Raw genomic sequence first — 144,050 nt, 5'->3', positions numbered from 1 at the left:
CCAAATTTCTCAAAAAGCGTGGATTTCAATTTTGGAATTATTTGACTTTTTTTCTCCCGGAAATAAATATTGCCGAAATGTTTACCATGGTCCCTAATATCCTCCGGGAATCCAATTGGTAGGTGGAACCTACCAATTTGCCTTTAAACGACCAATACTGGTTCATAAATTGCACCGATTTCATTAATTCAAGCCTACCACGAATATTTATGAAAACATATAATGATTATTTATGGTTCAAAACGGCATTATATAACCCCGAGATGTATCCCCTAAAATCTCATTTCTTTTCGACACCATCGCTGAAACTTTCGAAATTTCTTAAAAAGCATGGATATTAGCCTTTAATTTTGGAATTTTTTTACTTTTTTTCGCCCAAAAATAAAAATTGCAGAAATGTTTACCATGGTCTCTAATACCAACCATGAGTCCAATTGGGTGGGTGGAACCATCCTATTTGCCTTAAAACGGCCAATTTACCCGTTTACAACTAGCACCAATTTAATTAACTCAAGCCTACTACGAACATATATAACAACATATAATGATTATATATGGTTCCAAATGGCATTATAAGACCCCGAGATGTATCCTCTAAAATCTCAAAAATTTTCAACACCTGACCTCGAAACATCCCAAATTTCCTAAAATGCGTAGATTTCAATTTTGGAATTTTTAGACTTTCTTTTGTCAGGAAAATAAAATTGCCGAAATATTTACCATGATCCCTAATACCCGCCGGGAGTCCAATTGAGTAAGTAGAACTATCTAATTTGCCTTTAAACGACCAATTTATCGATTTACAACTTGCACCAATTCAGTAACTCAAGCCTACCATGAACATTTATGACAACAAATAATGATCATATACAGTGCTAAACGGAATGATATGACCCCGAGATTTATTCTTTATAATTTCAAGACTTTTCGACACCGGGCCTCGAACCCTCCAAAATTTCTCAAAAACCATAGATAGCCTTCAATTTTGGAATTTTTTCGACTTTTTCGCCTGAAGATAAAATTGCCGAAATGGTTACTATGGTCCCTAATATCCTTTGGGAGGTCAATTTGGTGCATGGAACCATCCAATTTGCCTTTAAACGTTCAATTTATCGATTTACATCTTGCACTGATTTCATTTACTCAAGCCTACCACGAACATTTATGACTACAAATAATGTTCATATATGGTTCCAAACGACATTATATAACCCTGAGATGAATTCCCTAGAATTTAAAGACTTTTCAACACCGGGCCCTAAAGACACCAAATATTCCTAAAAAGCAATGATTAGCCTTCAATTTTGGAATTTTTTGACTTTTTTTCGTTAAGAAAAAAGAAAATTGCCAAAATGTTTACCATTGTCTCTAATACCCTCCGGGAGTCCAATTGGATGGAACCATCATATTTGCCTTTAAACGACCAATTTACCAGTTTACAACTTGCGTCGATTTCATTAACTCAAGCCTACCACAAACATTTATGTCAACATATAATGATCTGATATGGTTCCAAACAGCATTATATAACCCCGAGTTGTATCCCCTAAAATCTAAAGGCTTTTCGACACCGTATTCTAAAACCTCCAAAATTTCTCAAAAAGCGTGGACATTAGCCCTTAATTTTGGAATTTTTTACTTTTCATCGCCCGAGAATAAAATTTGCCAAAATGTTTGCCATGATCTATTTTACCCTCCGGGAGTTCAATTGGGTGGGTGGAACAATCCTATTTGCCTTTAAACGACCAATTTACCTGTTTACAACTTGCACTGATTAATATAACTCAAGTCTATTATGAACATTTAAGACATCATATAATCATAATATATGGTTCCAAACGACATTATATGATCCCGAGATGTATCCCCGTAAATCTCAAACTTTTCGACACCGGACCTCGAAACATCCCAAATTTCTCAAAAAGCGTGGATTTCAATTTTGGAATTATTTGACTTTTTTTCTTCCGGAAATAAAAATTGCCAAAATGTTTACCATGCTCCCAAATACCCTCCATCATTCCAATTGGGTAGGTGGAACCAACCAATTTGCCTTTAAACGACCAATTTACCGGTTTATAAATTGCACTGATTTCATCAATTCAAGTCTACCACGAACATTTATGACAACATATAGTGATCATTTATGGTTCCAAACGGCATTATATGACCCCGAGATGTATCTCCTAAAATCTAATTTCTTTTCGACACCAGCCCCCCGAAACCTACAAAATTTCTAAAAAAGCCTGAATATTAGCTTTCAATTTTGAAATTTTTTTACTTTTTTGTGCCCAGAAATAAAAATTGTCGAAATGTTTACCATGGTCCCTAATATCCTTTGGAAGACCAATTGGGTGGGTAGAATCATCCTATTTGCCTTTAAACGGTCAATTTACCTATTTACAACTTGCACCAATTTAATTAACTCAAGCCTACGACGAATATTTATGACAACATATAATGATCATATATGGTTCCAAACGGAATTATAAGACCCCGAGATGTATCCTCTAAAATCTCAAACCTTTCGACACCGGGCCTCGAAACATCCTAAATTTCTCAAAAAGCGTAGATTTTAATTTTAGAACTTTTTTTCCTTTTTTTGCAAGGAAATAAAAATTGCTGAAATGTTTACCATAGTGCCTAATACTCGCCGGGAGTCCAATTGGGTGTGTGGAACCATCCAATTTACCTTTAAACGACCAATTTATCGGTTTACAACTTGCACCAATTTCATTAACTCAAGCCTACCACGAACATTTCTAACAACAAATAATAATCATATATGGCTCCAAATGGAATTATATCTCTTATAATTTCAAGAATTTTCGACACCGGGGCCCGAAACCACCAAAATTTCTCAAAAAGTTTGGATATTCTTCAATTTTGGAATTTTTTAACTTTCTCTTGTCCGGAAATTAAAATTGTCGAAATGTTTTCCATGGTCCCTTATATCCTCTTAAAGTCCAATTGGTTGGGTGGATCCATCCAATATGCTTTAAACGGCCAATTTACCGGTTTATAACTTGCACCGATTTCATTATTTCAAGCATACCACGAACATTTATGACAACTTATAATAATCATACATGATTCCAAACGGCATCATATAACCCCGAGTTGTATCCTCTAAAATCTAAAGGCTTTTCGACACCGAGTCCCGAAACCTCCTTAATTTCTCAAAAAGATTGGATATCTTTCAATTTTTGAATTTTTTTCGCTCGGAAATAAAAATTGCTGAAATGTTTACCATAGTGCTTAATACCCTTCGAGAGTTCAATTGGATGGGTGGAACCATCCTATTTGTCTTTCAACAACCAATTTACCGATTTTTAACTTGCACTAATTAATATAACTCAAGCATATTATGAGCATTTATGACATCATATAATGATAATATATGGTTCCAAATGACATTATATGGCCTGAGATGTATCCCCTTATCTCAAAAGTTTTCGACATCGCGCCACGAAACATCCCAAATTTCATAAAAAACGTGGATTTCAATTTTGGAAAATTTTAACTTTTTTTGCACGAAAATAAAAATTGCCGAAATGTTTACCATGGTCCCTAATCCCTCCAAGAGTCCAATTGGGTAGGGAAACCAATCAATTTGCCTCTAAACGACCAATTTATTAGTTTACAAATTGCACCGATTTCATTAATTCAGGCCAATCACGAACATTTATGACAACATAAAATGATCATTTATGGTGTGAAACGTCATTATATGACCCCGAGATGTATCTCCTAAAATCTCATTGCTTTTCGACACCAGCTACAAAACCTTCGAAATTTTTCAATAAGCATAGATATTAGTCTTCAATATTGGAATTTTTACTTTTTTTCTCCCGGAAATAAATATTGCCGAAATGTTTACCATGGTCCGTAATATCCTTTGGGAGACCAATTGGGTGGGTAGAACCATCCTATTTGTCTTTAAACGGCCAATTTACCGGTTTATAACTTGTACTAATTTAATTAACTCAAGCCTACTACGAACATTTATAACAACCTATAATGATTATATATAGTTCCAAATAGCATTATATGACCCCGAGATGTATACCCTAAAATCTCAAAAAATTTCGACAACGGGCCTCGAAACATCCTAAATTTCTCAAAAAAGCGTGGATTTCAATTTTGGAATTTTTTTTTTTACTTTTTTTCGCCTGGAAATAAAAATTGCTGAAATGTTTACCATGGTCCCTAATACCCGCCGGGAGTCCAATTGGGTGGGTGGAACCAATCCAATTTGCCTTTAAACGACCAATTTTTCGGTTTATAACTTGCACTAATTTCATTAACTCAAGCCTACCACGAACATTTATAACAACAAATAATGATCATATATGGTTCCAAACGACATTATATGACCTCGAGATATATCCCTAATAATTTCAAGAATTTTTGTCACCGGCCCCGAAACCTCCAAAATTTCTCAAAAAGCGTGGATATTAGCCTTCAATTTTGAAATTTCTTGATTTTTTATTGCCCATAAATAAAAATTGCCGAAATGTTTACCATGGTCTCTAATACCTGCCGGGAGTCCAATTGAGTGGGTGGAACCATCCAATTTGCCTTTAAACAACCAATTTATCGGTGTACAACTTGCACCAATTTCATAAAATCAAGTCTACTGCGAACATTTATAACAACAAATAATTATCATATATATGGTTCCAAACGACATTATATGACCTCGAGATATATCTCCTAAAATTTCAAAACTTTTCGACACAGGCCCGAAACCTCCAAAATTTCTCAAAAAACGTGGATATGCCTTCAATTTTAGAATTTTTTGACTTTTTTTTCTTCGAAATTAAAAATTATTGAAATGTTAACCATGGTCCCTAATACCCTCTGGGATTCCAATTTGGTGGATGGAACCATCCAATTTGCCTTTTAACGGCTAATTTACTGATTTACATCTTGCACTGATTTCATTAATTCAAGCCTACCGCGAACATTTATGACAAAAAATAACGATCATATATGGTTCCAAACGACATTATATGACCCCGAGATGTATTCCATAGAATTTCAAGACTTTTCAACATCGGTCCTCGAAAACTCCAAAAATTCTCTAAAAGCGTGGATATAGCCTTTAATTTTTGATTTTTTTGATTTTTTTTTCGTATTGAAATAAAAATTGCCAAAATGTTTACCATGGTTTCTAATATCCTCCGGGAGTCCAATTGGGTTGGTGAAACCATCTAATTTGCCTTTAAACAGCCAATTTACTAGTTTATAACTTGTGTCGATTTCATTAACTCAAGTCTATCACAAACATTTATGACAATATATAATGATCATATATGGTTCCAAACGGCATTATATGACCCCGAGTTGTGTCCCCTAAAATCTAAAGGATTTTCGACACCGAGCCTCAAAACCTCCCAAATTTCTCAAAAAGTGTGGATATTAGCCTTTATTTTGGAATTTTTTACTTTTCTTCGTTCGGAAATAAAAATTGCCGAAATGTTTACCATGGTTTTAATATCCTCCGGGAGTCCAATTGGGTGGGTGGAACCTGGAACCTTCCTATTCTTTAAATGACCAATTTACCGGTGTACAACTTGCACTGATTAATATAACTCAAGCCTATTACGAACATTTTTTACAACATATAATGATAATATATGGTTTCAAACGACATTATATGACCCCGAGACTTATTCCCTTAAATCTTAAAACTTTTCGACACCGTGCCTCGAAACATCCCAAATTTCTCAAAAAGCGTGGAATTCTGTTTTAGAATTTGTTGACTTTTTTTCGCCCAGAAATAAAAATTTCCGAAATGTTTACCATGATCCCTAATTCTCTCTGGGAGTCCAATTGGGTGGATGGAACCAACCAATTTGCCTTTTAACGGCCAATTTACCGGTTTACAAATTGCACCGATTTTCATTAATTCAAGCCTACCACGAACATTTATGACAAAAATATAATGATCATTTGTGGTTCCAAACGGCATTATATGACCTCGAGATGTATCCCGTAAAATCTCATTTCTTTTCGACACCAGCCCCCCCGAAACCTTCGAAATTTCTCAAAAAGCATGGATATTAGTCTTCAATTTTGGAATTTTTTACTTTTTTTCGCCCAAAAATAAAATTTGTCGAAATGTTACCATGGTCTCTAATACCCTCTGGGAGACCAATTGGGTGGGTGGAACTATCCTATTTGCCTTTAAAACGACCAATTTAACGGTTTACAACTTGCACCAATTTAAAGAACTCAAGTCTACTACGAACATTTATGACAACATATAATGATCACATATGGTTCCAAACGACATTGCATTGCTTGTCTGATTAGTTAAATTTTTGTAAGGCTAACTTGTAATAACATCAAGGGCTTTGTAACATATATGTATGGTCTTTTCTGCCTCTACACACATAAATGAATTTAAGAATTCTTTTTTTAAACCTTTGAAGTAAAGAATTTCCCTCTGCATGAGTTGGATCAGTGATGTCTTTAGGATTTTTTGCATGCTAGAGGGATTAATAAAATATTACATTTATACTCCTGCTAACTCAGAAGTAATTTTAAATTGAGTTCTAAAAACAAACTAAAATGAGTATAATTTTGGTGGGTTTTTTTTTTTTCTTTTTTTTTTTTTTTGGGGGGGGGGTGCAGGGCAATGGAACATTATCGAGCTTCAAGCTCAGATAATACTGAATCAAGATTACAAAAATTCAAATGTTGTGAGCATGGAGTTGCTTGACTTGACTCTGCATCTGGTTTGGTGGAATACGCCGGCCTTTTTGGAATCATAATGTGTTCAATTTTGTTATTGAGAATGGCTGAAATTTCCAACATGGATGGTCTATCCTCCTGCTTTTCTTGAACGCATAGTAGAGCTACTTGCATACATCTCATTAGCTTATATTTTGAATTTGAATCATCTAATGATGGATCCGCAAACTCCTTGCATTCATCTTCTTTCCACAATTCATATGCCTATTCAACAACCATATATATTTTTCAAAATTAAATTTTTCATATACAGGATTTAAATCTCACTATATAACTTAGTTGGCTGCTTAATTACTTGCATATTCCAAGAGGTTGTATCCTTCATTAGCACCATAGAATTGGTTATTTCTCTTACCATTTATGATTTGTAGCAGCAGCACTCCAAAGCTATAAACATCATGTTTTCTTGAGTATACTCCTTGTTTTACATACTCCGGAGGGACATATCCACTGCCAAAATATGATTAATTTGTCAGAGTATGACCTAAATAATTGGTGAAGAACAAGAATACAGGCTTAACCATATACTCACTATGTTCCTACAATCTTGCTTGTATTTGCTTCATATTCATCTGTTTGGAATATTCTTGCCATGCCAAAGTCTGAAATCTTAGGATTTAAATCTTTGTCAAGTAAATTGTTACTAGCTTTTAGATCTCGATGTATGATCGTTAGCCTTGAGTATTCTTGCAGGTACAAAAGGCCTTGAATAATTCCTTCAATGATGTGAGCACGCTTTCCCCAGTCAAGCTGCAAACTTTTCACAGGATCTGTAATGATTTGAAAGACACAGAAGAATCAATAAGCTGGTAGAAACATTATGTCCATGTTTTCAGCAGTTCTTTGACTAGATTTGTTGTCATCGGTGAACTTAATCAAACAAAAGCTATACCGAAGAGATAATAATCCAAGCTGCTATTTGGAAGGTATTCATAAATAAGCATCTTTTCTTCTCTTTCCACGCAAAATCCCATCACCTTAACTAAGTTTATATGCTGAAGTCCTGCAGTGAGCATAACTTCATTCTTGAACTGCTCAAATCCTTGGCGTGATGCTTTTGAAAGTCTCTTTACTGCAATTTCCTGTCCTGTCTTTAATTTTCCCTGTAATAGAGGATAAGATGTTACTTTGGCTGTATTTTATGTGAGAAGGATGAGGAGGGAAATTAATTTTTCTCGAAAGAATTTTCCATTCAACTAAACACAGCCTTATTCGCTTATGAGAATCAAATTGACCTGACCTACACTATTGGTTTCAGTTTTTTCTTTGTTTTGGTAGGTATTTCCTCTCCCTCTATCCCTGAGACAGAGAGTTAAAAATATACTCTGATAATCTAAGACTCAGATACTGATTACTGAAGCAATGCCTAGTTTGCATACCTTGTAAACTGGTCCATACCCACCCTCTCCAAGCTTTTTGTGAAATGAAAATTTATCTGTGGCAGCATTTATATCCTTGAAATTGAATGCTTTCATGTCTGGTGAATCGTAACTGAAGTTTTGAGTGTCAGTCCTTACAGATCCTGTGAACACAGTACCCCAAACAGAAATTAAAAATATTAATATGATTGTTTTGTTATCTTATATTAAAATCTCCCGATTTCCTAAATTCATGCTGCTAAGCCTGTCATGCTTTAACTGTACTTACTGGTGTAATTAAGCAGTCTTTCTCTGAGAAAATAGAAGATTAAACTGAAACAGCAGATACAGGCCACAGGAATCAACACCTTAACTAAAACCAGCCTTTTATTGAGCTGATTCCCACCTGCTATATCAGCTGATAAACATACTCCGTGTTATTTTGTGTTTCTACAGTTTTAACATATGAAATAAATTATTCAGAATGCTGTACCATACAATTTGAATTACCTGCAGCCTGAGAGAGAACCCAGTTATCATCATTAGCAACTTGAAAGACATTGTACCCACGAAGGCCTTTCTTCTTAGCATACAAAACCTTAGTTTTGATTGCTTCCACATCGTCGAACCCCACCCAGAAAGACCCGAATGAGCAAGTATTCTCGACATTAGTAGAGTTGTACAAGCTCTTAGCTGCATAACTCTTCACAAAGCTCTTGATCCATCGGTAGCCCAGTGACCCATCTGAATTGATCCCTGGACCTGAAGCCGGAGCTCCAATCTGGTTATCCTTTGGATTTAGAAGGGTCCATACCCAGCCATGGTAAGGCATCCCTATCAAAATCTTGTTTCCGCCACTCATCGAAGAGTTTTGCCATGTTTATGGAGTCAGAGGTGGTGTTGGGCAGAAAACAACAGATGTCTAAACCATTGAAACCATAAGTTAAGGCTGTTTGAATGGAAGAGTTGATAAAAGCCTTCCTAGAGGAAGAATTGGAGATCATAGAGAAGAAGGTGTGTTTGATCCCATGATCTCCTATGGAAAGAAGTGTTTGGATTGAAGGGTTTTTTCGTTTAACAGTGGAGGTGAACGAAGCGAAGTATTGGAGGTCGGATGGAGGGATGGAGACGTGGTAAGTGGTGGAGTTTAAGCCGGCGAAACCACAATAGAGGTGGGTGAAGAGAGAAGAATCAATGTCAGGAGCCGGATTTGCACTCACTGTTAACCAGTAACCTGACCTGATCCATGATGTTTTTAATTCCATCGGCTGCCTCGCCATAGTAGACTCTAGTATAAAAAACAGTTGTACTAGAAATAGCAAGAATTTCATGAGATTGATAACGGTATATTCCATTGAAGCTTTACACAAGCTTAATAGTTTAGTCCATCATTCTTTAAAAGAGACAGGTTTAAGGTCCCCTTTATCTTTGAAGTTTGAACTTTGAAATTAGTTGCCTACTTGCGTGCATTATTTTCCAATGTAATACTTGGCACAGGTGTATAACATTGTGTATAGTTATGAAAATTGCGCCATTACTATTTTTAGTTGAAAATTGGGCCACTACTCTGTACTATTTTCAGTTGACAATTGCGCCATTACTATTTTTAAAATCGTAAGTACTACATCCGTTTCATATTATTTGAAACAATTAGATATTTTTCCTTTCTAATTTATGTCAAATTGTTACAAATAATATGAAACGGAGGTAGTCAATTAATCTGATGCATAGAAAGTTGAGTAGAAACTTCTAAGAAATCAATTTTTAAAGGCGAGACTAGTTTTTTAATTAAGCCCGATTTAAGCTCTAGTTTAGTTCTTGAACCCAAAATGCAAAGGAGCCTATTGGTAAACAGAATTTGAACATGCAAATTCTCTAAGAAAATTACTATTTATGTTATAAAATTTCAAGTATGTCTCATGAAACCTAAATTTTCTTATGAATCAGGTTAGACACTTTGAGAAAGAAGTGAAAGGAAGAAAGAAATGTAACTTGTAAATTGAATAAGTAATTGTTTACAAAAAAGGATTCCTTTACACTCATACGGTCGCACCCCATTACCACTTTTTTTACTCGTAATGTATTTTTTTTTTACATCCTTTGTTTTTACATACTAAGGGAGTAAGTGTTTGTTCTATTTAGCTTATTTTCAGTTTATTTTAGTTCAATCCAGTTCCTAATTTCCTTCTTTTATAAACTATTCAGTCCAGTTTAGCTCCAACGTATTCAGTTCAGCCTTGTCCAATGTATATAGTTATAAATTTATTATTTTTTATTTTTGCATATTTCTTTTTCACCCTTGTCAATGCACAATTTTATTTTTTTTTTATTTTTTTTTTGGAAGGAAGTCAATGCACAATTTTAACAATTAATATATCTAATTATAACATTGCAAAGTCATAAAATATTAATAAAATTTACATTGAAACGATTCAAACAGATTTCACGTGATTATGTTTTATCATATCTTTGAATCAAATAAGCTAAAATCAAAATGTGTTAACTTAAAGTAATGGAGGAATTATATTATGAATATTCATTCTCACTCTCATTTTAAAATTTCAACAAACCCCACTTACAATTTTACTACTCCCTGCGTTCCTAAATTACATTCCTCCTTTTTATTTTTGGTATTCTAAGATTACATTCCTCCTTTCTATTTTTGGTAAGTTTTTTTTAGTAAATCAACTCTCTTTTTCTGTTTTATATTTAATGTTTTTTCACTCATCCTTACCTAATCTCACTCATAATCCTTGTGCCAAATTACAATGAATATGATTGGTTGAAAATTTTCAATTAGAAGCATGTGATTGGTCCTTTTTTTTTTTTGCAAAGGATTGATGACATATCATGAGTAATAACTAATCTATCTTTGTACTTCCCATTGCATTATCTAATTATTGTTATTTGTCTTATTTTTTCCTCCTTAATTCCCGTGTAAATTTCCAAAGAGGAATGTAATTTAGGGACGGAGGGAGTAGATATTTTATCAAATTATACTCAACTAGTCAACGGCCAAAAATCACATGTAAAAATGTTGCATAAAAAAATACGTCATACATTCAATTAGTGACGATAATAACTGTATTTTTTTGGTAAAAGATTGAATAAAACTGTAAACTTGTGCACTTGTCTGCTGCATCAATGGCGTCGCCTTCACCATCAACAATCTCACCATTGTTAGTGCAACTCTGAGCTGCTTCTACTATAACGACGCTAACTTACCGCCAAATCGTCTTCCACTCCTTCTTAGAGGTAATTTGTTTTTCCCCGAATTTAAACTTCCAGATTTCGCGCCGATTATGTTAGGGTTTTAGGGTTCATGTAATCTGAGTTCTATTTTGGTGCTTTAATTAAGTTTTTGTTGAATTGTGGTTCTTTTTTGGTTTTTGTTTTGATTGGTATTCTTATTGTTGTTGATTTGGTAAATTGCTATCATAATTTCTGTCCAATTAATAGTGATTATCTTTTTAGTTTCTAACAATTAAATCTATTTCAGAATGAACTAGTAATTATGTTGTACAGAAGCAATTTTTTTTTTTAAAGGAAAACCTTGTCTCACTCTTACATGTAAGTGACTTTGATAAAATTGGCCTTTTGTTATGGAATATGGACTAGCATGTCAGGTGCCTATTAGGGTCAGTAATCGTGTCGCGTAATAATGGTGAAAGATCTTTAATTTACAAATAGAAATGAGCTCCTCAATATTGCTGTGGGAGGTTCAGCAAAGGCTGAAATAAATGGTGAAATGTGACCAGTAAGTGATTAGCAATTTGGGTCAACAGCTCAATTTTAGAAGCTCTGCTGTCCTCAATGTGGTATCAACTGCCAGATCATCCTGCAGCACTTTATCGAGTTGTGGGGGGTTGTAAACTTTGTTACAGGTTTAATTAGGCATCAAGATTGGAATATTGTGTGCACAACAATTATTTGCTAAATTACTGACAGTGCTACAGATTGTAAATATCATTGTTAACTGAAAACGACAAACTGGCAATAGTTTACGACACCTTGAAGTTTGAAGGAATTTAGATGGTAGCTAATCTAAAATGTTTTAGTGCATGATGGAATAGAAGCAATCTTGTTACCTTACCTAGCTGGTAACAGTCTGTTTGTGTTGTAACTTTGATGTACTTGTATGCTACTAGTTCTGCTTTAATAGATGCAAGCTGGGACTTTGTAAAATATTGAACTCCATGATCCTTAACCTGCAAGTCCACATATATGTTTTTTTTTTTAATCATATTATGGAATTGTTTCTTGGAAAAATTATACTCCGTACAAACATACTTTTTTTGATAAAAAGGAATGCATGATCCCTTTTTTTTTAAAAAAAAAAATCCTGGTAATCTTAGTTAGTTTGACCAAGCCCTTTCATGTCTAGTGGAATTGTCATTTGAGGGAAATGACGTGTTTATATTTATGCTAATGCTGACTTCAGTGCAGAAAGGTAGAACTAGCTGAGTATGCAAGTAACTTATTGCTGAGGTAGAAGATTGTTAGATCCATTTAGGTGCAGTACCTAACAGTCTTCAACTTAGGTTTACAGGTACAAGCTAATTTGATTTATAGGTGCAAGCAACTTTGTTTATGGGTGCAGTACTAAACAAATCAAGGCTTAGGTTTCTGCAAGAGCATTCTAGTTAGATATGTACTGTATTCTATTGATGGAGTTTCTGATCTGAATTTATTAGGCAACATATGCTAGCTGTTAGATTTCATGATTTTCTGGTCTGAATTAGCTCTCATCTCCAAAATAGAACGCAGAAGGCCAAAACCAATTGTGATTCTGTCACCAAACACTATGATTAACAAAGTAGATTACTCACTACAGCAACCCTTATCCACTTAGACTTACCCATCCCATTGCTCTTTCAACCCATTTCTCCTCCAAATCAACTGAGGATCCAAACTTTGTCCTGTAGATCTTAGCAGCATTTCTAAGCCCACAATCCTCCTTCTATTCCCTCAATGTATGTATTTGAAGCTTCTGGAGCAGTATGAAGTAGGGGAATGTATTGGCATATAAGGTGCTCCATGACTGCACCAAGCAAGTATAAGACTGGTGAAAGACCCTTTATAAAAAATTGAATTAAAAAAGAGAAACAAGTGTGAGGAGAGAGATATGGGCATATGGCTGCTTGTCTTCAAGGGTCATAGGCATAGAAGTAGGCAGGTAGGTTACTTTTAGGAGTATTGAATGGGAATGTGGGGTTTGAAATGTTGCGTGGTAATTAGTTAAGTCTCTTTTATGATTTTTGAGCTGAATTTGAGCAATGAGGTGACAAATTTAAAGGGTGTGAGATACTGGGACTTTTGGGAGATAAAAGCCAATTTGAACGAGAGAAGAATCTGATAATTTGATGATGATGCTACGTGGGTAGTTGTAGATGATGTTTAAGAAGTATCAAATTTGGCTTTTGTGATGCTGATATGGAGCAACTTGGTTCATATGGAAATATTTTTATTTAAATTATGTTGATTATTCTATTATAGATCACTCTTTTAAATGTTTTGGATTTGCTTTTTGTGAAAGTTTAATAAAAGCATGAAGAACATGTAAATTAGTTGTAAATGATCATGGTATACAAATGAGAAAGTTAAAGAGATTATAATATTTGATGTTTGCTCCTTTTTCTTCCTGTTAGAATTATAAAGAAATATGAATGAAGGAAGTTTTCTTTAATATAATGACAAGCAGATTGATTATGTAGACTGTGACTACAGCTGCACTGACAGCTTAGTAGCTTATCATCTGTAATGCTCTGTATTCTTTACCTTTTTATTGGAAGTTCAGATGGCTGTAAATAGGTAACAGAACGCTGGATCTTGATGATTTCAAAATTGCTCATATTTTAATTACGTAAGTGAATTCAGCTTGTATTTAATGGGTCTGATAGGTGCTGTACCAAAGAACAATATGGAAGATCCTCAACCTGTTAATAGCCCAAGAAGAGTTCTCAGCCTGTCAAGGAAAAGGAAAGGTGCTGGCTCTTTCTTAAATGTTGATAATAAAGCTTCTGGATTGGGTGTATCTGGTCAACATGGTCCAAAACCAGCTGAAGTATATGGCTTTGTGGGTTCTATAACAACTATTGTTGCAACAGGTACAGTTAACCGTCGTGCCATTGTCTCATGGATTTTTCTGGTTGTGATTCGTTTGAGCTTCTTGGAATAAAAAGGAAAAATGTAAACTAATAATCCCACCTTTAGTCGGTCTTCCACAAACAATCCCACCTTTTGAGATTCTAGAAATAATCCCACCTTTGATAGGGATCTTCCACTAACAATCCCTTTGACCTACAACCTGTTAAACAGGTTAAAAAAAATTCCCTTTGTTTTTAAAACTTAATCTCTTCTACGACCACCAGCCACCACCGTGGTCACCCCAACCCTCACCCTTTACCGCCACCTCCACCCATTAGGCCACTACGAAACCCCCAACCACGCCGGAATACCATCACCACCCCCAAAACCCGAGCCTCACTCAAATTACACCACCCACAACCTCGAAAACACCACTGACTGCCCCCGAAAACACCATCCACAGCCCCAAAAACACCATCGAAAGCCCCCCAAAACACCACCCACAGCCCCCCAAAACACCACCCACAGCCCCGAAAACACCGCCCACAACCCCAAAAACACCACTGACTGCCCCGAAAACACCATCCACAGCCCCGAAAACACCCACAGCCCCGAAAACACCACTGACAGCCCCAAAATAAACACCATCCACAGCCCCCCAAAACCACTAACACCCCTGAAAACACCGCCCACAGCCCCAAAAACACCACCCACAACCCCAAAAACACCACTGACTGCCCCGAAAACACCACTGACAGCCCCAAAATAAACACCATCCACAGCCCCCAAAACCACTAACACCCCCGAAAACACCGCCCACAGCCCCAAAAACACCAATGATAACCCCGAAAACACCACCCACAGCCCCAAATAACTCCTCTTGGCCCTAAAAACTCAACCCTTAGCCTGAAAAACTCCACAAAAACCACCCCATGAAACCCACCTATACAAAACCCACCACCCCCACAAAACCCACGCCTACAGCCCCACAAAACCCAAGTACCACCCCGACGAAATCCCACCCCCACGAAAAATCTCAAAACTCCGTGTGTTCGAATTACATCATCGTTGAACTCCGGGATTGTGCGAAATTGATGGTTGTGGAAGGGGTGTGCGACTGGTGGTGTTTTCAGGGTGGTGGTTGCCGGAGAATGCAAGGGCGGGGATGGGGAGAGGAGTGCAGTGGCAGGCTGGGCTAGTGGCGGGGCTGGGGGTTTTCTTCTTTATTTTTTTTTTTTAATTAGATTTGTTTTTTTTTTTAATTATTAAAAATCGGACTAAACCTATTAAAAACCTACACGTGTCTTTTAACTTAAGAAAATCGGTTACCAAATCAATCCAACCGGTCAGGGATTGTTAATGGAAGATAGGGGCAAAAAGTGGGATTATTTCTGGAATTTCAAAAGGTGGGATTGTTTGTGGAAGACCGACTAAAGGTGGGATTATTAGTTTACATTTTTCCATAAATAAATCTGCTGAGATCTGCAAATGTTGTGTTCTTTTTTCTTGGTATTTACTAACAGAATTTTTGTTATATTTGTTGAACAGCTATATTCTTCATATGGGCATATGCTCCTGAGCAGTGGTTGCATTCTATTGGGATCTTCTACTATCCTAACAGGTGAGCTGTGCACTTGTTAAACTTTGACTGTAAATAAACTAAGCATAATCTATAAGAGCACCCTCTACTACCTCATTTAGCAATGCCTCCATGGCTTAAACAGAGGCATACGAGCTCTCAGAAGAGTTAAAACCTTACTAGGAAAGGATTTTTTTTAGTCTGACAGCAAAGGTCGCAAGTCATCGTGTTCTTTATCCCCTTGCCTTGAAACCCTAGATGCATCAAGCCTTAGGCATTGGAGAACAAATACTGTGTTGGCAAGCAAGTTAATAGTCTACTTTTAATGCTGCTTGACAAGTAGAGCTGTCAAAAGTTAACCTGTTCCAAAATACCGACTCAAACCCAATTATTAACCAACCCATCTAAACCCAAAAAAATGGTGACCCTGACCCGACCTGAAACCAACCCTAGACCCGGGTATGTGAGACCCGAATCCGAACATGAACTGACCTGGAGATGACCCGATCCGAATGTAACCCGTAAATTATTGACCTGAACCAAACTCGACTTGAACCAAATTGACCCAAACCCGTTTTAACCCGTCAAAACCCGAATTTTACCCGACTTGTTACTAACCTAACTTGAATTCATAACCCGACCCGAATTAAACCCAACCTGTTACAAACCCGACCCGAAATCAACCCGACTTTTTATTGACCTGACCCAAATTCAACCCGTCTTGTTATTGACCTGACCCGAATTTTATCCGATCGGTTACTAACCTGACTCGAAATCAACATGATTTGTTATAGACTCTACCTAAATTCAACCCAAATTGTTCCTCACCCGATTTCAAATCACCTTAAATGCAATTTAGACCACCGTATTATTGTTGATCAAGCATTTTGTCTAGGGAGACCAAGTCGATCAGTATAAGAAAGGAGCATCATCCTCAAATTTAAGAGTTAAATATAGTATATATTTGTTGTATGGTCAAAGGAGATAATTATCTTCCTAAATTATAAACCATAGTTCCCTAGTATATTGCCATAAATATTATAGTCAAAGGAAATAATTAGCTTGATAAAAATGATAATTATCTATTTATAGTAAGTTAAACCCGAATATGACCTGACTAGGAAATGACCCGACTTGATTGTAACCTGCAAAGTTATTGACTTGAACATAACCCGACTTGACTCCGAGAATGACCCGACTTGGAAATGACCCAACCTGGTTATAACTCGCAAATTAATGACTTGAACGAACCGAACCCGACTTGAACCCGAGAATGACCAGAGTTGATTATAACCCGCAAATTATTGACTTGAACCGAACCCGATTCATACCCGAGAATGACTCGACTTGATTCTAATTTGACCTGTTATTAACCAGACCCAAACCTCATAAAAAGTATGACCCGACGTGACCCAAATAAACCATGACCCTACCCAACCCAACTCGCATAGATTATGGAATTAATCCGAGTTGACCGACACGAGTTGACCCGACCCACTCTTACCTACTCAAACCCGACCCGCTTAACCGAATTGACAGCTCTTCCCGAAACCTCCAAAATTTCTCAAAAAACATGGATATTTGCCTTCAATTTTGGAATTTTTTTTGACTTTTTTTTCACCCAGAAATAAAAATTGCCGAAATGTTTACCATTGTCCCTAAGTCCAATTAGCTGGGTGGAATCATCCAATTTGCCTTTAAATGACCAATTTACCGGTTTACAACTTGCACCGATTTCATTAACTCAAGCTTACCACGAATATTAATGACAACATATAATGATCATATATGGATCCAAACGGCATTATATGACTCTGAGATTTATCCCCTAAAATCTCAATGCTTTTCGACACCGGGCCCCGAAACATTCGAAATTTCTCAAAAAGCGTGGATATTAGCCTTTAATTTTGGAATTTTTTGACTTTTTTTCGCTCGGATGTTAAAATTGCCGAAATATTTACCATGGTCCCAAATACCCTCCGGGGGTTCAATTAGGTTGGTTGAACCATCCAATTTGCCTTTAATCGACCAATTTTCCGGTTTACAACTTACACTGATTTCATTAATTCAAGACTACCACGAACATTTATGACAACAAATAATGATCAAATATGGTTCTAAACGACACTATATAACCTCAAGATGTATTCCCTAGAATTTCAAGACTTTTAGACACTAGACCCCGAAAACTCCAAAAATTCTCAAAAATCGTGGATATAGCCTTCAAATTTTGAATTTTTCGACTTATTTTCGCCCGGAAATAAAAATTGCTGAAATGTTTACCATGGTCTATAATACCCTCCAAGAGTCCAATTGGGTTGGTGGAACCATCAAATTTGCCTTTAAACGACCAATTTACAACTTGCACCGATTTCATTAACTCAACCCTACCACAAACATTTATGACAACATATAATGATCATATATGGTTCCAAACGGCATTATATGACCCCGAGATATATCCCTAAAAATCAAAAGGCTTTTCGACAACGGCCCGAAACCTCCAAAATTTCTTAAAAAGCGTGGATATTTAACCTTCGATTTTTGAATATTTTTACTTTTCTTCGCCCGGAAATAAAAATTTCCGAAATGTTTATCATGGTCCCTAATATCCTCTGCGAGTCCAATTGGGTGTTTGGAACCATCCTATTTGCCTTTAAACGACCAATTTACCGGTTTACAACTTGCACTAATTATATTAACTCAAGCCTATTACGAACATTTATGACAACATATAATAATCATGTATGGTTCCAAACGACATTATATGACATCGAGATGTGTCACCTTAAATCTCAAAAAATTTCGACACCAGGCCTCAAAACATCCCAAAATTCTCAAAAAGCGTGGATTCAAATTTTGGATTTTTTATAATTTTTATTGCTCGGAATTAAAAATTTCCGAAATGTTTACCTTGGTCTATAATACCCTCCGGGAGTCCAATTGGGTGAGTGGAACCAACTAATTTGCCTTTAAACGGTCAATTTAACGGTTTACAACTTGCCCCGATTTCATTAACTCAAGCCTACCACAAACATCTATGACAACATATAATGATCATATATGGTTCCAAATAAAATTATTTGACCCCGACATGTATCCCAAATCTTTTCGACACCGGGCACCAAAACCTTTAAAATTTCTCAAAAAGCGTGGATATTAGCTTTCAATTTTTGAATTTTTCGACTTTTTTTCTCCCGGAAATTAAAATTGCCGAAATATTTACCATGGTCCCTAATACCCTCATGTAGTCCTATTAGGTGGGTGGAACAATCCAATTTGCATTTAAACGACCAATTTACCGGTTTTCAACTTGCACTTTTTTCAATAACTCAAGTTTACCGCATACATTTATGACAACATATAATGGTCATTTATGGTTTCAAACGTCATTATATGACCCCGAGATATATCTAATAAAATCTCATTTCTTTTCGACACCTGCCTAAAATCTTTGAAATTTATTAAAAAAAAATGTGCATATTAGCCTTCAATTTTGGAAATTTTTTTTACTTTTTTTCGCCCGGAAGTAAAAATTGTCGAAATGTTTACCATGGTTCCAAATACCCTATAGGGGTCAAATTGGTTGGGTGGAGCCATCCAATTTGCCTTTAAACGACCAATTTACCGGTTTACAACTTGCACCGATTTCATTAATTCAAGCCTACCACGAACATTTATGACTAAAAATAATGATCCTGAGATGTATTCCCTTAAATTTCAAACTTTTAGACACTAGGCCCCCAAGAACCCAAAATTTCTCAAAAAGCGTGAATATTAGCCTTCAATTTTTGAATTTCTTGACTTTTTTTCACCGGTATATAAAAATTGCCGAAATGTTTACCCTGGTCCCTAATTCCCTCTGGGAGTCCAATTGTGTGGTTGGAACCATCCAATTTGTCTTTAAACGGCATATTTACCAATTTACAACTTCCACCGATTTCTTTAACTCAAGTTTTCCACGAACATTTATGACATCATATAATGATTATGTATGTTTCCAAATGGCATTATATGACCTCGAGATTTATTTCCTAGAATTTTGATACTTTTTGACTCCGGGCCCCCGAAACCTCCAAGACTTCGCAAAATGCGCGGATATTAGACTTCAAAATTAGAATTTTTTTACTTTTATTAGCCCGGAAATAAAAATTACTGTAATGTTAAACTATGGTCCCTAACACCCTTCGTGAGTACACGTCGCTGAATGGAACCATCTTATTGTCCTTTAAATAGCCTATGTATCGGTTTATAACTTGCACTGATTTCATTAACTCAAGCCTACTACGAACATTTCTCAAAAAGCGTGGATATTAGCCTTCAATTTTTAAATTTTTTTATTCTTTTCGCCCAGAAATAAAAATTACTGAAATGCTTACCATGGTTCCTAAAACCCCTCCCGGAGTCCAATTTGGTGGGTGGAACCATCCAATTTGCCTTTAAACAACCAATTTACCGGTTTACAACTTGCACCGATTTCATTTATACAAACCTACCACGAACATTTATGACAACAAATAATGATCATATATGGTTCGAAACGGCATTATATGACCTCGAGATGTATCCCATAGAATGTCAAGACTTTTCGACACCGGATCTCAAAACCTCCAAAATTTCTCAAAAAGCGTGGATATTAGCCTTCAATTTTGGTTTTTTTTTTTTACTTTTTTCACTTGAAAATAAAAATTGTTGAAATGTTTACCATAGTCCCTAATACCCTCCGGGAGTCCAAGGGTGGGTGGAACCATCCAATTTGCCTTTAAACGACCAATTTACCGGTTTACAATTTGCACCGATTTCATTAACTCAAGCCTACCACTAACATCTATTGACAACAAATAATGATCATATATTGTTCCAAACGGCATTATATGTCCCCGAGATGTATCTCATAGAATTTCAAGACTTTTTGACACCAAGTCTCGAAACCTCCCAATTTTCAAAAAAGCGTAGATATTATCCTTCAATTTTTTAATTTTTTGACTTTTTTCGCTCGAAAATAAAAGTTGCCGAAATGTTTACCATAGTCCCTAAAACCCTCCAGGAGTCCAATTGGATGAGTGGAACCATCCAATTTGCATTGAAACGGCCTATTTACCAGTTTATAACTTTCACCGATTTTATTAACTCAAGTCTACCACGAACATTTATGATAACAAATAATGATCATATATGGTTCCAAATGGCATAAAATGACCCCGAAATGTATCTCCAAGAATTTTAAGATTTTTCGACACCGAGCCCCGAATTCTCCAAAATTTCTCAAAATACGTGGATATTAGCCTTCAATTTTGATAATTTTGACTATTTTTTGGCCCGGAAATAAAAATTTCCGAAATGTTAACTATGGTCCCTAATACCGTCCAGGAGTCCCATTGGGTGGGTGGATACATCCAATTTTCCATTAAATGGCCAATTTACCGGTTTACAAGTTGCACCGATTTCATTAACTCAAGTCTACCATGAATATTTATGACGACAAGTAATGATCGTATATGATTCCAAACAACATCATATGAACACGAGATGTATCCCCTAAAATTTCAAGACTTTCTACACTGGGTCATGAAACCTCCAAAATTTCTAAAAAAGCGTGTGTATTAGTCTTAAATTTTGGAATTTTTTGATTTTTTTCGCCCGAAAATTAAAATTGCCGAAATGTTTACCATAGTCCATAACACCATTCGGGCTTCGGGAATCCTACAGGGTTAGTGGAACCATCTAATTTGCTTTTAAACGACCAATTTACCGGTTTACAATTTGCATCGATTTCATTAACTCAAGTCTACCACTACCATCTATGACAACATATAATGATCATTTATGACCCCGAGATGTATCTCCTAAAATAATAATGCTTTTCTACACCAAACCCTGAAACCTGCAAAATTTCTCAAAAAGCGTGGATATTAGCCTTCAATTTTAAATTTTTTTGATTTTTTTCGCCCAGAAATAAAAATTATCGAAATGTTTATCATGGTCCCAACTCCCAAATACCCTCTGGGAGTCTAATTTGGTGGGTGGAACCATGCAATTTGCCTTTAAACAACCAATTTACCGAATTACAACTTGCACCGATTTCATTAATTCAAGCCTACCACGAACATTTATGACAACAAATAATAATCATATATGGTTCCAAACGGCATCATATGACCCCAATTTGTATCCAATATAATTTCAAGACTTTTCAACACCGGGGCTCGAAACCTCTAAAATTTCTCAAAAAACGTGGATACAAGACTTCAACTTTGGAACTTTTTTTTACTTTTTTCGCTCAGAAATAAAAATTGCCGAAATATTTACCATGGTCCCTAGTATCATTTGGGAGTCCAACTGTGTGAGTGGAACCATCCAATTTGCCTTTAAACGGCCTATTTACCGGTATATAATTTGCACCGATTTTGTTAACTCAGCCTACCACGAACATTTGTGACAACAAATAATGATCATATATGGTTCCAAACGGCATTAAATGACCCCGAGATGTATCCCCTATAATTTCAAGACTTTTCGATACCGAACCTTAATCCTCTAAAATTTCTAAAAAAGCGTGGATATTAGCCTTTAATTTTGAAAATTTTTACTTTTTTTCGCCCATAAATAAATATTGCCGAAATGTTTATCATGGTTCCTTATACCGTCCGGGAGTCCCATTTGGTGGGTGGAACCATCAAATTTGCCTTTAAACGACCAATTTAACTGTTTACAACTTGCAACGATTTCATTAACTCTAGCTGACCATGAACATTTTTGACAACAAGTAATGATCATATATGGTTCCAAACAGCATTATATGACAAACGAGATGTATTCCCTAAAATTTCAAGACATTTCGACACCGGACCCTTAAACCTTCAAATTTCTCAAAAAACGTGGATATTAGTCTTAAATTTGGGAATTTTTTGACTTTTTTCCGCCTGCAAATAAAAATTGCCCAAATGTTTGCCACGATCTCTAAAACTCTCCCTCCGGGAGTCCAATTAGGTTGGTCGAACCATCCAATATGCCTTTAAACGGCCAATTTAATTACCGGTTTACAACTTGCATGGATTTCATTAACTCAAGCCTACTTCGAAAATTTATTACAACATATAATGATCATATATGGTTCCAAATGGCATTATATGACCCCGAGATATATCTCTTAAAATATTAGTACTTTTCTACACCGGGCCCACGAAACCTTTAAAATTTCTCAAAAAACGTGGATATTAGCCTTCAACTTTGAAATTTTTTGATTTTTTTTCGCCCGAAAATAAAAATTGCCGAAATGTTTACCATGATCCCTAATACTCTCCGGGAGTCCAACTGAGTGGGTGGAATCATTCAATTTGCCTTTAAACGACCAATTTTTGCACCAATTTCATTAATTCAATTCTATCACGAACATTTATGACAACAAATAATGATCATATATGGTTCCAAGCGGCATTATATGACCCCGAGATGTATCCTATAGAATTTTAAGTCTTTTCGACACCGGCCTCAAAACCTTCAAAATTTCTCAAAAAGCGTGGATATTAGGCTTCAATTTTGGAATTTTTTTATTTTTTTTCGCTCGGAAATTAAAATTGCCGAAATGTTTATATGGTCCCTAATACCCTCCGGGAGTCCAATTGGGTGTGTGCCCGTGTGGAACCATTCAATTTGCTTTTAAACGGCCAATTTACCGGTTTACAACTTGAACCGATTTACCAATTTACAACGGCCAATTTAATTAACTTGCACCGAACCCGACTTGAACCGAAATTGACCCGAACCCGTTTTAACCCGTCAAAACCCGAATTTAACCCGACTTGTTACTAACATCACTTGAATTCAACCCGACCCGTTCCTAACCCGACCCGAATTTAACCCAACATGGTACAAACCCCACTCAAAATCAACCCAACTTGTTATTGACTTGACCCAAATTCAACCGGACTTGTTATTGACCCGTCCCGAATTTTACCATACCTATGACTTACCGAACCCCAAAGTTCATCCTGATTTGTTACTAACCTGATTTGAAATTAACACGACTTGTTGTTGACCCGACCTAAATTCAACCCTAATTGTTTCTGACCCGATTTCAAATCACTTTAAATGCAATTTAGACCACCTTATTATTTTTTATCAAAGCAATTTGTCTTCTGAGACCAAGTCGGTCCAGGCCAGCAAAAGAAAGGAGCATCATCCTCAATTTTAAGAGCTAAATATAGTATATATTTGTTGTATGGTCAAAGGAGATATTTATCTTCCTAAATTATAGACTATAGTTCCCTAGTATATTGTCATATTCTTCCTCCGTTTTCTTTTAGATGCAACACACCCTTTAGCGCGGTATTTAAGAAAGGTGGGGTTTACATGATACTCCCTTCGTCCCCTTTTGATAGTCCCTTATGGGCAATTTTCACGGGAATTAATAAACATAAATAAGAATAGTTAAAATACATTGAAAAAGTAAATTGACATTGGGTATGCAAAAAAGTAGAGAGAGAAAGTAATAAAAGTACATGGGAAAACAAAATTTACATGGGAAATTTATATTTGCACAAGTATTGTTGCAAATTAGATGGAATTTCGGTAAAAAATTAATATTAATGGTTGTTGGAAAAAGCAAATGGGGTAAACATTTTGGGACCAAAATTTGCCCATAAGGGACTATCAAAAGGGGACGGAGGGAGTATAATAAACTTTAAAATAGGATAAGTGGTTGTTAGGAGTGTAATTTAGTGGGCCATGTGCTTTAAATAAGGGAAATAGTATAGTTTTCCCTAAAGTAACTTTCCTTTTATAGTGTGTTGCAAGTATTGTGACATTTCCTTTTTAGGAAAGTGTTGTGAGTAAAAGAAAACGAAGGAAGTATATTATAGTCAAAGGAAATAATTAGCTTGATAAAATTGATAATTATCTATTTATAATTAGTTGAACCCGAATATGACCTGACTTGGAAATGACCCAACATAACCCGACTTGAATCCGAGAATGCCTCGACTTGGAAATGACCCAACTTGATTATATCCCGCAAATTATTGACTTGAACCAAACCCGACTTGAACCCGAGAATAACCCGACTTGAAAATGACCCGACCTGATTATAACCTGCAAATTATTGACTTGAATCGAACTCGAATCAAACCTGAGAATGACCCGACCTGATTCTAACCCGCAAATTATTGACTTGACTCGAACCCGAGAATTACCCTAACGCGTTTTACCCCGTGAAAACCCTAATTAAACCCGACCTATTTTTCACCCGACCCGAATGTAACCCGACCTAATATTAACCCGACCTAAACCCAACCCAAATCCGATAAGAAGTATGACCCTACGTGACCCAACTCAAGCATGACCTAACCCAAACCCGACCCGCATAGGTTATGGAATTAATTTGAATTGACCCAACTCGAGTTGACCCGACCCACTCTTACCCGACCCAAACCTGACCCGTTTACTCAAATTGACAGCTCTATTGACAAGTGTTGGTTACACTATAACCTTGCTATTGAACCTGCTGCCCATGCATCAGTGCATGGTCATTTGGATTTCTAGTGCTATCCCTTGTGTGATTTTGGTTAGAGTTTCAAGTTCTAACACAGTTGAACGGCAACCTATATATATGGAAATATGCTAATGTTTGTTTCTGATTCTAGGTACTGGGCTGTAGCTGTACCAACGTATTGCATGGTCATTATAGTCTTGGGACTGGCATTTTATATAGGCCTCAACTTTATGGCAACTCCTTCCCCAACTTCCTTGAATGTGATTTATGGTAAGCTACCTTTTCCTGCTGGAAACCAAGTCAAACTTCCCTGAATGTTTCCTCTATCCTGCATTGTGGAGGTTAGATATGACTTTTAATGCTGTTTTGCTTGACAGATGAGCACAGCAGAGACCCACAAAGTTTCATGACATCAACTGCTGAAGATGATCAGCCTATTGAACCTATCTCGGATATTGGCATCAACCAAATAAATAAGCTTATGTTTAGAGACTTGAAATGACAATTGTATATGTTGACATCAGTGGACTAAGTCGTCTCATGTAGATAATATCTGGGTAAGTGGTTTTGCTGATAGCCCATTGCATTGCTTGGCTGATTATTGTAGTATTTGTGTGAATGTGAAGGTAGGCTGTGTTAATTTGTTGAAGGCCAACTCTCAATAACATTGAGTGATCAATAACATGTAAGCACGCTCTTTTCTGCCTTTTGCTACATGCATGAATGAATGAATGAATGAATGAATGAATGAATGATTCTTTTTTAGAATTATTGAATTAAAAAAGTTGCCTCTGCTTGATTTAGATTAGTGATATCTTTATGATATCCTGCATGCTTGAGGGACTAATTATACATTACATTTATAATCCTGCTAACTCAAAATAAGTTTAGCATTAATTCTACAAAACAAACGGAAATTGAGGAGAATCAGGGGAAATAGAACATTATCGAGGTTCAAGCTCAGATATTACTGATTCATAATTAAAATTATTCAGATGTTGTGAGCATGGAGTTGGCTCCGCATCTGCATCTGGTTTGGTAGAAAACGCTGGTCTTTTGGGGATCATAATGTGTTCAATTTCGTTATTGAGAATGGCTGAAATCTCCAGCATGGATGGTCTGTCTTCCTGCTTTTCTTGAACACATAATAGAGCAATTTGCATACATCTCATTAGCTTATAATTGATATTTAAATCATCTAATGCTGGATCCACAAATTCCATGCCTTCATCTTGTTTCCACAACTCATATGCCTGATAAATTCATTTGACAACCATAGAAATTATGTCTGATATATGTGAAATATATAGGTTTGTCATATACAGAAATCAGTTACTAGATAAACTTGGCTGCTTATTTACTTGCATATTCCAAGAGGTTGTATCCTTCATTAGCACCGTAGAATTGGTTATTTCTCTTACCACTTATGATTTGTAGCAGCAGCACTCCAAAGCTATAAACATTATGTTTTCTGGAGTATACTCCTTGCTTCACATACTCCGGAGGGACATATCCACTGCCAAAATATGATTAGTTTGTTCCGAGTATAACCTAAATAATTGGTGAATAACAAGAATACAAGCATAACCATATACTCACTATGTTCCTACAATCTTTCTTGTATTTGCTTCATATTCGTCTGTTTCGAATATTCTTGCCATGCCAAAGTCTGAAATTTTAGGATTTAAATCTTTGTCAAGTAAAATATTACTAGCTTTTAGATCTCGATGAATAATCGTTAGCCTCGAGTATTCTTGCAGGTACAGAAGGCCTTGAATAATTCCTTCAATGATGTGAGCACGAATTCCCCAATCGAGCTGTAAACTTTTCTCAGGATCTGCAACATTTTAAAAGACACAGAAAGGAAACTATAAGCTGGAAGAACATTATGCTTGTGCTCACTAGCTAGATTGTGTGTCATCATAAAACTTATTCGAACAACAGCTATACCAAAGAGGTAGAAATCCAAGCTGCTATTTGGAAGGTATTCATAAATAAGCATCTTTTCTTCTCTTTCCACGCAAAATCCCATCACCTTAACCAAGTTTACATGTTGAAGTCTTGCAGTGAGCATTACTTCATTCTTGAACTGCTCAAATCCTTGCTTTGATGCTTTTGAAAGTCTCTTAACTGCTATTTCTTGTCCTGTCTTTAATTTTCCCTGGAGAAGAGGATAAGATTATGTTTAGGCTGTATTTATATGAAGGGCCGAGGAGGGAAAATGCTTATTCTAGAAAAGATTTCCTTCCAACCAAACACAACCTTGTTCGCTTATGAGAACAAAAATCTAACATCCGTTTTCAAAAACTTCTGAGAGGTATATCCTCTCCATATTTCCTCAGACACAGACATAAAAAACAGTATACTCCTATAAACCAAAACGAAGCAAGTGTAGTTTGCATACCTTGTAAACTGGTCCATATCCACCCTCTCCAAGCTTCTTGTAAAATGAAAAATTATCTGTGGCCTCATTAATATCCTCAAAACCAAATGCTTTTACATCCGGTGAATCATAACTGAAGGTTCGAGTGTCTGTTGTTTTAGATCCTATAAACACAGCACCCAAGCAGAAATTAGAAGAATAAAAATGATTATAATCTCAATCAACTGATTTCCAAAATTTAATCTGCCAAACCTATCATACTTTAACTGTTTACTTACTGCAATAATTAAGCATTCTTGCTCTGAGAATATAGAAGATTAAGCTGAGACAGCAGATACTAGCTGCAGGAACCAACACCTTTACTAAAAGTGGCCTTTTATTGAGCTGATTTCCACCTGTTATTTCAGCTGATAAATGTAACCCTGTTATTCTGTGTCACTACAGTATGAAATAGGAGATATATCATTCAGAATGCTATACTAACACTTTAAATTACTTGCAGCCTTAGAGAGGACCCAGTTATCGTCGTTACCAACTTGATAGACATTGTGCCCACGAAGGCCTTTCTTCTGAGCATACGAAACCTTGGTTTTTATTGCATCCACATCGTTGAAGCCCACCCAGAAAGACCCAAAAGAGCAAGTATTCTCAACATACGTAGAATTGTACACAATCTTAGTCGCATAACTCTTCACGTAGCTCTTGATCCATCGGTAGCCCAATGATCCATCTGGGTAGATTCCTGGACCTGAAGCCGGAGCTCCAATCTGGTTATCTTTTGGATTTAGAAGGGTCCATACCCAGCCATGGTAAGGCATCCCTATCAAAATCTTGTTTGCTGGTAGACCTTTACTTATCCATTGGTTGAGGCCATACTCAGTACAAGCATGAGGATTATAAGGGTCATACAATGCAGCATGAGGGTGAGCAAATTTATATTGTTGGGGCACAAAATAATCAAATGACATCATATGAACCCAATCAAAGTTCTTCTGGATTGCAGCCACAGGGAAATCAACTGCGACGGTTCCATCCTTTTGAGCATGATCAAAAGTAGAGGTTGTAGGCAAGTAATGGATGCCCATGCTTAAGATTAATCTTTTATCTCAATGATCTACAGAAGACCGCCACTCATCAAAGAGTTTTGCCATGTTTAAGGAGTCAGAGGTGGTGTTGGGCAGAAAACAACAGAGATCTAACCCATTAAAACCATAAGTTAAGGCTGTTTGAATGGAGGAGTTGATGAAAGACTTCCTAGAGGAAGAGTTAGAGATCATAGATAAGAAAGTGGGTGTGATACTGTGATCTCCTACGGAAAGAAGTGTTTGGATAGAAGGGTTGTTGCGTTTGACAGTGTTTGTGAATAAAGCGACATATTGGACATCAGACGAAGGGATGGAGAGTTGGTAAGTGGTGGAGTTTATGCCCGCGAAAGCACAATAGAGGTGGGTGAAGAGAGAGGAATCAACATCAGGAGCCAGAAATTCGCTAACTGTTAACCAGTAACCTGACTTGATCCAAGATGTGTCAAATTTATCAGTTGCATCGCCATAGTAGGCTAATGTATGAATCAGTTGCACTAGGAATAACATGAATTTCATTAGTTTGTTAACTGTAAAACCCATTGAAACTCTACACAAAGGTTAATACAAGTCTACTGCATTTTTAATAAAAGATCCATCTATCTTTGCTCGTTATTTCAAGTCAGTTGTGGATTTTTCTTCCTAATTAATACTTCGTACAAAGGTACGATTGTACAATCATATAGCAATTAAAAGGAGAGCAAGTAAAGGAGAGCAAGTCAGGTTACTGGTTTAATTCAAATTACATGACTTGTTTTTTTCCTTGACTCAGTCTTTTATACTGTTCTAGAGACTTTTCATCATCAATCAAATATCTAAAGCTAATTCAAAATTAACTTGTACGAGTATACAACTAACTAGCAATTTCACTTTCTAGTAAATTGTACAGTTCTCTAGAGTTCATTCATAATCTACTGCTCTATACTTCATACTTTCCAATTACTTTCGAATTGACATCGTACTAAGTAGCGGTAAGATAGACTCCAAAACCTTGTCACCTACATGTTCTTCATGAATGATGCGGCTCAAGACATTGTTATATACTCATGGGTGTACCGTACACCTAGAGCTGTCAATTTGGGTAACAGGTCGGGTTTGGATCGAGTAACAGTGGGTCGGGTCAACTCGGGTCGGGTCAGACCAACTCGGATTAATTCCATAATCTATGCGGGTCGGGTTTGGGTTGGATCATGCTTGAGTCGCGCCACGTCGGGTCATACTTCTTATCGGGTTTGGGTCGGGTTTAAGTCGGGCTACATTCGGGTCGGTTGAACAATAGGTCGGGTTTAATTCGGGTTAAAACGGGTTAGGGTAATCCTCAGGTTCAAGTCGGGTTCGGTTCAAGTCAATAATTTGCGGGTTAGAATCAGGTCGGGTCATTCTCGGGTTTGAGTCGGGTTCGGTTCAAGTCAATAATTTGCGGGTTATAATTAGGTTGAGTTATTGCCAAGCCGGGTGATTCTCGGATTCAAGTCGGGTTATGTTCAAGTCAATAATTTGCAGGTTACAATCAGGTCGGGTCATTTCCAAGTCAGGTCATATTCGGGTTCAACTAATTATAAATAGATAATTATCATTTTTATCAAACTAATTATTTCCTTTAACTATAATATATATTACAATATACTAGGGAACTATAGTCTATAATTTAGGAAGATAATTAACTCATTTGATCATATTATAAATATATACTATATTTAACTCTTAAATTTAAGGATGATGCTCCTTTCTTTTACTGGCCTAGACCAACTTGGTCTCCCTAGACAAAATGCTTTGATCAACAATAATAAGGCAGTCTAAATTGCATTTAAGGTGATTTGAAATAAGGCCAAGAACAATTTAGGTTGAATTTAGGTCGGGTGAATAACAAATCGTGTTAATTTCGAGTCGGGTTAGTAACAAATCGGGTTAAATTTTTGGGTCGGGTAAGTAATAGGTATGGAAAAATTCGGGTCGGGTCAATAACAAGTCGGCTTGAATTTGGGCCAGGTCAATAATAAGTCGAGTTGATTTCGGGACGGGTTTGTAACAAGTTGGGTTAAATTCGGGTCGGGTTAGGAACGGGTTAGGTTGAATTCAGGTCAAGTTAGTAACAAGTTGGGTTAAATTCGGGTTTTGACGGGTTAAAAAGGGTTTTGTGTCTATTTCGGTTCAAGTCGGGTTTGGTGCAAATTAATTAAATTGACCATTATAAACCGGTAAATCGGTGCAAGTTGTAAACCGGTAAATTGGTCGTTTGAAAGCAAATTGGATGGTTCCAAACACCCAATTGGACTTTTGGAGGGTATTAGGGACCATGGTAAACATTTCGGCAATTTTTATTTCCAGGCTCAAAAAATTCAGAAATTAAAGGCTAATATCCACGTTTTTTAAGAAATTTTGGAGGTTTCATGGCCCGGTGTCGAAAAGTCTTGAAATTCAATGGGATACATTTCGGGGTCATATAAAGCCGTTTGAACCATATATGATCATTATTTGTTGTCATAAATGTTCGTGGTAAGCTTGAATTAATGAAATCGGTGCAAGTTGTAAACCGGTAAATTGGTCGTTTAAAAGTAAATTGGATAATTCCACCCACCCAATTGGACTCTCGGAGGGTATTAGGGACCATGGTAAACATTTCGGCAATTTTTATTTCCAGATGAAAAAAAGTCAAAAATTTCCAAAATTGAAGGCTAATATCCACGTTTTTTGAAAAATTTTGGAGGTTTCGGGCCGGGCCACTGTAGAAAAGCCTTGATATTTTAGGGGATACATCTCAGGGTCATATAATGTCGTTTGGAACCATATATGATCATTATATGTTGTCATAAATGTTCGTATTATGCTTGAGTTAATGAAATCCGTGCAAGTTGATTGGATGGTTCCACCCAGCCAATTGGACTCTCGGATGATATTAAGGACCATGGTAAACATTTTGGTAATTTTTATTACCGGACGAAAAAAAGACAAAAAATTCCAAAATTGAAAACTAATATCCATGCTTTTTTAGAAATTTTGGAGGTTTCAGGGCCTGGTGTCGAAAAGTTTTGAAATTCAAGGGAATACATCTTGGGCTCATATAATATCGTTTGGAACCATATATGATCATTATTTGTTGTCATAAATGTTCGTGGTAGGCTTGAGTTAATGAAATCGGTGCAAGTTGTAATAATCGGTAAATTGGTCGTTTAAAAGCAAATTGGATGATTCCATCCACCTAATGGGACTCTCGGACAGTATTAGAGATCATGGTAAAGTTTTCGTCAAATTTTATTTCCGGGCGAAAAAAAGTCAAAATTTTCAAAATTGAAGGCTACTATCCACGCTTTTTGAATAATTTTGGAGGATTCGGGGCCCGGAGTCGAAAAGTATTGAAATTCTAAAGGATACATCTCGGGGTCATATAATACCGTTTGGAACCATATTTGATTATTATTTGTTGTCATAAATGTTCGTGGTAGGCTTGATTTAATGATATCGTTGCAATTTATAAACCGGTAAATAGGTCGTTTAAAGGCAAATTGGATAGTTCCACCCACCCAATTGGACTCCCAAAGGGTATTAGGAACCATGTTAAACATTTCGGAAATTATTATATTTGGGCGAAAAAAGTCTAAAAATTCAAAAAATAAAGTCTAATATCCACTATTTTAGAAATTTTGGAGGTTTCGGGGCCCGGAATCGAAAAGCCTTGTGATCCTAGGGAATACATCTCGGGGTCATTTAATGTCGTTTGGAACCATATATGATCGTTATTTGTTGTCATAAATGTTCGTGGTAGGCTTGAATTAATGAAATCGGTGCAAGTTGTAAGCCTGTAAATTGGTCGTTTAAAGGCAAATTGGATAGTTCTACCCACCCAATTGGACTACCGGAGTGTATTAGGGACCATGGTAGACATTTCGGCAATTTTTTATATTCGAGCCGAAAAAAGACAAGAATTTCCAAAATTGAAGGCTAATGTCCATACTTTTTGAGAAATTTTGGAGGTTTTGGGACCCAGTGTCGCAAAGTCTTGAGATTTTAAGGAATACATCTAGGGGCCATATAATACCGTTTGGAACCATATATTATTATTATTATATGTTGTCATTTCTGTTCATGGTAGGTTTGAGTTAATGAAATTGGTGCAAGTTGTAAACCCGTAAATGGTCGTTTAAAGGTAATTGGATGGTTCCACCCACCCAATTGAACTCTCGGAGGGTATTAGGGACTATGGTAATCATTTCGGCAATTCTTCTATTCGGGCGAAAAAGTCAAAAGATTCTAAAATTCAAGGCAAAGATCACGCTTTTTGAGAAATTTTGGAGGCTTCGAGGCTCGGTGTCGAAAAGCCTTGAAATTTTATGAGCTACATCTCGGGGTATATAATGCCGTTTGGAACCATTTATGATTATTATATTTTTATCATAAATGTTCGTGGTAGGATTGATTTAACGAAATCGGTGCAAGTTGTAAACCGGTAAATTAGTCGTTTAAAGGCGATTTGGATGGATACACCCACCCAATTGGACTCCCGGAGGGTATTAAGGAACATGGTTAAAATTTCGGCAATTTTTATTTGCGGGCGAAAAAAAGTCAAAATAATTTCCAAAATTGAAGGTTAATAATATCCACCTTTTTGAGAAATTTTGGAGTCTTCGGAGCCCAGTGTCTAAAATTCTTGAAATTCTAGGGAATCCATCCCGGGGTCATATAATGTCGTTTGGAATCATATGTAATCATTATTTGTTGTCAAAAAAGTTCGTGGTTGGCTTGAGTTAATGAAATCAGTGTAATTTGTAAACCGGTAAATTGGCATTTAAAGAAAAATTGGATGGTTCCATCCACCCACTCAAACTCCCGGAGGGTATTAGGGACCACTACTTACCGGTGTCGGGGCCTGGTGTCGAAAAGAAATGAGATTTTAGGGGATACATTTCGGGGTCATATAATGTCGTTTGGAACCATATATGATCATTATATGTTGTCATAAATGTTCGTGGTAGGCATGAGTTAATGAAATCGATGCAATTTGTAAACCGGTAAATTGGTCGTTTAAAGGCAAATTGGATGGTTCCACCCAACCAATAGGACTCCCGGAGGGTATTAAGGACCATGGTAAACATTTCGACAATTTTTATTTCCGTGAGAAAAATAGTCAAAAAATTCAAAATTGAAGGCTAATATCCACGTTTTTGAAAAATTTTGGAGGTTTCGGAACCTGGTGTCGAAAAGACTTGATATTTTAGGGAATACATCTCGAGGTCATATATTGTCGTTTGGAACCATATATGATCATTATTTATTGTCATAAATGTTTGTAGTAGGCTTGAGTTAATGTAATCGGTGCAAGGTTTAAACCGGCAAATTGGTCGATTAAAGGCAAATTGGATGGTTACACCCACCCAATAGGACTACCGGAGGGTATTAGAGACCATGGTAAAAATTTAGGCAATTTTTTATTTTCAGGCGGAAAAAGTCAAAAAAATTCCAAAATTGAAGGCTTAATATCCACGCTTTTTGAGAAATTTTGGAGGTTTCGAGTCACGATGTCTAAAATCCTTGAGATTTTAGGGGATACATCTCGGGGTCATATAATGTCGTTTGGAACCATATATGATCATTATATGTTGTCATAAATGTTCGTGGTAAGCTTGAGTTAATGAAATCAGTGCAAGTTGTAAACCGGTAAATTGGATGTTTAAAGGCAATTTGGATGGTTCTACCCAGCTAATTGGACTCCCGGAGGGTGTTAGAGAACATGGTAAACATTTCGGAAACTTTTATTTTCGGGCGAAAAAAAAGCAAAAAATTCCAATATTGAAGTCTAATATCCACGCTTTTTGAGAAAATTTTGGATGTTTCGGGGCCCGGTGTCAAAAAGGCTTGAGATTTTAGGGGATACATTTCGGGGTCATATAATGCCGTTTGGAAGCATATATGATCGTTATATGTTGTCATAAATGTTCGTGATAAGCTTGAGTTAATGAAATCGGTGCAAGATGTAAACCAGTATATTGGCCGTTTAAAGACAAATTAAATGGTTCAACCCACTCAATTTGACTCACATAAGGTATTAGCGACCATAGTAAACATTTCGGAAATTTTTATTTTCGGGCGAAAAAAAGTCAAAAATTTCGAAAATTAAAGGCTAATATCCACACTTTTTAAGAAGTTTTAGAGGTTTTGGGGCTCGGTGTAAAAAAATTTTAGGGGATATATATCAGGGTCATATATATGGCGTTTGAAACCATATATAATCATTATTTGTTGTCATATATGTTAATGGTAAACTTGAGTTAATGAAATTGGTGCAAGTTGTAAACCGGTAAATTGGTCGTTTAAAGGCAAATTGGATGGTTACACCCACCCAATTGGTCTCCCAGAGGATATTAGGGAGCTTGATAAACATTTCGGCAATTTTTATTTTCGGGCGAAAAAAGTCAAAAAATTCCAAACCCACACTTTTTGAGAAATTAGGGATGTTTCGAAGCCCTATGTCGAAAAGTGTTGAGATTTTACGGGATACATCTCGGGGTCATATAATGCCGTTTCGAACCATATATGATCATTATATGTAGACATAAATGTTCGTTATAGGCTTGAGTTAATTAAATCGGTGCAAGTTGTAAACCGGTAAATTGGTCGTTTAAAGGAAAATAGGATGGTTCCACTCACCCAATTGAACTCCCAGAGGGTATAAGGGACCATTGTAAACATTTCGGCAATTTTTATTTCTGGACGAAAAAAGTAAAAAAAAAATTAAAATTGAAGGCTAATATCCACACTTTTTGAGAAATTTTGTAGTTTTCGGGGCCCGGTGTCAAAAAGCCTTTAGATTATAGGGGATACATCTCGGGGTCATATAATGCCGTTTGGAGCCATATATAATCATTATATGTTGTCATAAATGCTTGTGGTAGACTTTAGTTAATGAAATCGGCGCAAGTTTTAAACCGGTAAATTGGTCGTTTAAAGGCAAATTGGATGGTTCTACACACCCAATTGGACTCTTGGAGGGTATTAAAAACCATGGTAAACATTTCGGCAATTTTCATTTCCGGGCGAAAATAAGTCAAAAAATTCATAAATTAAAGGCTATATCTACACTTTTTGAGAATTTTTGGAGTATTCGGGGCACAGTGTCAAAAAGTCTTGAAATTTTAATGAATACATCTCGGGATCATTATTTTAGTCATAAATGTTCGGGTAGGCCGAATTATTGAAATCGGTCAAGTTGTAAACCGGTAAATTGGTCGTTTAAAGGCAAATTGGATGGTTCCACCCACCCAATTGGACTCCCGGAGGATAGTAGGGACCATGGTAAACATATCGGCAATTTTTATATCCAAGCAAAAAAAAAAGTCAAAAAATTCCAAAATTGAAGGCTAATATCCAAGATTTTTGAGAAATTTTGGAGGTTTCGGGTAGATCTATCAATTCGGGTAAACGGGTCGGGTTTGGGTCGGTAAGTGTGGGTCGGGTCAACTTGGATTAATAATATAACCTATGCGGGTCGGGTTTGGGTTTGGTCATGCTTGAGTCGGGTCACGTCGGATCATACTTCTTATCGGAATTGGGTCGGGTTTAGGTCGGGTTAATAACAGGTCGGGTTACATTCGGTTTTTCACGGGTTAACACGGGTTTGGGTCAATTTCGGTTCAAGTCGAGTTCGGTTCAGGTTAATAATTTACGGGTTACATTCGAGTCGGGTCATCTCCACGTCAGTTCATGTTCGGGTTCGGGTCTCACATACTCGGGTCAACTCGAGTTTAGGGTTGAATTCAAGTCGAGTCAGGTCGGGTTTGGGTCACCATTTTTTTGGTTTAGATGGATCGGTTAATAATCGGATTTGAGTCGGTATTTTGGATCGGGCCAACTTTTGACAGCTCTACGTACAAGGTTCACCCAACTAATCAATGGTTAGTTTTTGCTCTTCATTTGATGATTAAATAAAAAACAATCATCAAATGAGAACAAAATACTTATGGCCATTATGGGTGTACAGTACACCCCAGGTGTATATAACAAATTCTAAATAAACTTTGAGTATTAGTTCACCTCAAAGCATATAATTTTTTGGGATTTGATCCATCCATTTTAATATGCACTTTTTACAGCATATTCACTTCATTATTTTTATTTTTATTTTTGCTGAAGTGAAATTAATAAATCTATTGAAATAAAATTATTTTGTTGAATTGAAATTTATAGAATTGAAATTAATTTTGCATAACTTAATATTTTTTTATTGATTTCTCTATTATTTTTCTTTTTTACGGTTACTAATTTTATTGAACTTGTTTTTACGGAATTAAAATTATTTTTACTAAATATTTTTTTTAAAAGGTAAACTAGCCTTAGATATCAACTTTTGAAATCCCCAGTCAAACAATTTTAAGAAATCAGTTTAAAACGGGTTCTCACAATCTAATCTTTTTCTTTGACACAAATTTCAATGCATAAAGTTGTGAGAAGAGATAAACTGAACTAAGATCGAGTGGGGCTCCCTCTTCTAAAATCTCTCATATCCGGTTATTTTGTCAATTTATTTACAAAAATAGCGCTGCATAAACGATTGTTATTATCACGAATATAAATTTGTATTTTCTCGTTTGTCTTTCCTCCCATAATAAACCATCTGTTCAAGCTTTTTATGAACATATACATAAATTAAAACTCTAATCTTGAATCGCCCATTTTCTCTCCTATTTTTTTGTTCTTCCTTAGCTACTAGCTTTCAACTGCAATTTCCAGGTAATTTAGTCCACGATTTATACTATTAATTCGTGTTTGTTTGAGATAATTCGATCAAATGTGACGTTTTTAATTTCTCTCATTCTATGTTCTCTCTTCTTCTCAGAGTGAGCTGCAATTGTATCCAAATTACAGAAAATGGAGATGATTGAAGCAGTGACATTGATATTGGGTGTTATATTAGCCCTTCTATTCATTATCCCACGATTGAATAAACCCAGTTATTATTTTCTCTCTTTCTCTAAACCCAATTCAAATTTGACTTTTTTATGTAAATAATCTGTAATCTGAGTTACTATTGAATCGATTTTCTGGTGTTTGTTTCAATGCAGGTCAATCGAAAACTGAAGCTTTGAGTAGTAACACCAAAAAAATATCAAAGGTATCATCACATTGGATTTTAATTGTTGATATTTGATGAGTTAAAGTTCTATTAACTTGTGGGTATTATTGGTTTCTTCGCCTTTGTTTTATTATCTTTGATGAAATGCTTAAATTGAAGTGCATTTAAGTTTATTTTACTGAATCTATGCTAATTTAAATATCATACATCTTTGTAAGCATATCAATTTCCTATTGATTTTATACTTCAAAGAATTTTTGTTCTTATGAAATACTTTGTACTCTAAAAGTGTTGCACAGTACACCCGGATATATGATAGAATTATTGCCGATTGAGCTTAGTTGTAGAGGCTGAATGCAATCATTAACAATATCTTGTAATTTGTGTTGCTTGACTGCATCTTAAATGCCTTGACTTGAGGAAAGAACTGTGGCTTCAGTGATTCGAGCTTTCGATTTTCTTGTCAACTTTTAGTTAGAAGTATTCCAATTATCAAGGTAGACATAAATCTTTGGTTTCATAGTTTTGGGTGAATCTGCAGGATCTTCGTTGTACATATATGATTTTCAATCGATATCAACTCATGGAAAACACTTTGATTTGATCTCTCTAAGTCCAGAACAGATTTCTTATTTTACTTTCTTCTTGTTACTAGGAACCTAAAAAATATACTAAAGCTGAAGTTTCATTGCACGACAAAAGGACTGATTGTTGGGTCATCATCAAAGATAAGGTATATTTGTTTTTCCATGTTGTCTTCCAATGTAACTTGTTTCTTAAAAATGAGAATTACTTTGAAAGCTCTAATTTCCATTTTGGTGCTGCTGATGTAGGTATATGATGTAACCTCATATGTGGAGGAGCACCCTGGTGGTGATGCTATATTAACGCATGCAGGGGATGATTCAACTGAAGGATTTTATGGGTATAACAGTATGAGTCTATTATGTCATTCTTGTATGTTGCTGTTACAGTAATGCACCTTTCATTACTTGATAGTTGATTACTTCTCTTGATTTTGTTTTTTGTGGCTTAATAGAAGTAAGGTTTATTTACATACAAACCTCCTTAGACCTCATCTACACCAAGATCTAGGTTGAGTCATATTACTGCTGTAATAACTTAATCTTATAAGTCTTCATTACTTCTGTCGATTCTGTTTTCTGTGGCTGGATAGAAGTAAAGTTGCTTGCATAGAGACCTCCTTAGACCTCATCTTTACCAATATCTAGGTTGAGTCAAATTAATGCTGTATTAACTTAATCTAACAAGTCTTCATGTACCTTATTTAGCTTCTTTAAGGCTCCAATACCAATATGTTGTGATCATGTGTGGACTGCTTTCTATTCAGAAGGAAACTGCTTATTTCTAGTGCATTGAAATCACTAGTTTGGCCTTGGAGGGAATGCTTTGGCACCTTCCTGCTAATGGAAATGCTTGTAGCATTGTAGGCTCTGTGATCTGAAGCTGTTTTGTATTTTGTGAAAAACATAGTTTAGACATGGCTAGGAACAAGGATCAGGGCCAATCAAGGAAAAATAACTAATATATGGACGTCCCCTCCCCCTCTGAACGGGATATAAAGGGCTCCTCATCCTGAAGTTCCATAAATCACATGGATTTATGATTTCATACTGTTATTTGTTGTTGTTAATTGATGCACATAACTTCTTTGGCAACTATGTTTTGTGAACATTTTGGCACCCTTACCTTCTTACACTTGCGTGTGTGCTTGGCAGGCCACAGCATGGTACACGAGTTTTTGACATAATAGAAGATTTCTGCATTGGAGAACTGGAACAGTAACTGAGCTTGTGCAACCACTTAAAGGTTCTAAATGCTTGGTGACAAGATTTTTTTTGGCTGAGGCTCTACTCCTTCAATCTGCTGTCCCAACCTTATTCATGTCATTTCCAAGTTCTTGATGTTATATTTAACTCTTAGCAGGTGCTGGATTGTTTGAGCTACCAGCTCTATGACTTGAGTTGAAATCCTACAAAAACGCGAATCAAATCAACTTTATGTCATGGATACTTTCATTTCTTGAGTTTTGTGACTTTTAGTCCTACTCCATTTTGAATGAAGAAATTCATTTGTATCTGTTCATGGTTATGTTATACAGAAAGCTTCTCGCAGAAATTCAATTCAAGCTTTTATAGTTCACTTGTTAAATGTTTAGGTATTATATTAAGCTAGAATCTTCTGTATTCAGAATTCATATGGTGAAAATTGTAAGCATCAATGAGAAGTAGACCTTTTTCTAATTTGCTACCATTCAGGGACACTGAAATTGAATTTTTGCCTGCTTTTATAATCAAAGCATGGCATAGGTAATTGCTGCTCTGTATAATGAAGAATTGTAATAATTTCTTAATCAGTCTGAAAAAGTTTTAAAAAAAACACTTGCAATTTCCATTCAGAGCTTTTTTCTACTTTACAACTGATCACATATACAACTTGTTGGCGCCAAAACAAACAAAAATTAAATCAAACAACTAGGTTATCACCTGAAAAACTGAACATTCAGAACTTTACAATGGTACAAGGAAATTTTAACACTGATAAAAAACTACATAATGATATTGATACAAATTACAAAAAATCACCTTAAGCCGAAGATCAAACTGGCTGAAGAATCAAAAAATGAAGAATTCTAATGCATGAATCAATCAATAAGGAATGGCCAAATTGACATGCAAGGGTGATATTCACAAAAAAAAATATTGCTTCAAAGTCCCTTGCATCTGGAATAAATGCAACTCCTGTCATTAATGCTATCAATGATCCTACACATCGTATTTTTTGGGTTGCCGCCACTGTACCAACGTTCTTGCTAATGAACTGATGAATGAAGTTTTGGGTGGAGATCCTCTTTTCCCGTACAAATTCTTTCCACTGAGATCTGAATGTGTTGGTCCAATATCTTTCCCTCTATCAATCTGCACAGGGGAATATATGAGCTAAACTAAACATGAATATACCTACAGGATTCTCAAAGTCACCACACATCAAAAAAATATTACTTACAGTAATCAAGGTTTTATAAATACAAAAATGGCTTGATGGTAAAGCTCAGATTCAAATCAAATCATGAAGAACACTATCTCGAGTTGTAAAATAACACACATTAAGCAACCTAGTTATAGTTTCACTTACATGTGAAGACAAGCATCCAAAGACGCATTATTATAAACCATACTACGAATTTCACAAACATTGGATGAATCTGTTACCATTTAATAATATTTAAGTGCAATTAGATTAATCTAGGCTAATGAAAAACATTGGATTTGATGATAACAAGTACGTTTATGAAGGTGTGAAGTGGCAAGGAGAAGTAGCAGTAAACCATACTGATGGAGGACATTAATATACTCTCTTACTAGAACAAGAAAACATGGATGGGAAAGACTTAATATGTAAAAATGAGTTGTGGTAGCTGATTATTAGCATTAACGAGTTCCTGCACTCCCCAATCTAAAGGAATGCCTCTTCTGGGTCATTAGTGTTGGTGGAACGCCTCCAAATAACTTGGGAAAATCTGGGCAAAGATGACTGTGGTGGGCTATGAACGCAGTCAATCCACTCTTTTTATAACCACTACAACCTCCCTATAACCTGTTATCAACTCACTTGCATGAAAGTGGAGATGAAAGCTTCATAGCTGCTTCTCCATGCCATTTAACACCAATTTGACAGCAAAAAAATAACAAAAAGGCACGAGAGCATAGATCTACATTGTTAAAAAATAACCAAAACAAAACTAGTATACCTTGTATATTTTCCCATCCTTCAAGTAGTATATTATACCCGACCAATTAATAGATTGTGAGAAGTGAGATCGCAGCGCAGAGATAGGATATAAGAAGTTGTCCACAAGCATTGCAACAAACACCTGCTCAACATGGCATCAAATAGGAAGAAAAAAAAAACATTAGCAGCATATTATGGGCCACATTTCCAAAAGAAAAATGCGCAAGATAAGTAATATCAATGACTTCACACTCCCAGATTTAAACAGTCCATGAAAAGAAAACTAAGTGCTACACTGAATCTATTATAGCTACAAACCACTGAAGCGTTATTGTTTTTATTTTCTTACTCTTCACTCAGCATAAACCTTCTCCAGATTGTTTTATTGATGAATTTACATGATATTCTAGGTGAATGTCCATGATAATGCAATCTCCACTACCAAACATGAGTTAATCTTATTGATTTCTAACACTACTACCTCTAGTGATAATAAGAGAGTTTTTTTTTTTTTTTGGCATAAAATATATTATATAATGCAAATACTAAAGGATACAGTATACAGAAACAAATGCCAAATAACAGTCGAACCGCAAAATTTTTAATGGTGAGAAGAAGAAACACACCAGACACCAATTGTAGGTAGCAAGTGACAAAGGCGGTGCCTCAGGGGATAACAAGTTGCACAAGTGAACTTCAATCCTTGTCAAGTTCCACATGGAAAGTAACTCAATAGCAGTGCAAGTGGCAAGGCAGCCCACAAATAACCACCCTACAAGAAAATAGGAAAAAGGAAGATGCAAATGAGTAACTGTTGACAAGATATATATAATTGCACTTATTATTACTTAATTATTCATCATTGCCCTACAAATTTGTTTTCTGCACAACTGTGGCTACGTTATAGATCTCGACTACAAAATCCTCTATGAGTGAGCTTCGGTTCTACATAACAAGACTTCACAAAGAAAAAGCTTCTCTTAACAGCCAACTGTGATCTTGTATACTAATGTAACTATTCAGCAGAATCCAAACTTGATTATAGTAAGCAAACATTAAGCTACAAGCATTTTGAGAATACTAATTTTTTTCCATTCAAGTGGAGCAGTAAATCAACGTCTTATTATTAAGCTTTTGGTCCTTCCAAATTACGATATCAAAAAGCTTGAAAATCACTGTAGAGAAGAAACTCAAGCTAAAAGTATGTCTTATAAAAGAAAAAAGACTTCTAACGTACTAAGATATAAGCATTGTAGGAAATATTTCCTTTTTGGAATTTAATAAAGATTACAACAGCCTAAATCTTATCACCAAAAAAAAAATTGAATTTCCATAAAGATTAAGTTCAAGAAATTCAAAACATGGGCTGACATGTTTAATTCACAAGTAAAAATAAAATAAGGTCTAATAAGTAAGTTTCAAATAAGGGACTTTCAGGTGAAAAAGAGGATAACATGTAAATACTTTTCAAACAAGGTCCTATACTTAAGTGGCAGATGATAATTTAATTTGATGAAGTCTAAAAACGTATCTTCAGCAGCATATCTCAACCAATATCACAAAGGTTCTTCACCCCTACTGTGTCCTTTCATCATTACTTGTCCCAAATCAGTATCTTATACTGAAATGAAAATCCTATACCAAACCTAATCTTGCTCAGCCCAGCTGTACATGACCTAATCACAAATAAATTGTATGATATTTTAGTAGCAGCCCCTCGTATCCTATTTCAAATCATCTGAGCCCTATAAATGCAATTTAGCCAGCGAATCATTGGGGATTAGCTGATAACCTAAATAACCACAGTATCAGCATGAATCCATCCTAACACATTGCGGTCCTCTGCTGATATAATAACTTGACAAACCCATGAAATCAAGGTGATTCAGCTAATAAGATCTTGTTGAGTTACCTACCAACGAGGTTAGTTATACTTACCACCAGAGATAAGAAACTTATCCTCAATTGTATAAGCTCCGTACCGCATCCGAAGTGCAGCTGCAACATGTATCACAGCCATGACATATGGCGCCACAAATCCCCATGAGAAGTAACAGTGCACAGAAAATAACGCACGATTCATGATCCAATTAACCTTTGACACATATGATTCTAGAACAAATGTTTGCTTCCTCAAGTAGTTCCAGTACCTACATTAGAAGATCAAAGAGACCAAATCATCAAATATAGTCAGATGAAATTAAGAGATAAATTCTGTATAAAAGAACAAACCACTCAAATATTACAACAAACCTGGAGAAACTAAGATCACTTGCAAGTGGATGAGGGAAAACAGCAACTGGAGGAGATGTTATGAGTTTTTTGTGAGCTCCTGAAAAAAATGACAAGGATCAACTACTGTAAAGATAGAATACCCAAATGTGCTTCAACAACCAGATTTACAACAAAAACACACTTCGCAATAAGCAACAGATAACTGTCAAAGGAGCCTTTTGAGGTCCCTAAAATGAGTAAGCAAGGTTCTTATGAAGCTACAAGATCAAAATTTTAAAAAGAAACAACGTTTCAATGAACTACAACTTTGAACACTTTCAACCATCCATTGCATGCTTAAACAGCTATGACTGGTATCAACTGCAAGACATTAAACTTCTAGAAGGTTAAGCTAGTTCATTTCAGATTCAATATAACTGCATTTTAACTATCGTCCAAATTGGTGAAAACTACCAGGCATAAATTACGAAATAAGAAGGCACAAGGAGCATGCCTTGTCAAATAGAATCCAACTACATGCTGTAAACCTGTAATAAGTGGACAGGAAATAGATCTGACAACTCATATAAAGCCAATATCACTGACAAAGAGTTTCTACTTTTCTTGCTACGGTGTTCGATGCTAATAATACATAATAGATGTTATATACTTTGCCTAAATACAAACAATGAGAAAGACCGAGGATATCGAACATGGACACCTTACTGTTCATAAAATATCCCAAGAATAATATTTGAGCAACACACAGCCTCTTGATTTTTCTTTTTTTAGGCGTGCCATTCTCTGCGTATTATTATAAGGTTTTTCTTCGCACTGTTCAGCAACATCCCAGACTATTATTTGAGGAAAGTGTATAAAAGGAATTGGAGACCAAAGTCAGCTAAGTGAATTCTTGGGAGGGAAGCCACATGGAAAATCAGAATATTTTCCACAAAAGGACAAAAAAGAAACGTAATAAATAGAGGAACAGGAGGAAAGACAGCATATAGTAAACTAAATAGTTTTTTTTAGTTTGCTTAGCTAACTTTGTAAGTGTTCAAATGTTGAATCAGTTTATTTCTATGCATTCATATCATCTTCGTCTTTCTCTAGATCTTTTCCTATAATTTCCAGTTCAATCCCATGCACAATATAACCACATTGCTGTCCTTAACCAATGCATATTACACATCGACCTTGAAGCTTCATAAGACAGCAAAACCAGCTCACATCTTACAATACAGGATATTTTTACTGATATAGGTCCTCATCTCCTCATCACTCAGGCTTGAAAAAGAAAGCTGAATGTCTACTAAACATACTATAGGTAAGTCAATGTCAATCAGAACAGAGTAACTAGGTAAAAACACAACTTAAAACTCCAGGGGCATTACAAAGGGCATTACAAAGGGCATTAATATTACCAAGAAGAAGGGATATTAGACAAAAAGGAACAGAAAAGTTAATTTTGTAGATGTAGATACGTTACCAGATATAGCTGCAAGAGTCATATCGTCAGAATATCCACCATCTCGTAGTTCTGAGACTACACCATAGTTGTCATTTCTGAAGTCATCGGCATGCATCTGAGATTGTAGGAAATCAGGAAAAAACAAATTGTAGTGTGTGTGCACCATTGGCAATACTGTGACTACTTACCATCATGCAACCACCCCATAAGAAGAATGTTCTCCCACCGGTAGCAAACCCCATAGAGCAAGGCTGTAGAGACAACAAAGAATTTTTAAGTAGGGTAAATATAATTACACAGAAACAGCAAGAAAAATAATTAACATCCTCATGTCTGTAACTCTGTAAGTGCATATCTAATCAATATCAACATTACACTCACAACAAGGGCTGAAATTATGTGGGTTCTCTGCTTCTCAAAAGCATTAGGATGTTAAGCATCATAACATTGCTGAAGGTGAGGATTTATAATAAAGGGAACAGTGTCCTTGTTCCATGTATTATTAAAAAACCGCATCATATCTCAGTTGAGAAGTGATATGGCAAATGTTAAATTCTAAGAATCAAACAGAATCTGCTTCAATGCAACCAGCCCAATCCCATATTTGGAATGCCAATTTATTATTAATTTAACCAGGGAAAATGTCTACAGAGCGTTGCAGATTCTGGTAAAACCAAAAGTTACTACAACAAATTAAACAAATACCTCCCTTCCTAAATGTTGGTTACACTTACTGTTAGCACACTAGGAGCTAGGAGAGAGAGTGTAGATAAGGGGATATGTGTAAGAAATGTAGAAGAAAAAATGCTATCACAGGGGTTTGCGAAAGAAGAGTATGAAAAGGAGTGTTTCATGTTGGGTAAGGTGAAATTAAAACTTGCCAAAATATGAAAATAGCAAAAAGGGTAACCAACCTACAGAAATGGACGAAAGTAGAAAGCATAACCAACAAAAAAGGAATGAAAGGAGTCTGAAACGATATCAGCCAAGTTTCGCAACTGCTACTGCACTCATATGTTTGGTACCATGGATGGAAGAGACCAAGCCCTGTACAACGGCATGTGACAAGCTAGTATTCTTACGCATATGATCGTAACTCAGAATTGCATATATCCAGGATACCACTCTAAGGCAGAATTGTTTTAGTAAAACAAAAGGTCATCCTACCATCTATCTGCCCATCACAAGACACTGAATTATCACTCACCTTACGTAAACTATATCTTCATTCATCATACGTGACAAATGTGCCATAAATCATCTTTCATATTATACAGCAACAATAATGATAGTCCAGAACCATAAAATAGAAGGATAAGATAAGAAAATTCATAATCACATATATTTAACGTAGATAATATAAGCTGCTTATGGCTATCATCTATCAACACAATTGAAAATAACATAACAATAGAATACCACATACCATGTGATATTCATATATACAGTAACTTCCTAAGCTCCCAGAAGGCAAATCAAGTGGATAACCAGTTTGAATGAAAATCTGCACATAACAGCAACATAGAATGAATCAAACCCAGATTTAATACAATAAAACATATCGTAAAAATATAAATTTCATGCATATCATTTGTAACTGTTAATTTAACAATACAGAAGCCAAAAGATACCTCGGGATTTTTTTCCATTTCAGCCGTGAGAGCACCTATTGATCCTGGGTGAAGTCTAACATCATCATCTAGAAACAGTATATACTTGCTATCTTTATGCATTTTTTCTGCACCAACCTGAGAACGAACAAAGTTCACATATGAAGTTAACATCAGCAGTCAGCTTCAAAATCGCATCTATGCAAGTACAAATAGATCATACAGTATATAGATATAAACAGATAAATTTTGGCCAAACCTCTGACAAGCTCTCAGAACAATGTCACCTGATCATAAATGGTTTTAAATTTTTTAAACTGATAATGTATCCATACACCCCAAGTCTAGTCCATCTGATTTTCAGTGGGCCTCCATATTTCACAGATTTATAGTCAAGATTCCAGAACTTTTCATTTACAAATTATAACTGAACAACATGATTACAAATTTCTATATCCCAATGCAATTTACAGTTAAAAATCCTTCCAAAAAAGAGAGTAATTCTTTCTAATCAAACGGAACACCCTGTGTACTAGCGATGAATTACATACACGATTCCATTAATATGAGAAAAAAAAAATAAGCGGATAACAGCAGAATAATTTATCAAGGGTGAAGAGCGATTGGGGGAAAAAGCCCAACGCCATCTGTGTGTACATTAGTTAGCATTCTTAGCAGAAACCAGATAGTTAAACATTTTAAATTTAAAAACATGGTCACTGTAATGCACCACAAATGCCAAAATCAAACTCGATTACAGGTTTATTTACACATAACTGAAGGAAATAAGAAAAGAATAACATACAAGCTGATTGTGAATCTTCTGACTGCAAGTGGTTGAATAGCCTGCCACTATGATCTTAGCATCAAGTTCATCCTGTCATTACCCATATAATTAGTTAGGATACACACAACACAGGACATTATGATGTGTTGAAGATGTTGTAAGGCTATCACAAACATGCTACCATATGATCTTCCACTATTATAAGGTCATGAAGGTTGCTATAATAGCAAAAACAAACCAACCTTATAATCTTCTACAGTTAAATGAAATTGATCCCATGCTACTTTAAAATACACTTTATGCCATCAAAGGCTATTTATAAATTTTACAAGAATCATGATCGCATGTAAGCATGTTTACTTTACTCACAAAGCATCTAACTGACAGTAATTTCAATGAAGTAATAATAAATAATAAGTTGAACACCTGATAATCTTTTATAAGCCTAGATACAGCGTGATATGCTGGATCTTCAGTACTTTCTACAAGAAAAAGAAACTCTATAGGCCCACCGTATAGGGATGTAATCTGCATTGAAACAGACATCAACAGAACTGTCAATATGCATTCCACTTCATCTTAGCCAAAAAGGAAATTGAGAAAATGAAGGACTCTTCACAAAGATATGGAAGACTTATTGCCACCAGATAATGAATATGAATCACCTTGGTGATATGAACCCAAGAAAGAATGGTTATATAAAAAAAATTGCAACATTTGCTTTTTTGACACTATTCACACACTCCTCTTTAAGTCTTTAACCACATTGTGACTTGTACGTAAAGAAATATACGGTCTTGTGGGGTGTTATTAGATATCTTGATATATATTTTCACAATTATTATATTTTTACCTTATAAATTTATTTAATAAAAGATAAAGGTTTAAATTGTGCTTTGGGAGATGTAATTCCCCCCATGTTGCAATATTTAAAGGACAGAGGAAGTATAAGAAAAATGTCACAACCCATTCAAAATTCCAAATTCCCTGACCAAAAACGTAACATACCAAGTTTTGGTGTGAAATGAGAAACTGTGTCAAAGCAGAATATACTGTTCATCCATTAAAAAAATCGAAGGAGGGAAGAGAGTGTTGCACCTGACTTTTCCAGTTATGCAAATTGTGCTCTCCAAATCCTTTCAAAGGCATAACAACTGTGACTCTTGGCAGATTGACTTGATAAGAGTGCTCAAGCTCATTAATGTCATGACAAAGAAAACCAAAGCTATTTCCTTTTCTCAGTTCATTTTTCATGCGTTTGATTTCTCTATTCCTGAAGAAAAAGAAGAGAGAGAGAGAGATCCATCAGAGGTCCCCAACAAATATATATTGAATGCCATGATGTATATGTAGTCCATCAGTTCATTAATCTGTCCTCCAATACTAGTACCTGACATGAGCAGCGCAGGCCCACCCAAATGCTAAAACTAGACATATTAAACATCCCTGCAGCAATAAACAAGGAAGCTTAAGATCTATCGTCCAAATTAAAACATCAATCAAAATAATAATGGGTGGTATCAGCAGGATAATAGAAAGGTTTTGATGAACAGACCCCCCTATACTATGACAAGAAGACAAATTATAGTGTGAAAGGTACAACTAAATGCAAAAAAGAAACAAGAAATCAAAATGGAAAAAATAACATCACTGCACAATTGATTCATTCAATAAGTGCTTATACAGACATATATGTCTAAACTAAGTCAAAGTCATTCTAGGCAGCAATGGTTATTGCTTAGAAAGAACAATGCAATAATGTGACTACGTGGGAGGATTTGCCTTGATCTAGAGCTCTTCTAAAGAACTTATAAACACATTTTATCATCAAATGACCATATAAAACATCCATACTCGTACAAAACAAGCATCAATACGAGGAAGTACCTCATAGGGACAATACCAAAAATGTCCCCTTCTTAGTAATTAGTCCAGGAAACTCCCAATCACCCCCTATTAGTCAAACGTCAAGGCAATAGAACATGAATCTATAATCCTTATTGAGACTCTGACAGATGCTGCGGACGAATTACACAGAACCGTCAGGGTGAAATTTGCTGATTAACATTTATGTTTGTCCACACATGGATGAGAGAGCCTATGTTATTGCCAAAGCATGATTTAATATTAAAGGAGAAATTTTTAATTAACTTTTGCCCTCCCAAAAAAAAATGCCAACCCAAAAGTATAAAAGGCATAATCTTGGAACAGTTGGAAGGAGAAAAATTATTAAGTTGAGGTTGATTTGATATATCCCATTTAAAATTCCTCGATCCGCCACATCAACTCTAAAGTCAATTTACAGGTTGAGATAATTGTTATCAGAGGCCAATAAGTCCACTCCCAAGCTACCCCTGGAAGTAATCTAGATTAAGAAGAAGCAATAGTTCTTAATTCACCTCCTCCATTACCCAAATCAACATATCATGAAATTCAAGCCTCGCCCTCGAAAATTAGATTATGGTCATGGCAATTGGCAACCAAACCTTTCACAAATTTGTCCTCAGCAACATCACAATCAAAGTTCTATATGATCATCTCCACCAAAATACTAGGCGATGAACATCAAGCTAGTATTAAACAAATCTTCAAAAGCTGCCCGCCAGCATCAAACTCATATATTAGCAAACCCTAATAGTCTAATTAAACATAAAACATTAACACAATTTCAACCTAGCAATCCCAAATTATCAAATTTTAACTGCAATTTAACCTTATCCAAAACATCCATACTTCAAAATTTTAACCAATTCCCAAAAAAATATATCAAAAAAACATTCGAATTTAATCAACAAAACATAATCTTTCGTTCTAAAATAACAATATACAAATTCAGCAAAGTAACAGCCACAAAAACAAAAAAATTTAAAAATCAGCATAATAACAAAATAAAATCAAATAATTGAAACAAAAAAACTGACCTGGATCTGAACGAATATGGCAATGGGGGTAAGACAAGCTCGACTAGCAGCAAACAAAAACGAATCAAGGGATTCTAACGCAGCCATTATAATTTCAAGCAAATAATTTTAACAAAAAAATCAAAGCTAAAAATAATCAGCAAAAAAAATCCCAAAAATCGTGTAATTCGTAAATTAATGTAGATTTATGATTGTCCCTCTTCCTCTCAGATCGCCATTAACGAAAGAATTCGATAGAGCGAGAGGAGAGGAGAGAGAAAATGAGAGAGACAGAAGGAAAAAAAAATTAAAAATGAAAAAAATGTTTGTTTGAGAAGAGAGAGAAATTATTGAACCGCCCAAATTCTATATTTCGAAGTTGATTTCCAAATTAACCACAAAGTCAAAATTAGCGTTTTTAATTAGGGATTTGACAAAATTAATTACCAACAGAGAGTTAGGAATGGACTCACTGTCGTGCGTCGTCGTGTTACTAGTGTAGTGTTTATTGTACGGGTATCTAATAAATAGTACTCCTCCGTCTCATTATAATTTATACTTCTATTTATACTAAATATACTTTATAAATATTATACATTAATCTATCTATCTATAGTAATATACTAGGTTAAGTCCCGTGTCATGCACGGTAATTTTTAATATTTAATACTTATCATTAGTTTAACACTATTATTTAATTATTAAAAATTAAACCTAAAATAGGATGAAAGATCTGTAATTACAAAAAACAATTTTAAAAATTTATCACACTAAAGAAAACAGAGACAATAATATATGCACGACTCATAAAAATAACTATGAATTACATTACAAAGTTATAAACTATTATTGCATATTATTGTATAAAAAAATAATATCTTTGTTTAAATGAGTACAAATAGAATATACTTATCAAATAGGAAATGAAATATTATTGCATAGTTTGTATTAAAAACTTCTCTAAGAAGCTTTGGCAAAAAAAAAAAAAAAAAAAAACAAAACTTTTGGAGGGAATATTTTTAACCAGGAAATGACATGTGTCATTCCTGGTTTCGCCTTTAGTATAAAGTTATAGATAGATAGATAGATAAAGAGAAAAGGCTTTTTGGGTGATAAATTTCACTATTCCCAAATTGCTCTTCTCAATTTTCAATATCACCTCTTTTATTCACAATTAAAATAAAAAAAATAAAAATTATTTTTTATAAAAAAAAAACTAAAAATAACTACTTTTTTTTTTAGGGAAAATAACTACCTTATCATAACTGCTCTCACTCATCAATTTAAAAAAAAAAAAAAAAAAATTGCTTCCACTCCCTATAATAATTGAAATTGCTCTTAATTATTTTACCTTTTACACAGGAATTGATGTCAAAGGTTCAAATTTAAGCCAAATTGATAGAAGGCTTTAATTTTTTTAAAACAATAAAAAAATATTCCATAAGTTTAGCAACATTTTATTTCATAATTTTTTTTACTAATATATATATCAACAAATATTTATCATTTTTATAGAATAAAGATGAGAATATAGCCTAATTAATTTTCTATATTTCACATACACACACGCAATGCGTGTGTTTCTTACCTTGTAAATGTAATCCTCCGCCTCATAATAATTTATACTCAATATACTTTATTAATATTATACATTAATAAATATATACAGAGTAGATTGCTAACCTTTGTGAATTGGTATATGTGTAAATTTGAATGTGTGAATTATTGTATAATGAAGAGATTAGTTATGAATTAATTTAACGCGTTTAGAATTTTAGATAAGTATTTGGAAATTTGGATATCAACTATTTTAATATTGACTCATATAATTGTACTTGATTACTCAATTTAAATTACCCTATTTGGAAGCTGAACTTTTAATGAAGTTGTTTGACACGATTTAATCAGAATCTAGTGAGTAGCTCGGACGATGTCCTGGGTTGCTACTTTTGTAATCGTGCCATTGAAGTATTTTTTTAAGGATTTTGAAATTTGAAATCGATATTTATTGAATTTTTAAAAAAAAATTCATGTGGTTGACACTTATATACATTTCGATCTTTTACATATTTATAACATGCTTGATAATAGACTAAGATGGTTAAATAGCCAACTTTGTTATAATTGATTGGATGTTCGAATCCCCTTAACCTTATATTAATAAATGAAGTAATATGGGTTGCTTAGGTTATGTGGTATAACGATTAAGGGCATGTTCCGATTTACGGGACGTTATATACTTATATTACCTCCGTATTTCTTTTATTGCACCATAAGGACTTTTACACTATTCACTGAATCTTCTTTGACCATCTTTTGTAATTTATCCATTAGGAAAAATATAGTCATGTGTGATCTAGTTACATTCGTCTCGAAATCTACTTATTGAATATCAATTTTTTATAATTTTTACAAAAGTAAAATTAAAGATATTAATAGTCAAAGTAATGCAATGACAAGCGTGAAACCCTTTATGATGCAATAAAAAAAGAACATAAGAAGTATTAGTATAGATTGATAGCAATGGATTTTTTTTTTGAAATAAAATTGATTCATAAATAAGTCATACGACATTTACAAAGAGATTTAGATCTAATAAATACATAATAATTGAATCAAATAAAAATATTCTGTAAGCAAAGCTACGATCATTGTTACAAATAGTACATTCTTCATACCCTCTTTCATATCGCTATGATTTACAGCCTTCTTCGGCGAGGGGGTCTATCGATCTGTTGTAGCCGTGCAGAAAATTTCCGTCTGATTCGTTCGATTGTTGTCGAAATATTAATCTCTTTTTCAATCCCGCACAAAATTTTACCCATGAAACAAATATATAGCAATCCATGAAATAAAAAGGCAAATCCTCCTTCAAAATAGAGAAGAAAAACCCGGTCTTTTGAAGGATCCAAATCCTCCTAAAGAGGAAGAAAAACCCTGTCTTTCGAGGGAGAAATATTCCTCCTAAAAGAGAAAGAATTATTATAAACCTAAAACAAGAAAAAAAAAAAGTACAAAAGAAACAACGATTGGGGCTTTCCACCGATTAATCCGATGGAAGCCCCTACAAAATTCAACGATAGCAATGGATTTAATACTCTATAATGTTTAGCCTATTTATTATACTTATAAGTTATAATCTTATATGCAATTAAGCCAAAATCTTACCAAACCAACCTAAGCCACATCATCATCACAAGCTGACAATATTTGTTTATCTAGAAACAAAAATTTTATTTCTAAAGCTCAATATACTTGTTTCATCAACACGTAATATTAATAGAGTACCTAAAAAACACGTATAATATTAATTATTTGTAGCCTATGTTTTCTTTTTCTTTGGAGTGTTCGATTTTATTATAGCTAGGTACTTCAAAACTATGGTATCAAACTTAGGGCCTGTTCTCATATACTGAACTGAATTGAAATCAACTGAACTGAACTGAATATTTTATAAGAGAAGGAAATTAGGAGCTGAACTGAACTGAACTGAACTGAGTTGAGCTGAAATGAACTGAATTGAACTAAACTAAACTGAAAATAAACGTATGAGAACATGCCCTTAATATTATGATTATGATTATGGTTTATGAAGCACTAATTGGCACGTGGGAACTTAATGTTAAGGGATGAAGCGTGTGAGAATGAGTTGGAGTTTGGTGATTATAGGAATGAATGGCACATGCATGAAAACCCAATTATAGGGGTTGCTTTTCTTGAAGAAGATGCTACTTTATGATTCGAATCCTTGACTAATCTTCAATCACATACATTCCTGTCATCAATCATCATTGTTGTTTTCCCTCGTATGAATAATAGAGAACCTTCTTATTCCCTATGTTGTTTAGGTTTCTTAGTACGAAGTATGTAATTATCTACTTGTATAGTTGTATTATTACATAATATGTAGTATGAATTAATTAATATGTTCTCAAATTCCATTTACATTATTCACTAATCACTATATATATCATTTATCAATTTTTCGTGATTTATACGTTAACGCGAATATATTTATATGAGATGGTATTAGACCTTTCATGATACGTACTTTCAAGATATTAGAAATTTATACTTGACTAATTTACTTATTTGTAATTAAAATAAGGTTCTAATTCATTTAGCTTATTTAAAATTATTTCATTAGAAATAAGTTTAGATAAAGAATTAAAATAAAATAAGTGTATATATATATATATATATATATATATATATATATATATATATATATATATATAGCCTTTATTTGAAAACAGATGGAGTATAGAAGGTGATATTAAAAAATATATACCGACATACATACATTGAAACTAATTAACACCTAACAAAATGAAAATTGTACAGTGGTCGTTTGAAATATGACTATCATAATATTTTAATAATTATATAGTTCATAATTAACGTATTTTTATCCAAGTAATTAATTACACAACTCTATTTTTTCTATAAAATATTATATCACATTTTTTTAATTTATCAAATTTTTAGTTTTATTTATGTAATTTTTATTCTTATTTTATAGTTTCTCGAAAAAATATTTATTTTAAGTTTGATTGAAATTTTCAAAAATTATATTTGCATTGTAGAAATTAGAATACTAATTGTGTCCAATTTATAGTGTGAAAAAATGAATCGCCCATATTATTTATCATTAAAATAATAAGGTAGTCATATTTCAAACGACCACTATAGAAACATCAATCAAAATATAATTTATGATTACTTTCAACACTATAATTATTATAGGGGTTATTGGGTTATTTTGATATGAAAATCTATAAAGAATAAAATCTACTCGATACAAGTAAATTAAAGTGCTAGTCCCTTCTTGTCACATATTAATATGCAATCAAATGCCAAAGTTACAACTAACTGGGCAACTCCATCTCTAACGTGAGAGTTTAGACGGTTACATTTGGGCTAATAAAGTATTCCATATTTTTATTTATCTGATAATAAATACACCCAAATATATAAAAGAAATTTCACGGCTCGGAAGCTCATTTTATCTTCAAAAGTCCTAATGAACAAATCATCAAGATTCAAGACCTACCGCCAAATGACACTACTATTAATCTATTATATGACAGTTAAAGGAAGGTCTAAGGAAGACTACATAACTGCTTAAAAGTGCCTAATATAGATTGATAATTGCTTACTGTAAATAATAATAGATTGATTAGTGTGACGTTCTTAAGGTCCCACTAAATTGTCATTTGTCAATGATAGTCTAATTCTACAAGTCACAAATTAAATTTTTAATTAAAGCAAATCCAATGCTAAATTGCCAGCAATGCAAGTCAACAACTACATATACACATCAGTTGATTAATAAGTATTTGTCACCCACTAATCCACTATGTACATATATACTTCGTATCTTCAAAAGATGAAGCTTGAAATATATAACTAGTTCATTATTAGATGTGTACAATAATTAGCTGCTACGAAGTTTATTGTAGTGTAACTTCTGGCATTTTGTCTTCTTTGATTTGTGATTATTGTTTTTTTTAATGCATTAAAACACAATATGATAACTTGATTAAACTTGTAAGTATGTACTTCTTCCGTTTTTTAAAAAATTATCGTATTTATCTTAAGGAATGTTTTGAATTAAATTATTTTCATAATAACACTTTCGGTAGCTTATAAAATATGAATGCATCGATAATACTACTCTATAGTCTACACACCTTTTTTTTAATAATTTTTTTTTACGTGTTTTCTCTTATCTCGCACTTATATTTCTATAATATTAACTTTTAAATATTTTTGGTGTTACATTATTAAATATATTAATGGTCAAAACAGTGAATTAATACGTGTCACTTAAACTGATACACTTATTCTATTATTCATATATGGGAGTATCAAACTAAGGAATATTACATTATTACCATTCATACAAACAATTTTAAGAACAAAACAAATCTAAAAATAGCCCTATGTTTTAATACAAGAAAATTTACGTATAAAGTATATTAAGAGAGATGGACAGCTGGCAAAATAGTCACTCTCAGAAGAGTCAAGGTCAATGAATTAAGGAAGTGGGGAATATGCTAAGAGCAATTGGGTACATAGCTAAGGAATGCGCTGTCAATATGCTGTTTTTCTTAAACATGCACTATACATAACATGCTACTTTGCTGCTGCCGTTGCTTTCAGACCATGCTCATACTAACCTCTAATCATTGGCGATTTTTTATAGATCGCTTGTCAAACTTCAATTGGTTTATCAAATGAATTGCAATTTGCAGCATCCTTACATAATTACAAATGTTAAGTAGCTTTCCAAACTTCTTAGAACAAGTGATATAATAGAGGTAGCAATTACATATGTTTGTCAATTACTCAAGTTCATTACATACGTTAATTGCAAACTGACACGGTATAAAAAATTCAATGTGTGTTCAATATATTGTGAAACTTTAGAAATTTTCTCTTTTTTCTTTTACACATCTATATTTGTCATAATAGTTAAAAAGATATTTAACGAGCCATATACCTAGTTTATGAGCCCATAGTTCATCGTATCTAGGGTTGAATATGGTTCTAACTACTAAGTATGCTGATCATATGAATTAAAAGTTAAACAAAGATTTTGACCTTTTGAGAGACTATGCTAGCAAATAGAGTCTATTTTTGTTTACTATGGTTTTAATTGAAGGTCAAGTTATGTTTATATCTTAAAATTAACTTTTTTTTTTTTGAAGGAATCTTTAAATTAACTTGTAAATTACAAGTTTATGAAAATTTGGTATGATTTGATAAAAAGGCTCTAATCATTGAAGCCCTTTTGCCTACACAATGTAAGTTAGCCCTAGTTAGGCCGTTGGATGCAACATTGTTTGTTTGGTTTTCAATTCCATTATTTGGCCAACATCAATATTGGTGTGTATACATATATAAATATAAGTATAAATATATATATATATATATATATATATATATATATATATATATATATATATATATATATATATATATATATATATATATATGAGACTATGCTAGCAAATAGAGTCTATTTTTGTTTACTATGGTTTTAATTGAAGGTCAAGTTATGTTTATATATTAAAATTAACGTTTTTTTTTAAAGGAATCTTTAAATTAACTTGTAAATTACAAGTTTATGAAAATTTGGTATGATTTGATAAAAAGGCTCTAATCATTGAAGCCCTTTTGCCTACACAATGTAAGTAAGCCCTAGTTAGGCCGTTGGATGCAACATTGTTTGTTTGGTTTTCAGTTCCATTATTTGGCCAACATCAATATTGGTGTGTGTGTTTATATATATATATTATTAATTTTTTTTTGAATGGAAAAAGTCATTATAAATAAAGAAAATTTTATAGTTGGATAATAATAATGATGCAATTATTCAACTTTCTTCTGGTGCTAATTATGTTGGTCTTTAATCACAAAGAATGACATTTTCAAGTAAAAAGGAAATAATGATTCTACATAAAGTGCTTTAGGCTTTATACAATCTTACAAATCACAATCTCCACTAGTACAAGTTAAATGTAATTCCAACTTTTGCTCATTTGCTATGAACCATGCAACTAAATGCAAGTTAGATGTAATAACATAAGTTATTTTTTTTGCTGATGTTGAACCTAATGTATAAATAGTGTAACGTGCCAAGTGAATCAAAATATTATCTGCTATTTTCTTATTAATTACACTTCCCTTTGGTTTATTTTTTCTAATTTCTTTCGATCATCAATTTTGTTTAATTTTTTTATATTTTAATATGGGTTTATTATCACGGTTAATTTTTTTTGTTCAATCTGTTAATTTAATTTGACCAAAATCTTTAATTCTCTTAGGTTTCTTTTTCTCTGATTTTATACGAATTTAATTTTTTTTTCTAAAATTCTAATATGGATTTATTCATTTTGCAGTTGGCCAGCTGACGGTGATAGCAGTGACATCGGTGACATCATTGATATCATTGATGAGTAAACCCTTAATCACACTCTAATTTTTGTGGCATTTTTATGTCTAAATAGATTTTTTAACAGCTATTAATTGTTTCTGAACCCCTAGAATCAATCTCTTACTCTTGAAAGTACACTAGAATGAGAGGAGAGAAAATGTGACATCAAATATACCCTCTATCCGGGCATAAACATATTTTTTTTTTGATGTGATCCAGTGACAAACTTTCTTGATATTAAGATTAAGGTCTATGTTTAATTTATTGCTTAGCAATTTGTAATTTTTTTTCACCTTAACAAAATTAATATTCAATTTGGATATATATCAAAATTTTTAATAGGAAATCTATTTTAAAAGTGAATCAAACAGTATATAATGAGAAATAAAATTCGTTTTAAGAATGAACCAAAAATGTTGATGTTAATATGGAGTTATGATTTTATGAATCCATGTCTTCTTTGTTAGTACTTTACTGAATTAAACAAATTTTTATTGTTTTTTTTATCAGCAACATTTCTCGAAATTAGCATCGTGTACAACCTCTATTGTATGTTTCTCACTTTAATAAATTTTTTATTTTATAAGTAATTATTTTATTATTGGTTGATTGACATAATTTTTTGGGGGATTTTTTATTTTTTCATTATAGTCGAAACTACATGTTATTACCTGCGAGAGGCGATAGGTCGGAGGTTTTAGAACACCATTTTTGTATGGATGTTGAACGTGCTTTGAGAGTATATAATAGTGAAAACGCAATTTTTCTTCTCTTATTCTGATTTTTTTTTTTTTATTTTATATATATATATATATTTATTTAATGTTGTATCGAGAGATTTTTCGCATTTGCTTCATATAATGATACAAATGATATTCATTGTTGCAAGCTTAATTTTGTAAATATGTGCAATGTTTAGGTTCTAGAAGTAATTTTAGAGTCAACATTTACGGATTTTATCACCGATACTAATCTAGTAGCAATATTATATTAAGCAAAATAATATCTTAACATATTATATATTAATTATTCGTCAATTAACAAATTACGTGAAAACAATTCGTTAATAAACAAATTACGTTAAATCATATATATAATTTGATGCAACAAATCATCATTATCATAATAATATTCTCATCAATCATAATAATATTCATATCTAATACAGCCGTTATTGCTCCGAATAACAGCGTGCAAAATATCCTTGCAATCTGCATCATACGAAAGTAATGATGATATTCATTGCTGCAAGATTGATTTTGTTGGTATGGTTAACAAATTTATTTTATAACCAATGTAATACTAGCATATATTTTCACTTTTTGAAACTTATTCTAATTGAAAAGTTAAAATGTTTTCTTTTATCTTTTTGCAGATGATGAAAACCCTGAAATTCAGCATTGTGAACATATAAGTTGCTCAGAATGCGCTGGAAGATATGGTTGAAACGAGTGATAAGGATTAATGAGTTACAATGTTTATGTTTTAGACTTAATTTTATAGTTAACATTTAAGTTTTTATCATTTTAAGATGTATTAACGTAGTTGTTTAGATTTTGTCTTAAGCTTTTATAAACTTTTAATGAATGTTGCACTTATGTTGTCAATACTACATATGTTAAATAACATGTATAGTGTACAAAATGGTCTTACATAATTTACACAGTGACACTGAGTGACACACATGTCACAAGATTAATTGCAATATAAAAACGAGAGACATCTTTAAGACATATATATTGGATTCAGACAACAGGGATGACCGGATGATGTATAGGCTCACTGATTACATACTTACATCACCTTTCCCCTTTCACAGCAAGAACAATCCATCAAAATATCTGTCATTACCATATCTCCGTATCAAATAATATTAAGAAAAAGGTGGACCAGAAATTGCTCTAAAAAACCTACCAAATAGGCATTAAATCAAAGGAAAAGTTAATTATCACTACTTTAAGGGTACATGCACCAAGTTTTAGTGGTTGGGATAAAATCAGAGACATGATGCTGTTATCAACCAGTACAAGAGCACACTTGGTTAACACATTATTAATAATGATAAAATCGGAGATATGATATTGTTATCAACTAGTGAAATTCGGTCTGTTTTAGCTCGCCCAAACCTGTATTTCGTGCAAAGTGTACTCATTGACCTACTACATTTAACCCTTGCAATAATAAAAGTACGGTGATTATAACGCTATTAAAGGCAAGACAAAGTTACAAGTTTAGAGCAATATCAAGCTTGAGGTATTTCTCTTTTGCCACTCTCTGAGTGTGGCCTAGTAGGTAGGGCTGAACATGGTCTGGTTTGGTGCGGTTTGAGTATAAACCAAACCAAACCGCAAAATACGGTTTGGTCAATTTTCCAAACCAAACCAAACCATATTAATATTGAAACCAAACCAAACCAAACCGTAATAATGCGGTTTGGTTTACGGTTTATGATGAGACGACATTTTTTCCTAAAAATTGTCAAATATTAATAAATTTATAATAAAGTTCAAATAATTAGCCCAAACATATAAAGTTATACTACAAAGTTTTAATAAAAATAACAACCAACTAATCAAGTGCTAACACAATAACACATAATAAAAATAATACATAACAAATTAATAGTGGAAAAAAACATAATACATTTGTCCAAAAAAAAATTCATACTACATTATAGTTTTTAATAATTGGCAGCAACTTGACAACATCAGGGCTACATTATGCGATATCAATGATTGCCGGAGCTAACTGATCTTGGAGTATAGTAGTATACAGAATTACTGACAGTCTTCTAATGATTTTTCATTTTTTTATTAATTTTTTTAAAAAATATATAATAACTATTTTAATTTTTATAAATATTATATAAATATTAAAATACGGTTTACTGGTTTACAGTTTGGTTTGGTTTATAATTTTTTAAAAACCAAACCAAACCAAACCGCAAACCGTATTTCCCAAAAAATCGAAACCAAACCGTATTTTTCCAAACCGTAAACCAAACCAAACCGCTAAAATGCGGTTTGGTCTGGTTTGGTTACGGTCCAGACCAAACTCTGTACATCCCTACTAGTAGGAGAGGGCCAAAACACACAAATGACCACTCATTTCCTGAACTCTTACTGATCCAAAGATTGGTTCAGCAGGCCTAGCTTATACAGGAAAGGTTGCTAACATCTAACAAAGAGTTTGTTTCAGATGTAATTCCAAAAATCCTAGAATATTTCAAATTGAAACGGTTCCTCTTAAACATATCACAGAAGTGAGGTCTTAAAACATTATTTCATGTACATTTTTTGTTTTGACGGGTCATTCATGTACATAATTCAATATAAAAAAATAAAAAAAATAAAAAGAAAAGAAAAGTAGAAGCATGTCATTATGAATTTATGATAATCAAGTAATCAACTTACAATATATTTAAGCAGGAAGTCAAAAGCAACTCCTTAATACAGAAGTTAAATAAGTCCCTAATAGACAGCTAGTTCTGATACAGTGATACAGCTAGTTCGATTCTACAAAATGATAAAATTGGCTTTAATATGTAAATAATGACTACATACGTAATTTTCAAGCAATGAGAATGATAATATTATATATTGTTGATAGCATAATATCGACCATACAAACATAAAATAGTTTTAGAAGTAATTTCGCACGCGCATAACTCAAACAGTACACTATTGACTATAAAGTCAGATTATTGGTACACATTCTTAACCATGAGAGTACGAGACAATTGTTGTTAAATTATGAAAAAAATAACATCATTTACTCGTAAAATTGTTTCCCCTAATAAAAAATCCAATGACAATTGAAATCTAAGTGTCATGTTAGTTCATTTTAACGAGATAACTAAAGAATAACAACTACAACTAACAAACTCATGTTATAAAAGTGTTTTTTATATGCCGGAAGTTGAGACATAAGACTATTATGCCCACAAAATTAAATGGTTGGATACAATTTCAGAAGTTATTTAAATTGATGTTTCATAAGCTTTATTATGGTTTATTTGAATAATATATAAGTCATTGACTAAAGTAGTTAGGCTCAAGCACTCAGCTATGACACCCTTACACTCTTTAGGCTATAACATAAAATAAATAAATGATATGGGAACGGGACCAATAATACTGTTAGAATGTAGACCTCAATAGCTTTCCAACGATATATTATAAGTCTAATTCCAACTACGCAATAAAAAATTATGGGTTTCAGAAAATTAGACTTTTTACAGGTATGCAAGCTAAGAGGTTTTCTCACGTCAATCGTAACCCTTAGGCGTATGGATTTGTCAATGCCCACCTTAGCTTCATTATCCATCTTCACGAAAACCCCTAATTTATTGCCAATTTTTTCAATATTAGCAACATTCAATCTTCCTTTGAGAGGGAGATTATAAACTCTGATCCACATTGGCAAATGAAATAATTGGCTATCCAAAGGTTTCACCAAATCTGTCGTCTCCCTCAAGATCAAAGCATGCCTATCAAAATGCCACGACTGTTCTTCTAACACCCTATTTTTGTCGCGCCAATGGTAAAATTGAAACAAGAACAAATTCTTGCCAATGTTCGTAATATCAACACCATGTTTAGGTTGCCAAACCGATTTAATTGTCGCAATGAAAGCATTGGTATTAATATTTCTATTCGTCCAAACCTTTCCTACTAGGGCAAGTTCAACCCTAGCATCATCATCAATCACCAGTATCGTCCCATTCTATTGCTTCATTTTGATCATCATTCGTCACGGTCTCCGAATTGCTACCATTAGACCCTTCCTTCTCCAACAATGATAGAACTTTAATTTTATCTCCCATAATTGGAAGAAATCATAGGAAAAACAAGAAAGATTGCTCGTAAGAAGCGATTAAACTCGATCAAGAATCGAGAAAAACCTTGAAAAACAGGAAAACCTAGCCCCAAGCGACTAGAAACAAACCCTCCCAAGGCAACACCTAGAGGGAACTATTATTAATTAAAGTTACTAACTAAAGATAAATAAAAAATCTCAGCGGTCTATTTTTTTAAAAAATTGTGATAGTCAAAAGTCATAAGAATAAAATAGACTTTTCATAAATGCAGCCAATTGTTTCCCAAGGCTCTGCGAATAAGGTTTTGTGAAATAGGTACTTCACATTTCCCATGTTCAGAGCATAATTAACAAAATACGAGTAAGGTTTTGTGAAATAGGTAGTAGTTCACATATCCCATGTGAATAACAGAGCATAATTAACAATAAGAGTACTCAAAAAGTTTGGCCATGGATATACTCGGTATCAAATTTCTCTCTCCCTCTCCTAAACAACAAATCCATGACCATTGACCAAGCATTACTAAGATAAGTCTATTGAAATTCAAGTGGCACAACTTGCATGATAATTCACAAAAAAGAAGTGACCCATTTACTGTATAAATGGAAAAGGGAAAGTGAAGGAAAAGGAATCTGTTCTGTTAACGACATTATTTGGCATGTTATTTTGCTGTATAAGGAAGATCTACGTGAACTTACATATTTACCCCTTATTTTACCCTTCAAAAGATGGATGTACCCCTAGATTTGCTTCCACAATCTGGCTGATCAACCCTATAAATACTCCTCCGTAATTCTCACAAAAAAAAAATACAAATACTCTTCCGTACTAAATTTCTATAAAAAAAACAAAAACAAAAAATCCATTGTTCACAATGATCTCTTCGGAATTGCTTTTTGATCTTCATCGAGCGCTCGACGATTCTAATGGCTGGCAAAGTGGAATTTTTGACAACGTTGATGGTGGAGTTTTTGACAACGTTGATGATGATTGCGTTTCAGAACGTATCATATCAAATATGAATCAACTGCAATTGAAGGAAGAGGAGGAGGAGGAGGAGAAGGAGAAGGAGGAAGATTACGAGTATGTCCCTCGTCTTGGTGGATTGACACTAACTCAATCCCCAAATGAATAAGATGATTTTGACCATTACATAAATTTTTGGGCCAAAATCAAATGTACTGACAATGTTCATGAGAGATTCTTCGCATCTGCTTCATATGATGATACAAATGATATTGTAAATATATAAATTGCTCGAAATATGCTCGAATATATATTTGAATGTTGATTCAAGTGAGAATGATTAATGAGCTGCAATGTTTATATTTTAAAAGTAATTTTAGAGTTAACATTTATGTCTTTTATCACTGATACTAATATAGTAACAATATTATATCAAGCAACATAATATCTTAACATATTATATATTAATTATTCGTTAATTAACAAATTACGTGAAAACAATTCGTTAATTAACAAATTACGTTAAATCATATATATAATTTGACGTAACAAATCATCATTATCATAATAATATTCTAATCAAAACATAATAATTTTCATATCTAATACAGACTTTATTGATTCGAATAACAGCGTCCAAAATATTCTTACAATTGGTTAGTAAGAGATGAGTTAAAACTCTACATCTGCATCCCTCCAATATAAACGATTGTGGATTTCAATAAATGGGCATAGAGCGTGATGAGCACAAGTGACTGAGATTAAAAAAGATTGAAAATAAATTAGTAACCAAATTTTTAACTATTAATTCTTCAAACTATTAACAAAAATGAAATTAAAAATTATACACTACTTTTTAAATTGGACGAATATTGATCACGAAATTCTTGATAACAATGACGTTCTTGAGCGTATTTCTGCAACCAAGTGAACAATATTATCGAAACTATTGTGACATCAAACAATGGATCATCAAAACATCGTGTTTCTTCACGAAATAAATCGCATAAAAAATAAACATCATCGTAGATTTGCATTTCCTTAAATTAATATTCGAACCCTAAATACTCAATTTGAAATCGCATTTCTCTCCCTTTTGATTGAAATTATGCTTTCAATATTAGTTTCTTATTGTTTTTCTCTTTCACTATTTGTTAGAGTGATGTGCGATTTTCCCAATTTTGTAAAATAGCCCCACGCTTTGAATGTATAGTGAATGATTTTGACTCTATATTATATACTTCCTTCGTTCTGTTAATATTGCAACAAGGAGGAAATTACGCATCCCAAAACACATTTCATATGCTAAATATCTATAATTGTGTAAGAGTAAAAATTATAAAAAGTTGATATTGTGAAAGTATTTTATGAGACGAATCCAATAAGATCCCAATTGACTGTATTTTGCTTAACGTATAAATCATATTATATGGTCAAACAAGAGTGATGAATAGTGCAAAAAGTCCGTTGTTGCAATATTAATAGAACGGAGGAAGTAGTATATACTCATTTCACTATTATTACTTGTATGTCTTACTACATGTAGGACGTACATTTTATATAAGTGTCACATTAAATATTTACGGGTTAAAGTCAAAGTATTGACTCTTGTTTATTTGACTTTTAATTAAAATTAATTATTTTGGATGAAATAACTTAAATTATCCCATATTAATTAGTGTTATATTATTGTCAAGCTCAACATCCAATACACAAGATCTCTCTCCACTCCATTTGGGAAGAGACAAAAACCTAGAGATCGAAGGAAACAAGGATATCAAAATACCGAAAACCGAAGCCTAAACACGAATGAAAGAAGAACTTCAAACCATCAAACACATCATAAGTTCGGTCCTCTCGATCCTCTACATCAAATAGTCATTGATCGAGATCAAGCCTCAGCGGCCTTCAATCAAGAATTCAAGTTAAAGGTCTACATCAACAACTAGGTCTTTATCAACATAAGTCAAAGTTCTGCATCAAATCTTCGATCAAGATCAAGCTTCTACGGCCCTCGGTCAAGAAAGTCAATCCGTGAATTATGTCAAAATCAAAGTGGAGATCGAACCAGAGGATCAAATTAGAGATGGTACCCAAAATTATCCAATTAATAAAATTAACACTTTGTTGCATTTGCTTTGAATCTATATTATTTGCAGATTTAAAATTTGTGTTTACACTGCCTAAGGTTAAAAGTTCATGTTTTTGGTGGTTATATTATTCGTATTATTTTGATAAGAATTGATAAGAAAAAGGTAAATTTAATCAATGGGTGAATATTGGATGTATAGAATTGTATGATTATGTGGGCCAAGTATTTGCTAAAAATTAATTGTCACACAAGTGAATTAGTTTTTGGTGGTTATATCATGACAAAGATGATGACGATGGAGAATGCTATAATGGAGACAAATTGGAAAATATCCTAAGTAGAAGGACAAAAAAGTGTAGAGATTGAAGAAATTTAATTAATAAGGAAATGAACAAAAGAGGTGAGATAAAATTTTGAATAGAGAAGAAAACAAAGTAGAGATTGTTAATAGAGGTTAGAAAGGCGGAGAGAGAGAGAGAGTTAAGATAAAAGAAAGGGAAAAAAACGCATGTTCATTTTTAAGTGCTATATGTACATATATATAGCTGTTGCAGTTAGCTTAGCTGCACTAGTGTGTAGCTATGAATTTGTGGAGAATCACTGTATACTTGCATAGAATTAGGTGGTTTCAGGTACAAGTTGGGCTAGGTTTTTCTATCAATAACTCCAGAGTGCGTTAGAGATTGTTAGCTATGATATGCGAAGTATGCAGTAGGTTACACAATATGGTTAAGAATCCATGGCTCCTCAACAAATACATGTGTGATAACATGTATTCATTATTTTGCATTATCCTATGTGGCCACCGGAAAAGACAAGTTTATGCTTGCTCAAATTATTTTATTTTATTATTTATTTATTTATTTAGGGGGGCTTGAACATAGAACAGGACTAGGAAAATTGGAGGGAGTAGTTCTATTGATCTATAGTTATTTTCTGTCTACAAATGAACCAATCTACAAACCTACAATACTAAGAATTAGTTTCTTTTCTTTTTTTTTTCTTTTGGTGAACACGTTGTTTATATCAATTAAATCTTATACGGTTATACCGTAGGTATTACTCCACTTAGATATCTGGGTATAACGTCGGTGTACATCATAAAACCAAGCCCAGATTCTATTAGCCCAAACCATTAAGCTACATAATAATTTGAATTATATAGCCCACACACACATACATACATACATACATACATACATATATACATACACACACACACACACACACACACACACACACACACACATATATATATATATATATTATATATATATATATATATATATATAGTATTTAAAAACACAAGCCACAAATTTTTCATATGACACATGACATCACAATTCACAAGTCACTATTCACCCCATATGCCACATGTCATCTCCCTTAATATTTATTTTTAAGTCTTTATGCATTATACAATTTGAAAATTCAAGGAAGAAAATGAAGTGTTTCATTTCCACCATAATAAAATAATGTTTTAATTAATACACACTACATAAACATATAAATTATAATAAAAATTGTCTTTCCATCTCCTAGCTAGACTTTAAATATAATTTAAAATAATGTCATTTTATATCCCACAATCTTCACGTGTATATATCTAACTAAATTCATTCATCTTCTTTCACGGTTCTACCCTCTTTCTTTTTTTATTTTAAGTTTAGAAATGAAACAATCTTCCTACATATGAAAATAATTAACCCAAGTAACAACCCGTGTATTAAACAGGCCAAAAGGCTAGTATATATATATATATATATATATATATATATATATATATATATATATATATATATTAAAACTCGCGGCAAGACATGATGTTTTGCCATGTGTCAACAATTTTGTCATTTGGCATATGATGTGTCGTCGCCAAATCTTACCATAGCATTAATTATTGAAAAACTCTATGCATTAAGTTTCATGTATTAATGTTAATTTTAATTGATAAACTCTTCATATGCATGACAATTTCCCTTGAATTGGACTAAAACTCCTTAATAATTACATAATAATAAAGTTTGTAAGAAATTAAACATTACTCCATTTTTATTTTGTGCATTAACTCATAAAATTGTAATCATAGAGTAAAAGATTTTTGTGCATTATGGAGTAGTATATATTTTGACATCAAATTTATAAAGATTTGATTTATCATATATTTTTATGATTTTAATGTAAAAAAATTGCCAATAACTAGTATATATATTAAAACTCAATGGCAAAACATGAGGCCGCCACGTGTCATCATGACTAGGCAGATGATGTGGCACTATATCATAGTTGGACTCCAATGTTTTGGTCTTTGGATTCTCTCACTTAATTTCTTGAGTAATTCTTATAGCCCCCAATTTAAGAGAATATTTTAGGTGATTAAACGCCACCATTATTCTCTTGATAAAAACCCTCATAACCCTTCATTTAAAAGGATGTTTAAGATGTTTATTCACCTCTCCTTTGATCCTTGAGATTCTTGTTCTATGTTCTTTCATGTTTCTCTATAAATAGAAGAAGCCTTTTTTTTTTTCTTTCTATTTTTTACATTTGAAAAATACATCAAGCACAATAGTCTAAACACAATTTCTATTGGGCATAAGTTGCTTGACTCAAACCATCCACCCCAAAGTGTCTTTGTGTGGAAGTGGTGTGTTAACCTTAAGAAATGTGCTGACGAATACACTTGAGCACATTGGTTGTGCCGAAATTCATTTTCAAGTTAGTGATTTGCATCACGACACACCGATATTATTCTATGGTTTCTGAGATTATCTATTTGATCTTACTTAAATATTTCTATATTATTTGTACTAGACTACTTAATTTACAACAAATGTAACCAATTTAATACTTTTTTGTATTTTATCACATAATTTTTATTTTAAAACCTCATTTATAATATACATAAAATGGCCCGGGACATTACTCGGGCCACACACTAGTTCATAGTAAATAGTCAAGTAAGCCAACTTAGTAAATAATTTTTTTCCTTAAAAAAAGCTTACGGATTAGTAAATAACCTAATAAATAAATTATACATTAAACTTATTTTAAAAGCATGTACAATCATTAATTTTTAATGCAATTCAATTTATCAACATGTACATTCAACATGTACATTCACTATTTACGCTACATTATTTTATAACTAGCCTTTTGACCCGTTTGATGCACGGGTTGTTACTTAGGTTATTTTTCTTGAAAAGTGTCGGTGGTATTGTGAAATTTTATTTTTCTGGTTGTGCAAGAAATTCGGGAATATGAAGCTATTTAATCTAACCAACTAAATTGGTAGCTTTCTCGGCAAATCTCATTAGCAATTCTCTTGCTAAAACATTCATACAAATTAGTATCTCATTAGCAAGAGAATTGCATATGATATTTGTTGAGAAAGCTACCAATTTAGTTGTTATTTAGTCTTGGTTAGATTAAATAGCTTCATACCCAGAATTTCTTGAAGAGCCCATAAACATACGCATCAAATGGAGCCTGCACTTTCAGAACGCATTGGATTAAGCAAGCCATTAGCTCTTCAGAATTTCAGTGATCATATAGAAGCATTTACTCATTTTTTCCACACTTCTTTATGCCCCATCTTAGCTATTTTCCTGATAATACAAACTTGCATGTCAGGGGACCCTTAACATTATTCCAGAGTCCTAAAGATGTAAACAAAGATATGCCTTTTATTTGTTAACTTGGACTGTTTTATTGTGTCTCCCAATTGCAAATGCTTATTCACTCACATGATGAAGTAAACATATTACAAAACTCGATTTCATGCAACCACTTAAGCATCAAGGATTGGGGCTAGTGGCGTGGGGTGGTGGTGTGGGGCAGTGGTTTGTGTGATGAGTGAGGTGCATCAGGTTATGGTGTGGTGGGGTGTAAGGCTTCGAGGTGGTGTAGGATTAGGGATTACTTACTTGGTTAGGGGGTTACTTAAATTACTTGGTTATGGGCACTAGGGGGGTTACTTACTTGAGTGGGGTTACTCGAGGGATTGTTGGAGGGGTTACTAGAGAGGTTACTAATGTGGCACCTTGCCGCATCGTACCTGAAACTTACTGAAATTATGGCGGACTATTAAGTGTAATAAAAAGAAAATTAATACTAATTTACCATTTTTTTTTACAAAATCTAATATATATATATAAAGGGGAGTTTTTTCCCGAGTTTTTAAAAAGCCCCGTAAGACTTAATTTTTCCAGCGCGCCATGTAGGATAATAAATTTTAGTGATAGCCAATTAAATATAGATTATTAACACACACACAATTTTAATATATTGAGTGATTGATATTGATGTATAATATTAACAACTAGTTTAGGTCCCCCGGATTATTCATAAATTATATAAAAATTAAGATAATGAGCAATTTCCACAAATAATGCTATATTGTAAACTATTTCCGTATATACGTTGGTTCAAAAAATATTTCCACCATACCGTCCACGTAGGCTCAGTTATTAGGTTCGTTTTTTTTAATCCTAGCTAGTATTAAACCGCTAATATTGATTGCGGTTCTAGCTTAAATAGAACCTCTGACAGTATTAGTGGTTCTTCTTCAAATAGAACCTCTGATGGTATTAGCGGTTCTTCACTTTAACCCGTTAGTGGTTCTACTAGCTAGAACCACCATCACCATTGTCAATTCCTTAGCTGAAAGTACTTTGTATCAAGGGGTGAGAGTGGTAATTCTCGCAAATTGTGACTCCGTCGACGATGGCAACAATGGAGGTGATGAATTCGGCACCAATTTGAAGTAGTGTTGTCAGGATTTGGGAGTACCACTAGTAAAAATGGAGTATCGTGCTTTTTGAACAATCAGTATCGGGCTCTAGAAGATGGGGGATGACTTTTTTTTTTAATTATTTTTTATACAACTCATAAGAAGACTTTGAAACATCTTGGCTGAAGTAAAAACCGCAAATGACAATAGCGGTTCTTTACTAAAACCGCTAATGTCACTAGTGGTTTTAATAAATGAACCGCTAACGTCATTAGCGGTTTTTAGCCTCGGAGAATCCAAAAACCACGAACCTTATACTAATCCTACATGGATGGTATTTTGAGAAATAATTTTTAAACCAACTTATATGAGGAATTAGTTTATATTTTAGCATTATTTATGGAAATCGCTCTTAAGATAATTGTTTTCTACATGTGTCATTTAACCTAATTTTGGTTGAATTATTCATAAATTAATACAATACAATGAGGTATATATAAAGACACCCGTCAAAAAAAAAAAAAAAAAAAAAAAAACCTTACTTATCTTACTTAAAATTGGTGTTGACAATGATCTCCTCAAAATCAATCTCTGATCTTGATCGATCGTTCAAAAACGACGAATCTGATGGCCGGCAATTTGATGTTTCCTATGGTGATGGTGATGATGACTGCCTTTCAGAAAAGATCGTATTGAATATGAACCGGGTGCAATTGGATGATCGTGACGTCAACGAGGAGTCTGAAGAAGAGAATGAGGAAACGACTACCACTTATGAACCTTTGTTAGTTTCCTTTCTATTTTCTTCTTAATTATACTTAGGTTATGTTTTGTATATATTTATATATATGTGATTAAAATCAATACAAAATTCAAGCCGTTTTTTCAAATATTTCAGTTTAACAAAGACGACAACTTATGAACCTTTGTTAGTTTCCTCTATTTTCTTATTAATTACACTTAGGATTAGGGTTCATGGATTATTATCTGCTACGAAGTATTTCAGTTCGAATCATGTTATATACTTGTATCTTACTCCCCTTGCTCGTTATATATCATGTTATACTTAGGGTTAGGATTAATTAATTATTTATTGTTTTTGACAATTGATTAATGATTCTGTTCAAATCATGTTATGTATCTTACTCTCCTCGCTCGTCCCCTTATTGCTTGAAAGTTAAAACCACCATCACCATCACCATCGTAATATTTCTTTTTTTTCTTTTATTTCTTTCAAATGCTTTTGTTTAATTTTTTAAAATTCAAATATGGATTTACTATCGTGGTTAAATTTTTTTTTGTACAGATTGTTAATTTAACCAAAATTTTAATATGGAAGTTTTGGTTTGACTATTTGAATGATTGCATTACATTGAATTTGTGTTTGTAGAGCTCATCTTGTGTGCGGCCGGTCACACCGTTTGACCACTTAAAGTAACCCATATAACATTGATTAAGTAACCCTTGTAATACCAATCAAGTAACCCATATAACACTGACCGAGTAACTCTATAAAAATGATGAAGTAACCCCTTTAACACTGATCAAGTAACCCCCATTACACTAGCAAAGTAACCCCTATAGTGGCTGGCCACACCGTGTGGCCAGCCACATATAAGTTTTTGTGGTGTTTGTAATAGCAAATTAAACGTGCTATGGTCATGAATCTTTGTTTTGTTGATCGTTGTATATGATGGGCCAGTAGGACTAGGCATTTCAACTTTTGAGTATGTCAATGTGGAGTACGTTATGAACCTTTAATGCTATGTGGTGGTTTGATGGATTTGTCTATTACTTTTATCTGTTGGCAAGATGTATTTTTGTTAAATTAATATTTCTTTGGGTTGTAAATGTATTTTTTTTAATACAATTTGTTCGAAATAAGTTTTGAAGGGAGTGTTAAAATGGATTTTTAATGAATATTACATAGTATGTATGTGCACTTTCATTGATTTGGGATTACAATTTTGTACTATCTTAGTGGAAGTATTGCAAGGGAGACGTTCGTTCTAGCTTGATTTTACAAATTTATTGGATTTGATTTGGTTTAATATAAATGATTGATGATTTCAAATGGTGCAAGGAGAGAACTTCTACCTTATCTTTCTCAAATTAGTTGATGTGAATGGGAGTCAAACATGTTACCCTTTTTTGAATTGCACGATTATTTATTATTTTGGACAATGGTTCTTATGCATTATAGGGAATGATATTTGGGAAGCAGCATTATAGTAGGTAGTGAAATATGACTAGTACCTCAAGCAAGATAAGTAAGAGGTGAAAGGCGATTAATCACCAGATAAGTATGGGGAGACATGATAGATGAGAGTTCAATTTCAATTCTGGGTTTATGGCTTATTACTCTGATTTGATAGTTTGTTTCTCCAATTTTAATTAATTATTCATTGTTTTTGACAATTGATTGACGATTCTATTTGAACCATGTTATGTTATCTTCCCTGTATCTTACTCCCCTCGTCCCCTTATTGCCATCACCATCGTAATTTCTTTTTTTGGTTCTATATGTTTATATGACTATAAATTTTTACTTAACCTCGTCCCTTTGGTTTATTTTTTCTGATTTCTTTCGAGCATCTATCAATTTTGTATAATTTTTTTTTTAATGTGGATTAATTATCCGGTTAATTTTTTTTGTTCAATCTGTTAATTTGACCAAAATTTTTAGTTCTCTTAGGTTTCTTTTTCTCTGATTTTATACGAATTTAATTTTTTTTTTCCTGAAATTCTAATATGGATTTATTCATTTTGCAGTTGGCCAGCTGATAGTGACATCGGTGACATTAGTGACATCATTGACATCAGTGATAAGTAAACCCTTAATCTCACTCTATATTTTGTGGCATTTTTATGTCTAGATAGATTTTTTAACACCCTAATAATTGTTTCTGAATCCCTAGAATCAATCTCTTACTCTTGAAAGTCACACTAGAATGGGAGGAGGAGAGAAAATGTGACATCAAATATACCCTTTATCCGGCCATAAACATATTTTTTAATGTGATCTAACGACAAACTTTCTTGATAATAAGATTAAGGTCTATGTTTAATTTATTGCTTAGAAATTTGTATTTTTTTTCACCTTAACAAAATTAATATTCAATTTTGATATATATCAAATTTAAAAGAAAATCTATTTTAAAGTGAATCAAACAGTACATAAGGAGAAATAAAATTCGTTTTAAGAATGAACCAAAAATGTTGATGTTAATATGGAGTTATGATTTTATGAAACCATGTCTTCTTTGTTAGGATTTTAGTGAATTAAACAAATTCTTATTGTTTTTTTATGCAGCGGCGAGGTACATTTCTCGAAATCAGCATCGTTTACAACCTCAATTGTATGTTTCTCACTTTATTAGTAATTATTTTATTATTTGTTTATTGACCTGATTTTTTGGGTTTTAATTTTTTTTTATTTTTCATTATAGTCAAAACTACGTGTTATTACTTGCAAGAGGCGATTGGTCGAAGGTTTTAAAAGACCATTTTCGCATGGATGCTGAACGTGCTTTGACAGTATATGATAGTGAAAATGTAATTTTTCTTATCTTATTCCGATTTTTTTTAATGTTGTATCTTTATTTTCTAATTATTATTTAATAAAAATAACAGGGATCTGATTACGAGTATGTCCATCGTCTTGGTGGATTGACACTAACTCAATCCCCAGATGATCCTGATGATTTTGGCCATCACATGAATTTTTGGGCCAAAATCAAAGGCACTGACAATGATCCTAAGAGATTCTTCGCATCTACATCATACGAATATAATGATGATATTCATTGCTGCAAGATTGATTTTGTTGATATGGTTAACAAGTTTATTTTATATTTTGGACATTTATTATTAATTTTCAAGTATAAGTGTATAACCAATGTAATACTAGCATATATTTTCACTTTTTGAAACTTATTCTAATTGAAAAGTTAAAATGTTTTCTTTTATGTTTTTGTAGATGATGAAAACCCTGGAATTCAGCATTGTGAACATATAAGTTGCTCAGAATGCGCTCGAAGATATGGTTGAAACCAGTGATAAGAAGTTGCAATGTTTATGTTTTATACTTAATTTTATAGTTAACACTTTTTTATCATTTGAATACTTTGTCTTTATTTCATTAAAACTTCTTTTTAATATGTATTAACGTAGTTGTTTAGATTTTGTCTTAAGCTTTTATAAACTTTTAATGAATGTTGAACTTATGTTGTCAGTCCTACATATGTTAAAGAACATGTATAGTGCACAAAATGGTTTTACAGAATTTACACAGTGACACTGAGTGGTACACAGTCACAAGATTAATTGCAATATAAAAACGAGAGACATCTTTAAGACATATATATTGGATTCAGACAACAGGGATATGATGACCGAATGATGTATAGACTCACTGGTTACATACTTACATCACCTTTCCCCTTTCATAGCAAGAACAATCCATCAAAATATCTGTCATTACCATATCTCCGTATCAAAGGAAAAATCAATTATCACTACTTTAAGGGTACATAATAAAAGTACGGTGATTATAACGGTATTAAAGGCAAGACAAAGTTACAAGTTTAGAGCAATATCAAGCTTGAGGTATTTCTCTCTTGTCACTCTCTAAGTGTGGCCTAGTAGGAGAGGGCCAAAACACACAAATGGCCACTCATTTCCTGAACTCTTACTGATCCAAAGATTGGTTCAACAGGCCAGGCTGCTAACATCTAACAAAGAGTTTGTTTCAGATGTAATTCCAAAAATCGTAGAATATTTTAAATTGAAACGGTTCCTCTTAAACATATCAGAGAAATGAGGTCTTAAAACATCATTCATGTACATAATTCAATCAAAAAAAAAAAAAAAAAAGAAAAAAGAAAAAAGAAAAGTAGAAGCATGTGATTATGATAATCAAGTAACTAACTCACAATATATTTAAGCAGGGAGTCAAAAGCATAACTCCTTAATTCAGAAGGTTGAATAAGTCCCTGATAGACAGCTTGCTCTGATACAGTGATACAGCTGAAAAAAGGTTAAATGACTTGTAAATAGAGAAATAAGCTGGTTGTGCATAGCTTGCTGTTCAACTATTATCTGCTTCCTATGAGGATCAGCATAGCCCAAGTTATTAAATTACTCGACTTTGCTTTCAAATAATGAGAAATATATACAGCTCCAGTCAATATAATCTTTGGGTTTTATGCAATTTCTCTCAGCTCTATAGCCTTTATATATCCACTTAATTTTGGAATTGGCCTACTACCACTTTACCCTATACTTAACTGTGAGATATTCTTGAAATCAAGGAAGCTGACGCACAATGGATTACTTCTCCATGAGAGATTAAGCTCAAACTTGATTCAACAAATCTTGACTCTTATACTGACAGTTGATGAACATAACACACCTTTATCAGAGCATCTATGCTTCTTATAATTTCTTAAACATGTTGAATCATAGTTATCAGAATCAGGATTCTACCTTGAATCGGTGAGTGGGGTAGAATCGAATCGTAGGATCGTTCGATTCTACAAAATGGTAAAATTGGCTTCAATATGTAACTAATGACTATCATATAGAAGCATTTGCTCATTTTTTCCACAGTTCTCCATGCCTCACCTTAGCTATTAGCCTGATAACACAAACTTGCATGCATTTAGGGGACCCTTAACATTATTCCAGAATCCTAAAGATGGAAACAAAGATGTGCTTTTATTTGTCAGCTTGGACCTTTTTTTTTGTCTCCCAATAGAAAATGCTCATTTACTCACATGATAAAGGAAACGACATATTACAAAACTTAGATTTCATGCAACTGCTTAAGCATCAAGGATTTTATATTGAGGAAGCTAGCAACTACTCCAAGTTGTTCTTTCCATGCATATTAGATCAAGAGTTTTTATAATAATCAAGGTCTAAAGCAAGGGCCACAGTAGCCTCACACTAAGTCATCAACATTTGTGAACACTAAAACATATGCCCAATTCAAGTGCCCTTAATCATAAAACCAAGTTTAAAGGAGTATCCGAGTTCTGTTTGCGTCCATGTTTTAGTGTGTCACCTTAAGAAGAAATTTGAACTAACTTTAGTTGCATTCGACATTTGTCAACACTAAATCATATGCCCAAATCAAGCGCCCATTATCAATAAACCAGGTTCAAGGGAGTATCTAAGCTCTGCTTGTGTCTAAGGTTATTTTTGTCGCCTCAAGAAGAAATTTGAACAAACTCTAGTTGCATTCAAATCAAAGTCAAGCTTCAAATCATTAAATAGTGAATATATATTGGTCCAAGCTTAGTTTGACCCTTCTAAACTAACTACACATGAGGTCTACTAATAATAACTCCCTTGTATACCAGTTTCTTGTGTTACAGGTCCGATATATATAGGAAAGTAGTAGCACTGTAGCATCATATACATTAATACATATGCTACTCCAGTCATATTTACTGGGAAAGGAAGAATCAACAAAGTCAAAGTAAAACCCAGAAGGGCAGAAATGCAACCTGCTCAACATTGGTAGAGAAATTAGATTTTCGATGATTGAAATATGCATAACATAGCACAATAGGCATCTCATCTGTTACTCTATCTCCCCCCTTTCTTTTGGTTCTTTAAGAGAGAGAGAGAGATGGAAAATAAGGTCCTACAAGGGGCATAATAATTACTTTTGTATATATTTTGATGCAGGGGGGTCATTGTAAATACTGCGAAGTATAATTCTCAAATTAAGCTTATCAGAATAACAAAATTCATATAGATCCCACTAATCAAATTGTGTTTCTTTTTAAACATAGAAAACACTAAAAATGCCCTGAACTACTACTGATTAACAAAATTTGGCAAGGATACAAGCAAATATAAGCATATGACTTACAATTGAAGGCCAAATTCTATGCTTAATCAAGGGCATCTGAATCCAAGTCAATTTGATGGTTGGATTGGCTGTCGCTTGAATAGTTGTTTCCAATCAAATGATGCAAAAGAACACCTGCTGCAACACTGACATTTAAACTCTCCACGGCCATAAAGGACTGAAATTCTTCAGCAGACAGCTTATTCTCCGTGTCAGCTTCCACATTATCCTCAACTCCTGTCAGTGATATATCCATGGGAATATTTCCCGGAATTCTCACCAATTGAGTACATGACCTCTCAACAAGAGGCCTCAAACCTGTTCCTTCACTCCCCAAAACAAGAATAGTGGGTTCTCCAGGTGCAATCTCACGTAAGGGAACAGCTCTAGAAGCAACCGAACCTCCAAGAACTCGCCAACCATTTTCAGAAGACGATGTCAAAAATTGCATCATGTTCTTACAAGATCTAATCTCCATCAGCTCAAGTGAACCAGCACTGGCTTTGCTCACCACACCACTTAAAGGAGCTGAATTCTTCCTACATAGTACCACCCCTGATGCTCCAAAGAAATATGAAGATCGGATGATGGCTCCCAAATTCTGAGGATCAGTGACCTCATCTAAAGCTACCCAAAGAACACCCTGGTCTTGTTCAACAGAGACAGGGTCCAATTCCTTTATGTTCACCATCTCTAATGGAGAAGAGTCTAGCACAAGACCTTGATGTGGGCGGTTATCACTGACCATGTTGAGATCATGCTTGGAAATCTCTCTAATGCTTAAACCGATCTTCTCTGAAATCTTCAACACCTTTTCAAAACCCTTCTTATCCTTCTTTTTCTTATTATTCTTACTCAACTCTAGTCCTTCCTGAACATAGAGAGTATAGAATTCTCTTCTTCCAGCAGTTAAAGCAGCCAAAACTGGTCCAACCCCGTACACCCCTTCCCCGATCATCTTTGGAACACTCGACTCAGTTGCCTCTTTAAATGTCTTCTTACCCCAGCTTTCTTGCTTATTCCACCTTCGCACCTCTGGCTTCTCAAAACCCACTCTAGCATTCACTACTCTACTAGCCCTAGTCCTTATCTTATTCCATCTAGAATCATCAATCACATCATTATCACCATTGCCATTTTCGTCACCATTATCATTTCTTTCAATATGCGGCTTCTGCCAGTTTTTTTCCACGTCAACCCGCCTGCTCCTCCTCCTCTCATCACCATTTTCCTCAACATTATCATTTCTTTCAAAACGCGGCTTATGCCAGTTTTCTGCCACGTCAACCGGCCTGCTCCCCCTCTTCTCATCCTGAACTGATGAGCTCCCACTTTTCTGAAGAAACTTCTCAGCTGAAACCTCCCAGGAAGATTTACTTCCGACTTTCGCTTTCACAACTCTCTCAGGCCTCTCCGGCCTACTCGACTCCCTCACTTTACTTTCATCTAACCAAGGCAAAGAATTTCCACCTCTAACCACACCACTATCCTCAGCAGCACTATTCAAACTTGATAAACTCCTAATTCCCCTAAATTCACACTTTGGCAATCCAAATTCAACACAAATTTTACCAAAACTCAACAGATTTTTTGTGGGTTTAAGAAATTGAATCGTGTTATGAGCTCTTTGAGAAGACCCACAAAGAGGAGCAGCAAAAATTGTACAATTAGGGTTTAAAGAGGGTTTTGGATAAACCCCTTGTGATAAAAATTGAATCTTTGAGGTGTGAAGTGAATTGGGTTGTGAAGAAACCCTTAATGCCATAGGCAGAGCTTGATTCTTAGACAAATTACAGTACATAATGATAGTAATTTGCAACAAAATTATTATAATTTATGATGAATTTATTCAGAAATTAGCACAAAAAAGACAGCAAGAAAATACCTATGCTTAGTTGATATTCAGTGGCTACACTATTTCCCGGCAAGAGGGCTAGTTCAGGCCAACCTTCTCCTGCTTCTCGCCGGAGACCGGAGGTTATCAAGGAGATAGTGTACTGTGAGCTACTCAGCTGTGTGACCCTTCAGAAGAATGCTTTGTACTTCATATTTTCTAATTTTAAAGAGTAATGCCAAAATAAAAAAAAAAATCCCTAAGACTCTGTTTGGCGGTAGTGTTTTGACCAATCTAAACATTACAGATTACGGAGTACTAGAAAACAAGTAAGAGTTATTTTTTTTAACACAAGTAAGAATATTTAGCCACTGATTTGAGTAGTGACTAGTGCCTTAGCCGTAGAGGACTAGCGTTTACGAATAACGGGTAGCATTTATCATATTTTGGTTACTTTTTAAACAATATATGCATGAATTCAAATATATTTAAACCACTACTTTTGCATAATATTCATATTATTAACCGTTACTTTAACAGTTAATCTCTATTCATTACAAATTAATAATTACTCATTAACCTAATCGATACTCGCTACTAGACCGCTAAAAGTTACCCCGCTACCTCTAAGTCGAACAATACCTAACAAGAAGAGACTAGGCACGAGAGAAAACGTGAAGAAGGGGAAAGTCACACACAAAAAAGGCTTCAAATCGTAAACCCTTTCTCAAACACAAACTCCTTTTCTCTCTTTCTCTCTCATCCCACCAATTTTCTCTCTCATCCAGCCGCCATGGGAACACCAGAAACATCTCGAGAACCATGTCCCGACCGAATCCTCGACGACTTAGGCGGCGCCTTCGCCATGGGAGCCGTCGGAGGTTCAGTCTTCCATTTCATCAAGGGAGCCTACAATTCCCCTAAAGGTGAGCGCTTTCTTGGTGGAGCCAACACCGTTCGAATGAGCGCACCTCGAACTGGTGGTGGGTTCGCCGTTTGGGGTGGTCTATTCTCGACTTTCGACTGTGGTATGGTGTATCTTCGTCAAAAGGAAGATCCTTGGAATTCAATTTTCGCCGGAGCTGCCACTGGTGGGTTCCTTCAGATGCGTCAGGGTCTCAGATCGTCTGCTCGTTCTGCCGCTTTTGGTGGGGTTCTTCTTGCTTTGATTGAAGGTGCTGGGATTATGTTTAATCGGGTTTTGTCGCCGCCGCCGCAGGTTATGTATGATGATCCGGGTATGGCGGGAGCTGGGATGGGTGGTGGTCCTGGTGCCCCGCAGATGGGGGGTTATGGGTATGCTCAAACGGGTGCTGGTGCTGGTGGGTCTGAGCAGGGGAGTCAAAGTGGTGGGTTTTTTGGTGGGTGGTTTGGTGGTGGTGGTGAAGGGAAGAAGGAGGGGAGTGGTTCGAGTAGCGGCGGGGGCGAATCAGTTTTGGAGAGCTTTGATACGCCAACTCCAATGCCTAATTTTGATTACAAATGAGGAGCTTGATGGTTTGTTGAAGGGTAAGGAGAAAGAAAAATGATTTATATGATTGCTAGTGTGTGTTGATTTGTGAATTTGTGTTTGTTATAATTTGTTATTTGGTTATGAATTTGTGTCAATTGTGAATCATTTTGGTATTTGGTTACATCAAGGTGAATTTTTTACAGTGTGATTGATGAGTGTGTAATTTGTGACTTTAGGGTTTGAGGAATAATGTTTGATGGTTTTTCTGTATGTTGCGTGATTTTTTGTTTGAACTTCTTGGATTGGATTAGGTGTAAGTAATTATTTGTTTGAACTTGTAAGCCGACCGCTGCTTCTGCCTACATGCTGCCCCTGCTTAGATGATTGATCTATTGTGTACATTGCTTAAGAAGGTTTGAGCATTGCTCACTGTTTTGTCTTTGTTTGGTGATCTATATTGGGAATTTAAGTGTAAAATTGCAATATCACTTTTTCAGGTATGCATTTTGACTTTAGGTTTTGTAATGTAAATTTGTTTGAACTAGAATGAGCTTTTCGAGTAGTTATGATGTGAAACCTGTGTGTTGGTTTATATGTGTGTGCGTGGTAAGAAAGCAGATATACCACCTATGAAATGATTGTTGGAGATACCAGTAGAGGTTAAAGAAATAGGTGTAATGAAGGTAGGAGGAATCCCTTTAAGATCACAGCCAGCTAAATGAACAGCAGAAAGTTTTTCTTTTCTCATCCAATTAGGAACTGTCCCTAGACTAAGTCTGTTGTAGGACAAATCAATTGACAGCAAAGAAGGCAATCCTAAATCTTTGACAAAAGAAGTTGGCAAAGGATTTTGGAGTACATTATCTGTAAACAAGCAAGAGACTCAGAAATTTGACCTGTAAGATGCTTATTACTAAGGGAAAAACTAGTAAGTGATTCCAGGCCACCAATTTGGTCAGGGATTTTTCCTGTGAGCTGGTTTCCACTTAGAGAAACATCTGAAAGTGCAGTAAGACTTCAGAATGAAATGGGATGCATTAAGAAATTAGTTAATTTTTAATGTTGTTTTGGGGGTTTGAGTTTTCTCTTTATGATGATGACGTGAGGCCGGATATTGTTTTGATGTTTGGGATCTGTTTTTGATGGCAATGGTGGCACAGTAGTGGACTAGTGGGTGACTTGTTAATGTCTAATGTTGTGGAATTTCTATAATTTTGATCATCTAGGAACAGGATGGAATTGGATGCTTGTTACAATATTTTGTGGGTGTTTCAGTTCAACCGCACAAATAATGCTGGTAAGGGAGTGCGAGTTTCTGGCTGATTGGGGGATGTTTACGATTTTCTTAAATGAATGTGTGTAGATTTACAACCCAAGGGGCAGAGGAGCGTATTTTTTTTTTTTTTTATATTTATGTTTTTTACAATTATAATGTCGATGAAGGAGGAGGGTTACGGTAGGTTAGTGACAAGCCAGTGTAAAACTTTGTCACATCACATGACATGAACCACAATGATTGAGAGTAGTACTAGAATGGGTGACCTCTTGGGAAGTCCTCATGTTGGTTCAAGTATCTACATATGGAATCAAGGCATTCAAGCAAGCATAATTATAATGTCGATCTCCAGAACTGCCATTTTGGATTATTTGAAGCTTGGTATGATGTTGATTTGTCTTTTTTTTTTTTTTTCTTTTTTTCTTTTTTTTTTTTTCTTTTTTTTTTTTTTTAAGTGTGAATCGTGATGGAACTTTCATGCTTATCTGATATGGAGTGTGATTATTGCCTTAAGGCTGAATATAAGGATTGATGCAAGTTGGTTTAGGTTCAACTATTAAAACTTTAGTGAATCATCTTCGTAGCTTTCATTATCATTAGGTTCAATGTGAAAGGAGTAGGGAATAGGGATTTTTTAGTATGTTGATTGACTTCGGAGTTTATGATATTTTGATGTTTTGCGGCTGCAAAGCATGGTTTTCTTTTGGGATTTTATATATCTATGGGCGAAAGATCATCTTTATCAATATGTCATCTCTCTAGGCTTGATATTGTTTGGATATCTAGGCTCTGTTTTTTAAGGCAATAGTGACACAGTAGTGGGTGCCTTAATCATGTTGTGTAATTTCAATAATTTTGATCTTCTAGGTAGAAAATGGACTTTTGATGTTTGTTACAATATTGTGCATTGTTTCAGTTCCTCAACCACTGAAGGATATATAATGGTGATAAGGGAGTGGAAATGTCTGGCTGCTTGCTGATGCTGATGTTAGAATGAGTAGGATGTTGTAGGTGGAATTTTTAATGCTCCCCCCCCCCCTTCGGAAATGAGTGTAGATTTACAACTTCAGGGCTACAGGATAATTGAACCGCATAGTTAAAGTTAAGTTTGAAACCTTGAATGTTAAATATTTGTGAATTAGTTTGTAGTTCTATTAAGCATTTAAGCCTGAGAACTTGAGTAGGTTTTTAATTTTCAGCCCTGTTAAGCTTTTATCATGACAAAACCAATCTGTTCCTCATTGCATCTTTTTTTTTTTTTGGTATATATATTTATTTATTTTTATTTTTTTTTGAAAAAAATCACTTATCTTATTGCTCAAATGTGGTATATTTTTGATGAAAACTTTTCTAGAAGTCTAGAACATTGCCTTTTCTTGAATATGAACTTGGCAGTTTGTTCGTTCTCAACGTTTTCTTTGCCAAATCAATTATTGTAGTAATTTTTATATTTCTGCAGAAAATTTAAATTTGCTGATAAGATCCAAAAGTCCTTACCAGATTTTGGATGCTACCTGATTAAATAGAATGCTAAAATGGGTGATCTGTATAAAGAGATAGTGAAGATAGAGAGACTGGTGAAAATACGACCCTTTCTTTAAAAACCCTGGATTTTCTTCTGTTAACATGGAAAACCATTTTCTGTCATCGTGTTGTATCATATTCTCCTCACTCCACTGTTACTACTTTCAATATTTACACTCACCATATCTCAAGAGCCTTATTTTTTTTCCCAAATCCTTAAAAATATCCCTTTGCCATTTGGGTAAGTGACTTTACTGTTTTGTGTTCATATATAGTCATTTTTTGGTACTTTCCATTTCAGCATGAAAGTATAAATTGGTTATTATTCCTAGATGCCACTGCTCTCAACTTCCTTCGCGCCATATATCTCTGTGCCACACATCAAGCTAGCTACATTTGTGTCCTTTGTACTTTGGCTACGTAGCCTATTGGTTTTTTTGGGGTTGTTATTGTGGGATTTTTTGTTAGCTTTGGGATGAGAGATTAAGACAAGGGATAATAAACGTGTTTGTCTAGGAGTTTAGAAGTATTTTTATTCATTTTTTTAAATAATTTGAGGCCTTGCTTTAAAAATATATTTTTTTTCTGAAAATCATGGCACATTAATGGGTCATTTTTTTTTGTTGCTGAAATCTGGAATCGTGGTCTTGAAGGAAAAAATGTGACTTTATGCCTGTGACCAAGGGTGGTGTGTCTCGGGGCAAGAATCATGTTGTTAGGCTGAGTATGCTTTTCTCATCGAGTTAAGCTTTGCATTTGTAGCCTTGTAAGACTGTTTTGAGCCAATGAGCCTATTGTTATTTTTGTTTGAGTGAACTTGATTGAAATGCTGATTAGGGAGTGGGAGTATCTACCTACATGTAGGATGTCGATGATCTAGGATCTCAAAGGTTAAAATTTTATGATTGTTTGATTTGAGTGTGTAGAACACATCAGCGCAAGAAGATACTTGGTTTTTAAGTTATATTTGCTATTGGTACATGATTTAAGGGTGGTGGTACTAGGGTAGTTTATTATAAAAAAAAAGACTGATGTGTCTTAAATTTTGAGAAAGAAAGGCAAAACTTTGGGAGCCAAAAAAGTATGAAAAAGATTCTAAAGGCAAGGGTCTGTCGTGAATCTTTGTTTTGTTTATCATAGTATACGATGGGTCAGTCGGACTAGGGATTTCAACTTTCGAGTATGTCAATGTGGAGTTATGAAGCCTTCATGCTATAGGGTGGTTTGATGGATTTGTTTAATACTTGTATCCTGTTAGCAAGAGGTATTTTGGCTAAATTCATATCTCTTTGGGGTTGTAAATGTATTTCTTTTTTAATACAATTTGTTCGAAATAAGTTTTGATGGGAGTGCTAAATGGTTTGTCAATGGATATTGTTACGTATGTGCACTTACATTGATTTGAGATAAAAGAATCTTGTGATTCCAGTTTTGTACTATCTTGGTGGAAGTAATGCAAGGGAGATGTTTTAGCTTGAATTTTGCAAATTTATTGGATTTGATTAGGTTTAAATGATTGATGATTTCAAATCGTGCAAGGGCCAAGGAGAGAACTTCTACCTTATCTTTCTCAAATTAGTTGATGTGACAGGGAGTCAAATAGGTTATCGTTTTTTGAATTGCACAATGAGAGATTATTAATTATATTGGACAATGGTTCAAGAAGTTCTGATTCTTATGCTTATAGGGGATGTATAATGCATCAGATATTTGGGAAGCAGCAATATAGTAGGTTGTGGAATATGACTAGTACCTCTAGGAAGATAAGTAATTTAGAGATGAAAGGCTATAAACCACGAGATAAGTATGGGGGGACTGGGTAGATGGTGAAATGGATGAGAGTTTCTATTTTTCTTTGATTTATTTAAAACTTAGCTTTTTTGAAGGTACTGCCATTCTATGCTGGTATCATATGTAAATTCCAATTCAATGGTTTCAATAGACTATTGTTTTTCCCTAATTCTCATTTCTCATTCTCATATGTATATTTGGAATTTCCAGTCTATTACAAAATACCATTTATAATTGGTTCTAATCCCGTCTTAAGAGTAAAGGATGTCGTAACCGCCATATATTGTTTTATCTATGCCCGCTGGTTTTGTATTTGTTAAGATTTAGGAGCTCGAACCTTGTACTTTTTCTGCGGTGTTCCTCTTGCCTCTTTTAAAGAGAATGCTTTCATGCCTTTTAATCTTACAATAGCATGGATGAGCCCTTTCCCTCACAGCCTCACCTCCATAATTTTCACTCTCTTGAGTTTCTGCGTGTCTTTTATCTGCTAACTTTCCATATGCACATGCAATGAACTTTCAGCTGCCTAAATTTGTGTTCCTTTTTTAGTGGTTTGCAAAACTGACTCCATTCAGGGAGCAACATCTGCTCCATCTTTTTGTACTACTGTAGGACAAAGAGTAGTTGCATATTATATAGAATTAAAGAATAAATGGGCATACTTCTGAAAAATATAACAAACATGCATCTGGCAGCTTCCCTTAGATAGCACAGGGTATGCCAAATTGCCAAGAGCCTGTACACGTTTTTTTGGCCGTATCAAACGCCCTAATAGCAAATAGCTTGCCTTTTTCTGTGACAGATTTGTTATCTGTAGTGAGGGTGATTTGAGATAGTTGTGAAAATGATTTTGTGCCCTGTTTGTGTCATTTTATGATTGCTACTTTGTGATGGTTATAATCGCTTTCTGGATGTGCAAGGCATGAAATTGTTTAGGACCTCCATCTTCTATCATGATGAAATTATTGTTCTCCCTGATTCTTGATTGTGTTTATGTTTATTGTTAGTTCCTTATTGTTATTCAGAAATTGATTAGCAATGAGCTTCACATCAAGGTGGTTTAAGACCTCCATCTCCTATCATGATGAAATTATTATTGCTCTTTTATTCTTGATTGTGTTTATGTTTATTGATATTCAGGTTTCATCATAGCTGGTTACGATTTTTCCCAGGAACTTCTAATTGCTTAAGCAATAAGCATCGCAAGAGGATTTTGACATACGTTTTCTTTTGTGGTATAAATTTGACGTGGTGGAAGGATTCTACACTACTGGGGCTCTTTTCATTTATTTCGTTTGGTTGGAAAGGAAATTCAGCAGGGAGCTTGCTTGTATATGTAGACGAGTACTATATTTTGAATTTATAAATGTGTACTACGTAGTATTAGTAATTTAGAGTAGCCGATATTTATGTAACCTGGTACTTGGCTTCGTTTAAGCTCTTATTCGTTAACTGTGGATGGTGAAACCTCAATCAGATGGTAATAACCATCTGTTTTTACTACTACCATTGTGGCACATCTACATTTTTTATTGCATTGACTTTGTGCTGTACATTTCTTTCCCGTTTCCAGCTTTCCTGAAACGGTCTAGTTTCCCTACTGAGTTGTAGCAGTCTGATCAGTATTGTCTTGCTACCCTGAGAGTTCTTTAGCATCGACTATTGATCGATATAAACTTGATAAAGCCTTGCAATGCTGCAAGTTCTGTTTTACACTTGGATGTACCGAGTCGAGTACAAAGTACTGGGCTTTCTTTTGCTTTTGCAATTTTACACCACAGTCGGTTAATAAGGCTTCTTAATTAGAAAAGGTCTTTTTGAACTTATTTGTAAGTAAGGCCATTAATTGATTCCTGGCATAATCTCCTAATATAGTAGCATAATATGTACTTAGTTTTTATGTTGCAGCATAAATTGTTGCTTGTGCTACATGATGAACTTTTACCAGTCTTAACTCATATTGAACATTATCGTAGCATATTGAAGATAATTAGTTGATTATTCTAGCCCCTTTTTAAAAAAAAATTATTATTATTATTTTTTTAATTTTTTTTTTTAACGGTAAGAAAGACCTTATCCATGGGCCTAAGCAGTTATTAGAAAAGTCATGGATCCTCTAAGTCTCTAAATTACTTTAGATTTATTATTATTATTATTATTATTATTATTATTATTATTATTATTATTATTATTATTATTATTATTATTGTCTAATTAATAAATTTAATGATATAAATCATAGAGTGAGGTGGTATAAATTAACAAAAAATTATCTTTGGGAGTAAAAAGTACTTTCTTTCCTAAATTTAATGATGAAGAGAGGCAATAGTATTTGTTTCCTAAATCATTTAGAACAAATCATTAAGGAGTTTTCCTCCGATCCAAGTAACAACTCTTATTATAAAAACACCTTAACCTCTCACAAAAATTACAAAAACTCTAAATCTCTTAAATTTTGTTGAATTCTTGAATTTGATCATGGCAGGCTATAATAGAGCACCCAACAACACCGACAGAATCCTCCAAGAAACCGGCTCCGGTTTCGCGATAGGTGCACTAGGCAGCATCCCCTACCACTTCTTCAAGGGGGTACGTACAATGCCAAGGGGCTCCCGCATCAGTGGCAGTTTTGACTACGTCCGCATGCGTGCTCCCCGAACAGCAGGGTCTTTCGCGGTGTGGATGTCCCTCTTCAGTGCTGTTGACTGCGCTGCTGCTTACCTCCGTCATAAGGAAGACCCGTGGAACACCATCGTTGCCGGGGCTTCGGCTAGCGCAATACTCGCTCTTCGTCAAGGGACTGGCCCTGCCATGAAAGCTGCCGTCACTTCTGGGTTACTAATGGCCCTTGGAGAAGGGCTTATGCTATTCAATGAACGTGAGGGGCCAGAATTGAATAATGCTAATAAGGGACACGTTCCGGTTCCGATTCCAGTTCCAATTCCGGTTCAGGAGGAGGCTAGTTCATCATCAGGGTTTTTTCAGACATGGTTTGGTAGTGGGAAAAAGGACGACGGAAGTAGTTACATACTTGAAGGTCGATGATTTCAGTACTCCGATGTGTAATTTTTTTTATGTGGAAATTAAATTTAGTTCTTAATAATCCGAAATTTGGTTTATGAGGTTATGTAGAGGACTTTAATTTGTTTACGTATAATATGTGTGAGATTAACATATTGAAGATTATTATTAATATAAACAGCGGAAGTTATACTAATTACTCGAAGAAAAAATAGGTAATTACTCGTACTTGGAATTATTACTCGTATCTTGGACTTAAGCAATTATTACTTTATTAGAAAGGTCATGGGTCAAAACAATTATATTATGTCTTATTATATTAGTCTCGATCCCTTAATTTTAATTAGTAAACTTCGGAGTATTTAGATGATTTAAATTGTTGCCGATATTTTTTTAACGATTAAAATTTTAATATCATATAACAATTAACAAGGCAGTAAATAATTAAATAAACAAAATTTTATCCTTGGGAGTAATAAGTACTTTCACTCCTAAATTATAGGTAGCATATTATTTTCTAAATCATTTAGAACAAATCAACAAATAGTTAAGGAGTTTTCCTCTGCAGCAAGTAATAACAACTCTAACATAATAAAAAAAATTCTCTTAAATCCTTTCTCTCTCCTCTTTTCTCTCTCCAAAACTCTAGCCTCTATTGTTGAATTTTGAAGGGGCTTCTATCGATTTTAATCGGTGAAAAGCCTCAATCCTTGTTTCTTTATTGTATTTTTAGGTTTATAATAATGCTTCCTCGAAAAAAGGGTTTTTGATCTCGTTCGAAAGATAAGGGTTTTTCGACCTCCTTCGAAAGACAAGAATTATCTCCTCTTTTCAAGGTAGAAATTTCTTAGTTTTGAATCCGTGGTAGCAGATCTAATGGATTGTCGTGCAATTATTTCGTTGGTGAAAAAGTTATCAAGTTTTCGAATATGAACAGATGAATCAGAAGGAAAACATCCTCACGGCTACAAAGGATCGTTAGATTGTCTCTCCAACAAGACTGTAATTTTCAGCGATATAAGCGGGAGATGCTCCGCAGTGCAAGATCTACTCGACGAATGAAGAAAAATTCTATTTGATTCAATATCTTATGTATTTGTTAACGTCGAATCTCTATTGTAGATGTCGTATGACTTTTAATTAATGAAATATTTTTGCTATTAAAAAAAAGGTAATAACAACTCTTATTATAAACACAAAACCCTAAAAACTCTCAAATCACCTAAATTTAATCATGGCATCCTACGAAAGACCACCTAAGTACATGGACAGAATCCTCCAACAAACCGGCATGAGTTTCGCGGTAGCCGGACTAGGCAGCGTCCCCTTCCACTTGTTCAAGGGGATATCAACCATGCCAAGGGGGTCCCGCATCATTGGGGGAGTTGGCTACGTCTGCATGCATGCCCCCGAACAGCAGGATCATGGGCGGGGTGGACGACCCTCTTTACTGCTGCTGACCGCGCAGCTGCCCACCTCCGTCGTAAGGAAGACCCGTGGAACACCATCATTGCCGGGGTTTCGGCTGAAGTGGTATTCACTCTTCGTTAAGTGACTGGCCCTATCAATTTCATGATAAATGTGGCCACCACTGGGTTAATTATTGATGGCACTTGCAGAAGGGTTTTTTTTTTATTAATTATGAACGCCGTTGTTTGTCAAAAAAGTTAGATATTGCTAACAAGGAGGCGTTGGAATACGTTCCGAAAGAGGAGGCCGGTTCGTTGTCAAGATTTGAAGGTTGATGATTAGGTTAAGAGAATTATGTCATATCCTAATTTTTAAATACAATACAAGTAAGATCTTGATAATGGAATAGTTTTCAAATGACTACAATACATTGTATTTAATCAAATCACAACCGTTCAATTTATTAATTTTTTTTTTTAGAAAGTTCAATTTTATTGATTAATGTTAAGTGTTGATATGATTTTGTTTTTTTTTTAAATCCACCCTTTACTTTATTGTAGCCACTCAAAAGTCATAATTTGAGGAAATAATTTTGACATATCATATTGATTTTGGCACACCCTTACGTGAAAGCATAGTTTTTTTTTATACTACTCTCACAAGGTGTGCCAAAATCAATAAAGGGTGTGCCAAAATCAATTTCTTATAATTTGCCTATAGTTTCCAATTTTTTACAACGCTAAATCGTTAATATTTTTTTCAGATACCAAGATGTTTTGAAATCGGGAGAAAACTCTAATCACTTTAGCTAGAGATTGTCAATAGACATAAGAAATGTTAATCGTATGTGAGAAATTTCTCATAATTAGTATAATTAGTACCCAAATTAGTAAATTATTAGAGTTAATGTCAAAAATTAAACTAATGTTTTACGGACTAGAGCGGTAAAATAAATTTATGTGGCCAAAAGAAGCAAGAAATAAGACCCTCAAAACACAACATAAAATCCTAAATGCGGTGGTCACACTTACTCAACTCATTCTCTCTCCTCCGCAAACACACCATCCTCAACACTACAACACCACCACCACCTTCAACTTTCTCTCTCCTCCAAACCCACCCCATGTCAACCCAACCCAAACCCGAACCCGTTTCCCCCTCCACCACCAAAGTGGGCTGGATCGGAACCGGCGTAATGGGCCGATCCATGTGCGCCCACATCCTCAAAGCCGGTTACAAACTCACCGTCTTCAACCGAACTATCTCCAAAGCCCAACCTTTACTGGACCAAGGGGCCCACTTAGCCACCTCCCCCGCCGAAGTCGCCGCTCAATCCGACGTCGTTTTCACCATCGTCGGTTTCCCTTCCGACGTCCAATCCGTCACCTCCTCCGTTCTCTCTCTCCTGCGACCAGGTGGAATCCTCGTTGACATGACAACCTCCGACCCCTCTCTCGCCGTCGAAATCTCCTCCTCCGCCGTCGCTAAATCTTGCTTTTCCGTCGACGCTCCAGTTTCCGGCGGCGACCGTGGCGCACGCGCCGGCACTCTCTCCATCTTCGCCGGAGGCGACCCAGAAATCGTCGACTCTCTCTCTCCTCTTTTCTCTCTCATGGGGTCCACATACTACATGGGTGGGCCCGGAAAAGGGCAATCGGCGAAGTTAGCGAACCAGATTACGATTGCGTCAACAATGGTGGGATTGATCGAAGGGATGATTTACGCGCATAAAGCGAAATTGGATCTATCGTTGTTCTTGGAAGCGATATCGAAAGGCGCGGCGGGTTCGAAGAGTCTGGAATTGTATGGTGGGAGGATTTTGAAGAGGGATTTTGAAGCTGGGTTTTATGTTGATCATTTTGTCAAGGATTTAGGGATTTGTGTTAAGGAATGTGAGAAAATGGGGATTAGTTTGCCTGGGTTAGGGTTAGCTCATCAATTGTATTTGTCACTTAAGGCTTATGGGGAAGGTGGGTTGGGTACTCAAGCTCTTGTTTTGGCTCTTGAGCGGCTTAATAATGTGTTGTTGGACTCGAGTTCGGGTTTGGGGTCTGGTTCGAGTAATTAAAGAGGTTCGGGTGTAAATTAGAATGTACCCGTGCTTTTGAGGTGCGGTGAATAATGGCTGTATGTAATTAATAATTATAAATTATGTATGGATGAATTGGTGTTATGCAATGCAATCACATTTGGGTTTATTTTTAATTTGCAATTCAAATCTTTCAATTTTTGCTAATTTATGTATGATGCTTTGTTTATAATTATCATGCTTTGTTTTTGTGGATTGATTAGTTTATTTTCTTACTGTCAAAGTTGACAACAAGATTACTCCATATTATGTGATAACTGACAGAGCTCAAAGATTGGTGGCTGATTATAATTCGTACAGTAGTAAAATATATGTGAAGAAGCAGAGTGTAAAGAAGAGGAGTCCTTAGAGGTGGCTGCCACCGCCTAATCAATTGCAATGCCGCGAATATTGAGGAAGGTTGGGTGGGGCTTGGTGTATTGGCAAGAGATGGCTCTTGGTAATGTTATTTTTTCTGGAACTAGAAGAGTTAGTGCCTTAGTGGTGAGTGGTCTCCTGATATTGCAGAATGTATGGCAATACTCTTTAGATACAGGCTTTGCAGTATGGCAATATTCTTTGGATACAGGCTTTGCAATGCAAAAGCTTAAGGATATCATAGTGGAGTCGGACTGTCAAGTTGTTATGAATCGACTAGAGAAAGCTTCCACCTTCTTCACTGATCTGGATAATATACTAGATGACGCCTTAAGCCTTAGTTTAGAGTTGATCAAGTTCGGGTGAATCATTGCCCAAGCAAAATCTCCCCCTATTTTCTGGTACTTTTGGACTTGATGTCCTCTAACTAATGTAGTGCTAATCTTCTTCCCTTTGATCAGTACTAATTTGATCAGTAAAAAGGCTCCAATAATAATCAATTTCATTTTTATTGCACTTAAATTTTTGACACCTGCACATTAATACAGGTTTTAAACAAGTGACAATGAGTAAATATGATCAAGGCTCAACTCTATAGAGCTTTGACAAAGCTAATTAAAGCTAACAAATATCAATTGGGAGCAAGAAAAGTTTCCTGCTGAATTGCAGCTACAGAGAAAAATGACAGAGATCTTATTTGCCCTTCTTTGCACTATGGCCAGGACGACATTTTCAGGCCAAATCTCGAAAATAGCAACACTTGACCCAGATTTGAAATGTACAACCCTCAGAAAAGGGCAGAACAGTGAGCTTCATGCCATTTTTTTCATGCAGCAAGCAGAGCCCATTTTGCCAGATTTTATTCTTCACAGGGGCAGCAAAGTCTAAAAACACAAATTGCCACGATCTCTAAGATCTAAGAGCTTGAGAAAGTATTACGAAGCAAAAGTTGTACAAAATTGAGTATATAAGATCATTTGTGGCATTTCTTAGTACCTAAAGCTGCCCCATCAACACCCTTATTCCTCCTCAAGGTATTGGGAATGGGACGCTGCCAGAAGGGCAGCCCCAATGCCTGATCCATCATTTGAGTGCTCAACTACAACTGTTTCAGCGACTTCATCACCTAGTAGCTCCTTTAAAGAGTCCTCCATGCACTCCCGGAATTTGGCGTAGTGCTCAAACAACCCTCCGTCTAATGCAATCACAGACTTCTGATTTTCACCTTGCTTCAATGTGTCTCTCCCTAGTTTCTTAATAATTCCCAAAATCCCAGCTGCAGAAAGGCAGGCCCCACGAGAAGCAATGACGTCACAAACATCAACTATAATCTTTCTCACCTTCAATGATGAACTTGGTATCTGTGATGGAAGAAGAAGAAGAAGAAGCATATTATGGCGTGAAGCATTACTAGCATATAAGCAACTTTCAATTCTCAGCAATAATGACTAAATATTTAGACAAAAGAACCAAGCCATTCAGTGGATCCATAACATTTAGAAAAAAAAAAAAAAAAAAAAAAATCAATATTGAAATGTTCACTAACAAACTCAAGGACAGGGACATTTCCAAGCAAATAAATAGAACAACGCTAAAAAGGTCAAGGAGATGCAAGCAGTGGCCAAAGTGCATTACCCCTAGGACGTCCTTCAGTTTGCTTGCAACAACTTTAAGATCAGGGGATGTATCATGATGCATGGCGGACATGTCTGGTGTCCTGCCAAAATAAAGAGAGTAATAACGATTCAAATATATGAGGTAAAAGTCGGGGATAATTTCTTGTCAACAACAACAAAATTGATTCATGAATCATGATGACAATATATACAGTTAAAAGTCGCTATATATTAGAAATTTGATTGTGCCAGATGTAAGTTATATTATAAATGTATGTCTCCTAGGTTTCATCATTTTTAAAATTGGACCAACTTGGTGGGGAGTATGTTAGTACAAATACAATATTTGTTTTCTTCTTCGTTAAGATCTTACAAATGTGATGATGCCCAAGTTAGTGAAATAACAATCACTACGAAGAAAAGGATCAAAAAAGGGAAGAATTGGTGGGGGAACAGCCAAGGTCTTACAACATCAATTAAATTTGGCAAGCCAGATAGTCATATTATCTGTTATCACATAGGTAGAAAGAATGAGGAATGAATTGTTTCTTTTAATAATTTCTCTTGCTTTTTAAGCACTAAAATTGAAGTAAAATTGTTGAAGTCAGAACTCACGACTACTTTGTTCCCTAAAGATTGTTGATTAAAGTCTAGAGTTTTGTGCTACAAAGTAAGAAGATTTGATAAACTTTCAAATATTGAAAGGTACTAACATTTATGTTTGGTAGCTTAGCAGTCACTATTATGGCTATTGTGCAAAAAAAAAATTGATGGGTTCCAAACACATGCCAAATCCACATATAGTAGCTTATTTAATACATTAACAAGCAAATTTTTATTGATACTCCATACTAAACCCAACAAGGGACTAGAAAATATACCTTAAGATGAATGGAGTACTCAATTTTGGTGGGACTGTATCACCAAAAAGGCCGGCCTCATCTGCCATCCTATACAAGACTCTTCGCACAATCTCCCCCAAGTACATTCCAGATATCAATTTCTCATATATCTGTCAGACTCAGAGATAATGGTTATTGTTTGCAGTTGGAAAGTTAGAAAGTCGGGAACAAAATGAAAGGAAAACTACAGAAATCTCACCTGTTCACCAGGATTCAAACTTTCTTCATCTAGTGCTATGTCATATTCGGTCAAAGGCAAATGTGATGAACGGAAATTGCCCCACTCCATGTTAATAACCTATAGACAAAGTACAACAATATTCCTGAATGTTTAAAGTTGAGAATCACACAAAAGTATCTTGCAACTCCTTGTGAGAGGATTAGCCAAAAGAAATAAAGAGAAGACAACCAGAAAAAAGATGGTAAATTTGGATGTTGAAAAAAAATAGGATAGGGTAAAAGCCTAACCATCTCCCCTGATTTGGGCAAAGAGCCATGCCACTTGGGAATTGCACTAGCACGTTCAACATAAGCTGCATTTGTTCCAGTACCCAATATAACAGCAGCAATCACATCTTCTTTATGGTATCTACCTCCAGCTAAGGTTCCAACTGTATCATTGACCTAAACCATAATTGAAGGTAAAAAGTAAGAAGACTGAGTAGGATTTACATACAAAGGTTTGTCAAATGGCATTGTAAAAAGTACTTTAATAATCAAGGGAAATATCAAGCTGAAAACTTACCAAAGCTGTCACACGCATATCTACACCCTTTCTTTGCATGGCTTTGGTTAATTCTGCCACCACATCTTCACCAACCTATGTGATATCCCCCAGGAAGAACGAATAAGCAACCATGGAAAATCAATAAATACATTATCGCAACTCAAGTAATGTGATGGACTTAAAAATCACAGAAAATTTTCAGAACATTTGTGTATAATTTAGTTGAACTAAAAAAAAAAATGAACGCAATATCCTCAACAGCAGCAGTTCTCAAACATATAGGTGCCTTAGATATTTGCCAGCAGAAAGGAATTAGCGTAGTGTATTAGTCTTATGGTTGTTACCAGAGATGGAAAATTGGAACTTCCGTATTTATAATACTGACTTAAGAAACAAATCTACTGATTCTGGGATTTCAAAATCAAAGAAGAAAAGTAATTGTAGTGCAATAATGCAATTTGGCAAGTATGCAGCAATCATAGATTTAAAAAAAATAGCTCTATCTTCACAACCATCCCTGATCGGCCTGATGAGAGCCAGTACAAAGATTGTCAGAAAATTTATTGAGTGAGTGTTTCCACAGGCTACTGTATCCTAATTGACCGAGTGATGTTTAGCAGTAAAAAATAAATCAACTGAAATCTGAACACAACAACACTCTCTCCGCGCTGACTGAACTTTAGTTTACCCCACTTTTAAGAGTCCTCCAATTGCTAGTCTAAGTTAATTCACAAGTTAAACATTTATGTCCAGTTAGATTATAAAAAATTTGGGGATAATTTTCAGGTACCGATCATGAATGCAGGTTTTGAAAAGAGAGAGAGAGAGAGACAGACTAACCGCATCTTCTATTTTAAAACCCTTGGTCCATCTTATAAGGGTCCCTGATGCAATCGATGTCTGCTTTACTGGAAAAGAGAAGGTAAATCCCAACTCTCTCTGCTTATTGGGTTCAGGATGTAGGCCTTCACCTTCCGTTGCAACAAATTTAGCAAGGGCCTCAGCTATGTAGTCAAACAGTTGCTGAAATCACCACATTTTACAAACTTTAGACAGAAATCAAGGAGGGAATGGTTAAATAGTTTATGTATGAGCTAAATCAACTTACTTCTGATGTCCCAACCATCAACTCAGGTGGGATTGAAACTTCGTCAAATTCTTGTTGGACAACACGATGTTCTTTGCCACCCAACTTCACTCGAAGCACTCGGAAGTTGGTGCCACCAAGATCTAATGCATAAAATAATCCATGCTCGTCCCTAGAGAAAGGAAGACCAGATATTAGGGGATTAGACCATGTCTTGGCCAAACACAAAAAACACAGAACAAAAACATTTCAGATTAGCTGTTGACTCAAACCTTAACCCAGGAATGAGCAAACCCAATAATCATATACTAGAAAAGAGCTCTATGAAAAGAATAAATCACAAACAGGGTTTGAATTTGAAAACATAGTTCAAACCTATATTGAGAAAGAGAAACAACAGTTCTCAGCTTACAATTGGATACAATCATTCTAACAGTACTGCCTTCTGAATGTACACAGCTTGTATTATCAATGTTACTCATGCATGCATGATTGAAAGTTTGAAACCCAACATCCCCATCCAATAAAGCTACCCACTAGAATTCCATGGCTTGCATAGTTTTTAATATGCAAGCCCATCTTTCGCACAAGTGGTTGACAAATAAAGGTTATGCAAAGTAGGGAATAGAAGTGATTTAATGAACCACTTGACCAATTCAATTTCACATATATCTATTTTTGTAAATGATCCTCCTCAGAAAAGTATTTCCTTCTAATCGAGCAATCTAAACCTATTCTTAACAACAACAATTTAAGAAGAATCCTCCCCTTTACTTTATAATAATACACCATGTTAACCTCCTCATCACAATCCTAAAAGAAATTGTCTTTATGCTTAAAAATGATCTCATAATTATATCCAGATAATCTCTTTTATCGCTTGGCACCATAACCATCCGCTTAGATAATTTTAAGGCGGTTGTTGTAAATCCCCAAGCCATAACCACTTTAAAAGTAGGCACAAGTTGTTGCAAGATTCTTCCTTTATTCCTTAATACATTTATTTTCAGGTACGCTCACATATTGGGAAGTTGCATTGCATTAATGTTTTAATCTACCAAGTAATAATGCATTGTTGTTTAAGTGAAAAATAAAATGAAATAAGAAAAAATAGATGTTCACCTAATAAGAAATGGTGAGAATAGACAACCATAACACTCTTCCACTAACCCAAATGAATATACTATGGAAGTGGGGACAAAAAAAAAAAAAAAAAAAAAAAAAAAAGGAGACAATTTCAACTACTCCATACATATATAAAAAAGCTGAACTTTTGGGACATCCAAATTATTTTGTTAAAAAAACCTTCTTTTAAGAAAAGAGCACGTAAAAGTTCAACATTAATACTAAACAAGTAAATCACTTGTGAAACTAAAGAAACTGCTGTAGCATAGTTCAGCAACTATTAACAAGGATCACAATATATGACAAACTTTTTGAAGTTCATCTCTATGAAAACGGCAGCTACTGTAGATTCAACGGCATATAGAAACTGTTGAGCTCGTCTATATAGGATTATTGATGAACACTCTATCAGATGCTGACCTGACATGATACAGCTACGGAATTTAAAGCATTGACTTACAATTTCGTATGCCTAACAACATACACTTGATAAAATTTATTGTCTTTGCTACTCAAATGACATCCCACCTATTCTCCCCAAAATCTACCCTCTACAACTTAGCAAGCCAATTCATATCACCAATCATAACGCTTGATCACGAAGAAATCACAACTCAGGTAACCAATAATAAGCAACATAGCAATCAGGAGTGAAAAACAAGTAAAGCAAACTTCCAAAAGAAGCCAATTTTATATCTTTTCTTCGCCAATTGATGGACCAGAGGCAGCAAATAAACAACCTGGAACCGTAGTGGGGTTAGTCTTCCCGGCAGGGGGAAAGGTGACACCTTTTCCCCGCGGGAGTATTGACACCATTCACACTAGTCATTGATTAGCCAACAATCCTCAAACCAATATTGAAATCCACATAATTTACATCTACCAACCATTTCCAACAATAAAATTCACAAAAGAAAACTCACAAAAATAGATCAATTACTCAATCAAACCAACAATAATCCTCCATTAAACAACTAACAACCCCAATTAAGCTAAACACAACCCTCAAAACAATCATAACATTAAAAAAAAAATCAAATTAATTGCCAAATCCTATAACAAATAATTAGATCATTAAAAAGTAAAACAAACAACTCAAAACCCACTAAATTTATTACATCCAAAAAACAAAAACAAAACAACCCATTAAACATAATCAATCAAAAACACAATCTCAACCAAAAAAAATTAAAGAAAATCAAATCAAATCAAAAGACGAACCCGGTAGGAAGATTATCAACATAGCTGATGAGCATCTTAAGCTTAGAACCACCTTCAGATGCAAGACCAGCATGCATCTCAACAGTCATAGCATCAGCAACCTGTCTAAGCTTACCCAAAGGGGTCCCACACTTGTCATCAAGCTCCTTAAGTATAGCCATTACACGACTCCACTTTCTTGTACTCTTCATCCTTTGTCGAACCACCACCGCCGCCGCCACACACACCGCCGCCGCACCTATCACCGCCACCCCCACCGCTTCTTTCCTCATTTTTTCTCTCTCTAAACTTCACAGAATTTGATGGGTGTTGTACAATTAAATTACTTTTTTTCTCTAAATTACAACAATGGATATAAATTGGATTAATTTTAATTGGGCATGTTGGAAAATTGGGTTTCTTTCTTTCTTCTCAAGATGCAATCTTGATGAATGAGAAATGGATGAGAGAGAAAATGAGATGAGTAGATCCGGGTAAAATTGATTGGGAAATTCAGATGATTATTTTTTTTTTTTTTTTAATTTTTTTTTTTGGAGGGACCGATTTAACCGGAGCTTTGCCTTGAGGTGGTCTTAACTTTTAGCTCTTTATTTAGGATTTATAAATGGAATTTTCCTTTAACTTTTGTATTTTTTTGGGAGATTTTTGAGAAAAAAAGTGTGTTTTTTTTTTTTCCCTTTGTAGAGGATGATTCATGAGTCATGATGCCTAAATGGCGTTTTTATACTACTAGTGTGAGTGAGAAGTGTTTTGTCATTTATCTACTAGATTATGACTAATATGCTTTATCTCGAGTTTAAGATAGAACAAACAACAAAAGTATTAGTTGATTCAAAGTAGTTGTTGGGTTTAAAAGTTATATGTAACCAAAAACTTAAACTTACTTCATCGATTTATTCAACTGACTTTTGCAATATCTCACATGTTATACTTTAATTAAAATAATTGATTTTTTTTTCAAGGAGAAAAAAATTAGCCATGTAAGATTATTCTTTGCTTCGTATTATGTTAGATATATTTACTTATTGAAAATTTATAAAGCATTAATGATTCCCTTATGATCTACTTCGTATTATATAGAGAAGGTAAGTTTAGTTTTCATTCAACTCGAATCTTAGAATATTAATAAGTACCATAAGAGTCTAAGGCTATGCTAAATATAATTTATTTTGTTTGACCTTAGTATATATATACTTATTTGAACTTGTCTAAAAAATAATTATTTTGTTTGAAATAATTTAAAATAAGTTGAGCAAAACATGACTTAACGACATCAGAGAATTTGAAGATAAAGAAAGGAGGAGAATGATGGATAGATAAAATAGGAATCTCATTTCATTTCCCTTTTAATAAACCATGTCTTTTCAAAAGTTAAATATAAATCCAAGTTCACTCTTCTCTAGCTCTCTCCCCTTCATTTACCTTTATTTTCATTGTCTTTCATAGTTTCATGAGAGTTTCATCCCCTTAAGTCCTCTATTATTGTTATCCAAACACACTATTAAAATTTATAAGGCCAAAAGTTTCGATAATTCCATGTAATAGCTTTATGTCTTTATATTGCTTTGGTGTTGGATTTTTGTACACCCCGCTTTTTACACCTCTAACAAAAACAACATTATATAATTACCTCTCATAAAAGAAACAATGATAAGTTTAGGAAGATTAAGTTCGTATGAGAGTGATAAGTTTAAATAAGATTTCAGAAAAAATAAGTTCAAAAAAAATAAGTTCAAATAAAAGTTAATAAGTATAAATAAATTAGGTAAGATAAGTTGTAATAAATGAAAATCTAGTAAATAAAAACAACCCTTAATTTTTCTTTATTTATAACTTTTGACAAGTTTGATTGCAATCCTGAGCAAAGATGAACCATTGTTTCTTAGAAAAAATGATAAGCAAAAAAAAAAATCAGATCTTGTGCAGTCCATAGCCACAATTTATCACATCAATATTGACAATTACCTATTTTTTTGTAAAAGCATAGCAATATAGCATTGAATGATAATATGATAATACATCACATCATCAAAACAATTGGAATTAAACTTGGACCCACCTATTTTCCAGTAGGACAGTTAAGAAAAACATAGTCTTATGTTTTGCCATACAATGGGAGGAAATTAGAGAAAAGAAAATAAATGGATTTATTAAAAAAAATAAAAATTGAGTGGTCCAAAAGAGGATATTTGGGGAATCTGATTGATTTTTGATTTCAAGACAAATTGATGATGAAATTTGGCACATGTAACGAAAAGAACATGTAAGCTACCACCACATCAATCATCCATCAAGGAAAAATATCAAATTTCATGCAAAAATATCGAATTGGAAGCTTTATACATTCAACAAATATTCATTTGCCCACGAGGTGCCCATTTCTTGGGCCTTCTTTTACAATAATCCTGACGGGCTGAAACCAGCCCACATACCAGGTGTCGCCACGTCGAAAGGGTTTCCTCTTCATTCCATAATCTACCTGTGTAGACAGTAGAGTATGTTTGGTTTAGAGCAGCAAGTTGAGCATTCTAGGAAGAGATGAATTGATTTCATAGGACAGTCTGCTTCTTATGATCATTATGTATCGATAACTCGATAAGGCCTACAGCATAGCACAGAGGCACTAGTCTTATAATGATGCAACTTGTAAGCAACAAGACAATGTATTATAGGGATTAAGAATATACAACACCTTCAATTGGATTGGTAATATGACAGAATCATCCAGAAAGTTCTGCGCGAGTTGGTATAACTGGAATCAGAAAGTTTCCGAATGGTGAATCAAATATCCGGAAATTTGCAGTGCAGCCCTCTTGCTGTGCTTGTGCTACATCATGATTTCTCGCCTGCAGAATGCTGAGTGGGTTTACAGCAGCCTACATAAACAGTCACAGAACAAAGTGAATCATTGCACGTTATCTAAATAATTAAGACATGACGAACAATTTCTATGACAATAGAAAGTCCAATTTTTTTTCCATGAACTTAAAATAGCATAATGGTCCACATACCAATTAATTAGCATGATAAAAATTGTCAATTACAATATAAAGTCCAAATTGTTTTCAGGAGCTTAAATTAGCATATTTGGTCCACATACCATTGAACTATCTTTAGATAATGCTTCTTTTGCTGCAGGGGATGGATTTATGACCCTGCAGTAATATTCAAACAGAATTAGAAAATGAATGACTTAGCTTTCGTTTTTCATAGCACAAATCCCTCTCTAGTGCAAAGAAGCACGGATTTTCTAAGAGGGAAGGTGCAATTGCTTTCCTTGAGCATTAATCAAGTCACTCATTATTCAAAGACTGATGATAGTTTTGCCTGCATTAATCCTCATTTATGTTTTCTACTTCAAGAAGGAAAAAAGCAAGTAGCCTACGATAGTGTGAGGATCTTGCCTATACAGCAAAGTGACAAACAGGAATATGACATCATTTTCAAAATCATTTCAAATGAAAGCCAAGACTACAAATTTAGTCCAGCTTAAGGTAATTAGTGTGATAGTGTGTAGCAGGCCCTAATACAGATCCGCATTAAAGTCGGATAATTAATGACCCTTAGGATGTGCAGGAATCTAATCCAACTAAACTCCTTTTTCAAACATGGCTTTAAGCTCCATTAATTAGCACTAGACCTGGTTATTGGGTGGGTCGGTTGCGGGTCAGGGTCAGGGTCAAAGAGGGTCACATTTTATAGGGTCAATATAGGGTCGGGCCAATGCGGGTCGTGGGTCGATAATGGGCGGGCCTACAAAATATCAATTAAAATAAATATTGGACAAAGCCATTATTAAATACATATGAATACAAATTAATCTATACAATTATTTTTAAATTATGTATTTTCTTTATCAACTAAATTGGAAAAACATGTTGGCCCTATATTGACCCTACCCAATAAGGGCCTTGTCCATTAATAGCCCTATAAGCTTGGCCCTGACCCTATTATCATTGGACTACCCTGTCCAATAACCACCTCTAATTAGCACTATTATGAGTTCTAGTCCAGGCTATAATTGAAAAATACTCAAGAGATGTACTACATGGATGATCAATAGAATTGGGAGACCTTTGAAATCTGAATTTCTTTTCAATAAGATCTTCTAGACCATAGGTCAGATAAAAGAATGCAGTGCTTGTCTTAACAAGGAAGACAGCATTCCATGCAAATAGGTTTGGTTAGGAAGGTCTTCATACACAGAGCCTCACATAGTCACATGGTAAATTCTTAGGGGAGGTGCTGGTATTTCATCATAGTTTTCATTGTTATATTCTCCTCAGTCCAAAGAAATTAGGATCTCAAGTTCTTATGGCATACTGAGTGAAATTTTCATTTTTGATTTTGTGTATAGGATGTCTGCAGCAAGACTTGGAGTTCATCAATCTTATGTCATAATTGTTTTTGTTCTGCCTGAGATCTAATGACAAATACATTGGATCCTCATTTGTTTCGAATTTTTGAGTACCATTTCGAGTATTTAGGCAGTTCTGCAACATAATGCAATGACAGGCCAACACAATTTCTTTTCTACTAAGGTGAAATCGGGGCAGAAGAGGGGTGCAAATCAAAGGTCAGTATCTCTGCCTCAAGGTTCATAAAGTAAGCATGATTTCCAAGCAGAAGACAAAAGATGAGGGCTAATCTCTTAAAACAATTTCCTTCTTCCAGATCAAGAAAGTGGAAAAAGGAAATGAGATTGAAAGCCAAAAGAAAAGAACAGGATACATTCTCACCACAGTGTCAATACTTAATATCTCAATATAAGAAACACTATCTGAAGCATTTCCCGTTTATAGTCCTGTTAGCCCATTCTTTCAAGTAAAATTGACTACCCTGTTCTGGCTGGTGATAGTACACAGAAGGCATTTACGATAATGAATCATATAGTTTACGAATCACGCGGATGTCTAGTAACTAAGGTAACTGCAAAGCACTTCATGATAACTTGACGATTCTAATATTTGCTGAACCCACAGTCTCCCTCCTGGCCCTCCAGAGAAAGAGCAAGAAAAACAATTAACCAAAAAGAAGATTGCAGAAGAGATTGTATGAAAAACAATTAACTTAACCAAAAAGAAGATTGCAGAAGAGATTGTATGTAGACATAGAATTAATAAATCATATTTTACAGGGCTTTTAGATCAAGAATGACATTGCAACTCTTATACCAGTTAAATTGGCAGCTCAGCCCCATATCAAGCTTTCCTTTGAAAGTCTTCGCAGTTATTGAAACCAAAGTTGAAAATAATTTGTGATAAGGACTGAAAATTAATACTAGAATTACAAAGAGTAGGCCAATAAGTGCAGTTGAACTATAGAATAAGAGGACAAGTTGTCCTTGATCAGAAAGAACTCCTACAAAATAACCCAATTCCTTTGAATTCCAAAATAGCCTGATTGTAAGAAGCCCCAGCTCCCCTATACCCCATAAGGAGGCTAGATAAGTTACCCTATCCCACGGTGGCTCCCAAAAATATAAATGAACTCCAATACTCCATTCTACCCAACGATAACTGAATATTGTATAATCAACATAAATCTAGTACCACCAAAGCACTATAGCAAATTAGCAACTTTTTCAAAATATTATAGGAAAACCCAGAAAATCATACCAAGCAAAGAAAATTCATCCAAAGATTACCTGTCACCAACAATGAAGAAAACATTCAAGCGTAGCCACTAGAAAGCCAAACAATTATCTAACAACATAGCCAACCAACTCGGTCTTTACTTTTGGAACAAATCACTATTTCCAATACTATCAAACCTGGAGACTATAAACTTTACTCATCGACAATCCTTGTCCTTAAGCCTGAGTAACAATGCACCAAATCTATAGAACAATGATTTCTCCTACAATAATTATCGATTAAGATTTTAAAATATGCTCCTTAGCATGATAGCAACATCACCAAAGCTAGTCTCCAATCCAATTATCCAAGTCTCTGATTAATTTAGGAAATTAGTTAAATTCTAGTCAATGGCATACGAAAACCAGATGCACGATTCAAAAACATCAACTCGACAGACCGACCAAATTTAACTTACACCATATCAACTCCTGATCTAAATTGTACCTAAATTGAAGAAATCATCCCCTTTGCTTTCCTCCCTACTCCCCCAACTTTTTCCAATGAAAAAATCCATTCACTTAAAACTTTATTACATGCATACCAGATCAACTCTTGTCATAGTTATTAAGAAGAATGAAACAATTCTATCTTCAAAGACATTCCAAACTATATCAACAAAACCAACAAAATATTGCTTGTTGTTCATTTCTGGAAAAGTTCAGGTTCTTCAGTTAATTTTCAACACCCAAAACAATTTCTTTCCAAACCCTTAAATTAATTTACATAAACTACTCATTTAAACAAAAAATTGATTAAAAAAATAAAAATCATCTATGATATTCCTCGCAAATTATGGTCCAAGAAACAATCTTTGTCACTATGATACTACAACAATTTTTCGCAAATATTAAGAAATCTACAGCAATGAATTGAAAGCAACAGAGAGATAGAGAAGGGTTACCTTCGAGGTGGCGGGTTGATCTTCCTTTTCTTCAATTCGGACTCCATTGCCTTCCCTCAAGCAGTAGGAACTCAGGACGAGTGAAAAACTTCCTCCTCCACCGTATAATCTACTTTCGGCTAAAATTTGGGTCTCATGGTCATTAGTCATTACTCCCTCCGTGTTTTTTTAAGTGATACATTTTTTATTTCCGGCCGTGTTTTTTTAAGTGATACATTTTCCATTTCCGGCCGTGTTTTTTTAAGTGATACATTTCCTTTTTTGGCAAAACGATACATTAAAATATTATATCTCTCTCCTCTCATGGCCCCCACCCAAACCCACAACTACTTTTTTTATTATATTTTTCCTCTCACATTCATTACTTTTCAATAAACTATTAACCCCACTATCTTTCTTTAACAATTTTTTAATACTCTACTACCCCACTTACCTCTTATTTTATTTAAGTCAATTAAATTGCCTAAAACTATGTGCCGGTCAATATGTATCACTTAAAAAAAAACGGAGGGAGTAGTAGAAACAAAATTTATTTATCAAAGGGCAAAATTGTAAATAAATCAACAATTTTGTATTAAATTTGGGTCTTACTGTTGTTGATATATTTACGAAAATGTGACTGGACATATATGTTGTTTTAGTTACCATTTTGCCATTTGTTTATCAAATTGATTAACCGGGACTACTTCATTAAAAACGGACCCGATATATTTATAATCTGACAAAAATTATACTGATTAGAAAATAAATTATATATTCACCATTTCAAATTTCAATGCACATAGATAGATCAATAAAGATTGTTGTTGTCCGCTTTTGGGTGAAAACAATAACAAATCTACGGAGTATTTTATAAAAGGGAAATAAATAAATGTTAAAAAGATTTTCTAATTAAAAGGTGTAAATGCTTTTAGGTTGTTTTAAACTTGAGTATATGAAAAAGGTAAAGATAGAATTTGATAATGGTCACATTTGGCTAATTTCAAATTTATAAACATTGATATTTAAACATTGAATAATCAAATTAAGAGCTTGTTCACATTTACTGAACAGAGCTGAAATGAACTGGTTGGAGCTAAACTGAACTGAACCGATTGGAGCTAAACTGAACTGAACTGAAATTAAGCTGAAGTGAACAGACCCTACTCTTAAACATGGCCAATGGATGCCCAATTTGATCATCAATTTGTTTTATTCTTTCTCTTTATACTTCATTAATGATCTAAATCAAAGTCAATCTAAACGACCTGATTGTCACCTCTATAAATAAATCGTATTTTTTTCTCTTAATTTACTATTTCCATTATAATGCCTCGTATCTCCTCATGCCAAGCAACACCATACCTTTTGACTATCTACAAAAGGCGAGGTAATTATATTCCGGTGATTGAGTATGAGTCAATTTTGACACAATTATTTTTTTTAGGATGGTGGGAGTATAATTGTGCCCAACTTTGAACATAACCTCGGATAGTAGTATAGTACTCCATATCGCACATTTCTCGCAGTCCTCCTTCCTGTTCTGCGCCTTCAATATATTCATCAGCACACCACACAACTCAAAACCCTTTTCAATCCGTTCGAAATTAGCGCGCTTTGTGCAATTACACCTTGCACATAGATTATACCTACTCATTTCAAACAACAATCTTCTTCATTTAAAGGGAACAACAAAAAAACGTCCAACTCAAGAATGAAAGAAGAAAAAGAAGCCATTTTTGTTTGATTTTTCCCCTTTCTATTCGTTATTAAGTCAAGAATCAGAAAGGTAATTTCTTTAATTTAGTTTAAACTATGCATTAGCTATTTCTTGGTGCATCAATTTGCAAACCCATAGTTTATTTATTTCTATGATGTTGAATTTGGTTAAATATCAGTGATTTTGATAAATAGATATCTGATAGCTTTGTTTTGTTCTAGCTACTGTATTAATAATTGAAGTTAGCGCAAAATTTCATGATAAAAAATTGCCCTTTGCCTTTGTAGTTGATAATTACATTTAAAACCATTGATTAAATGACATTCTAATATCCCTTTTTCAGGAATTGCTTGAAAATTAAAGGGGTTAAGCTCGTTAATCACTGAGCCTGATGTTGAGATTAGCGGCGGGATATGTGGTAAGCCTATTACAATCCCAAGTAATTGATAAGTTTCAATTTTTTTGGAGAGGAATTGTATTGATAAATGTGAAATTGTGCTCTTTTTTAGTTGAATCATAGCTCACAGCTTGGGAGGGTTAGATGTCAAGCCCCAAAAATGTGGTTCAGTACAATGCCCCAAGTTGAGGTATATTTCAATCTTTATTATTCTTCTTTTTTGTGTGATTTAGCATTGTTTTGGCATACAACCGCGACAATTTTGTATGGATTCTGTTGGGGGTGTTTAGGGAGGTCTAGAAGTTCATAATCTTATTGCTTAGCTAGTGCAAACTAGTGTTGGAACGATTTTTAGAAAATTCTTAAGAAAAATTTCTGTTAGTGAAATGGTAATGCTATTGCTGTGTTCTATTTTTTATGTTCTTTTCAAGGTATACTATGTCGTCGTATTAGTCTTCCTTGACATAGTTGGCCTTCAGGGATCATAGCTTTAGTTCTACTTCCGCACACAAAAAAACCACTTAATAAGGAATTTACCTGCATCCTTTACATTTCTGTGGAAATTCCTTCATCTTATACTCCCATATAGAGCTGTCAAAAGCTGACCCGACCCGAAATACCGACCCTAACCCGACCTGATAACCGACCCGTCTGAACCCGAAAAAAATGGTGACCCGAACCTGACCTGAAACCAACCCTAGACCTGAGTTAACCCGAGTATTAAAGACCCGAACCCGAACATTAACCGACCTAGAGACCACCCGACCCGAATGTAACCCGTAAATAATTGACCTGAAACCGAACCCGACTTGAACAGAAATTGACCCAAACCCGTTTTAACCCGTCAAAACCCGAATTCAACCCGACCTGTTCCTAATCCGACCCGAATTCAACCCGACCTGTTCCTAACCCGACCTGTTCCTAACCCGACCCGAGTTTAACCCGACCTGCTACAAACCCGACTCGAATTTCAACCTGACTTGTTATTGAAACGACCTGCTACAAACCCGACTCGAATCAATCCGACTTGTTATTGACCCGACCCAAATTCAACCCGACTTGTTATTGAATCAATATGTATAGTTCGTTATCTCATGTTGGTATTGGAAGGGAAATTGAATCTTAACTCTATTCCTTTAATATTTCACTTTGATTTTTAAGAGATAGTTTCACAACATGTTTTTAGGGACGAATTTCAGGGACAAAACATGTTTTCCGCAAAATATTAACTTGAACCGAACCCAACTCGAAGCCGACTTGGAAATGACCCGACTTGATTATAACCCGCAAATTATTGACTTGAACCGAACCCGACCTGAACCTGATAATGACCCCACCTGATTATAACCCGTAAATAATTGACTTAAACCGAACCCGACTCGAACCCGAGAACGACCCTAACTCGTTTAAACCCGTAAAGACCCGAATTTAACCCGACCTATTTTTCACGTGACCCGAAATGTAACCCGACCTTTTACTAACCCAACCTAAACCCGATAAGATGTATGACCCGACGTGACCCGGCTCAAGCATGACCAAACCCGAACCCGACCCACATATGTTATGACATTAACCCATATTGACCCAACCCGAGATGACCCGACTCACACTAACCCGACTCTAACCCGACCCGTTTACCCGAATTGACAGCTCTACTCCCATAGTCCTATGCATGTAAGATCACCCACCTTTATTCTATGTCACTTGTTAATTGTAAGATATGTTTGTGAGTGATGATGTCATTTTTTCTGAACTACCCTACCCCTATGTTTCTGTATATAATCCTTTAAATAAATATATATAATTCAATTTATAAATCACGCTTGGGTAGTTCTTTTGTATTAATTCATACCAGTCTGAGATCAAGCAAATCTTTTATAGTTTCTTAACCTAACTGTATGTTGGAGTCTCATGCACTAAGTATTATATTCCCTTTAATGTTTGAATGGAGTCTTTCCTTTTATTATCCAATTTTGGGTAATTGCTTCTGTTGACTATCTCTAGTTTTAGGGATTAATTCCTGCTATAATAACAATATATATCTATGTTATCTGAGTAGTTATTGCTTTGTGCTGTTAGGGTCAGAGCCAGGTGACATCTAATGACATTGGAAAGGAAAACAGCTATGATCACAATATATTTTTAGGACAAAAGATTACGAGGAAAGAGAAGATGAAATTTCTGACTAAGACAGTAAGTTATTTTTATTTTTATTATGTTGGTTACTTATTCTAATTGCCAATATACACAAATTGCTAGAAAAATGAGCTGTATTTGTTAAGGATATAATTTTGCCATGTGTATGATAGAGATGCATATAATTCATTCCCTCATACTTCCCCCCTGAATATCAATCAAACATGCTCTGCAATGAGCTATTAGAGCTGAAGTGAATGTTTTGGAATAAGTTAGTGAGATCTAAAATACTGAACATGTTACCATTAACATCTCAGTAGTCGATGTTGTTATCCATGCATCACTCGTCTTTGCTGTTTCCGCAATACAAAGAAAGTTGAATACGTAGTAGTTTCCTTGCCACAAAGATGAATTGAACTCAAGATTTGATGCCTAGATGTATTATAGTTAGAGCTATCAAAAATTGACCCGACCCGAAATACCGACTCAAACCCGATTAATAACCGATCCATCTGAACCCAAAAAATGGTGACCCAAACCCGACCTGACCCGACCAAAACCAACCCTAGACCCGAGTTGACCCGAGTATGTGAGACCCGAAACCGAACATGAACTGAACAAGAGATGACCCGACCCGAATGTAACCCGTAAATTATTGTCCTGAACCGAACCCGACTTGAACCGAAATTGATCCAAACCCGTTTTAACCCGTCAAAAACCGAATTTAACCAGACTTGTTACTAACTTGACTTGAATTCAACTCGACCCGTTCCTAACCCGACTTGTTATTGACCTGACCCAAATTCAACTAGACTTGTTATTGACCCGACCCGAATTTTACCAAACCTAATACTAACCCGACCCAAAAATTCAACCCGATATGTTACTAACCAGATTAAAAATCAACACAACTTGTTACTGACTCGCATAGAATATGGAATTAATCCGAATTGACCCGACACAAGTTGACCCGACCCACTCTTACCGACCCAAACCCAACCCGTTTACCCGAATTGACACCTCGGAAAGCTCTAAAATTTCTAAAAAAAGTGGATATTAGCCTTTAATTTTGGAATTTTTTTGACTTTTTTTCACCCGAAAATAAAAATTGCCGAAATGTTTACCATGGTTCCTAATACCCCCCGGGAGTCCAATTGGCCGGGTGAAACCATCCAATTTGCCTTTAAACGACCAATTTACCGATTTACAACTTGCACCGATTTCATTAATTCAAGACTACCACGAACATTTATGACAACATAAAATGATCAAATATGGTTCCAAACGGCATTATATGACTCCGAGATGTATCCCCTAAAATCTCAAGCCTTTTCGACACCGAGTCCCGAAATCTCCAAAATTTCTCAAAAAACGTGGATATTAGCCTTCAATTTTGGAATTTTTGACTCTTTTTTCGCACGAAAATAAAAACTGTCGAAATGTTTACCATGGTCCCTAATACCCTCTAGAAGTCTAATTGGGTGGGTGGAACCATCCAATTTGCTTTTAAATGGCCAATTTACCGATTTACAATTTGCACCGATTTCATTAATTCAAGCCTACCACGAACATTTATGACAACATATAATGATCATATATGGTTCCAAACGGCATTATATGACCCCGAGATTTATCTCCTTAAATCTCATGTCTTTTCGACACCTGGCCCCGAAACCTCCAAAATTTCTCAAAAAGTGTGGATAATTAGCCTTCAATTTTGGGATTTTTTGACTTTTTTTCGCCTGAAAATAAAAATTGCCGAAATATTTACCATGACCCCTAATACCCTCCGAGAGTCCAATTGGGTGAATGGAACCATCCAATTTGCCTTTAAACGACCAATTTACCGGTTTACAACTTGTACCGATTTCATTAACTCTAGCCTACCACGAACATTTATGACAATATAAAATGATCATTTATGGTTCCAAACGGCATAATATGACCCCGATATGTATCCCCTAAAATCACATTTCTATTTGACATCAGGCCCCGAAACCTTCGAAATTTCTATAAAATCATGGATATTAGCCTTGAGTTTTGGAATTTTTGATTTTTTTTTCGCACGGAAATAAAAATTGTCAAAATGTTTACCATGGTCCCGAATACCCCCCGGAGTCCAATTGGGAGGACTATCCAATTTGCCTTTTAACGACCAATTTACCTATTTACAACTTGCACTGATTTCATTAATTCAAGACCACCATGAACATTTATGACAACATATAATGATCAAATATGGTCCCAAATGCCATTATATGACTCCGAGATGTATTCCAAAAAAATCTCAAGTCTTTTCGACACCGGGCACCCGAAACCTCCAAAATTTCTCAAAAAATGTGGATATTAGCCTTCAATTTTGGAAAATTTTGACTCTTTTTCGCCCGAAAATAAAAATTGCCGAAATGTTTATTATGGTCCCTAATACCCTCTGGAAGTCCAATTGGGTGGGTGGAACCATCCAATTTGCCTTTAAACGACCAAATTACCAATTTACAACTTGCACCAATTTCATTAATTCAAGCCTATCACGAACATTTATCACAACATATAATGATCATATATGGTTCCAAACGGCATTGTATGACCCCGAGATTTATCTCCTTAAATCTCATGCCTTTACGACACCTGGCCTCGAAACCTCCAAAATTTCTCAAAAAGCGTGGATAAATAGCCTTCAATTTTTGGATTTTTGACTTTTTTTTGCCTGAAATTAAACATTGTCAAAATGTTTACCATGGTCCCTGATACCGTCCGAGAGTCCAATAGGGAGGGTGGAACCATCCAATTTGCCTTTAAACGACCAATTTACCGGTTTACAACTTGTACCGATTTCATTAACTCTAGCCTACCACGAACATTGATGACAATATATAATGATCATTTATGATTCTAAACGACATTATTTGACCCCGAGATGTATCCCCTAAAATCACATTTCTTTTCGACATCAGGTCGTGAAACCTTTGAAATTTCTACAAAATCATGGATATTAGCCTTCAGTTTTGGAATTTTTGACTTTTTTTCGCACGGAAATAAAAATTGTCGAAATGTTTACCATGGTCCCTAATACCTCCCGGGAGTCCAATTGGGTGGGTGGAACCATCTAATTTGCCTTTAAACTACCAAATTACTAGTTTACAACTTTTGCACCGATTTCATTAACTCGAGCCTAGACGAACGTTTATGACAACAAATAATGATCACGTAAGGTACCAAACAACATTATATGACCCTCAGATGTATTCCTTAGAATTTCAAGATTTTTAGACATTGTGGCTCCGAAGACTCAAAATTTCTCAAAAAACGTGGATATTCGCCTATAATTTTTAATTTTTTTGACTTTCTTTCGCCCGGAAATAAAAATTGCCGAAATATTTACCATATTCCATAATACCCTCCCGAAGTTCAATTGGGTCGGTGGAACCATCCAATTTGCCTTTAAACGACCAATTTACAGATTTACAAATTGCACCGATTTCATTAATGAAAGCCTACCACGAACATATATGACAACATATAATGATCATATATGGTTCCAAACGACATTATATGACCCAAAGATGTATCCCCTAAGATCCTAAGGCTTTTCGACAACAAGCCCCGAAACCTCCAAAATTTCTCAAAACGCTTGGATATTAGTCTTCAATTTTGGAAATTTTTTACTTTTTTTCGTCCAGAAATAAAAATTGACGAAATATTTACCATGTTCCTTAATATCCTACGGGAGTCCCATTGTGTGGGTGGAACCATCCAATTTGCCTTTAAACGACAAATTTACCGATATATAACTTGCACCGTTTTCATTAACTCAAGCCTACCACGAACATTTATGACAACATATCATAATCAAATATGGTTCTAAACGGCATTATATTACACCATGATGTATTCCGTGGAATTTCAAGACTTTTCGACACCGAGTCCCGAAACTTCCAAAATTTCGCAAAATACGTGGATATTAGTCTTCAATTTTGGAATTTTTTTGACTTTTTTCGCTCGGAAAAAAAAATTGGCAAAATGTTTACCATGGTCCCTATTACCCTCCAGAAGTCCAGTTGAATGGGTGGAACCATCCAATTAGCCTTTAAACGGCCAATTTACTGGTTTACAATTTGCACCGATTTCATTAACTCAAGCCTACCACGTACATTTATGACAACGTATAATGATCATATATGGTTGAAAACGGCATTATATGACCTCGAGCCTCGAAACCTCCAAAATTTCTCAAAAAGCGTGGATATTAGCCTTAAATTTTGGAAATTTTGACTTTTATTCGTCCGTAACTAAAAATTGCCGAAATGTTTACCATGGTCTCTAATACAATTCGGGAGTCCAATTAGGTGGTTAGAACCATCCAATTTGTCTTTAAATGGCGAATTTACCGGTTTCAACTACCATTGATTTCATTAACTCAAGTCTACCACGAACATTTATGAAAACATATAATGATCATTTATGGTTTAAAACAGTATTATATATCCCTGAGATGTATCACCTAAAATCTCAAAACTTTTTGATACCAGACCCCAAAACCTAAAAATTTCTCAAAACGCGTGGATATTAGCCTTAACTTTTGGAATTTTTTGACTTTTTTTGCCGGAAAAAAAAATTGCCGAAATGTTTACCATGGTCCCTAGTACCCTCCGGTAGTCCAATTGGGTGGGTGGAACCACCAATTTTAGGGCAGAGCAAAACTACTCGAAAAACTGAAAATCCGAAAAACCGATCCGTAACCGTTCCGAAATTAGGGTACCAGATCCGATAACTATCATGGTTCGGGTTCCCGTTCCGATAATTTATTATCGTGTACGGTTATTGGGTATCATTTTAAAATTAACGGTTACCCGATCCAATAAGCATTTTTTTTCTCCTTTTTTTTCAACCTAAATATATTTTTTTTAAAATCTAAACTCTTACTTATACATCATAATTACTTTATAATATCAATGATTAGTAATATTATTAATAATTTTGTAAAAATCATATGATATTTTTTTTAGGGAATGATATTCTTGTTAATTAGTGGTAAATTATATCATAATAACTCCATAATTAAGTTTAATTATCATTATTGGATATCTTATTAGGTACCCGATAACCGATTCGAAAAACCGAACTTATCGGTTCGGGTTATGGATATCACTTTTAGGGATTTTGGTTATCGGGAACCCGAACCGTTAGTACTAACGGTACGGGTACCCGTCCCATATTCACATGTAACCAATTTGCCTTTAAACGACCGATTTACCGGTTTACAACTTGCACCGATTTCATTAACTTAAGCCTATCACGAACATTTATGACAATATATAATGATCATTTATGGTTCCAAAGGGCATTATATGACTTCGAGATGTATCCCCTAAAATTTCATGGATTTTCGACACCAGGACGACCTCCAAAATTTCTTAAAAAGCGTGGATATTAGCCTTAAATTTTGGAATTTTTTTACTTTTTTTTCGCCTATAAATAAAAATTGCCAAAATGTTTACCATGGTCCTTAATACCCTCTGGGAGTACAATTAGGTGGGTGGAACCATCCAATTTGCCTTTAAATGGTGAATTTACAGGTTTACAACTTGCATCGATTTCATTAACTCAAGCCTACCACGAACATTTATGACAATATATAATGATCATTTATGGTTTAAAACGGTATTATATGACCCTGAGATGTATCCCCTAAATTCTCTAAGCTTTTCGATCCTGGCCCCCGAAACCTCAAAAATTTATGTAAAGCGTGGATATTAGCCTTAAATTTTAGAATTTTTTGACTTTTTTTCGCCCGAAAATAAAAATTGTTGAAATGTTTACCATGGTTCCTAATACCCTCTGGTAGTCCAAATAGGTGGGTTGAAGTTATAGAACCATCCAACTTGCATTTAAACGACCAATTTACCGGTTTACAACTTGCACTTATTTCATTAACTGAAACCTACCACGAACATTTATGAAAACATATAATGGTCATTTATGGTTTCAAACGTCATTATATGACCCCGAGATATATCTAATAAAATCTCATTTCTTTTCGACACCTAGCCCCGAAACCTTCGAAATTTCTCAAAAAGCGTGGATATTATTAGCCTTTAATTTTTTAATTTTTTTTGACTTTTTTTCGCCTAAAAATAAAAATTGTCGAAATGTTTACCATAGTCCCTTATACACTCCGGGAGTCCAATTGGCCTTGTGGAACCATCCTATTTTTCTTTAAACTGCCAATTTACCGATTTACAACTTGCACCGATTTCTTTCATTCAAGACTACCACAAACATTTATGACAACATATAATGATCAAATATGGTTCCAAACGGCATTATATGACTCCGAGATGTATTCCGTTAAATCTCAAGCTTTTTCGACACTGGGCCCCGAAACCTCCAAAATTTATAAAAAAAAGTGAATATTAGCCTTCAATTTTGGAATTTTTTTACTCTTTTTCTCCCGGAAATAAAAATTGCCGAAATATTTACCATGTTCCCTAATAACCTCTGGGAGTCCAATTGGGTGGGTGGAACCATCCAATTTGCCTTTAAACGACCAAATTACCGATTTACAACTTGCACCGATTTTATTAATTCAAGCATACCACGAACATTTATAACAACATATAATGGTCATATATGGTTCCAAAAGGCATTATATGACCCCGAGGTTTATCTCCTTAAATCTCATGCTTTCTCAAACCTCCAAAATTTCTCAAAAAACGTGGATACTTTGCCTTCAATTTTGGATTTTTTTAACTTATTTTCGCCCAAAAATAAAAATTTTCCGAAATGTTTACCATGATCCCTAATACCCTCCAGGCGTCCAATTGGTTTGGTTGAACTATCCAATTTGCCTTTAAACGACCAATTTATCGGTTTACAACTTGCACTGATTTCATTAATTCAAGCCTACCACGAACATTTATGACAACATATATTGATCATATATGGTTCCAAACGGCATTATATGACCCCGATATGTATTCCCTAGAATTTCAATACACTTCGTCTCTGGGCCCCGAAACCTTTAAAATTTCTCAAAATGCGTGGATATTAGACTTCAATTTCGGAATTTTTTGACTTTTATTTGCTCGTAAATAAAAATTGTCGTAATGTTTACAATTGTCCCTAATACCCTTCGGGAGTACACGTGGCTGGGTGGAACCATCCAATTTGCTTTTAAACAGCCGATTTACCACTTAACAACTTGCACTGATTTCATTAATTCAAGCCTACCACGTACATTTATGACAACAAATAATGATCATTTATGGTTCCAAACGACATTATATGACCCCGAGATGTATCTCCTAAAATCTCATGCCTTTTCGACACATGGCCCCAAAACCTCCTAAATTTCTCAAAAAGCGTGGATAATTAGCCTTCAATTTCGGAATTTTTTGACTTTTTTTTCGGCCGAAAATTAAAATTGCCGTAATGTTTACCATGGTCCTAATACCCTTCGGGAGTCCAATTGGGTGTGTGGAACCATTAAATTTGCTTTTAAACGGCCAATTTACCGGTTTACAACTTGCACCGATTTATCGGTTTACAACGGCCAATTTAATTAAATTGCACCGAACCCGACTTGAACCGAATTTGACCCAAACTCGTTTTAACCCGTCAAAACCCGAATTTAACTCGACTTGTTACTAACCTGACATGAATTCAACTCGACCCGTTCCTATCCCGACCCGAATTTAAATCAACCCGACTTGTTATTAACCTGACCTTAACTCAACCCGACTTGTTATTAACCCGACCCGAATTTTACCATACCTATGACTTACCCAACCCAAAAATTCAACCCGATCTATTACTAACCCGACTTGAAATTAACACGACTTGTTATTGACCCGACCTAAATTTAACCCAAATTGTTCCTGACTCGATTTCAAATCACCTTAAATACAATTTAGATCATCTTATTATTGTTGATCAAAGCATTTTGTCTTGGGAGACCATCCTCAAATTTAAGAGTTAAATATAGTATATATTTGTTGTATGGTCAAAGGAGATTATTATCTTCCTAAATTATAGACTTGAGCTCCCTAGTATATTGCCATATATAATATATTCAAAGGAAATAATTAGCTTGATAAAAATGATAATTATCTATTTATAGTTAGTTGTCCCGAATATGACCTGACTTGGGAATGACCCGACCTAATTGTAACCTGCAAATTATTGACTTGAACATAACCCGACTTGAATACGAGAATAACCGGACTTGGAAATGACCCAACCTGATTATAACCCGCAAATTATTGATTTGAACCGAACCCCACTTGAACCCGAGAATGACCCTACTTGAAAGTGACCCGACCTGATTATAATCCGAAATTATTGACTTGAACCGAACTCGACTCAAACCCGAGATTGACCCGACCTGATTCTAACCCGCAAATTATTGACTTGAATCGAACCCGACTTGAACCCGAGAATTACCCTAACCCGTTTTAACTCGAATTAAACCCGACCTATTGTTCACCCGACCTGTTATTAACCCTACCTAAACCCGACAAGAAGTATGACCCAACGTGACCCGACTCAGGCATGACCCAACCCAAATCCTACCCGCATAGGTTATGAAATTAATCTGAATTGACCCAACTCGAGTTGACCCGACCCACTCTTATCCGACCCAAACCCGACCCGTTTACCTAAATTGACAGCTCTAATTAGAATTGCTTATTTCTTCTTGTTTGATTCTCAAATGAGATTCTTGCTCATACCTTCCTTGATACATAGCCTGAAATTCATCATCACTTTTAGTGACTGTAGTTATTTGAAATTCCCTATTGGCCAAATCTTGTACCTTAGTCACTTCATGTTGATAGATTCAACTGGATTGTTAAAAGTCAACTATCTACCTCATTTTCTCAACTAAAGAAATTAGTAAACTTGATAATTCTATCTTCATGTCTCTCAACCTGTGTGCCGATGAATTTTTTGGATGTGACGTAATTATCTACCGGTATGTGATTCGTTTCCAATATCTAAAGGTTAGCTGTAAATCAGCCCATGTAGGCTGTTTGGCATGCTTGTGTAGGGATGTAAGGGAGGCCACTATAGCTTGTTGTAGCTCTTGGTAAGACGTAAAATTCCCAATTGCACTTGTAAAACTCTCTTGAGTTGTGCACGCTTTCCTGTATATATCTGTATTGTTTAGAAGGGGCTTTATTTCTCAATTGTGACATGTTATTGCATCATAAAAGTAGGCTTGTTTGATACATGATGATTAATATATTCATACAAATCTGAAAATTAGTTTGTCTAAGATGGTGCTCAGTGCCATTGGCTGTTTTCTGTTGGAAATTTATTGATAGATTTCTACTCACTCAAATATTGAATCCAATAAGCATATTTTTGGTTGGCAAGAGAAATGCGATCTCCATTTGTTGAAGAAAAAAGATGTAAATGAGAAAACATAAGTAACAGTAGAAGCTGGAGTCTCCCTATTCTATTAGCGTCAGAAAGAAAACTTCGAATGGGAGTTATACCTTCTTTATTGATGAATGTTTTGGGATCAACATCTTCACAATTAGTTATCTCCTGATAACTCGATTGAAGACTTGAAATTAAAAATTGAATGTAAAGTGATAACCCTGTGCTCAACAGGCTCACATTAGTCACATAGTTTTTGAAAATCTGGAACTGTTGCTGCATGAGAAATTGAGAATGCAATGTTGTTGCTATAATCTGTAAATAGAGTTGGTTCTGTGGTCATATTGTTTTCTATTAAAGTGCACTGAGATTGTGGTAATGCTAATTATTCTATTAGACTTGATCACATTGTAGGCAAAATAAACTAGGACTAGGCTGAGTTTGATTTACATTTCCTTTTGATTTTTTGAGATCTGGTTGAATTTTAGGAGACTGGATTTTGCGGGAACTCAGATCAGATCCTTAGAAGTTGCAGCAAATATTCTCCTTATTCTGATAAGCTTTATATATTCCTCTTTCCCATTAGTAACTCATTTTGCAGATGCTCTTTCAACGTATTCAAAATGTTTTAAATCGGTTTAATAAATGGAAAAAGGAGTTAAATCCTATTTATTCTGATGGAGGCTTAGGCCTTTCTCCCTCTTTTTAGACAGTTAGGGGTCAATGGATATTTGGTGGTTGGAAGTTTGTAATTGTCCACTTTGCTTTTATTCAACCAATTTACCCATTTAAAACTTTCACCTCCCTTCATTAACTAAAGGCCACCAATGGACTTTATATGACCAACTAGTAGTCATATGGTTCCAAACAACATTACATGACCCCGGAATACAATCTCAAGATTTTTCGACACTTGATCCCGAAACCTTTGAAATTATTTTGATTTCATGTACTATATAGCTTTTGTTATGGACAATTTTGGACTTTTCCGGGCCTAGAAAGAAAAGTGGTCGAAGTTCTTCCCATGAATCCCACCATTTGGGTGGTTAGAACTTAGAACCATCCACTTTGCCTTTAAACCATCTATTTAGCCATTTTCGTACTTGCCTCCCTCGATTAATCCAAGGTCACCATGGGCCTTTATACGACTGACTAGAGGTCATATATGGTTCCAACCAACATTATATGACCTCGAGATGCATCTCCTATAATCCTGAGATTTTTCAACATTGGGTCTCGAAACCTCGAAATTTGGTCCAAAAGCATGGATTATAGTCTTCAATTTTGGTCATTTATTACTTTTTTGGACCCGTAAAGAAAAGAGGTCGAGGTGTTTCCTATGGACCCATAACACCCTAGGAGGCCCTTTTGAGTGGTTGGAACCGTCTTATTTGTCTTTAAACAATCACTATGGATGAATTTGTGTATGCCTCCTTTTATTAGCTACCCCGTGCCTTTATGCGATTGACTAATGGTCTTATATGGTTCAAAACAACATTATATGTTAAAATAAGTTGTAACTTTGGTTTTCTTTTTAGATTTCTATGTTTCTTAGTTATTATTCTCATTGTGTTTGTGAGCTATGAGCTCGGGTTGGCTGGACTATAGTTGTGTCCTTTAACCACTACTGAAAATAAACCTATTAGTGATCTGGCTATTTTTGTTTTTGTTGACAGTAGAGCTCATAACTCCCTTTATATTTCTACCTTTTTATTATGGAATGGCTTCATTCGATTTTGATGGTCCTTTATTCTCAAGTAATTTGTCCATTGTTTTCTCTCATCTTCTAATAATACCCAACATACTTTAGTCTTGAAATCTGAATGCAAATGCGTTATGACTATGACATTATCATGCTTAGCAAGTGCAGAAAGTGATGTCCACTATAAATATGGTTCCTGAATCTTGATGCATGAATGCATGATAAGAAAATTAGCTCTTAACTTCAATAAGTATGGGTCTACTTATCTGCTTGCTTAAGAGTGTAACAAGCTAAATTGCTTGCGTGGTGCTTTAACTTGAGATTAGTGGAGCATTTTGAAAAAAGATTTTAGTCTGCACTAATTTCTCAAATTTGTTTGTTTGGTCTTTTATACCAAAGAGATAATGTTGCTTAAACTCTCCATTTCACATTCAGTACTTTTGTTTAATAGTTGATACCTGGACATTATACTATTTATAATGGAAACTCTACCCTTCATATTGGAGTTTGGGGCCAAAAAATGTAAGTTTTATGAGAAGTCTGAGATTGAAACTTGGACCATACACATGTGGCGACACTAGTAGTTGAGTACTTGAGTTTGAGTGATGTTAAGGGAGTTCCTATGGGCTGGATGTTTTCTCCATTGTTACTTATCATTTTTATTTGTCTTCTAATGTAAAAATAACCTTCTAAAATCCTTCTCTTCCAGCCTTCTCTGTAAAGTTATACACTTTTAGAGTGAGTTCCTTTACATTGTCAATGGCACAGCCAAAATCGGCTAGGTACACAATAAAGCAACATGTCACGTGTGTGACAAACAGCTTCCATTGAGAATATTGTTTAGCCATAAAAAACCAACTTAATTTACCCTTATATGATGTAAACAACTATTGTTTAGATAGGGTTTTACCTTAGGAAGACAAGGACAGGGATTGTCGGTCAAATGTCTTCCTGATAAAAATTAGTTTACTCTGCAATTATTTCCTTTGTGCCTGTGTTGAAACAAGTCTTAGCAATTAGTTTTCTAACCCTATCTCTTCTCATTGTATCTATGCTCTACTGGTAGTTGCTAGTGTTAGGTTCAAGTTGAGCCACATGTCTAGATGTCTAGTGAACAGCCTATGAAGAACTCTATATGACAATACTTTTATCATCTCATCAGCTGCAAGGTTCTAATATCTTTTACTAAGGCTCTTGTATTGGGATTTTATCACATATATGCAAAGGCTTTAGCCTTATAGAATTATAGTATACCGTTCTGACCTTTATCTGATTTTCTCCCCTTACTTGGCTGTAATTTTATTAATGTTATGTTTTGATTTTGTTTTTTTTAATTATTTATTTTTTTTTACTACTTGTACAACTTTAAATGCTAAAGGGTAGGGTTGATATTTGACCAATAATCTGTTTTATATCTACATTAGCTGAATATGGTTGTGCTTGCAGCTTTTTGATCTGGAAGACAGTAAAGATGCAATCTATGGCACACTTGATGCTTGGGTAGCATGGGAGCAGAACTTTCCAATTGCTGCACTTAAAAACGTGTTACTGGTTCTACAAAAGGAGCAACAATGGCATAGAGTTGTACAGGTATTGCTATTACTTGTATTTTGGTTGGTGTGCTTGTTCTAGGTGAATATGAGGAGAAATTGGAAGAATATAGTAGTATATGAAACCGGACAATAAAAGCCGGTGTCCTGTCAGCCATTTGGAAAGAATTCGGTGGGTTTCATACTAGGTTTAGAAGAACCATATATGCATATAATATATACTAGTACAAAGTATATGCATACCATGCCTTAAATACATCCTTTCTCTCTGCTTCATTGTGTCATACAAAGTATCTAGCTTGATACAATGTTAGAAATATTGAAAGATGAAGTTTCTTCTGTTTATTTCACTGCAAATACCTGTTTGCTGTTTATATGGTTAGCTAGCTAGTATGTCTTGTGAGTCTGAGACAGTTTTAAGGCTTGTGTGTTGGCATTTAGCAGTGTTGGCTTTGTTTCTATATTAACAGTCTGTTGCTCCAGAAGCTCACTAGGCTTGTTTGTGCTACTCTTAAGGTTTTAAAATGGATGTTAAGCAAAGGGCAAGGCAACACAGTGGGAACATACCAGCAGCTGATACGGGCTTTGGATATGGACCACAGGGCTGAGGAAGCTCATAATATCTGGATGAAGAAGATAGGTAATAATCTTCATTCCGTGCCTTGGCCAGCATGCCATCTCATGATTTCAATTTATCATCGAAACAATATGTTCGAGCGTCTTGTCAAGGTACTTTTTCTTCTCTTACTCCCCCTTTGTGTATTAATATGTGAATGTGATGAACGTGTTTCATCTATCACTGCACAATTGATGTTCTAAAGTTTGAAAATTTGCAAAAGTATTCATCTATCTCCAAGCTAGCCATTCAAATGCCTGGAAGCTTTCCATCTACATTCAAATACTGATCAGCTGATAATTTTGCTGTATCATGATATTTAATTCCTGGTGCCCTCTATTACTTGCTTTGTAAAGTTAGGGTTGTCTCACTTGCATGGATTATGTCTGACCTTGAAGGAAGTTACCACCTTACCAGTTAGTGTTGTTGAGTGTTTCTTGTCAGTTTCCACCAGTTATAGTGTGGTATGGTCAACTCATGTTATAGTCTGAATACTGTATGATACAAACTCAATGTAAATCAGGCTGCCTACCTGGAAATTGCATTTTTATCTAAAGATATTTTAAACCATGATGTGCACACATTGCTCCGTACATCAGTTAATGGCCACACCTTAAGTCTGTTTCGTTAACTGAAATTTACTGATCATAAGAATTGGCGTAGAGAAATATCCCTAAGTTTGAAAGAGATTTATACTGGAATGCCAATGCCTAGGTTGCTTGATCTTCCGGGGCAAGATCCATTTTCATTAGACTTTTAAATATTCCATCAATATCCACAGAGATCACAAATAGTAAAGTAGCCAAAAAGTTGCATAAGCACTGCTGAACCACCAGGCTCCTGCAGGCAATTATTTGGATTTACCATTATCTGTAAAAAAAATAAAGTTGCTGTTACAGACCATGATCATGATAATGGTTGTGGTGTTGCGAAAACAGCATCTCAGAAAGGTTGATGTGAAAAAATGAAAATTAAATCCACTTCACCCTTGTAATTTAAGTGTGTTGAATATTTCGTATATTTCTGGAGAAAATTATACGAAGTTCTTTTCTTAAACCCTATCATTTTGTTTAATAGAGGTTCTTAACATCTGTAGCGACCCAAAATAATTCGTTACATGTAAGTTTCAGTATTATAAATGCACATATATGCTGCTCTCATCCCCACACTTTTTCTGAGCAAGATCCTCATTAGGGCTGTTGCTCTCATTGTTTTATCATGATGAGCTAATGAATAATCCTCTGCTTTGAAGCTCTTTAAAAGGTTAGAGGCTTTTCATCGTAAACCCCCGGAGAAGTCAATTGTACAGAAGGTAGCAGACGCGTATGAGTTGCTGGGCTTGGTGGATGACAAAGAGAAGTTATTGGAAAAGTATGCTAATCTTCTGAGCAAGACTCGTGAAGAGTCCAAATTAAAATCAAATAGAGTGAAGTCCGGAAAGAAGAAAACCGTAACAGGTTAGCACTCTTGCCCCTTATGTCTCTATAGTAGTAAGCACAACTATTTACTCAGACCAAGGTGGTTACCCTAATGCGTTAGGGGGAAAATAGGGAAGGGAACTGGATTGATCAATGATTAATAAGAAAATACGTTCTATGAGAATTCGAAATGCTAGTTTTAGTAATGATGCATATATGCCAGTGAGTTTAGAATCAAATAATTTTATGTTTCTGTAAGTGAATGTTTATAGTCTATACAGAACGATGCTAGAGAATAGTAAATGTAGAAAAGAGTGAAGGAACAGAAAAAACGGATGCAATTTTATCGTGCAGCAAAAGTATTTAGAGCTTACAAGTTAGCTATTAGAAGGAATTGAATCCATTTGTTCATATGTTCTCTAAAATGCTGTGTTATTTTTGCAGGACGTAAGAGTAGTCTTGCCAATGCTGCAAAAGCATGAATCAAGTAACCAACGCCTTATTTCTTATGATCTTTGTGCTGATATATAATTATTGTTTCAGATGTGTATATTGAAAATCAGCCAAGTTTGCTGTTTGCAGCTATTTTCCGGTTACACTCATATTCAGATAGATGTCTTGCATAAGTTACGTTGTTACGAGGACAGCGTGGAAGAACCTCCACAGGCTACTGGTACAACGAGGAAAGCTCTGGAAGCCATGATCTTTGAAAATATTGAGCAAAATAACATCCTTTGTCCCAAAATAATAATTTGTTCCAAACTAATACGAAGTATATCACTTGCTAAACTTAGGAAATTATCTAAAATTGCCAAGGATATCACTTGAACTTTGTTTTTTTTTCAAGGAGATGAGAATGATTCATTATCTAGGCTACTTTTTGCATAACCTTTTTTGTACAATTCTCGCTCCCTTTCCTTCTAAACAACCACCACAACACCCGTAGTAGTCCACCTCCTTCTCCCGTTGCATCCACATGTGATTATGTGAACATGCATGTCGTCATACCCCCTGTGGTTGTTGCCACCACAAGATCAAGCTATTGCGGAGCTGCCACCTACAATACATCGTCACCATTGCACCCCCACCACCCTTACAATCCATCATCCAATTTTTCATTTGTTAGTGGAAGCAAGGTACAAGCCGTAAGGGTTAGGTTTGTGGTGGTTAGCATTGGCTGTAACAACGATTTGTGGTGGTCTAGTGGCAATGATTTGGCCCTAAAGTGCCAACGGCGAGGTGGGGGAAGCAACAACAACCAGGGACTTTGGGGTAAGTAAAAGGGGGGGGGGGGGAGGGGTTGAGAAAATTCATGACGGAAAGTTGGATGGAGTTTAGGACATAAAATTAGAAATTCGTGACTTTAAAGTTAATCATTAGAAACTTAATCATCAAACTATACGAAATATCATAGATTTTTTTAAAAAAAAAATTGCAAATGAAACTTGACAACGTACTTGTAATAAGCAAAAATAGGATCGAGTCATAAAATTTATACATAATTACTGTCATACAAATAATAATTTGGTCATAGTCCGGCTAAAAACTAGTTAAATTATTACGGAGTATAAAATTTGATTTTTTAGTCTTTATACAGGCGACCACAATAATAAAGTTAAGTGGAAAACAAACTATATACTTTAGCAATAAAAACATTCTTAAAGCACACGCTTAATTAATAAAAATGGTAAACTAAGTATCACTTTTAAGGATCAAGTGTAATGATTCTCCCACACCCCACCACTAAACATTTTAACAATTAATTAATTAAGTAATTATTATTTATTTATTGTTAATAATCTAATCTCTTGTCCGGGTGACAGAAGTCAAATGATGATGAAATCCGAAAAAGGGAAGCCGAACAAAGTATTATTATTGATGTTACACTTTGTGGTTGCACATTTTTATATTTACTTGTAATTTTATGCCATCTTTTTTTTTTATTTGTTTTGGAAACTAATTTTAGTAAATCTAAGTCAGCACTGAGCAAGCATTTTTCCATTTTAGACTCTACCAACCAGCTAACTTATTGAGAAAAAGAAAAAGAATACTTGTTTAATTAATTGTACCAAAAATATTATACAATGGAATGAAATATTATGGAAATCATTGACGGTTGAACTTTGTTCTCTACAACTTACTTTTAAAAAGACTAGGATTTAAGACTTGAAAAAGCATCTCCATATATTATTATCCACTATGCCTCTTTATACGCGCTTATAGATGTACATGGTTTATGTTCCTTACTGTCTATTTTATGATACAAAGTAATAAATTACTAGAGTGAATTTTATAATTTAGAACATAGATACTAAGTACAATTCATCCTAAAACCAATTGGTAATTGGTCGAGTAATCCACTAGTCTTGATCATGATTGACAAGCAAGCATTATATGTTAATTAATTAATGAGATTACAATTAATATAAAAGTCCATATTAATTTAAGTTTCACATCTTAATAAACTTCTCTTGAGTGAATGCAAAGGTCAATATTTACTGACTTATTAATTAGTGCTTTATTTAGACATAAACTGTCTTATAAATAGATAATTGCTGTCTCTGATCTAATTTTTCATATATCACAAGGTTTAATTATAGCTATGAAATTAGACTGTACCTACCTATACTGCAACATTATTCCTTTTACTTATTTTTTTTCTAATTAAATTAAGGTAATTACAATAAATATTATGCAAATGTATGTACAAAATATTAATCGTAAAAACTTACTTTTCCAGAATGCTGGTGCATCCGTACAATAATAAATTAAAAGATTAATTTCATTTTAATAAAAAAACATGGTGTCCTTAATCAATACTTAAAGCTCTAAATTAAGAGACATAATATGATGGCATGGTATCGAAACCATTACAACGCCTCATTAATTAAAAAAAAAAGTGTAATTAGTACGTACTGATAAGCTAGTCCTATGTTCTTAATATAAATTAAATAAAGGTTAACGAGTGTCAATTAAACAGTAAATCAAGGAATAAAGCTAGGGTCGTATTATTAGTTTAATTACTTAAATTAAATCAAACATCATGTATGGCGTAATGAGCAACTAATTAAGCAAGTTGAAATATAATTAAGGCATTTTTAGTACATTCGTAATCTATCAAGGATTTTGCATAAAAAGTTTTCAAAATGCGAATAAAATTTAAGGAATCAAAGTAGCTGCTCGAGGTAATTTAATTAACTTTCAAGTTGACACAACAAGAATATGTTTTGTTGTGGTGGTGGAGGCAATATTGATTATTAGTATTATTTGCATCATTAACAAGATCTAATTTCAACTTTTGGTAATTCTCCTATTTTCATAATAATGTCACCGATTTAATTAAATGATTAATCAACTTTTACCTATAATTATCCTTTTTGTGGTGCATATATGACTTGGAAAAGAAAGAATCAATTCACCAAATGAGATTAATTTGGTACAAAGGATTTATCTATTTTGTATTTTAATTAATTTGTATACGTTCAGATCAAACCACCTTAATTCGATGAATTGATTTGAGCGAATATTTATCATTCATTAGTGTCTATCAAACATTATTAGCGAAATTAAGGGTATGTTCACATTTACTTCAGTTCAGTTCAGTTCAGCTCCTAATTTCCCTCTCTCATAAAATACTCATTTCAGCTCAGTTCAGTTCAGTTCAGTTCAGCTTCAATCAGTTCAGTTCAGTTCAGCTCTAATCATTTCAGTTCTGTAAATGAGAACAGGCCCTAAATCAATGTCAATTTCGCTATATATATTTAATTTGGTTGGAAGAAACCCTATTCCTAACATTCAAAATTAAATTAATGTCAATGACTTAACAATGTATTCATATATAATCAAAGACTACGTACCCTCAAGCTTAATTAATTCTTCCATATATATTTATTCATCAACAAATTAAGATGTTGTGTGATGGAGACTATGACATCATTAAGAGGATCTTTGCTTTAAAACACATGGGTACACCTCATTTTTATGATAAAGTTACAAAATTGTGGATTCAATTTATAGCCCACATATCTTGTGCTCTCCAACCTAAATTGATCTTCATCTTTAACATTAATGAAGAAATTGAAATTACACTTGTGTAATTTGTAATTGTAGCAATTTAATTGACCCCCCAAATCCTCCCAAAATCTAATACTCATGATTTAACAGTTGCTTTCTTGATTAGTGCATTAATAATCTCATCCTTGTTTGAAAAATCACCTGCATGATTGATCACTTTTTGAACATAGTCAAACACAAGATAATCTTTGTTTTGGTTTTGAGGCTACTTTCATGTTGACTTATTTTCATTAATTTGCTTTAATTAGCTTTTATACAAGATATATATTGATTACCACTTTAATTTGGTGCATTTGTGATCTTATTAATTATCTCATTTGACAATCTGAAGATGTATAATGATCAAGATAACTCGTGGAATATCTTCTTTGATAACTAAACTTTTTATTACCACATTATGTTGATGGGACACCAAATATAAAATTTTATGTTACATTATGGTTTCATTGTAAACCTATAAAGCTAATATGTCAAGTAAAATATAAAGTATACTTCTATTTTTCAATTGATACATTTTTTTTTCCAAGAATGATTCACAATGGATGAATTTATTTTAGTTAAATTTTACATGTAAAATTACTATGTTGTCCTCAATTTAAGTGGGGCCAACTCTACCTTTTACTTTACATGTTATGGTTAAAGGTCAGAACATGATTGATTATGCGTAATATTAAAACTTTTTACACTATCTTTGTTATAGTGTGTATGTCTACTGTAAAAAATGCATCAATTGCAAAACAAGAAAAGTATTACAGATTACGTATGTGAGTTGTTACATTATTTCATAATAAGTCGGCACATTTAATTTTTGTTTTAAAGACAAGAACAACATCAAGGCTAAATTCTCCCATGGGAAGGGGCAGGTCGGGCCAAAAGATTGGAACTTCCATAACATAAAGATCGAAGTTAAATTAAATAATAATCAAAGTATGTATAAGACGTAAGTGCATAAATTAAATGTCGATTCCACGTGGACATGCATTGTCAATGCCACATGGAAAAACACTATTGGCTGTTAAGGTAGGCGTTATGGCATCCCATTGGTAGACAGCAATGCCATGTAGGTCCATTATACCCTACAAATTATTTAGTTAATTAATTAGCCAAATATAAAAGCTAAGCTAGCTTAGGTTAACGTATAAAACAAAAACTCTACTAATTAAAGATATGATTAGACATGTTTTTATATGTCTGTGCATTCACACGTGTTTCAAGTTTAATTGTGTCAATTACTATAGGACGAATATGCTAGTCCTCTATACCAGTATATCACTATACCCTCCTCCATTCATTCTTGTTGTAAAAAACACGAATGATGGCGAAAAACTTTGTTGCTTCACATATATCCCTTCAAGTCTAAGCACCAGCAATAGTAATCAGACCTTGATATTGCTAATAGTTCATCTGGAGTCATTTTCTCAAGTTCAGCTTCCCTCCATTGTGCAAAGTTGTTACGATTTTGTGGGTCACTAGCTAATGGATAATATTCCGCCTTGTGATTTTGAGACCTCATTCTCATGTAGAGTTTCATTGTAGCAACACAATCTTCATAAGGATCTTGGACACCCATCTGGATTTCGTAACTGTAACATAAATATTATCAGTAAATATGAAAGAGCGAGTTTACTAACAAAATATATAAAGAACCGTATACTTAGTTAAGAGGTACTTGCCCTAAATATGCTTGTGTTAGATATCTAAGTGAATTGCTGAGCTTGCTTGTTTTCATCAAAGGAGGATATTTTGAGGTATCCCTGTTGACCAAAAATATAATATACCACATTAGTATATGCATGCATTTTGAAGCTTATGGTACTTATTATTTTTATTGTCATCATTCAATAAATTATTAGAGCTAGTCAAAGTAGAGTATGAATATTGTAAAAGTCAAAGCATTGCAAGTAAAAAAAAAACGTAGAAAGTATATCTATTTTACTGAAGGAGAAAGGTTTTTTTTTTTTTTTTTTTTTTTAAAAAAAAAATAAATCATTTTATAGTATATACATCACTTACTTAGCTTGCTAGCTAGATAGAACAAATCTACAATTAAGTTTCCTTGCAAGAAATTTAAAACCCCAAGGACCCTCACAATCTCCCTTGTGTAACAACCTTGTACTTTCCTCAATATAATTCTACCATTCCCAACCAACAAATATTATCTAAATTTGATTTAAGAGAGATATTGAGTACTTATATACAATCAAATCAAACCATCAAATGACTGTAATTAGTTATGAACTCATTTATTTGTATGTGATAATGCATTATCAATATACTTCCTCCGTTTATTGACTTTTTATACTCTTCTTATACTAACTTTGATCATATTTTAGCACTAATGATAATGTATAAAAAGTATAATAAATTTCATGATTTTAATTGTCATTGAATTAACTAATCTCAATATATATTTTCAAAATATAATTTTAATAAAGCATAAGTAAAGATATTAATTGTCTCAAAAAAAAAAAAAAAGTCAAAGTAGTGCATTGACAAATATAGTCAATTGATCATGCAAATACTTAGAAATGGAGATTGGAGAAAGTAGTTCATCATACCTAATCATCAATGCGGGATATTCCATTCCTAGGCACTCAAGGTCATGATCTAGTCCATGGCCAACAAGAACCCTAGCCTTTCCTCCTCTTGATCGAATTTTCCACACCGGCTCTCCATTGCATAAGAAATCTTGAATTTTTCTTTGAACCTGCTTCAATGGCATTGCATCCCTCAAGTGATCCGGTCTGATACCCGTGGTTTCAAATCTACACACGAAATACAATAAGTGAATGAGTCGGCATATAAAATAGTTTAAATCAAGATACTCCCTCCGTTTCATAATTAGAACCCTATTTCAAACATCTATTACTCACATCATAAAGAGAAATAGACTTCTAATTATGAAACGGAGGGAGCAGTAGAGAAATTTATGTCGAAAATTAAAGTTACCTATAGTTAGTCACTGGAATATGAGGCTTAACATATGTTTGAAACAAAATGTTATCATATTCATCAGTTAGGCAAACCCTAGCACAAATATCAAGTGTTCCGTCATTACCACCTCCTACCATTTTGCATGCAAGCGCAACTACGTTAGGACTTCTTTCTCGACCATAATCAATCTTCATATTGTCACATATTTTCATGTTTGCCATGCTAGAAATTAGTCCCTGCGTATAAAAAAGGGCATAGGTTTTAATTTACAAAGTTTTTATCAATGGAAATACTATTAATATGTTACATTTGTTTTTCCAAGCTAATAAAAAGTCGTTACATTTGGGCGAGAGAGTTGACATGCTCCTCGATGCATTCTGAGGGTGTAAGGGCTATCTAAAATGGTCAAGCATATGTTGCATCCTCGGCTACTAAAGATCTTTGCGCATTCCACCTTTGGTAATGGTCCTATATAGACAAAATTTGTTTCGTGAGTGTTAAATGGAGATAGAAAGATAATGATATAACTGTTTTTAGTAGATGTTGCAGATAATATGAAACACAGATAGTAACTATATTATTAGATATAAATTAACCTACCAATAAGATGTTCTCTTAATGATTCGAAGGATCGACAACGCTTTTTGCAAACACCACACATAGGTTCATGAACAGAGTGAAAGGAGGTCCTCATGTGATCCACCAAATGTTCCTTTCTGTTAAATTGTCTATAGCATGCAGCACATTTGTTTCTGCATTACATAAAGCTTTAATGTTAGATAACATTTCAAGATAAGATGATAAGCTACTATATGAAATTATATTATTATATAATACCAATGTAATTCTGATGAGCTGAGATAATTGATAATTTCAATTCAGTAATATAATACTCGATTAAAAGTTGACTTTAATAAAGAACTGTCGAAGTCAATTTTAGAGATAATAATATGTAAAAGTATTATGATCGATGTTCATTATCTCTTACAATCATAACTCTGTATAATTATATGTGAAACTAGAACACACACACACACAAAAAAAAAAAAAAGGATTAGCAATAGAAGACTTTGCAAGTGACCAAAATACCTAGTAGAAGAAGGGAGAAAGAAAAAGTACTTTCCATGAGTTTATTATAGAGAAGACTAAAGAAGACATTGGATTAATTTCTTCCAAGTCATATCGCGAGGAGAGTTGAGATGAGCTCAAAATCATAGGGACGACGAACAAGAGAGGAGATATATATCATGTCTAGGGTTTCTTAAGAAAGGAAGTAGGGGATTTTGTAAACATTTCATTCTTTTTTCCTGAAATTGTTTTTTATAATTAAGTTCCAAAGCTTATTAGGAGATAATATTTTGTTATTCCTACTTTTAACTCCATGGAACCCACAATTATATGTACTAATTAATTAGGTTACTAATAGTTGGTCAAGCAAACTTGTTTGATCAAATCATAGATTAGAGGGTTGTAATTAGAAAATAGATGTAATGTAACGTTTTTAGTATTATACCCCTCTACTTGACATTGATAATACAACTATGCTTCGATATTTACATGCAATAAATATGAAACATAAAATCATGATGTATAGAAATATGCAACAAGTTTAACAAATATGCAAACATTTTATGATAGAGAATGTATAGAGTAGAAAAATGCCTTGAGGATTCAGAAGACTCAATTGATCTGTAGTCCATGATGGTTCGTTGTGGGTCGGAGGGAGTTCAATGCTCGTGCTCTTGATGTGTGAGCGTAAACAATAACAATAATGTAAGAAAAGATTGAGGGATGAGGGATTACAAAGCTCAAAATTTATATGAGTTGAAAGGCAGCAAAAAAAGGAAGATAAAAATCTGAGATTCCTTAAGGATAATATCATCATGGACCGACTTTTGTTCGCATGCAATAAAATGATCAGTGCATTTGAATAGGTACGTTTATATTCCTCACTATCCTTCTTTTTGTCGATCAATCTTGCAGCTTAATCAAACTTGGCTAAAATGAACGTGTTACATCTTGCATGTAATGGTTATAAAGCCAACAATAACACTTCAAGAGTCCAAAAACTTCCGAGGTTATTATTATTTCATATTTCAAGTTACTATCAATTAAGAAACAAAAGAATCTATAATCTACTACTACCATATTATGTCAGCGTATCTCTTTTTCATTGGTTTTAATTTGCCGTATATCAGTTACAATATGTCCTACCATTTGTAAGTCATGGTAAAAGAGAGGGAGGGAGCTATCAGCATGAGAAATGTCGAGTAATTCTCTACTTCTAATAACTTGAATCATTAATAACTCTGATAATACTCATTGGTATTAAAATATAATATTAGCTTGATACCAAAATACTTCTTTATTAATACCTATAATGGCAAAATATCTTTAGTATCAATATTCATATTACTGTGTTGGTATTAAAATGTTTGTACCAACGAATGTTATTAGAGTCATTCATGAATCAGACTATAATGCTTAGAGAATGTCAGCCTATAGTATGCCATTTGACTGAGGTGGGCCTCAAGAGATAATTTTTTAAACTTTGAAAGATACCCAAAGTCAAAGAGAAATGAATATATGGTCCATGCTATGGTTCCATAGCTTTAACATGCACGTATATATGGCTTTGTGACTTCCATTCTATTGACAATATTCTCTATAATTTCTAATGATACCTTAGCTTTTAACTTGTCCCCACTTTTACAAGCTCTAATCAAGGCTTCTTAAGAGATTATATGCCACTAATTATGGTCCCTTTTGGCTTATACAATCAATAAGCTAAGAGAAGGGAGCATTACACGCCAATATAAGGTATTGTTATTTAGGTTTAGTTTCATTGTGCTTAAGAGTATGGTGTCAATATTTGACCGCGAGTTCTAGCTCTTTTTTGTGGCAATATGCTACCTGAGCTGGTTGGTGATCTCATTATACAACTTTTGGTCTCGAATATGCCTCATATATTCGAATGGGCTTTGTCATTATAGATTAATCATGTACTAATATCTCACACAGGTTAATATGCAATGATAAATAAAAGAGGATGCTTTCTTGGTTCTCAAAGATGGTCAAAAGTATCCCCGTGCATACGTATCAACATTCTAGTGGATTTGGAATATATGATAGTGTTATAAGCGATTTGCTTTGGCATTGGAACTTTGGAACCACAAATTTTGTGGTTTTGTTAATTGTATGTAGAATTATTTTCGCCTCATAATTACCATTTATTCATATATGCCATGACATGAGAGACCATTATTAGTTTTTGAATTTTATCATCATCTCCTAATAAAACTTGATTAACTAGAGGGTACGAGTACGATGATATTACATGTTTTGTTATTAGTAGTATTATCTTCACCTCAAGGCAAGTTAGCCTTTTTGAAGTGTATAGCACTAAAACACGGTTGTAAGAATGTGGAGTGCATTGAAGGGAATGGGAATCTATATATTCGCTAAACTTTATGGATCTTATTGATTCCTTCGAAAGCCCATATTTTGACTCTAATTTTTTTTCATTTATTTATTATATTATTTTATTTTATTTTTTGAAAAGGGATGGTCAAATTTTGACTAGATTCCCTTTGAATATGCAAGATTATGTTTGAAACACATACAACCAAAAAAAAAAAAGGGTGTGTATTATTGCGGCTTTTATTTCCTCGCTCATTCATTTGTTGAGCTATATAATTCTCTTTCATTTGTGGAGTTGAAGTCGGTAGATAAGGATCTAAAGAAAGTTTGATAAAAAAAAAATGTACTCTTTCAATTTTCAAACTATATAATCCAATTTTTGTTCCTTATTTTTTAATTTTTTTTAAGTAACCCTTCTCACAAAAAATAAAATTAAAATAAATGTACTTTAATGTATAGTTTAATTGATTTTATTTTTACAATTATTTATGCAAAAATTTGTGCAAAAAAAATAAAATTATGTATAATAAAAATTTATGAAAAATTAATTTCTTATAACTATATTTATTTTGAAACAAATTTAAGCTATTTAACAAAAATTTATTTTCTTACACATCCTAGTTTTTTATTAATTGCAATTGACACAATATTACTGTTATAGCCTTACCACTATTCTTTTTTATTTCTTGTCATTAAGGTTAAATTAGTTTTATCTTTTAAAGCTAAAAACAATTCCTAAGTTTTAAATTGCCTCGGTGGTACTCCGCATTATTTTTTGGGTAGGAGATAGAGGCATAGAGCGCATGTTCACACTCCCCCTCACTTGGTCACATTGACTTATTTAATATGACCCGATGTACTTAAGCCATCATAGATTTCAGTCACAGACCTGACTCTGATAACATGTCAAACACATAAGAATCTAGGTGGTTCACAATCTAAGTCCAATTAAGGAAGTTTCCTCCCAAAATCAGATTATATGACAATAAGAGGAGTACACATTTCCTTAGTCTTAGTCTTATGATCGAAATGTTATTTTTCTTCATTTTGTTATTAGTGTGGAGCACATACATGTGTTGTTAGGAAATGGTACAACACAATAACCACGTTAACACTTTCTCTCAAATTGTCTTGCTTTTTTGCATCGAATGAAACAATAATTGTGAATAACTTTGGGAAATGGAGGTCCGTTGTAGTAATTAAGCTAGTTACTACTATTCTATTTTAACTTTACTTCTATTAAAAAAAAATTAACTTTACCTTTTTTAAGTTGCTCCATCTAATTAATCTATGCATTATGATCGAGCCAGATTGAAGTATACATCAAGGGGTCGAGATTTGAATCTTACAAACTTATCTCGATATTTAAAATCACCTTCTTTGCTTTTATGGAATCACATACACTTAAATTTGCTCCGAATTATTAGTTGTGCATGGTATGATTCAAGTTCTATAATTAAACTGATCGAATCTATAGTAATACTTGCGTAAATAAAGGAAATAATGAATTAGCTTAGGTTAAGAAAAGATTCCTCTTTAAACAACTTTAATTTCAACTATAACAAGTTAACTCTTTTTTAATTTATAATTACCTTATTACTATATAAGGTAAAATGTACGTGTAGTGATGCACCATACATTGGTGTCATGGTGTGTAATGAATCTCAAAAAGGTAATGAAATAATTATTAAAGATTAAATGATAATCTATTTTACAAGTTGAAAAGGTATATGAAACAAAATTTGGAGAATAATTTTATACATTAAGAAAATAGAAATAGATCACGTAACAATAACATGGAGGAATTTAATTTTGATACGTATTGTTTAATTAAATGTAGCATATTATTTTGGGAAAAAGGGTTATGGAATTGTAGGTTTTGTTGCACTTTTGTGGCGTATATAGTAATAGTAAGGCTGCAGTAAGTTATGGTGAGCTGGGGAGATGGGGGATGAGTTGTAGCTTGCTAGGAGAGAGAAGTGTATAGCTGGCTTTGCTTGCTATACACGTCGATCTTTTGTATCTCACATGCCTATACATATTATCCTCAATCTGTCTATTTCATATTCTCTGTCTACTTAACTAATTATACCTAATTACGTAGTATCAATATCTATGATATCTAAGGTCTTATAACCTCTGTCCAAAAATAAAAGATCTTACATGTTATTACAACCTTGTTATTCCGTACTAATGTATAAAAGTAACAATATAGTTAACAACGAAGAATATTTATATTGAAGGTGATCACAAACAAGTTTGACCAAAATGGGAGTGAATGTTAAGGACTTAAGGATAAGAGTTCCTTAATTAAACACACCTAGTATATACTATATAGTTTTTCATTACGAGTGGTTAAATAGTTTCATTAATTATTTACGTACTATTATAAATTGAGCACTTCATATTGAAGTACATTGAACTATTGAAATCAAATCACTACATATGAGATGCCTGACATACATGGTTCGACCTTTGGTTTATCGATAAGGTCATCGATCTGATTAATATTATGTTTCTCTAAATAGAAAGATGCCAATTGTTTAAATAAATCAGATTAATATATAATTAATTAGAAACACCAAGAAGATCATTTTCCTGTGTATACTAACCAGAAGATTGGAGCTCATAAAATAAACCAACTTGTTAATTATATAGGTGTACCTAATCCTTGCATCCCAATTTAGTTGTCACTTTTTTGTTGTTGAAATTCCTAAATTGTTGTCAAGTTTTATCTAAGAGCAAACCAAAGCATTTACAACCTTACGAGGAGCTAGTATTTGTGCAAAAGCAAAAAACTGTGATATCGTATGTAAATTTGAAAGTGATTATCGTACTGATATGAGGTGCATTATATTGCTACCAATTTTAACACCAAATGCGATCAATGTATTTAATTTTTAAATTTAGAAAGTAACATGTTATTTTGAATACCTAACATAGGTAAGCCTGGAAGCACTTTTCTTTGTTAAACATGTAGATTCCAATATATAATCCAATTCAAGTTAGTCATGCTAACAAACCATGCATGTACTCCTACAATCGTGAATTCAAAGTCATGTATCCTATTTTAAAGTAACCAAAAAAAAATACTTTTCACATTTCTGATCTTATAATGAAATGGTTCATGTCATATTAATGTTTATGAACTATGGAAATATTGTTCCTAAAAATGATTTGAGGGAAGTATACATATAAGTATATTATTAATGTCAGATCATTCAATTAAATTTGTTCCGAGAAAGAAGAGCAATATCAAAACCTTCGATCATTTCTTTTATTTTTTCAAATAATCTATTATGGAGTATATGAACACCGTAAAAAGTTAAAACAATACATGGCCAAATCAAACATATAGCTCATGTAACACGCATAAGATTGTTAGAGAAAGCTGAAGTTCAAGCACACATTTTCTCAAAAGAACTTGAATTAAGCACAATTAAAAGTTTACTTAGAAAGAAAGAAACAGCTTTTTGTCAAAAAAAAGAAAGAAAGAAACTGCTGAAGAATGCTAGCTCAAAAATGGTAAGCATAGGATCAGAATAGTATGTGAGCCATTACTATTACTTCGAAGTATTATTTTTTGGCCTACTTTGTATTTTTGTACCCTTTTTTAATTTGTAGGAACTTGCATTGAAAGTTCAAAATCAATGCAATCTAATTTGTTAAAACTTAAAAGTAGAGATCCCAAGTGAAAAGTGGACAAGGATTCTCTATATTAGGGTGCTTACACGTGTCCCAATACCTAAATAAATAAACTAATTTTTATAAAAATATTTTTCTTCAACTTGTTATTATTTTTTTTTATTGACATAAATTGTAACATCTTAGTTAAATGTAGTAATGTACTACTTAAATTGAAGAGATGATCCATGCATGCTAAGTTACTTCAAACAAAAACATACATATGCTTTCATAATGTTTAATATGCTTTGAGACAGCTTTAATTTGACACAAGAATATAATATAAGTAATAAAGATTAATATTAAAACTATACAATAGTGAATTATTAATATTATCATGTCACAAATAATGTTTAATGGACCCCATTTTGGAGTTGGAAATACAATGAAAGTTTATTTAAGAGATGCTATAAGTTGCTTTACATTAGTATCTATCAAACCCTTGACACAGTACATCATGCATTATTTATAGGAGACAAAGCAAGGCTCTGTGTATCACTCAGTCAACACCTATCATGGACATATATTTTATATAATTCCTCAATATTTTAGGCAAGTTGCCTTGTAAACAATACTTTCTAACCTTGTATACACACATTGACACATATATGTGGAGATCAAGTTTCTAGAATTTGTTATATACACCTATACGGTACCCCCGAAGTTATTTACTTATTCAACCAACAAGCAAATAAGCAAATAATATTTTTACTTATTTGTTGATTGAATGAGAATATGATCCTGAGTGTACGGTACACTTGGGTGTACATAATAGACTCTTCTAAATTTCACTGACAGACAATAGTTTAGCTGCATTTATAAGTTTTTTTTATATTGCATAATATTTGGTATGAGTGAAACAGTTTAGCGTCTACAAGTTCTTTTAATATTGCAAAATTGTATAATACTTTATACAGAGTTTTAGCTAGGTTGGACCATTGGAGAGTTTACATAGAGAGGGTTTTGAAAATTGGCCCAAAAAAAGTCACATGTCACAAACATAACATATACGAAGTATACCTTTGTTGGGTTATTGACTTGTTGATGGGGTGGAAAATTGAATCAATGTACTACGTAATAAAGATAGGCACGCTATTGGCCATGTTTGGTAAATGGCTTTTTGGTGGCTTTTAGGTTAGCTTTTGGCTTTTGGCTTTTGGCTTTTTTATGAGGTCAAACAGCCAAAAAATGTGTTTGGTAATTGGCTTTTTAGCCAGTGAAAAAGCTGGCTTTTAAGCCAAAATGAAAAAGCTGCTTTGAGTAGCTTTTTTGTTGGCTTTTGGCTTGTTGGCCCACAAATTATCTAATAAACAGCCAACTACCAACAATTAATTTACCAAACACTTTTATAAACAGCCAGCTTTAACAGCCAATTTCAAAAGCCATTATAAACAGCCAAACATACCAGCTGGTCAAACAAGCCAAGTGAACCAGCCAACAACCACTTGCCAAACAAGGCCATTATCTAGCTTATACCTTGTTTTCTCACAAGTCTTCCAATATGGCCTTATGAAAAGAGGGACAAAAGGTGAAAGATAATAAAATTTTCACCACAAATAAGGGTCTATTCTGATTTACTGAACTAAGTTGAACTGAACTGAACTGAATTGAATTGTTTATGAGAGAAGGAAATTAAGAACTGAACTGAACTGATTGGAGTTGAGTTGAACTGAACTCAAATAAAGCTGAAGAGAATAAGCCCTTCTAGTAATGTCATTTAAATGTCATGATCTGAAGGTACGTAGCTCAAATAATATTTGAAAGGGTCAAACTAAAGAATAGTTTAACTCACAATCACACTTATAAACCTTCAAAAAATTGTTCAAAAATTATTCATTGTCTTATGAGTAGATTTCTCTTTCCACTATATGTGTAGTTAAGTTGTTCTTTAGAGTGTTGTTTGAGTTCACTCCTTGTAATGCACATACAAAATCAGAATTGATGTTTATTAGATCTTTTTAATACTAACTCATTAAGTAATGGCCATCTATACTCTTCCACAGATCTGGTTTCCCAACTTCATTCTTGCATTCATGTGGTTTAAATAAGGTCATTGATCATGTAGTATACTACTTGCAAAGTACTGCTGCCCATACTCTTGGAAGTACGAATATAATATATTTGAATCATATGCATATCGAACAGCTGATAAAGTAATTCTAAAATCCTGAGACTTATGTAGCCTCAACTTTAATTAATGCTGAGCAAGAAAAGCTTTCAACTCATTTGAATTCAGATTCTATTTGAATTAAATTAGTCGAAATTTAATAGACTTTCCAGATACTCGATTTGATTTTGTTTTTTTTTTTTAAAAGTGTTGATGCCCATGACCAATAAAGTAAAGCTTAAGTCTCCCCTTCATTCTTGTAGAACAAAAATTAGTGGGATCCACCTCACTAACAAGTAATAACCCATTTGAAAATTAAAGCACAGACATACATTTCCTTCCTACAAAGGTGCTTCTTGTAGCATTAACACCTGTGATATACTCCACCAATCTAATTTATTCTTGATGATTAGATTTTCAACATTTTTGGAAGTTAATATAATATACTTCGTATAATCACTAATATAGTAATTTACTTTCTTAATGTGTCATATTTTTATTTCAGTCTTCTTTTCACTATTGGTGGTGGAAAGGCACTAGTGGGTTGTACATGCATTATGTATAATATACACTATTATGCTCCCTTTTAAATTTTGTAATAAGAGCTCTTTGCGGCTACTTAAACGCCAAAAGTAAATCTTGTTGATCTACATTTCGAGGTGAAGGGGCAAGGTAATACAATGAAGTCCTAAGATAAATTAAAAGTATACATATAAATAAGTTGATCGATATACAAAGAGTTAAATACTTCATAAGACTAAGAAGTTGTTTCCAATTTTGCGATGAAATCTCTTTTGATCTTGTAAAATGGAATCTCTCTCTCTCTCTTTTGATGATGGGTGTAGGCGTACAACCTAAACCTATATTTAACATAAGTGCATGTGTTTGATATTCTACACCAACTTTTATTTGCTCACTATGGTTAATTTTAATCAATTTCTTAATTATAAATGCACTGTTGTATGTACTACCTCCGTTACAGGTTATGTGCAACGATTAGACATTTTTCCTCTCTACTTTATGTCAAATCGTTGCACATAACCTATCACGGAGGTAGTAAATAGAACAAATTATTAATGTATTGTATCATTTAAAATAGTACGCCACACTGTTTCTATTTTGTTCCAATTATATATAAAATCAAATAATTTAATAGCATGGTTCTTTTTTGTTATGAAGTATACTTCGTATAATATAAGAGGGGAAAAAGGGGGGTGGGGGGGGGATTAAAACTTTAGCTTAGGATATATATTGGAGATTAGTTTATTATTAATAATGGTGAGAGGAAAATGGGAGAAAGGAAACATTAAAGCTAATTTTTAAGGACTTTTAAAAATAAAGTTGAATGCATGAGAGCATGACTTTAAGGGTTTATAATATAAATTATGACTATCTAGCTCCATTAACTTCAAGGTTCACTGCATTAAGATGAGCTACATGCATGAACTTTAAGATTGATCAAAAAGTCAAAATTTTATAGTATCACCTACTGAGTTTTTTTTTTTTTTTTTTAATTATATATTTTTTTAAATTTTTTTTTTTTAAATAGCACAAATTGGAATAATCTCATGTTTTTTAAGGCACAATTTTAAGCATTAATGTAGTTAATTATCGATCTGCATGGATAATATAAACTCTATATTTGATAGATAATACATCAAGATGAATCTAATTAAAATTATTTATCCTGACTATACATTTCCTTACTAAAAATAGTATAGTGGCATTTTAAAAGGTACATATCGAGATATATTTAACCTCGATCTCCCAAAGAAGTGTCAATGACATAATTCAACTCATACCTATACATTAATTTACAACCTGTTGAGTTAAGATACTTAGTTAAAAATATGAGTATTACTTCTCTAAAAATCTTAAGTCACAACTAATAATAATTAGCAAAATCATGTATCATGTATATTGTGTCATTTAGATAATCTATGTTGAGCCTTTTGGTTTTGATGGACAAATTGACAAACTCGACTAATGAATGTTTTGAGTCTTTGGTGAATAAAGGGTTCAAGCAAAGTTCGTTCCGGAGTAGGAACTTGGATGCGGAGTAGCATTCTCTAAAAAGCCTCATGCAAATCTCACGATCTAGTTTTAATTGTGAGCACTCAATAATATAAAGTCGGAAAGGAACTCAATGACTTATGTTATTAAAAAGACTACTGGAATAAAAGTTAGTTTTAAAAGATAATTTCTTAAGGAAAAAGATAATTTATAAAAGTTTTATCTAGTCATCTAATTTCGAATAAAGATAATTATCGAAAATAATTATCTAGTTGTTTTAATATAAATAATTAATTTATCTTTTCAAATAAAATCCTTTTTAAAATAAAATCTTTTTAAACAAACTTTTGATAAAGTTAACAAGCAGTTTTCTTTGATTATACGGTTTTATCAAAGCTAATGTTTATCAAGTTGTTGAGATAGTGGATTAGTGAGATAAGGCTAGGAAACCTCCTTCATGATCACCATCTGTCAAGATAACTCCACAAGTTGTTAGTGGGGTGTTGGCATGTGGACATGATTATAGTGGAGGTTAATGACTAAGCCTTCTCTATAAATACTCATGCAAACTATCTCAGCAAAATATAATTCTTGAGCATAAAAATTCCAGTAGCCATCTAATAACATAAAGAGAGTTATTATCCTTCTTATATTCTTGAGTGCAATAGGTATTTGTAATCACAGATTGTATTCAAGTACTTTGGGGTTGGGATTGTGAGTTTGTGTAAGGTGAGGTCAAGGAAGCTTCGTTGCTGAAGGCTTCTGTGAGAGTTGGGAACAAGTTCCTAATTTGTGGAACTTGTTAACGGGTTTGAATCTTCACTTGTAAAGAGTTTGATTACATAGTGGAAATTTAGAAAAGCCTATATCTTCTCTCGTCATTATTTCATTTAGTTAAATTCCGCAAAAGTTTTTAGATTTTATCTCAAATACAATTCACCCCCCCTCTTGTATTAGCCAGTTAGACTTTCAATCTATAAACAATATCTAAATTAT

At 34.2% G+C, this 144,050-nt stretch overlaps 14 protein-coding genes across 24 annotated transcripts; 7 read left to right on the top strand and 7 right to left on the bottom strand.

Moving 5' to 3' along the window:
- Positions 1 to 6,274: 6,274 nt before the first annotated feature.
- Positions 6,275 to 9,064, bottom strand: LOC110690939 (cysteine-rich receptor-like protein kinase 10). Of its 2 annotated transcripts, XM_021867854.1 has the most exons (7): positions 8,628 to 9,064; positions 8,407 to 8,535; positions 8,139 to 8,281; positions 7,652 to 7,862; positions 7,292 to 7,529; positions 7,115 to 7,209; positions 6,276 to 6,963 (listed from the first exon to the last, which is right to left on the bottom strand). In XM_021867854.1, the coding sequence occupies exons 1-7, from the start codon at positions 8,977 to 8,979 to the stop codon at positions 6,956 to 6,958; spliced, it is 1,176 nt and encodes a 391-aa protein (XP_021723546.1). In that variant the 5' UTR covers positions 8,980 to 9,064; the 3' UTR covers positions 6,276 to 6,955. The 2 variants fall into 2 exon arrangements, with proteins under 2 accessions (XP_021723545.1, XP_021723546.1); XM_021867853.1 differs by having other exon boundaries at positions 6,275 to 7,209.
- A 2,108-nt stretch (positions 9,065 to 11,172) lies between these two features.
- On the top strand, positions 11,173 to 27,127 carry LOC110690940 (phosphatidylinositol N-acetylglucosaminyltransferase subunit P-like). Of its 3 annotated transcripts, none has more exons than XR_002505180.1 (6): positions 11,173 to 11,372; positions 14,018 to 14,224; positions 15,753 to 15,825; positions 25,425 to 25,543; positions 25,651 to 25,958; positions 27,034 to 27,127. XR_002505180.1 is itself a non-coding variant. In XM_021867855.1 (5 exons), the coding sequence occupies exons 2-5, from the start codon at positions 14,038 to 14,040 to the stop codon at positions 25,773 to 25,775; spliced, it is 504 nt and encodes a 167-aa protein (XP_021723547.1). In that variant the 5' UTR covers positions 11,173 to 11,372; positions 14,018 to 14,037; the 3' UTR covers positions 25,776 to 26,021. The 3 variants fall into 3 exon arrangements, 1 of the variants encoding a protein (XP_021723547.1); XR_002505179.1 differs by having other exon boundaries at positions 25,651 to 25,830; positions 27,034 to 27,118; XM_021867855.1 differs by lacking the exon at positions 27,034 to 27,127 and having other exon boundaries at positions 25,651 to 26,021.
- Positions 26,110 to 28,741, bottom strand: LOC110691083 (putative cysteine-rich receptor-like protein kinase 35). The gene is made up of 7 exons (XM_021868017.1): positions 28,141 to 28,741; positions 27,935 to 28,063; positions 27,678 to 27,820; positions 27,224 to 27,434; positions 26,873 to 27,110; positions 26,695 to 26,789; positions 26,110 to 26,526 (listed from the first exon to the last, which is right to left on the bottom strand). Exons 1-7 carry the CDS (start codon positions 28,739 to 28,741, stop codon positions 26,519 to 26,521), a joined length of 1,425 nt encoding a protein of 474 aa, XP_021723709.1. The 3' UTR covers positions 26,110 to 26,518.
- A 21-nt stretch (positions 28,742 to 28,762) lies between these two features.
- LOC110691082 (chitotriosidase-1-like) lies at positions 28,763 to 29,281 on the bottom strand. The gene has a single exon (XM_021868016.1). It carries the CDS (start codon positions 29,279 to 29,281, stop codon positions 28,763 to 28,765), a length of 519 nt encoding a protein of 172 aa, XP_021723708.1.
- Positions 29,282 to 37,272: 7,991 nt separating this feature from the next.
- Positions 37,273 to 40,076, top strand: LOC110690938 (cytochrome B5-like protein). 5 transcript variants are annotated; one of them, XM_021867848.1, is made up of 7 exons: positions 37,275 to 37,459; positions 37,566 to 37,679; positions 37,792 to 37,841; positions 38,458 to 38,535; positions 38,636 to 38,727; positions 39,542 to 39,632; positions 39,750 to 40,076. In XM_021867848.1, the coding sequence occupies exons 2-6, from the start codon at positions 37,598 to 37,600 to the stop codon at positions 39,606 to 39,608; spliced, it is 369 nt and encodes a 122-aa protein (XP_021723540.1). In that variant the 5' UTR covers positions 37,275 to 37,459; positions 37,566 to 37,597; the 3' UTR covers positions 39,609 to 39,632; positions 39,750 to 40,076. The 5 variants fall into 5 exon arrangements, with proteins under 5 accessions (XP_021723544.1, XP_021723542.1, XP_021723540.1 ...); XM_021867849.1 differs by having other exon boundaries at positions 39,747 to 40,076; XM_021867852.1 differs by having other exon boundaries at positions 37,273 to 37,459; positions 38,636 to 38,735; positions 39,542 to 40,076.
- A 73-nt stretch (positions 40,077 to 40,149) lies between these two features.
- Positions 40,150 to 50,939, bottom strand: LOC110690937. Its single transcript, XM_021867846.1, has 14 exons — positions 50,559 to 50,939; positions 49,028 to 49,083; positions 48,736 to 48,910; positions 48,064 to 48,165; positions 47,656 to 47,727; positions 46,872 to 46,988; positions 46,667 to 46,744; positions 45,429 to 45,491; positions 45,259 to 45,355; positions 43,809 to 43,887; positions 43,494 to 43,705; positions 42,182 to 42,327; positions 41,575 to 41,697; positions 40,150 to 40,741 (listed from the first exon to the last, which is right to left on the bottom strand). The coding sequence occupies exons 1-14, from the start codon at positions 50,643 to 50,645 to the stop codon at positions 40,589 to 40,591; spliced, it is 1,560 nt and encodes a 519-aa protein (XP_021723538.1). The 5' UTR covers positions 50,646 to 50,939; the 3' UTR covers positions 40,150 to 40,588.
- A 20,106-nt stretch (positions 50,940 to 71,045) lies between these two features.
- LOC110690936 lies at positions 71,046 to 75,530 on the top strand. Its single transcript, XM_021867845.1, has 5 exons — positions 71,046 to 71,872; positions 73,861 to 73,917; positions 74,402 to 74,447; positions 74,538 to 74,643; positions 75,068 to 75,530. Exons 1-4 carry the CDS (start codon positions 71,658 to 71,660, stop codon positions 74,610 to 74,612), a joined length of 393 nt encoding a protein of 130 aa, XP_021723537.1. The 5' UTR covers positions 71,046 to 71,657; the 3' UTR covers positions 74,613 to 74,643; positions 75,068 to 75,530.
- Positions 75,531 to 77,799: 2,269 nt separating this feature from the next.
- LOC110690935 (uncharacterized tRNA/rRNA methyltransferase slr0955-like) lies at positions 77,800 to 80,035 on the bottom strand. Its single transcript, XM_021867844.1, has one exon. The coding sequence runs from the start codon at positions 79,749 to 79,751 to the stop codon at positions 77,994 to 77,996; it is 1,758 nt and encodes a 585-aa protein (XP_021723536.1). The 5' UTR covers positions 79,752 to 80,035; the 3' UTR covers positions 77,800 to 77,993.
- Positions 80,036 to 80,460: 425 nt separating this feature from the next.
- On the top strand, positions 80,461 to 87,381 carry LOC110690934 (mitochondrial import inner membrane translocase subunit TIM17-2-like). Of its 2 annotated transcripts, none has more exons than XM_021867843.1 (2): positions 80,461 to 81,293; positions 87,001 to 87,381. In XM_021867843.1, exon 1 carries the CDS (start codon positions 80,578 to 80,580, stop codon positions 81,268 to 81,270), a length of 693 nt encoding a protein of 230 aa, XP_021723535.1. In that variant the 5' UTR covers positions 80,461 to 80,577; the 3' UTR covers positions 81,271 to 81,293; positions 87,001 to 87,381. The 2 variants fall into 2 exon arrangements, with proteins under 2 accessions (XP_021723535.1, XP_021723533.1); XM_021867841.1 differs by having other exon boundaries at positions 80,463 to 81,293; positions 86,969 to 87,381.
- Positions 87,382 to 88,228: 847 nt separating this feature from the next.
- LOC110691111 (mitochondrial import inner membrane translocase subunit TIM17-1-like) lies at positions 88,229 to 89,083 on the top strand. The gene has a single exon (XM_021868042.1). It carries the CDS (start codon positions 88,307 to 88,309, stop codon positions 88,871 to 88,873), a length of 567 nt encoding a protein of 188 aa, XP_021723734.1. The 5' UTR covers positions 88,229 to 88,306; the 3' UTR covers positions 88,874 to 89,083.
- A 2,104-nt stretch (positions 89,084 to 91,187) lies between these two features.
- Positions 91,188 to 92,457, top strand: LOC110690933 (probable 3-hydroxyisobutyrate dehydrogenase-like 1, mitochondrial). Its single transcript, XM_021867840.1, has one exon. The coding sequence runs from the start codon at positions 91,272 to 91,274 to the stop codon at positions 92,325 to 92,327; it is 1,056 nt and encodes a 351-aa protein (XP_021723532.1). The 5' UTR covers positions 91,188 to 91,271; the 3' UTR covers positions 92,328 to 92,457.
- Positions 92,458 to 93,192: 735 nt separating this feature from the next.
- LOC110690932 (hexokinase-1-like) lies at positions 93,193 to 99,655 on the bottom strand. Its single transcript, XM_021867839.1, has 9 exons — positions 99,384 to 99,655; positions 97,059 to 97,209; positions 96,791 to 96,973; positions 95,969 to 96,043; positions 95,692 to 95,847; positions 95,423 to 95,521; positions 95,203 to 95,333; positions 94,341 to 94,422; positions 93,193 to 94,066 (listed from the first exon to the last, which is right to left on the bottom strand). Exons 1-9 carry the CDS (start codon positions 99,653 to 99,655, stop codon positions 93,725 to 93,727), a joined length of 1,491 nt encoding a protein of 496 aa, XP_021723531.1. The 3' UTR covers positions 93,193 to 93,724.
- A 7,696-nt stretch (positions 99,656 to 107,351) lies between these two features.
- Positions 107,352 to 125,691, top strand: LOC110690930 (pentatricopeptide repeat-containing protein At4g18975, chloroplastic-like). 3 transcript variants are annotated; one of them, XM_021867837.1, is made up of 9 exons: positions 107,352 to 107,691; positions 107,966 to 108,040; positions 108,132 to 108,209; positions 110,099 to 110,212; positions 122,685 to 122,828; positions 123,305 to 123,517; positions 124,657 to 124,861; positions 125,267 to 125,309; positions 125,405 to 125,691. In XM_021867837.1, the coding sequence occupies exons 2-8, from the start codon at positions 108,014 to 108,016 to the stop codon at positions 125,302 to 125,304; spliced, it is 819 nt and encodes a 272-aa protein (XP_021723529.1). In that variant the 5' UTR covers positions 107,352 to 107,691; positions 107,966 to 108,013; the 3' UTR covers positions 125,305 to 125,309; positions 125,405 to 125,691. The 3 variants fall into 3 exon arrangements, with proteins under 3 accessions (XP_021723529.1, XP_021723530.1, XP_021723528.1); XM_021867838.1 differs by having other exon boundaries at positions 125,386 to 125,691; XM_021867836.1 differs by having other exon boundaries at positions 107,353 to 107,691; positions 125,267 to 125,691.
- A 4,316-nt stretch (positions 125,692 to 130,007) lies between these two features.
- Positions 130,008 to 133,647, bottom strand: LOC110691110 (apoptosis-enhancing nuclease-like). The gene is made up of 7 exons (XM_021868041.1): positions 133,493 to 133,647; positions 132,431 to 132,582; positions 132,171 to 132,298; positions 131,846 to 132,066; positions 131,455 to 131,661; positions 130,570 to 130,650; positions 130,008 to 130,479 (listed from the first exon to the last, which is right to left on the bottom strand). Exons 1-7 carry the CDS (start codon positions 133,528 to 133,530, stop codon positions 130,233 to 130,235), a joined length of 1,074 nt encoding a protein of 357 aa, XP_021723733.1. The 5' UTR covers positions 133,531 to 133,647; the 3' UTR covers positions 130,008 to 130,232.
- Positions 133,648 to 144,050: the final 10,403 nt, after the last annotated feature.

The sequence above is a fragment of the Chenopodium quinoa genome, unplaced genomic scaffold (assembly GCF_001683475.1).
Source record: "Chenopodium quinoa cultivar QQ74 unplaced genomic scaffold, ASM168347v1, whole genome shotgun sequence".
Classification (NCBI taxonomy): Eukaryota; Viridiplantae; Streptophyta; class Magnoliopsida; order Caryophyllales; family Amaranthaceae; genus Chenopodium; species Chenopodium quinoa.
This window is presented reverse-complemented; position numbering and strand designations above follow the sequence as displayed.

Excerpts from the sequence above, each read along its gene's own strand:
- LOC110690939 (XM_021867853.1), bottom strand. The coding sequence starts at position 8,979 with ATGAGTGGCGGAAACAAGATTTTGATAGGGATGCCTTACCATGGCTGG. Across the intron at positions 8,282-8,406 it reads AAGACTGCTTAATTACACCA|GATCTGTAAGGACTGACACT; the intron begins GTAAGTACAGTT and ends CTGTGTTCACAG. Across the intron at positions 7,210-7,291 it reads AGCAAGATTGTAGGAACATA|TGGATATGTCCCTCCGGAGT; the intron begins GTGAGTATATGG and ends ATATTTTGGCAG.
- LOC110690940 (XM_021867855.1), top strand. The coding sequence starts at position 14,038 with ATGGAAGATCCTCAACCTGTTAATAGCCCAAGAAGAGTTCTCAGCCTG. Across the intron at positions 15,826-25,424 it reads ATCTTCTACTATCCTAACAG|GTACTGGGCTGTAGCTGTAC; the intron begins GTGAGCTGTGCA and ends TTCTGATTCTAG. Across the intron at positions 25,544-25,650 it reads TTCCTTGAATGTGATTTATG|ATGAGCACAGCAGAGACCCA; the intron begins GTAAGCTACCTT and ends TTTGCTTGACAG.
- LOC110691083 (XM_021868017.1), bottom strand. The coding sequence starts at position 28,741 with ATGGGCATCCATTACTTGCCTACAACCTCTACTTTTGATCATGCTCAA. Across the intron at positions 27,435-27,677 it reads GATATGGACCAGTTTACAAG|GGAAAATTAAAGACAGGACA; the intron begins GTATGCAAACTA and ends CCTCTTCTCCAG. Across the intron at positions 27,111-27,223 it reads CTTGGATTTCTACCTCTTTG|ATCCTGAGAAAAGTTTACAG; the intron begins GTATAGCTGTTG and ends AAAATGTTGCAG.
- LOC110691082 (XM_021868016.1), bottom strand. The coding sequence starts at position 29,281 with ATGGGTTTTACAGTTAACAAACTAATGAAATTCATGTTATTCCTAGTG.
- LOC110690938 (XM_021867848.1), top strand. The coding sequence starts at position 37,598 with ATGGAGATGATTGAAGCAGTGACATTGATATTGGGTGTTATATTAGCC. Across the intron at positions 38,536-38,635 it reads GGGTCATCATCAAAGATAAG|GTATATGATGTAACCTCATA; the intron begins GTATATTTGTTT and ends CTGCTGATGTAG. Across the intron at positions 38,728-39,541 it reads TCAACTGAAGGATTTTATGG|GCCACAGCATGGTACACGAG; the intron begins GTATAACAGTAT and ends TGTGCTTGGCAG.
- LOC110690937 (XM_021867846.1), bottom strand. The coding sequence starts at position 50,645 with ATGGCTGCGTTAGAATCCCTTGATTCGTTTTTGTTTGCTGCTAGTCGA. Across the intron at positions 49,084-50,558 it reads CCATATTCGTTCAGATCCAG|GGATGTTTAATATGTCTAGT; the intron begins GTCAGTTTTTTT and ends TTATTGCTGCAG. Across the intron at positions 40,742-41,574 it reads AGGATGGGAAAATATACAAG|ATTGATAGAGGGAAAGATAT; the intron begins GTATACTAGTTT and ends TCCCCTGTGCAG.
- LOC110690936 (XM_021867845.1), top strand. The coding sequence starts at position 71,658 with ATGATCTCCTCAAAATCAATCTCTGATCTTGATCGATCGTTCAAAAAC. Across the intron at positions 71,873-73,860 it reads ACTACCACTTATGAACCTTT|TTGGCCAGCTGATAGTGACA; the intron begins GTTAGTTTCCTT and ends TTCATTTTGCAG. Across the intron at positions 73,918-74,401 it reads ATCATTGACATCAGTGATAA|CGGCGAGGTACATTTCTCGA; the intron begins GTAAACCCTTAA and ends TTTTTTATGCAG.
- LOC110690935 (XM_021867844.1), bottom strand. The coding sequence starts at position 79,751 with ATGTACTGTAATTTGTCTAAGAATCAAGCTCTGCCTATGGCATTAAGG.
- LOC110690934 (XM_021867843.1), top strand. The coding sequence starts at position 80,578 with ATGGGAACACCAGAAACATCTCGAGAACCATGTCCCGACCGAATCCTC.
- LOC110691111 (XM_021868042.1), top strand. The coding sequence starts at position 88,307 with ATGGCAGGCTATAATAGAGCACCCAACAACACCGACAGAATCCTCCAA.
- LOC110690933 (XM_021867840.1), top strand. The coding sequence starts at position 91,272 with ATGCGGTGGTCACACTTACTCAACTCATTCTCTCTCCTCCGCAAACAC.
- LOC110690932 (XM_021867839.1), bottom strand. The coding sequence starts at position 99,655 with ATGAGGAAAGAAGCGGTGGGGGTGGCGGTGATAGGTGCGGCGGCGGTG. Across the intron at positions 96,044-96,790 it reads GTTTTAAAATAGAAGATGCG|GTTGGTGAAGATGTGGTGGC; the intron begins GTTAGTCTGTCT and ends GATATCACATAG. Across the intron at positions 95,522-95,691 it reads TGCCCAAATCAGGGGAGATG|GTTATTAACATGGAGTGGGG; the intron begins GTTAGGCTTTTA and ends CTTTGTCTATAG.
- LOC110690930 (XM_021867837.1), top strand. The coding sequence starts at position 108,014 with ATGTTGAGATTAGCGGCGGGATATGTG. Across the intron at positions 108,041-108,131 it reads GATTAGCGGCGGGATATGTG|TTGAATCATAGCTCACAGCT; the intron begins GTAAGCCTATTA and ends GCTCTTTTTTAG. Across the intron at positions 122,829-123,304 it reads AATGGCATAGAGTTGTACAG|GTTTTAAAATGGATGTTAAG; the intron begins GTATTGCTATTA and ends GCTACTCTTAAG.
- LOC110691110 (XM_021868041.1), bottom strand. The coding sequence starts at position 133,530 with ATGGACTACAGATCAATTGAGTCTTCTGAATCCTCAAG. Across the intron at positions 132,583-133,492 it reads GAGTCTTCTGAATCCTCAAG|AAACAAATGTGCTGCATGCT; the intron begins GCATTTTTCTAC and ends TATGTAATGCAG. Across the intron at positions 132,067-132,170 it reads GTCAACTCTCTCGCCCAAAT|GGACTAATTTCTAGCATGGC; the intron begins GTAACGACTTTT and ends TTTTATACGCAG.